The sequence below is a fragment of the Trichomycterus rosablanca genome, chromosome 1 (assembly GCF_030014385.1).
Source record: "Trichomycterus rosablanca isolate fTriRos1 chromosome 1, fTriRos1.hap1, whole genome shotgun sequence".
Taxonomy (NCBI): Eukaryota; Metazoa; Chordata; class Actinopteri; order Siluriformes; family Trichomycteridae; genus Trichomycterus; species Trichomycterus rosablanca.
This window is the reverse complement of record NC_085988.1, coordinates 59,333,268-59,475,759: the sequence shown is the minus strand read 5'-3', so window position 1 is coordinate 59,475,759 and position 142,492 is coordinate 59,333,268. Positions and strand designations below refer to the sequence as shown.

The 142,492-nt window shown below is 38.4% G+C and overlaps 1 protein-coding gene across 1 annotated transcript; it reads left to right on the top strand.

The window, feature by feature from the left end:
* The first annotated feature begins 24,441 nt into the window (after positions 1-24,441).
* eps8a (EGFR pathway substrate 8a, signaling adaptor) lies at positions 24,442-134,115 on the top strand. The gene is made up of 22 exons (XM_063004803.1): positions 24,442-24,584; positions 82,735-82,823; positions 89,212-89,282; positions 98,867-98,934; positions 99,033-99,194; positions 100,995-101,144; positions 101,381-101,463; positions 102,655-102,791; positions 103,203-103,276; positions 105,429-105,555; positions 105,890-105,978; positions 112,555-112,629; positions 112,825-112,973; positions 114,653-114,797; positions 115,010-115,066; positions 115,414-115,451; positions 117,195-117,306; positions 119,009-119,149; positions 124,609-124,861; positions 128,376-128,559; positions 128,781-128,913; positions 133,778-134,115. The coding sequence occupies exons 2-22, from the start codon at positions 82,759-82,761 to the stop codon at positions 133,889-133,891; spliced, it is 2,427 nt and encodes an 808-aa protein (XP_062860873.1). The 5' UTR covers positions 24,442-24,584; positions 82,735-82,758; the 3' UTR covers positions 133,892-134,115.
* Positions 134,116-142,492: the final 8,377 nt, after the last annotated feature.

The window sequence follows — 142,492 nt, the reverse complement described above, 5'->3', positions numbered from 1 at the left end:
CTTCCATTGCTCCGTGGTCCAGTTCCGATGCTCATGTGCCCATTGTTGGCACTTTCAGCAGTGGACAGGGGTCAGCATGGGCACCCTGACTGGTCTGCGGCTATGCAGTCCCATACGCAACAATCTGTGATGCACTGTGTATTCTGACACCTTTCTATCAGAACCAGCATTAACATCTTCAGCAATTTGATCTACAGTAGCTCGTCTGTTGGATCAGACCACACGGGCCACACTAAACACAGTTCCCTACATTAGATACATTATTAATCATACATCAGTCTGTTTCTTTTAGATCACGGTCTTTTAAACCCTGGGTCGCGACTCTTAGGTGGGTTGCAGGCCGACAAAAATGGGTTGCATAGAAAAATAATAATTAAATAAACTTGTATGTGAACGTCCCCTTGTGGAGGCTTTATGTTACTTCTTGTATAGAGAGAGTAAGATGTATTGTGTTGCCTGGGTCGCATAAAAACCATGGGTAAAATGTGGGTCAAAGAAAGTTTGAAAAACCCTGTTTTAGAAAACATTTCAATGCAAATGCCACACCTATGTATCAATTACCCAAACCCAGAACTCCCAAGTGAAAACACTTTTGGTTAATGTATACGACATCTAGCATTCAGAGCCTGGGCTCTATAAAGAGGCCACATGTTACACATATCGAGCACGGTGGCTAAGTGGGCAGCACTGTCGCCTCAGGTGGGGCAGTCCAGGTCCTTTCTGTGTGGAGATTGCATGTTCTCCCCATGTCTGCGTGGGTTTCCTCCGGGAGCTCTGGTTTCTTCCCACAGTCCAAAAAAATGCAAGTGAGGTGAATTGGAGATACATGACTGTGTTTGACATAACCTTGTAAATGGATGAATTTTGTGTAATGAGTAACTAGCATGTCTGTCATGAATGTAACCAAAGAGTGTAAAACATGATGCTAAAAACCCAAACAAACAAACCATAACTGAGGCCAATACTGGACAGAGAGGAAGAGGCTGAGGAAGAACAGCCATTATAGACGAAATAAGTGCCACTAGTCACATTTTCAGCTGGGCAGAGGGTCAAGCCTAATCTCAGCATCATCTGGACATTTAAAAATGAAAATAGGTGAGTACTCACAGAACTGAACTGTGTATTCCACTATACTACTGTAGTGTTGTACCATGTCAATAATTACAGTAACATTTCATTTCATGCTTAAAAAAGCCATTCACATCATGTTTTTACAGAACTGCTAGACTACCCCTTGCTGGAGGAAGAACACGGCTGTTCACCCCAGAGCAGAAACTAATCGTCATAAACATGGTCAGAGCAGTAAACACATATGTTTCAGACAACTACAACAGCACATTATTGCTTACAATGTCACAATCAGCTTATCTGCACTGGGCCATCTCCTGAAAAGACATCAAGTATGCATGAAGCAGCTATACAGTGTACCGTTTCAGGTCAACGTTTCATTTCACCTCTTTACAATGTAAAACCCAAAAAACTTTGCCCATGGATAACCTTTTGTCTTTACTCATTCTGTCTCATCCCTGGTCACATTTGGCAAATGATTTAGTGACAGATTTGCCTCCCTCATTAAATAATACTGTAATTCTCACTGTTACTGATTCTCCAGGGGAGTTAGATTTATTCCCTTCATGTCTCTGCCCAGTGCACTCCAAACTGCAAAAAGCCTGTTCATCCTTGTGTTCTATTTGTTTGGCATTCCTCAGAATATTGTTTCTGATATAGGTTCACAATTTATCTCCCAGGTGTGTGCTGCCTTTTTTAAATGCCTTAAAGTTTCTGGCAGCCTCAATTCTGGTTGTCACCCCCACTTCAATGGCCAGTGCAAAAGAAAGAAGAGTTAAATAAGTTTCTTAGACTTTATTGTCACAACAACCAGACAGATTGGGCTAGATACGAACCATGGGCAGAGATAGCAATTGTCTGTATGTTTAGTTTGTGCAGAGTATTGTATTGACTAGTTTTGTGCATACTGAGCGTTTCTATCTTGTTCATTGTTCACTGTGTTCTCTCCCTCACAAAACTTATATTGCTTTCTCATTTGCCAGTCTGGTTTGCCCATTTGGTTCTTCAGCTCTGCCTGACAAGAATGCAAGAAAATTTGAAGGTGTGCCACCTTGGATCAGGCTGGCGGTCATTATTTCTCATACTGATCTAAAGCAATGGTATACATTTAAATCAATCTACAGCAAGTATAAATACTGAAGTTATAACAGTTATAACAAAATTCTGATAAGAAATCTTGTGTGCAACATGAAGATAGCAACCCACTTTAAAACGAGAACTTGTAGGTAGTGGCTGTATACAAGGCTATCGGTGGTTAAATGTTCATTCCATTTGAAGAGGGCATGTAGTTCCACAGGAGACAATGATACTTTGATAAACTAAAAGGATTGGAACTCCGGCGTGCTTAGCATCATAGTTGACGCAATATAGCAACTAAAGCCCCAACGCCTTATGACATATGGACTTGTACGATAAACTGAAGACTTATTACATAGCTATAAATGGTTGCATTGATGAGTTTAGTTGTCATGTTATGTGGATGGAATTGTACAATACAAACAACGACCAAAAAGTTATCGCGGGTTACTGGATAACCATAGTAACATTGTTGGAGGCTTCCCCGAGCGCTGGTGGCCGACCCAGGAACTGTGAGCTGTGAGATAAACTCAGTGTCCCTGAGAGACTGGCCAATAAATCTGTGAGATAACTATGCTGTAAATAGAGAGACCAGACACATTTTAACATGCCAATTCAGTCATGCACTGAATATGTACAGTGTATTTCCTACTTTATGAACTCAGCAAAACTCTAAAGACACTTGGTTACACTATTACCACCTCATAATGCAAATGAATCACCGAATGTAAGACACTCGAATGCTGTGCAAATGAAAAACATTAAATTGCTGAGCACAAACCTTGGACAATTTTAAATTTCATTGCAAATTGCATATTACACTGGAAAAGCTAATTTCACGGTCCGTGGCACATTTTTTTAGGTAGAGCCTTATGTGTAATGTAGTGTAGTGTGTATGTTTTGTAAGAGGAAAGGCTGTGCCAGCACTGCACTCTCAGTACAGTAGAAACAGAGCTGCACTCAATGCAGCAAGTACCACCACTTTTGGTCCTAATTCTTCACCAAATTCAACACCATCATCCCCAACTTTAACTCCCTGCCAGACCCCCACAAACTGCCCCATCTTCTGGGGGAGCACACAGAGAGCAACACACTAACAGCACACTGCACACACAACTGCCACCGGGAGAGGGAGAGTGGGTGACCATGTCACACACACACTGGTTACTGGTTGCACTTTTTTTGATTATTTTATTTTTATATATCTGTAACTGTTTATTTTATTTTAATATATATTTTCCCCCCTATTTTTCTTCCTAAAACAGTAATTAAGCTTTGGCATTACAAATGTCCTTATTTGTCATGGCACTAAAGCTACCTTTGAGTTTAGCATTACTGTAAAGAAATGGAGGATAATGTACTAAAAAGTAGTTTGGTGCAGTGTAGTATAATGTACTGTAATGTAGTTTATTGCAGTGTAATTGTACTGTAATGAACTGTAATGTAGTGTACTGTAGAGTAGTGTAATGTACTGTAATGTAGTTTATTGCAGTGTAATTGTACTGTAATGAACTGTAATGTAGTGTACTGTAGATTAGTGTAATGTACTGTATTGTAGTTTATTGCAGTGTAATTGTACTGTAATGAACTGTAATGTAGTGTACTGTAGAGTAGTGTAATGTACTGTAATGTAGTTTATTGTAGTGTAATGTACTGTAATGAACTGTTATGTAGTGTAGTGTAATATACTGTAATGTACTGTAATGTAGTTTATTGTAGTGTTATGTACTTTAATGTAGTGTAGTATAGTGTAGTGTTATGTACTGTACTGTAATGAAGTGTAGTGTAATGTAATGTAATGTAGTGTAATATACTGTAATGTAGTTTATTGCAGTGTAATGCACTGTAATGTAGTTTATTGCAGTGTAATTGTACTGTAATGAACTGTAATGTAGTGTACTGTAGAGTAGTGTAATGTACTGTAATGCAGTTTATTGTAGTGTAATGTACTGTAATGTAGTTTATTGTAGTGTTATGTACTTTAATGTAGTGTAGTATGGTGTATTGTAGTGTAATGTACTGTAATGTAGTGTAGTGTTATGTACTGTACTGTAGTGTAGTGTAATGTAATGTAGTGTAATATACTGTAATGTAGTTTATTGCAGTGCAAAGTACTGTAATGTAGTGTAGTGCAATGTACTGTAATGTAGTTTATTGCAGTGTGATGTAGTTTAGTGTAATGTACCGTAATGTGGTGTAATGTACTTTAGTGTAGTGTATAGTGTACTGTAATGTAGTGTATTGTAGTTTAGTGTAATGTACTGTAATGTAGTTTAGTGTATTGTACTGTATTGTACTGTACTGTATTGTAGTTAGTGTAGTGTAATGTACTGTAATGTAGTTTAGTGTAGTGTAATGTACTGTACTGTAGTTTAGTGTATTGTACTGTATTGTACTGTAATGTATTGTAGTTAGTGTAGTGTAATGTAGTTTGTTGCAGTGTAATGCACTTTATGGTAATGTACTGTAGTTAGTGTAGTGTAGTGTGTTGTACTGTAATGTACTTTTGTGTAGTGTACTGTAATGTAGTGTATTTTAGTTTAGTGTAGTGTAATGTACTGTACTGTAGTTTAGTGTATTGTACTGTATTGTACTGTAATGTATTGTAGTGTAATGCACTTTATGGTAATGTACTGTAGTTAGTGTAGTGTAGTGTATTGTACTGTAATGTACTTTTGTGTAGTGTACTGTAATGTAGTGTATTTTAGTTTAGTGTAGTGTAATGTACTGTACTGTAGTTTAGTGTATTGTCTGTATTGTACTGCAATGTATTGTAGTTAGTGTATTGTAAAGTAGTTTATTGCAGTGTAATGCACTTTATGGTAGTGTACTGTAGTTAGTGTAGCGTAGTGTATTGTTCTGTAATGTACTTTTGTGTATTGTACTGTAATGTAGTGTATTTGAGTTGAGTGTTGTGTAATGTACTGTACTGTAGTTTAGTGTATTGTACTGTATTGTACTGTAATGTATTGTAGTTAGTGTAGTGCAGTTAGGGTAGTGTAATGTACTGTACTGTAGTTTAGTGTATTGTACTGTATTGTACTGTAATGTATTGTAGTTAGTGTAGTGTAATGTACGGTAATGTAGCTTAGTGTAGTGTGGTGTAATGTACTGTAGTCTGGTGTGGTGTAGTGTACTGTACTGTATTGTAGTGTAATGTACCATAGTTTAGTGTGGTGTAGTGTACTGTAATGTAGTGTATTGTAGTTTAGTGTAGTGTAATGTACTGTAATGTAGTTTAGTGTTGTGTAATGTATGGTAATGTAGCTTAGTTTAGTGTATTGTACTGTATTGTACTGTAATGTATTGTAGTGTAATGCACTTTATGGTAATGTACTGTAGTTAGTGTAGCGCAGTGTATTGTACTGTAATGTACTTTTGTGTAGTGTACTGTAATGTAGTGTTTTTGAGTTTAGTGTAGTGTAATGTACTGTACTGTAGTTTAGTGTATTGTACTGTACTGTACTGTACTGTAATGTATTGTAGTTAGTGTAGTGTAGTTTATTGCAGTGTAATGCACTTTATGGTAATTTACTGTAGTTAGTGTAGTGTATTGTAGTGTATTGTACTGTAATGTACTTTTGTGTAGTGTACTGTAATGTAGTGTATTTAAGTTTAGTGTACTGTAATGTACTGTACTGTAGTTTAGTGTATTGTACTGTATTGTACTATAATGTATTGTAGTTAGTGTAGTGCAGTTAGGGTAGTGTAATGTACTGTACTGTAGTTTAGTGTATTGTACTGTATTGTACTGTAATGTATTGTACTTAGTGTAGTGCAGTTAGGGTAGTGTAATGTACTGTACTGTAGTTTAGTGTATTGTACTGTAATGTATTGTAGTTAGTGCAGTGCAGTTAGGGTAGTGTAATGTACTGTACTGTAGTTTAGTGTATTGTACTGTATTGTACTGTAATGTATTGTAGTTAGTGTAGTGCAGTTAGGGTAGTGTAATGTACTGTACTGTAGTTTAGTGTATTGTACTGTATTGTACTGTAATGTATTGTAGTTAGTGTAGTGCAGTTAGGGTAGTGTAATGTACTGTACTGTAGTTTAGTGTATTGTACTGTAATGTATTGTAGTTAGTGCAGTGCAGTTAGGGTAGTGTAATGTACTGTACTGTAGTTTAGTGTATTGTACTGTATTGTACTGTAATGTATTGTAGTTAGTGTAGTGCAGTTAGGGTAGTGTAATGTACTGTACTGTAGTTTAGTGTATTTTACTGTAATGTATTGTAGTTAGTGCAGTGCAGTTAGGGTAGTGTAATGTACTGTACTGTAGTTTAGTGTATTGTACTGTAATGTATTGTAGTTAGTGCAGTGCAGTTAGGGTAGTGTAATGTACTATACTGTAGTTTAGTGTATTGTACTGTATTGTACTGTAATGTATTGTAGTTAGTGTAGTACAGTTAGGGTAGTGTAATGTACTGTACTGTAGTTTAGTGTATTGTACTGTATTGTACTGTAATGTATTGTAGTTAGTGTAGTACAGTTAGGGTAGTGTAATGTACTGTACTGTAGTTTAGTGTATTGTACTGTAATGTACTGTAATGTATTGTAGTTAGTGTAGTACAGTTAGGGTAGTGTAATGTACTGTACTGTAGTTTAGTGTATTGTACTGTATTGTACTGTAATGTATTGTAGTTAGTGTAGTACAGTTAGGGTAGTGTAATGTACTGTACTGTAGTTTAGTGTATTGTACTGTAATGTATTGTAGTTAGTGCAGTGCAGTTAGGGTAGTGTAATGTACTATACTGTAGTTTAGTGTATTGTACTGTATTGTACTGTAATGTATTGTAGTTAGTGTAGTACAGTTAGGGTAGTGTAATGTACTGTACTGTAGTTTAGTGTATTGTACTGTATTGTACTGTAATGTATTGTAGTTAGTGTAGTACAGTTAGGGTAGTGTAATGTACTGTACTGTAGTTTAGTGTATTGTACTGTAATGTACTGTAATGTATTGTAGTTAGTGTAGTACAGTTAGGGTAGTGTAATGTACTGTACTGTAGTTTAGTGTATTGTACTGTATTGTACTATAATGTATTGTAGTTAGTGTAGTACAGTTAGGGTAGTGTAATGTACTGTAGTTTAGTGTATTGTACTGTAATGTATTGTAGTTAGTGCAGTGCAGTTAGGGTAGTGTAATGTACTGTACTGTAGTTTAGTGTACTGTAATGTATTGTAGTTAGTGTAGTGCAGTTAGGGTAGTGTAATGTACTGTACTGTAGTTTAGTGTATTGTACTGTATTGTAGTTAGTGTAATGCAGTTAGGGTAGTGTAATGTACTGTACTGTAGTTTAGTGTATTGTACTGTAATGTATTGTAGTTACTGTAGTGCAGTTAGGGTAGTGTAATGTACTGTACTGTAGTTTAGTGTACTGTAATGTATTGTAGTTAGTGTAGTGCAGTTAGGGTAGTGTAATGTACTGTACTGTAGTTTAGTGTATTGTAATGTATTGTAGTTAGTGTAGTGCAGTTAGGGTAGTGTAATGTACTGTACTGTAGTTTAGTGTATTGTAATGTATTGTAGTTAGTGTAGTGCAGTTAGGGTAGTGTAATGTACTGTACTGTAGTTTAGTGTATTGTATTGTAATGTATTGTAGTTAGTGTAGTGCAGTTAGGGTAGTGTAATGTACTGTACTGTAGTTTAGTGTATTGTATTGTAATGTATTGTAGTTAGTGTAATGCAGTTAGGGTAGTGTAATGTACTGTACTGTAGTTTAGTGTATTGTATTGTACTGTACTGTAGTTAGTGTAGTGCAGTTAGGGTAGTGTAATGTACTGTACTGTAGTTTAGTGTATTGTACTGTATTGTAGTTAGTGTAATGCAGTTAGGGTAGCGTAATGTACTGTACTGTAGTTTAGTGTATTGTACTGTAATGTATTGTAGTTAGTGTAGTGCAGTTAGGGTAGTGTACTGTACTGTAGTTTAGTGTATTGTACTGTATTGTACTGTAATGTATTGTAGTTAGTGTAATGCAGTTAGGGTAGTGTAATGTACTGTACTGTAGTTTAGTGTATTGTATTGTACTGTATTGTAGTTAGTGTAGTGCAGTTAGGGTAGTGTAATGTACTGTACTGTAGTTTAGTGTATTGTACTGTATTGTAGTTAGTGTAATGCAGTTAGGGTAGTGTAATGTACTGTACTGTAGTTTAGTGTATTGTATTGTAATGTATTGTAGTTAGTGCAGTGCAGTTAGTGTAGTGTAATGTACTGTACTGTAGTTTAGTGTATTGTACTGTAATGTATTGTAGTTAGTGTAGTGCAGTTAGGGTAGTGTAATGTACTGTACTGTAGTTTAGTGTATTGTACTGTATTGTATTGTAATGTATTGTAGTTAGTGCAGTGCAGTTAGTGTAGTGTAATGTACTGTACTGTAGTTTAGTGTATTGTACTGTATTGTACTGTAATGTATTGTAGTTAGTGCAGTGCAGTTAGTGTAGTGTAATGTACTGTACTGTAGTTTAGTGTATTGTACTGTATTGTACTGTACTGTATTGTAGTTAGTGTAATGCAGTTAGTGTAGTGTAATGTACTGTACTGTAGTTTAGTGTATTGTACTGTATTGTACTGTAATGTATTGTAGTTAGTGTAGTGCAGTTAGGGTAGAGTAATGTACTGTACTGTAGTTTAGTGTATTGTAATGTATTGTAGTTAGTGCAGTGCAGTTAGTGTAGTGTAATGTACTGTACTGTAGTTTAGTGTATTGTACTGTATTGTACTGTAATGTATTGTAGTTAGTGTAGTGTAGTGCAGTTAGGGTAGTGTAATGTACTGTACTGTAGTTTAGTGTATTGTACTGTAATGTAGTTAGTGTAATGCAGTTAGGGTAGTGTAATGTACTGTACTGTAGTTTAGTGTATTGTACTGTATTGTATTGTAATGTATTGTAGTTAGTGCAGTGCAGTTAGTGTAGTGTAATGTACTGTACTGTAGTTTAGTGTATTGTACTGTAATGTATTGTAGTTAGTGTAGTGCAGTTAGGGTAGTGTAATGTACTGTACTGTAGTTTAGTGTATTGTACTGTACTGTAGTTTAGTGTATTGTACTGTATTGTACTGTAATGTATTGTAGTTAGTGTAGTGCAGTTAGTGTAGTGTAATGTACTGTACTGTAGTTTAGTGTATTGTACTGTATTGTATTGTAATGTATTGTAGTTAGTGCAGTGCGGTTAGGGTAGTGTAATGTACTGTACTGTAGTTTAGTGTATTGTACTGTATTGTATTGTAATGTATTGTAGTTAGTGCAGTGCAGTTAGTGTAGTGTAATGTACTGTACTGTAGTTTAGTGTATTGTACTGTATTGTACTGTAATGTATTGTAGTTAGTGTAGTGCAGTTAGGGTAGTGTAATGTACTGTACTGTAGTTTAGTGTATTGTACTGTATTGTATTGTAATGTATTGTAGTTAGTGCAGTGCAGTTAGTGTAGTGTAATGTACTGTACTGTAGTTTAGTGTATTGTACTGTATTGTACTGTAATGTATTGTAGTTAGTGTAGTGCAGTTAGGGTAGTGTAATGTACTGTACTGTAGTTTAGTGTATTGTACTGTACTGTAGTTTAGTGTATTGTACTGTATTGTACTGTAATGTATTGTAGTTAGTGTAGTGCAGTTAGTGTAGTGTAATGTACTGTACTGTAGTTTAGTGTATTGTACTGTATTGTATTGTAATGTATTGTAGTTAGTGCAGTGCAGTTAGGGTAGTGTAATGTACTGTACTGTAGTTTAGTGTATTGTACTGTATTGTATTGTAATGTATTGTAGTTAGTGCAGTGCAGTTAGTGTAGTGTAATGTACTGTACTGTAGTTTAGTGTATTGTACTGTATTGTACTGTAATGTATTGTAGTTAGTGTAGTGCAGTTAGGGTAGTGTAATGTACTGTACTGTAGTTTAGTGTATTGTAATGTATTGTAGTTAGTGCAGTGCAGTTAGTTTAGTGTATTGTACTGTATTGTATTGTAATGTATTGTAGTTAGTGCAGTGCGGTTAGGGTAGTGTAATGTACTGTACTGTAGTTTAGTGTATTGTACTGTATTGTATTGTAATGTATTGTAGTTAGTGCAGTGCAGTTAGTGTAGTGTAATGTACTGTACTGTAGTTTAGTGTATTGTACTGTATTGTATTGTAATGTATTGTAGTTAGTGCAGTGCAGTTAGTGTAGTGTAATGTACTGTACTGTAGTTTAGTGTATTGTACTGTATTGTACTGTAATGTATTGTAGTTAGTGTAGTGCAGTTAGGGTAGTGTAATGTACTGTACTGTAGTTTAGTGTATTGTACTGTACTGTAGTTTAGTGTATTGTACTGTATTGTACTGTAATGTATTGTAGTTAGTGTAGTGCAGTTAGTGTAGTGTAATGTACTGTACTGTAGTTTAGTGTATTGTACTGTATTGTATTGTAATGTATTGTAGTTAGTGCAGTGCAGTTAGGGTAGTGTAATGTACTGTACTGTAGTTTAGTGTATTGTACTGTATTGTATTGTAATGTATTGTAGTTAGTGCAGTGCAGTTAGTGTAGTGTAATGTACTGTACTGTAGTTTAGTGTATTGTACTGTAATGTATTGTAGTTAGTGTAGTGCAGTTAGGGTAGTGTAATGTACTGTACTGTAGTTTAGTGTATTGTACTGTATTGTAGTTAGTGTAATGCAGTTAGGGTAGTGTAATGTACTGTACTGTAGTGTAGTGTATTGTACTGTAATGTATTGTAGTTAGTGTAGTGCAGTTAGGGTAGTGTAATGTACTGTACTGTAGTTTAGTGTATTGTACTGTATTGTAGTTAGTGTAATGCAGTTAGGGTAGTGTAATGTACTGTACTGTAGTTTAGTGTATTGTACTGTAATGTATTGTAGTTAGTGTAATGCAGTTAGGGTAGTGTAATGTACTGTACTGTAGTTTAGTGTATTGTACTGTAATGTATTGTAGTTAGTGTAATGCAGTTAGGGTAGCGTAATGTACTGTACTGTAGTTTAGTGTATTGTACTGTAATGTATTGTAGTTAGTGTAGTGCAGTTAGGGTAGTGTAATGTACTGTACTGTAGTTTAGTGTATTGTACTGTATTGTAGTTAGTGTAATGCAGTTAGGGTAGTGTAATGTACTGTACTGTAGTGTAGTGTATTGTACTGTAATGTATTGTAGTTAGTGTAGTGCAGTTAGGGTAGTGTAATGTACTGTACTGTAGTTTAGTGTATTGTACTGTATTGTACTGTAATGTATTGTAGTTAGTGTAATGCAGTTAGGGTAGTGTAATGTACTGTACTGTAGTTTAGTGTATTGTACTGTATTGTATTGTAGTTAGTGTAATGCAGTTAGGGTAGTGTAATGTACTGTACTGTAGTTTAGTGTATTGTACTGTATTGTACTGTAATGTATTGTAGTTAGTGTAAGGCAGTTAGGGTAGTGTAATGTACTGTACTGTAGTTTAGTGTATTGTACTGTAATGTATTGTAGTTAGAGTAATGCAGTTAGGGTAGTGTAATGTACTGTACTGTAGTTTAGTGTATTGTACTGTAATGTATTGTAGTTAGTGTAATGCAGTTAGGGTAGCGTAATGTACTGTACTGTAGTTTAGTGTATTGTACTGTAATGTATTGTAGTTAGTGTAGTGCAGTTAGGGTAGTGTAATGTACTGTACTGTAGTTTAGTGTATTGTACTGTATTGTAGTTAGTGTAATGCAGTTAGGGTAGTGTAATGTACTGTACTGTAGTGTAGTGTATTGTACTGTAATGTATTGTAGTTAGTGTAGTGCAGTTAGGGTAGTGTAATGTACTGTACTGTAGTTTAGTGTATTGTACTGTAATGTATTGTAGTTAGTGTAATGCAGTTAGGGTAGTGTAATGTACTGTACTGTAGTTTAGTGTATTGTACTGTAATGTATTGTAGTTAGTGTAATGCAGTTAGGGTAGTGTAATGTACTGTACTGTAGTTTAGTGTATTGTACTGTAATGTATTGTAGTTAGTGTAATGCAGTTAGGGTAGTGTAATGTACTGTACTGTAGTTTAGTGTATTGTACTGTAATGTATTGTAGTGAGTGTAATGCAGTTAGGGTAGTTTAATGTGCTGTACTGTAGTTTAGTGTATTTTGATTTGATTTGATTTACTTTATTGTCCCACTAGGGGAAATTTTACTTGGGCCACCCCAAGCTACATATCGTTTATACAGACATACAATGACATACTATACAATACAAACATTGAACATCAAACAACACACATTAAACATACAACATAATAAAATACATTAAAATACCTCCCCTACTCTGCTCACCTGTTAGAATTAAGAATAGTAATGGAAATAGGCACAAAAGAGTTTTTAAACCTCTTAAATCTACACAATGGCATTCTGAATCTTCTTCCCGAAGGGAGAAGATGGTATTCTGAGAACATAACATGGTCAGGGTCAGAAGTAATATTCCTTGCCAGCCTCAGCACAGACCGCTCATAGACTGTACCCAATAAAGAGTACTGGTTGCCCCCAATGATTTTCCAGGCATTTTTGACAACACTAGCCATTGTATTGTATTGTATTGTACTGTAATGTATTGTAGTTAGTGTAATGCAGTTAGGGTAGTGTAATGTACTGTACTGTAGTTTAGTGTATTGTAATGTATTGTAGTTAGTGTAGTGCAGTTAGGGTAGTGTAATGTACTGTACTGTAGTTTAGTGTACTGTAATGTATTGTAGTTAGTGTAATGCAGTTAGGGTAGTGTAATGTACTGTACTGTAGTTTAGTGTATTGTACTGTATTGTAGTTAGTGTAATGCAGTTAGGGTAGTGTAATGTACTGTACTGTAGTTTAGTGTATTGTACTGTATTGTAGTTAGTGTAATGCAGTTAGGGTAGTGTAATGTACTGTACTGTAGTTTAGTGTATTGTAATGTATTGTAGTTAGTGTAGTGCAGTTAGGGTAGTGTAATGTACTGTACTGTAGTTTAGTGTACTGTAATGTATTGTAGTTAGTGTAGTGCTGTTAGGGTAGTGTAATGTACTGTACTGTAGTTTAGTGTATTGTACTGTAATGTATTGTAGTTAGTGTAGTGCAGTTAGGGTAGTGTAATGTACTGTACTGTAGTTTAGTGTATTGTACTGTAATGTATTGTAGTTAGTGTAATGCAGTTAGGGTAGTGTAATGTACTGTACTGTAGTTTAGTGTATTGTACTGTAATGTATTGTAGTTAGTGTAATGCAGTTAGGGTAGTGTAATGTACTGTACTGTAGTTTAGTGTATTGTACTGTATTGTAGTTAGTGTAATGCAGTTAGGGTAGCGTAATGTACTGTACTGTAGTTTAGTGTATTGTATTGTACTGTATTGTAGTTAGTGTAGTGCAGTTAGGGTAGTGTACTGTACTGTAGTTTAGTGTATTGTACTGTATTGTACTGTAATGTATTGTAGTTAGTGTAATGCAGTTAGGGTAGTGTAATGTACTGTACTGTAGTTTAGTGTATTGTATTGTACTGTATTGTAGTTAGTGTAGTGCAGTTAGGGTAGTGTAATGTACTGTACTGTAGTTTAGTGTATTGTACTGTATTGTAGTTAGTGTAATGCAGTTAGGGTAGTGTAATGTACTGTAGTTTAGTGTATTGTATTGTAATGTATTGTAGTTAGTGCAGTGCAGTTAGGGTAGTGTAATGTACTGTACTGTAGTTTAGTGTATTGTATTGTAATGTATTGTAGTTAGTGCAGTGCAGTTAGTGTAGTGTAATGTACTGTACTGTAGTTTAGTGTATTGTACTGTAATGTATTGTAGTTAGTGTAGTGCAGTTAGGGTAGTGTAATGTACTGTACTGTAGTTTAGTGTATTGTACTGTATTGTATTGTAATGTATTGTAGTTAGTGCAGTGCAGTTAGTGTAGTGTAATGTACTGTACTGTAGTTTAGTGTATTGTACTGTATTGTACTGTAATGTATTGTAGTTAGTGTAGTGCAGTTAGGGTAGTGTAATGTACTGTACTGTAGTTTAGTGTATTGTACTGTACTGTAGTTTAGTGTATTGTACTGTATTGTACTGTAATGTATTGTAGTTAGTGTAGTGCAGTTAGTGTAGTGTAATGTACTGTACTGTAGTTTAGTGTATTGTACTGTATTGTACTGTAATGTATTGTAGTTAGTGTAGTGCAGTTAGGGTAGTGTAATGTACTGTACTGTAGTTTAGTGTATTGTAATGTATTGTAGTTAGTGCAGTGCAGTTAGTGTAGTGTAATGTACTGTACTGTAGTTTAGTGTATTGTACTGTATTGTACTGTAATGTATTGTAGTTAGTGTAGTGTAGTGCAGTTAGGGTAGTGTAATGTACTGTACTGTAGTTTAGTGTATTGTACTGTAATGTAGTTAGTGTAATGCAGTTAGGGTAGTGTAATGTACTGTACTGTAGTTTAGTGTATTGTACTGTATTGTATTGTAATGTATTGTAGTTAGTGCAGTGCAGTTAGTGTAGTGTAATGTACTGTACTGTAGTTTAGTGTATTGTACTGTAATGTATTGTAGTTAGTGTAGTGCAGTTAGGGTAGTGTAATGTACTGTACTGTAGTTTAGTGTATTGTACTGTACTGTAGTTTAGTGTATTGTACTGTATTGTACTGTAATGTATTGTAGTTAGTGTAGTGCAGTTAGTGTAGTGTAATGTACTGTACTGTAGTTTAGTGTATTGTACTGTATTGTATTGTAATGTATTGTAGTTAGTGCAGTGCGGTTAGGGTAGTGTAATGTACTGTACTGTAGTTTAGTGTATTGTACTGTATTGTATTGTAATGTATTGTAGTTAGTGCAGTGCAGTTAGTGTAGTGTAATGTACTGTACTGTAGTTTAGTGTATTGTACTGTATTGTACTGTAATGTATTGTAGTTAGTGTAGTGCAGTTAGGGTAGTGTAATGTACTGTACTGTAGTTTAGTGTATTGTACTGTATTGTATTGTAATGTATTGTAGTTAGTGCAGTGCAGTTAGTGTAGTGTAATGTACTGTACTGTAGCTTAGTGTATTGTACTGTATTGTACTGTAATGTATTGTAGTTAGTGTAGTGCAGTTAGTGTAGTGTAATGTACTGTACTGTAGTTTAGTGTATTGTACTGTACTGTAGTTTAGTGTATTGTACTGTATTGTACTGTAATGTATTGTAGTTAGTGTAGTGCAGTTAGTGTAGTGTAATGTACTGTACTGTAGTTTAGTGTATTGTACTGTATTGTATTGTAATGTATTGTAGTTAGTGCAGTGCAGTTAGGGTAGTGTAATGTACTGTACTGTAGTTTAGTGTATTGTACTGTATTGTATTGTAATGTATTGTAGTTAGTGCAGTGCAGTTAGTGTAGTGTAATGTACTGTACTGTAGTTTAGTGTATTGTACTGTATTGTACTGTAATGTATTGTAGTTAGTGTAGTGCAGTTAGGGTAGTGTAATGTACTGTACTGTAGTTTAGTGTATTGTAATGTATTGTAGTTAGTGCAGTGCAGTTAGTGTAGTGTAATGTACTGTACTGTAGTTTAGTGTATTGTACTGTAATGTATTGTAGTTAGTGTAGTGCAGTTAGGGTAGTGTAATGTACTGTACTGTAGTTTAGTGTATTGTACTGTATTGTAGTTAGTGTAATGCAGTTAGGGTAGTGTAATGTACTGTACTGTAGTGTAGTGTATTGTACTGTAATGTATTGTAGTTAGTGTACTGCAGTTAGGGTAGTGTAATGTACTGTACTGTAGTTTAGTGTATTGTACTGTATTGTAGTTAGTGTAATGCAGTTAGGGTAGTGTAATGTACTGTACTGTAGTTTAGTGTATTGTACTGTAATGTATTGTAGTTAGTGTAATGCAGTTAGGGTAGTGTAATGTACTGTACTGTAGTTTAGTGTATTGTACTGTAATGTATTGTAGTTAGTGTAATGCAGTTAGGGTAGCGTAATGTACTGTACTGTAGTTTAGTGTATTGTACTGTAATGTATTGTAGTTAGTGTAGTGCAGTTAGGGTAGTGTAATGTACTGTACTGTAGTTTAGTGTATTGTACTGTATTGTAGTTAGTGTAATGCAGTTAGGGTAGTGTAATGTACTGTACTGTAGTGTAGTGTATTGTACTGTAATGTATTGTAGTTAGTGTAGTGCAGTTAGGGTAGTGTATTGTACTGTACTGTAGTTTAGTGTATTGTACTGTATTGTACTGTAATGTATTGTAGTTAGTGTAATGCAGTTAGGGTAGTGTAATGTACTGTACTGTAGTTTAGTGTATTGTACTGTATTGTATTGTAGTTAGTGTAATGCAGTTAGGGTAGTGTAATGTACTGTACTGTAGTTTAGTGTATTGTACTGTATTGTACTGTAATGTATTGTAGTTAGTGTAAGGCAGTTAGGGTAGTGTAATGTACTGTACTGTAGTTTAGTGTATTGTACTGTAATGTATTGTAGTTAGAGTAATGCAGTTAGGGTAGTGTAATGTACTGTACTGTAGTTTAGTGTATTGTACTGTAATGTATTGTAGTTAGTGTAATGCAGTTAGGGTAGCGTAATGTACTGTACTGTAGTTTAGTGTATTGTACTGTAATGTATTGTAGTTAGTGTAGTGCAGTTAGGGTAGTGTAATGTACTGTACTGTAGTGTAGTGTATTGTACTGTAATGTATTGTAGTTAGTGTAGTGCAGTTAGGGTAGTGTAATGTACTGTACTGTAGTTTAGTGTATTGTACTGTAATGTATTGTAGTTAGTGTTATTCAGTTAGGGTAGTGTAATGTACTGTACTGTAGTTTAGTGTATTGTACTGTAATGTATTGTAGTTAGTGTAATGCAGTTAGGGTAGTGTAATGTACTGTACTGTAGTTTAGTGTATTGTACTGTAATGTATTGTAGTTAGTGTAATGCAGTTAGGGTAGTGTAATGTACTGTACTGTAGTTTAGTGTATTGTACTGTAATGTATTGTAGTTAGTGTAATGCAGTTAGGGTAGTGTAATGTACTGTACTGTAGTTTAGTGTAGTGTATTGTAATGTATTGTAGTTAGTGTAATGCAGTTAGGGTAGTGTAATGTACTGTACTGTAGTTTAGTGTATTGTAATGTATTGTAGTTAGTGTAGTGCAGTTAGGGTAGTGTAATGTACTGTACTGTAGTTTAGTGTACTGTAATGTATTGTAGTTAGTGTAATGCAGTTAGGGTAGTGTAATGTACTGTACTGTAGTTTAGTGTATTGTACTGTATTGTAGTTAGTGTAATGCAGTTAGGGTAGTGTAATGTACTGTACTGTAGTTTAGTGTATTGTACTGTATTGTAGTTAGTGTAATGCAGTTAGGGTAGTGTAATGTACTGTACTGTAGTTTAGTGTATTGTAATGTATTGTAGTTAGTGTAGTGCAGTTAGGGTAGTGTAATGTACTGTACTGTAGTTTAGTGTACTGTAATGTATTGTAGTTAGTGTAGTGCTGTTAGGGTAGTGTAATGTACTGTACTGTAGTTTAGTGTATTGTACTGTAATGTATTGTAGTTAGTGTAGTGCAGTTAGGGTAGTGTAATGTACTGTACTGTAGTTTAGTGTATTGTACTGTAATGTATTGTAGTTAGTGTAATGCAGTTAGGGTAGTGTAATGTACTGTACTGTAGTTTAGTGTATTGTACTGTAATGTATTGTAGTTAGTGTAATGCAGTTAGGGTAGTGTAATGTACTGTACTGTAGTTTAGTGTATTGTACTGTATTGTAGTTAGTGTAATGCAGTTAGGGTAGCGTAATGTACTGTACTGTAGTTTAGTGTATTGTATTGTACTGTATTGTAGTTAGTGTAGTGCAGTTAGGGTAGTGTACTGTACTGTAGTTTAGTGTATTGTACTGTATTGTACTGTAATGTATTGTAGTTAGTGTAATGCAGTTAGGGTAGTGTAATGTACTGTACTGTAGTTTAGTGTATTGTATTGTACTGTATTGTAGTTAGTGTAGTGCAGTTAGGGTAGTGTAATGTACTGTACTGTAGTTTAGTGTATTGTACTGTATTGTAGTTAGTGTAATGCAGTTAGGGTAGTGTAATGTACTGTACTGTAGTTTAGTGTGTTGTATTGTAATGTATTGTAGTTAGTGCAGTGCAGTTAGGGTAGTGTAATGTACTGTACTGTAGTTTAGTGTATTGTATTGTAATGTATTGTAGTTAGTGCAGTGCAGTTAGTGTAGTGTAATGTACTGTACTGTAGTTTAGTGTATTGTACTGTAATGTATTGTAGTTAGTGTAGTGCAGTTAGGGTAGTGTAATGTACTGTACTGTAGTTTAGTGTATTGTACTGTATTGTATTGTAATGTATTGTAGTTAGTGCAGTGCAGTTAGTGTAGTGTAATGTACTGTACTGTAGTTTAGTGTATTGTACTGTATTGTACTGTAATGTATTGTAGTTAGTGTAGTGCAGTTAGGGTAGTGTAATGTACTGTACTGTAGTTTAGTGTATTGTACTGTACTGTAGTTTAGTGTATTGTACTGTATTGTACTGTAATGTATTGTAGTTAGTGTAGTGCAGTTAGTGTAGTGTAATGTACTGTACTGTAGTTTAGTGTATTGTACTGTATTGTACTGTAATGTATTGTAGTTAGTGTAGTGCAGTTAGGGTAGTGTAATGTACTGTACTGTAGTTTAGTGTATTGTAATGTATTGTAGTTAGTGCAGTGCAGTTAGTGTAGTGTAATGTACTGTACTGTAGTTTAGTGTATTGTACTGTATTGTACTGTAATGTATTGTAGTTAGTGTAGTGCAGTTAGGGTAGTGTAATGTACTGTACTGTACTGTAGTTTAGTGTATTGTACTGTAATGTAGTTAGTGTAATGCAGTTAGGGTAGTGTAATGTACTGTACTGTAGTTTAGTGTATTGTACTGTATTGTATTGTAATGTATTGTAGTTAGTGCAGTGCAGTTAGTGTAGTGTAATGTACTGTACTGTAGTTTAGTGTATTGTACTGTAATGTATTGTAGTTAGTGTAGTGCAGTTAGGGTAGTGTAATGTACTGTACTGTAGTTTAGTGTATTGTACTGTACTGTAGTTTAGTGTATTGTACTGTATTGTACTGTAATGTATTGTAGTTAGTGTAGTGCAGTTAGTGTAGTGTAATGTACTGTACTGTAGTTTAGTGTATTGTACTGTATTGTATTGTAATGTATTGTAGTTAGTGCAGTGCGGTTAGGGTAGTGTAATGTACTGTACTGTAGTTTAGTGTATTGTACTGTATTGTATTGTAATGTATTGTAGTTAGTGCAGTGCAGTTAGTGTAGTGTAATGTACTGTACTGTAGTTTAGTGTATTGTACTGTATTGTACTGTAATGTATTGTAGTTAGTGTAGTGCAGTTAGGGTAGTGTAATGTACTGTACTGTAGTTTAGTGTATTGTACTGTATTGTATTGTAATGTATTGTAGTTAGTGCAGTGCAGTTAGTGTAGTGTAATGTACTGTACTGTAGTTTAGTGTACTGTAATGTATTGTAGTTAGTGTAGTGCAGTTAGGGTAGTGTAATGTACTGTACTGTAGTTTAGTGTATTGTACTGTACTGTAGTTTAGTGTATTGTACTGTATTGTACTGTAATGTATTGTAGTTAGTGTAGTGCAGTTAGTGTAGTGTAATGTACTGTACTGTAGTTTAGTGTATTGTACTGTATTGTATTGTAATGTATTGTAGTTAGTGCAGTGCAGTTAGGGTAGTGTAATGTACTGTACTGTAGTTTAGTGTATTGTACTGTATTGTATTGTAATGTATTGTAGTTAGTGCAGTGCAGTTAGTGTAGTGTAATGTACTGTACTGTAGTTTAGTGTATTGTACTGTATTGTACTGTAATGTATTGTAGTTAGTGTAGTGCAGTTAGGGTAGTGTAATGTACTGTACTGTAGTTTAGTGTATTGTAATGTATTGTAGTTAGTGCAGTGCAGTTAGTGTAGTGTAATGTACTGTACTGTAGTTTAGTGTATTGTACTGTAATGTATTGTAGTTAGTGTAGTGCAGTTAGGGTAGTGTAATGTACTGTACTGTAGTTTAGTGTATTGTAATGTATTGTAGTTAGTGCAGTGCAGTTAGTGTAGTGTAATGTACTGTACTGTAGTTTAGTGTATTGTACTGTAATGTATTGTAGTTAGTGTAGTGCAGTTAGGGTAGTGTAATGTACTGTACTGTAGTTTAGTGTATTGTACTGTATTGTAGTTAGTGTAATGCAGTTAGGGTAGTGTAATGTACTGTACTGTAGTGTAGTGTATTGTACTGTAATGTATTGTAGTTAGTGTAGTGCAGTTAGGGTAGTGTAATGTACTGTACTGTAGTTTAGTGTATTGTACTGTATTGTAGTTAGTGTAATGCAGTTAGGGTAGTGTAATGTACTGTAGTTTAGTGTATTGTACTGTAATGTATTGTAGTTAGTGTAATGCAGTTAGGGTAGTGTAATGTACTGTACTGTAGTTTAGTGTATTGTACTGTAATGTATTGTAGTTAGTGTAATGCAGTTAGGGTAGCGTAATGTACTGTACTGTAGTTTAGTGTATTGTACTGTAATGTATTGTAGTTAGTGTAGTGCAGTTAGGGTAGTGTAATGTACTGTACTTTAGTGTATTGTACTGTATTGTAGTTAGTGTAATGCAGTTAGGGTAGTGTAATGTACTGTACTGTAGTGTAGTGTATTGTACTGTAATGTATTGTAGTTAGTGTAGTGCAGTTAGGGTAGTGTAATGTACTGTACTGTAGTTTAGTGTATTGTACTGTATTGTACTGTAATGTATTGTAGTTAGTGTAATGCAGTTAGGGTAGTGTAATGTACTGTACTGTAGTTTAGTGTATTGTACTGTATTGTATTGTAGTTAGTGTAATGCAGTTAGGGTAGTGTAATGTACTGTACTGTAGTTTAGTGTATTGTACTGTATTGTACTGTAATGTATTGTAGTTAGTGTAAGGCAGTTAGGGTAGTGTAATGTACTGTACTGTAGTTTAGTGTATTGTACTGTAATGTATTGTAGTTAGAGTAATGCAGTTAGGGTAGTGTAATGTACTGTACTGTAGTTTAGTGTATTGTACTGTAATGTATTGTAGTTAGTGTAATGCAGTTAGGGTAGCGTAATGTACTGTACTGTAGTTTAGTGTATTGTACTGTAATGTATTGTAGTTAGTGTAGTGCAGTTAGGGTAGTGTAATGTACTGTACTGTAGTTTAGTGTATTGTACTGTATTGTAGTTAGTGTAATGCAGTTAGGGTAGTGTAATGTACTGTACTGTAGTGTAGTGTATTGTACTGTAATGTATTGTAGTTAGTGTAGTGCAGTTAGGGTAGTGTAATGTACTGTACTGTAGTTTAGTGTATTGTACTGTAATGTATTGTAGTTAGTGTAATGCAGTTAGGGTAGTGTAATGTACTGTACTGTAGTTTAGTGTATTGTACTGTAATGTATTGTAGTTAGTGTAATGCAGTTAGGGTAGTGTAATGTACTGTACTGTAGTTTAGTGTATTGTACTGTAATGTATTGTAGTTAGTGTAATGCAGTTAGGGTAGTGTAATGTACTGTACTGTAGTTTAGTGTATTGTACTGTAATGTATTGTAGTTAGTGTAATGCAGTTAGGGTAGTGTAATGTACTGTACTGTAGTTTAGTGTATTGTACTGTAATGTATTGTAGTGAGTGTAATGCAGTTAGGGTAGTGTAATGTACTGTACTGTAGTTTAGTGTATTGTACTGTAATGTATTGTAGTTAGTGTAATGCAGTTAGGGTAGTGTAATGTACTGTACTGTAGTTTAGTGTATTGTAATGTATTGTAGTTAGTGTAGTGCAGTTAGGGTAGTGTAATGTACTGTACTGTAGTTTAGTGTACTGTAATGTATTGTAGTTAGTGTAATGCAGTTAGGGTAGTGTAATGTACTGTACTGTAGTTTAGTGTATTGTACTGTATTGTAGTTAGTGTAATGCAGTTAGGGTAGTGTAATGTACTGTACTGTAGTTTAGTGTATTGTAATGTATTGTAGTTAGTGTAATGCAGTTAGGGTAGTGTAATGTACTGTACTGTAGTTTAGTGTACTGTAATGTATTGTAGTTAGTGTAGTGCTGTTAGGGTAGTGTAATGTACTGTACTGTAGTTTAGTGTATTGTACTGTAATGTATTGTAGTTAGTGTAGTGCAGTTAGGGTAGTGTAATGTACTGTACTGTAGTTTAGTGTATTGTACTGTAATGTATTGTAGTTAGTGTAATGCAGTTAGGGTAGTGTAATGTACTGTACTGTAGTTTAGTGTATTGTACTGTAATGTATTGTAGTTAGTGTAATGCAGTTAGGGTAGTGTAATGTACTGTACTGTAGTTTAGTGTATTGTACTGTAATGTATTGTAGTTAGTGTAATGCAGTTAGGGTAGTGTAATGTACTGTACTGTAGTTTAGTGTATTGTACTGTAATGTATTGTAGTGAGTGTAATGCAGTTAGGGTAGTGTAATGTACTGTACTGTAGTTTAGTGTATTGTACTGTAATGTTTTGTAGTTAGTGTAATGCAGTTAGGGTAGTGTAATGTACTGTACTGTAGTTTAGTGTATTGTACTGTAATGTATTGTAGTTAGTGTAATGCAGTTAGGGTAGTGTAATGTACTGTACTGTAGTTTAGTGTATTGTACTGTATTGTAGTTAGTGTAATGCAGTTAGGGTAGTGTAATGTACTGTACTGTAGTTTAGTGTATTGTACTGTATTGTAGTTAGTGTAATGCAGTTAGGGTAGTGTAATGTACTGTACTGTAGTTTAGTGTATTGTAATGTATTGTAGTTAGTGTAGTGCAGTTAGGGTAGTGTAATGTACTGTACTGTAGTTTAGTGTACTGTAATGTATTGTAGTTAGTGTAGTGCTGTTAGGGTAGTGTAATGTACTGTACTGTAGTTTAGTGTATTGTACTGTATTGTAGTTAGTGTAGTGCAGTTAGGGTAGTGTAATGTACTGTACTGTAGTTTAGTGTATTGTAATGTATTGTAGTTAGTGTAGTGCAGTTAGGGTAGTGTAATGTACTGTACTGTAGTTTAGTGTATTGTACTGTATTGTAGTTAGTGTAGTGCTGTTAGGGTAGTGTAATGTACTGTACTGTAGTTTAGTGTATTGTAATGTATTGTAGTTAGTGTAGTGCAGTTAGGGTAGTGTAATGTACTGTACTGTAGTTTAGTGTATTGTAATGTATTGTAGTTAGTGTAATGCAGTTAGGGTAGTGTAATGTACTGTACTGTAGTTTAGTGTACTGTAATGTATTGTAGTTAGTGTAATGCAGTTAGGGTAGTGTAATGTACTGTACTGTAGTTTAGTGTATTGTACTGTATTGTAGTTAGTGTAGTGCAGTTAGGGTAGTGTAATGTACTGTACTGTAGTTTAGTGTATTGTAATGTATTGTAGTTAGTGTAATGCAGTTAGGGTAGTGTAATGTACTGTACTGTAGTTTAGTGTATTGTACTGTAATGTATTGTAGTTAGTGTAGTGCAGTTAGGGTAGTGTAATGTACTGTACTGTAGTTTAGTGTATTGTACTGTATTGTATTGTAGTTAGTGTAATGCAGTTAGGGTAGTGTAATGTACTGTACTGTAGTTTAGTGTATTGTACTGTAATGTATTGTAGTTAGTGTAGTGCAGTTAGGGTAGTGTAATGTACTGTACTGTAGTTTAGTGTATTGTACTGTAATGTATTGTAGTTAGTGTAGTGCAGTTAGGGTAGTGTAATGTACTGTACTGTAGTTTAGTGTATTGTAATGTATTGTAGTTAGTGTAGTGCAGTTAGGGTAGTGTAATGTACTGTACTGTAGTTTAGTGTATTGTAATGTAATGTATTGTAGTTAGTGTAGTGCAGTTAGGGTAGTGTAATGTACTGTACTGTAGTTTAGTGTATTGTACTGTAATGTATTGTAGTTAGTGTAGTGCAGTTAGGGTAGTGTAATGTACTGTACTGTAGTTTAGTGTATTGTACTGTAATGTATTGTAGTTAGTGTAGTGCAGTTAGGGTAGTGTAATGTACTGTACTGTAGTTTAGTGTATTGTAATGTATTGTAGTTAGTGTAGTGCAGTTAGGGTAGTGTAATGTACTGTACTGTAGTTTAGTGTATTGTACTGTAATGTATTGTAGTTAGTGTAGTGCAGTTAGGGTAGTGTAATGTACTGTACTGTAGTTTAGTGTATTGTAATGTATTGTAGTTAGTGTAGTGCAGTTAGGGTAGTGTAATGTACTGTACTGTAGTGTAGCGCATTGTAGGACAGAGGGCGCTGGTGCTGTTGTGCTCTTGTGAAAAGGTGAGGTAGCGATAGATTAAAGTAAAACGCTGCGTCTCATTCGCTGCTTAATCCCGGTCTCCTCTGCTGACTTTCCTCACCGCTGACCCTCTGTAACTTTCATATCATCTATAACTAACACTTCCAGTTTAAACGCGACCTGAGACGCAGTCGGTATTCGTTTACACCATAAATTAACAGTTCTGGGAGCTATGCGGCGACCGGGACAAGTTGGGGAATAGCGTTTCTCTCAAGTAAGTGAGCATGTATTACGGTATTTTAAACGAATTACAGCCTACAGCGCACGTTTAAAGCAAACTAATGTGTAATTCTGTGTATCGAGTAGCACATACGAGCTGGTTTAACCAACCGGGGTATATTCTCGGGAATAAGGCCAGGCTACCTGAAGGAAATGTTTCATACTCTAGCGTGCGGCTATGTATGATTGTTCATATTGCTGTCTGTGTACTTGTACTTATAAATGTCTGCTGTTAAGCATCTAGTGGTTTATGACAATGGTAACAGTTAAACGAAAGAAAACAGCACACCTGTCTGCAGTGGTAAATAGCTCTCGGGTTGCCATAGAGTTAAGCCGCTCGCTTACTAATGCGCATTTGCGGGATTGTAAATGCTTACAGACTCGGCTGTCAGCAGCAGGTTAGACGTCCTTTGCCAGATATAGCAGTTTCTAGCCACAATTACATTGAAATGACTCACGGTGGTGTTTTGCTAGGGTAGGTACCGGCTTTTATCTGTGAACAGGCTGGAAACGGTTGATTCAACCTGGCAACCCTGAGCAGGTAGCGGAATAGCGATTCTCTATTGTATGTGAATGCTTTGAGTCGCGTATTGTCTTGTGCTGCGTTTTGCTCGACTATTTCGTAATGCTTTGTATTGTGTAGAATGGTCTATTTAAAAGCCTGGTTAAATGCTTTGTCGTTTTTGCAACGAGAGGGGCGTTTTCCTCATGTTGCCAGATCTTTGGTTTGAAATCCATGTACAGATTGTGAAGTCTCAATGTCCATTAACATTAGTGTATAGAAGATACGTACAAGCTTGACCTTTGTGTATATCAATGAGACACGTATTACACGCAACGTTGTATTCAAGTGGTGAATAGGTTGACACCAACATCACATCCATCGATTTAGAAATTCAAAAATTCAGGTTAATCACAACATAACATTTGTGTCTTCATATCAACTTGGGGAATAAGTTGCAGTTATGTAACCTGTGAGTTATTGCCAACAAATGATTAGTTTTAATTATTAAATGGGCGAAACTGTGGCTCGGTGGGTAGCACTGTCACCTCACAGCAAGAAGGTCCTGGGTTTGATCCCCAGATAGGGTGGTCCGGGTCCTTTCTGTGTGGAGTTTGCATGTTCTCGCCGTGTCTGCATGGGTTTCCTCCGGGAGCTCCGGTTTCCTCCAACAGTCCAAAAACATGCAAGTGAGGTGAATTGGAGATACAAAATTGTCCGCGCCGCTCAGATGGCGCAGCGGTAAAGTACGCTAGCGCACCAGAGTTGGGGTTTCGAATACATCGCATCGAATCTCAGCTCTGCCTTCCGACTGGGTTGGGCGGCTGCATGAACAACGATTGGCTGTTGTTCAGGGTTAGTGGTAAAAAAGTCAAATCATAGGTCCTCATAACTGGTGCAACTGCGGCCCCTGCTGACTGACTTATGGCGCCTGCACAGGGCTGAGGAATAACGCTGATGGGGGTGTGGCCCTCTGTACACAGTGCCCGTCGGTGTATGAACTCGACTCGTGCAGCTGAAAAATGCAGTCTGTACTGACTGTATGTGCCGGAGGGGGCATATGTCAGTTGAGAGGTGTCCTCAGTCAGCGGTGAGGGGTCGAATCAGTATAGAGGACGCAATCAGGGTAATTGGACACAACTAGATTAGGGGAGAAAAAGTGGGAAAATTTTATATATAAAAAAAAAAATTGTCCATGACTGTGTTTGACATTAAACTTGTGAAGTGATGCATCTTGTGTAACGATTAACAACCGTTTCTGTCATGAATGTAACCAAAGTGTGTAAAACATGACGTTAGAATCCTAATAAATAATTATTAAGATAAAGAAGCAGATGAGAAGGTTGCAAAACAGTTTTAGATGATTACTATATTTTAAAAAGCTGCAATTAATGTTTCCAAAAAAGAGTTATTGTTATTGAAATCAGAATCCAAAACAATGTAAATTGTTGCACCATCCTTAACCAGTCATTTTGCCTATGCTACTAATGTGTTTTTCCTTAGGTTTTCATGACCTAGATGGTTCATGGCTTGTAGGGAAACAGCTGAACTACATTAAAAAAAATTTGTAATTTTTATAGTTATATATGAAAATGGCAGTATTGAAATGTGATCAATATTATTGTTTCCAAGAAGCAATTATTCTGACATGACATGACACAGTCTAGACAAGAAGCGTAAAAAAATTGAAACACCACATAAAAGGGGCTTGACTGTGAAGTGACTACATTTGAAAATTCAGGTTGGTCACATTATAACATTTGTATCTTCATGTCAACTTGGGGAATATGTTGCAGTTACGTAACCTGTGAGTTATTGCCAAGAAAATGTTTTAATTATTAAGCTAAAAAAGCAGATCAGACCAGGGTTGTCAGGAGAGCCCACAACATAATTAAGGACAGTACACACCCCCAAAACTACCTATCCACTCTTCTGCCATCAGGCAAACATTTTAGAAGCATAAAGGCCAGAACAACAAGACTGACCAACAGTTTTTACCCACAGGCAGTCAGGCTTGTGAACAAACATGGACTATTACATACACAACCTACCTCATGAACATAAAATTTCATCATACAATGCACAATTGTACATCACAATGACTGCAGCTATGCATAATTTGCACTAAATTTTCTGTCTGACAGAACTCAGTCAGTACATCACAATTGTACATCACAATGACTGCAGCTATGCATAATTTGCACTAAATTTTCTGTCTGACAGAACTCAGTCAGTACATCACAATTGTACATCACAATGACTGCAGCTATGCATAATTTGCACTAAGTTTTCTGTCTGACAGAACTCAGTCAGTACATCACAATTGTACATCACAATGACTGCAGCTATGCATAATTTGCACCTTAAAATAACTTAAAAATATAACTTCAAATGCTGCTGTATTTTCACATTTTTCTGCACCTTATATGACTGCTGCTATGTGCCTTTTTATTCATTGTATATAAAAGTTTTTATAGTTTAAATTTATATTTAAAAAAAATAAGTTTTTATACTAAGCTTTTATTCTGTTAGTTTAATTTTGTTCTTATGTATAATACTTATATTGACGTTAGGAGGACGAACAAAGTAAGAATTTCATTGTACTGTACAGTGTAACTGCTGGTTCTTCTGTGCACATGACAATAAAACTCTTGAATCAGATGAGAAGGTTGCAAAACAGTTTTAGATGGTTACTACTGTATATGACACTGCAGAACAAATTGTTTCTTTTTGACTTACTAACAATATCAACACAACATTAAAAAGGTCATAAGCAGTGGTTGTAACAATGCTGTGGTTGTAATAATGTAGTTGTGTTTTCTCTGAGCTCCCCAGTGTGCGAATATCATTTTTAAAACGCTGTAATCTATTCGTAATGTTTCTCAAATTGTTGCATTATCCTTAACCAATTATTTTGCCTATGCTACTAATGGGTATTTCCTTAGATTTCCATGATGTACATGGTTCATAGCTTGCAGGGGAGGAACAGCTAAACTACAATAAAAAAAAAAAAACATCTAAACTTAAACCATAGTTTGCAGTACTACTTCTCTAAGTACTTCCCATGCTTTATTTTTTACTCTGACAAAATGTGTAATTTTTATAGTAATGTATGGAAATGTCAGTATTGAGATTTAATCAATATTATTGTTTTCAAAAAACAATTCTTCTAACATGACATTAAGGAGTAACTACAGATGGTAAACAAAATAACAGAAACACCACATAAAAGGGGCTTGACTGTAAAGTAGGGCTGGGCGGTATGACCAAAAATTAGTATTTTTTAGGATTCTGATGGTATATCTGCATTATTCATTTGGCACAGTTTTTACGCTGGATGCCCTTCCTGACACAACCCTCCCTATTTATTCGGGCTTGGGACCGGCACTACAATGCACTGGTTTATGCATCCTAGCGGCTAGGTACCTATAGGGCAATTTAGTGTCTCCAATTAGCCTGGTTGCATGTTTTTGGACTGTGGGAAGAAACCGGAGCACCCGGAGGAAACCCATGCAGACACGGGGAGAACATGCAAAGTCTGCGTGGAACTGGACCGCCCGACCTGGGGATCAAACCCCTCTTTTTTTTTTATTTAAATTTTTTTTTTATTTTTTATATTTTTTCCCCTCTTTTCCCCCCAATTTTTATCCCCCAGTCTAGTCGTGTCCAATTACCCTAATTATGTCCTCTATACTGATTCGACCCTTCACCGCTGACTGAGGACGCCTCTCAACTGACATGCGCCCCCTCCGGTACGCACAGTCAGTACAGATAGTGCATTTTTCTCCTGCACGAGTCGAGTTCATATACTTGACAGGCACTGTGCACGGAGGGCCACACCCCCATCAGCATTATTCCTCAGCCCTGTGCAGGCGCCATCAGTCAGCCAGCAGGGGCCGCAGTTGCACCAGTTATGAGGACCTACGATTCGACTTTTTTACCCCTAACCCTGAACAACAGCCAATCGTTGTTCATACATGCTGCCCAGCCTAGTCGGAAAGGCAGAGCTGAGGTTCGATACGATGTATTCGAAACCCCAACTCTGGTAAGCTTTTGGTAAGTACTTTACCGCTGCGCCACATGAGCGGCCAAACACAGGACCTTCTTGCTGTGTATTATATGATTTGCTGTCCACTGAAGCCTACAGCTGTTGTATTAACTATGCTACGGTATGGCGGTATATGAAAAATCCATACCGTACGAGGAATCAAAGACGATATACCGAATGTACCGTCATACCGCCCAGCACTACTGTGAAGTGACTAAATAGCAATTACAAACACAGCTAAACAGACAGTTCTGCAGGGTTTATTGCACATCTTAGCTACTAAAGAGCTCCTAAGTAAGATATTAAATCAGTACGAGACAACTAAATGAGTTATAAAAAAGGCAGTATAGTAGCTCTGAATTACCAGATTTAGGCTTTTTAAATTTCTAAAGACTGTGTCTAAAACTGTGAAGTAGATATAAAAATGATGCAATCCATTCAGGATATTTGAGTGGTTAAAAATAAATTAAGTTTATCTTGTGGGCAAAGCACAGCTCTACTTTGTATGAGCTCCTTCCTGTTTATGGGGGTGGACAATATATATGTAGATACTAATGTTTTACATCAGATTTACAATGGCAGGGAAAAACCTGAGAGAGAAATGATTTAACTGATGCCTGCTATCAGTATTGATTCAATAACACTATTCTAGCTAGTCATCCAAGCGAACTCTTAGCAAACATGTTATGTGGATGTGTATTTGGTTATCTGATGTCCCCATATTAATAATGTCTTGCACTTATACACTGCCTGGCCAAAAAAAGGTCACCACCTGGATTTAACTAAGCAAATAGGTGAGAGCCTCCCATTAGATAATTACTGCATGGGTGATTATGTTTCAGCTGGCAACAAGTTATTTAACCCTAACTGATGCAGTGAGTAGCTTCTCATTTGTTAAACAACCATGTCGAAAGTAGGGATGCACCGATCCGATATTAAGATCGGATATCGGTCCCGATATTACCAAAATGAGATATATCGGATAATTAAACCGATCCATGGGGCCGATATACATTCACTTTAGTTCGTTTGCGACGCATGCTAAGCCCATACAGGACGTGCTGCTGACGTATGGCGTATAACACAAACAAAAACAGCAACATGGAGCGAGCCAAAGAGTCAGCTGCATGGAGGTATTTCACTTGCTTGCTATGCTAACAAGTTCGATGGCAACATGTTTATTACTCATGTTTAGCTGCTATATTTTATTTTGAATTACTGTTTGCACTAAATATTTACGGATACGTTTATTTGAAAAAGTTATTTAAGCTACTACTGTTTTTCTCATTGTCAGCAGCTACATTATGGGTGTGTTCGAAAACCTAAGGAGCTGCCTTGCTTTCTTACTGTCTACATAAGCGGCTGCCTCAGTAGAGAGGATTCTAATAAGTCATCAACTCATAAATCAGGTTATTCAAACGCGTTACATAGCGATTCCATCGGGTTTAGGATTTAGCATCTTGCCATTGAAACCAATGAACTGAGGTAGCACAGCGCTAACGCTAACGTCAATATAACATTTCCCTTCATGTACCGATAACCGTTACATTTCCTGACAAGCTCGAACTTGCAAATAAAAACACTCGGTACAAGTTTATACAAGTTAAAAATCAGTAATATTTTATTTACGTTTGATAATAACTCCATTCGTTTCTCCGCCCCGTCAAGCTATGTTTATTTTTCTGTAAGAAAAGCGCATCCGACCCGCAATGAATGCTGGGATTGCTTTGGTCAACAAGGCAGCGTCGGATGCTCACTCGTTGAGTGAAAATAACACTGAAATATTAAGATGCCTGTTTATTATTTTATTGACAAATAAATAGCAGTTCAGTACATTTATATCTGTGTTAATTATATTTTGTTTTGCAAACTTAGTAATGTTTAAGTCGATCCTGATGCCTTTCCCACATAATAAAGTATACGGTTTATTAATTCAACAATGGTATCGGATCGGTATTGGGTATCGGCCGATATGCAAAGTATATGTATCGGATCGGTATCGGAACTGAAAAAGTTGGATCGGTGCATCCCTAGTCGAAAGACACATCCTGTGCTCGTGGAAAAGATGTTAATCTGTTTCAGAAGGGTCAAATTATTGGCATGCATCAAGCAGAGAAAACATCTAAGCAGATTGCTGAAACTACTAAAATCGGGTTAAGAACTGTCCAACGCATTATTAAAAAGTGGAAGGACAGTGGGGAAACATCATCTTCCAGGAAGGAATGTGGCCGGAAAAAAATCTTGAATGATCTTGATCGGCGATCACTTAAACGTTTGGTGAAATCAAATGGTAGAAAAACTCCAGTAGAACTCAGGGAGATGTTTAATAGTGAAAGTAAGAGCATTTCCACACACACAATGTGAAGGGAACTCAAGGGATTGGGACTAAACAGCTGTGTAGCCTTAAGAAAACCACTTGTCAGTGAGGCTAACCGGCAAAAACGGCTTCAATTTGCTAGGGAGCATAAAGATTGGACTCTGGAGCAATGGAAGAAGGTCATGTGGTCTGATGAGTCCAGATTTATCCTGTTCCATAAACTCATTTCCAACAGCTAATGTGTCAACTGACGGTGCAGCTACGGTCTATACAGATAAATAATGCCGATTTGAAACACATCCTGACCCAACTTCAGAACACAATAGTCAGCTCTGTCTACACCTGCTTGTGGAGTTTCTAAACTGAACCTTTATTTTAATGCATTTACATAACGTAAATTAAAAAACAAAACAAAAGTATTAAGCAGTAAAATCACAAATGGAAGCTGTTTTGTGTCAGTATAGAGTCTGGCTGCAAGTTCAACTATGCACATGTGGATCTGTGTGTAACCTCTTTTTATGTATTCATTTTTTCCCTTTTTTACCCAGTTCATTCATATCCAACTGCAACTTTGTTCTCGCTGCTGCCGCCATGGCTATAGACCGTCACATACCCCCTCTGATGTGCACACTTCCATCAACCGCTCCTTCTCACCTGCTAGAGACAGGGTCTCACCACAGACCACAGTATCGCATACATTTGGAAAGCCGCACTGCCATCCTCAAACAAAGAAATCATGGCCGGCACCTTGCAAATATGGCAGAGGCCAAATCCGTTGTGTTCGGCTAGTTCATTAGACTGACTACCCCCCCCCCCCCCCACCCCCCTTAAAAAAAAGATGTGGATATTTTGCATCTATTACCTGTATAAAAGTGAACTTTATGCCCATGGGCAGCATCCTGTGACCACTGATGAAAGTCTAGAAAATGACCAACTCAAACAGCAGCAAGAGATGAGCGATCGTCTCTGACTTTACATCTACAAGGTGGACCAACTAGGTAGGAGTGTCTAACAGAGTGGACAGTGAGTGGACACTTTATTTAAAAACTCCAGCAGCGCTGCTGTGTCTTATCTACTCATACCAGCACAACACACACTAACACACCACCACCATGTCATTGTCACTGCAGTGCTGAGAATGATCCACCACCCAAATAATACCTGCTCTGTGGTGGTCCTGTAGGGGTCCTGACCATTGAAGAACAGGGTGAAAGCAGGTAAAAAAGTATGTAGAGAAAGAGATGGACTACAGTCAGTAATTGTAGAACTTCAAAGTGCTTCTATATGGTAAGGGGAGCTGATAAAATGGACAGTGTGTAGAAACAAGGAGGTGGTTTTAATGTTATGGCTGATCAGTGTATGTTGTGATGTGATGCTGTGACCTTGTTGGTTATCTGTTAACTTGTGACAGTCGGTTATTGGTTAAAAGAAATTGGCAAAATTTGTGGAAGAGGAAATTGTTCTTGGTTTTGTTTTAAGTTTGTTGTATTAACTGTATATGTATAGTGTCTGTATATCGAGCACATTGTGTGGTCCTATGTTTGCAAAAAGACCAGCAGTGGTTTTGTAACTGTATAAGGTACAAAGCGGTTGACATGGTTTAATAAGTCTTTTGGTACATATTATGTTCTCTCTGGTGCAGTGTCGTTAATTGGTGTCGTGTGAAGGTTGGGTCCCAATGGAACGAGGTTAAATATGGAGCAAAGTTACACAGCTTGTGAATTTCCACTGCACTTATTATACTCTATCGTTTTAATGCCAGTGTGATGCCAGATCTGAGCTTATGAAGAAAGAAATATTTCTAACTCTTTATATTGCTGTACAGAGCTACAAAGGGTTTTGAACTTGTCTCTGAATTCAAGTCTAATTAGTCTTTTTAGGCCCTGAAAAGACTAATTAGATGAATGCAACACTGTTAAAACACTGACATCATAACTGATGTGAAACACCAGAAGAAAAGATAATCAGCATGCATAATGCATAGTATATGAAAGAGGGGAAAAAGGACAAAATATCTGTATTTGTGTGGACTGTTTGTAAACTGGGCAGATTTATTGCTTTTCAACCCTATATTTATTCAACTGTGCAAAGTCTTGTGAATAATAAGGTAGGATAAACAGCCAGTCTTGTCTCGGATCAGATCAGCAGCAAATCATGTGATCATCTCATTCAAACCACAAGAGCACAGATGCATCTAACCAGGTCACATCAGGGAGCACAGTTTCCATGTGAAATCTCGATTTGGCTGATGTCCTGATGTTTTTTTTTTTTTTCAGAAGGAGGAGGATGTATTTTTGCTTCCAGCTTCTTTATTTGCCAATGATGACGAAAAAACTACAGATAACATTCGACTCCTCTGCTATACTGCTGTTAACGTAGGCACATCGAACATAGACTATATGGACAAAAGTATTGGGATATCTGTCCATGAGCTTGTTGGACATACCATTTAAAAACCATAGGCATTCATTTAAAGATACCCATCCGCCAGATGTAAATATAACAGCCTGCACTTATTGACAAGGCTTTTTGCAAGACTTTTTGTTTGTTTGTTTATGCATCTTCTCCCCTTTTTCTCCCGACTTTAGCGTATCCAATTACCCAATTGCATTATGCTTCCTTTTTACTGTTGTAATGAAGTGGACAGTGAGTGGACACGGTATTTAAAAACTCCAGCAGCGCTGCTGTGTCTGATCCACTCATACCAGCACAATGCACACTAACACACCACCACCATGTCAGTGTCACTGCAGTGCTGAGAATGATCCACCACCTAAATAATACCTGCTCTGTAGTGGTCCTTGGAGAGTCCTGACCATTGAAGAACAGCATGAAAGGGGGCTAACAAAGCATGCAGAGAAACAGATGGACTACAGTCAGTAATTGTAGAACCACAAAGTGCTTCTATGTGGTAAGTGGAGCTGATAAAATGGACAGTGAGTAACAGTGTAAAAACAAGGAAGTGGTTTTAATGTTATGGCTGATCAGTGTATGTTGGTAAGAGTTAGACCAGATTAAACTTTGACCCCTCTCCCCAGTTACTCTAATTGTTTTGTTATTGCTAATGCTGTTTCATCCTAAATAAAGCTCTTTTTGCTTCCTGTTTATGCAATGCTCATCATTCAGCAGGCAGTTTTTTCTGCTTAGCATTAAATGTTGGTGTTGATTGGTGCATTCGTTCTGCACATGCCTCGGTCAAATTCTATATTTACCATTTTACTGGAAATGTCAGTGCGCAGTTTCTCTTGATTTTTAAGTTTTGCACATGTTTGTTTCCTGTAGAGAATGGGTTAACTTTTTTCACTCAGAAAATTAACACAACCTGACTGAAACCAGTGTAGTGTATCATTAAATGTGGGTTCTTCAAAAAGTTTCCACACTTTTTAAACTCTATTTATAAAAAATAAAAAAAACATAGTCACCTTCTTTTGCGATGCATTTTTCCCAGCATCATACCATTTTAATGCAGTTCGAAAAAAATGTTTTTGGTTGAGTGCGTAACCACTGATGCATCACATGAAAATCTTCTTTCATTTAAAGCTTCTTTGAGCGTCAAAAAAGGTGGAAATCAGATGGCGTTAAATCCGGACTATAAGTGCTCTCTCAGTCTCTCAAACACGACCAATCACTACTCCTCCCACCTTCACCGAAACTTTTTGAAGATCACTCGTATGAAGCTGAGCAGTTTGGCAGAATAATAAATTGTACGAAGCTAATCCCACTATTGGGGAAAAAATGAAGACCTACCTCGAAAACCGTTGGGACCAGACAGTGTACGCAAGATGCCGTATTGGACACACAAGATTAACACACACGTACCTGATAAAAGACGAAGCTATCCCATATTGCGCAACATGCCAAACACAGATTACAATAAAACATCTAATGCTGGAATGTATCATCTCTAACCATGAAAGACAACAGATCTTACCAGCAAAAACCATAAAGGAACTCTTTACCAAGACAAAAGCAACAACACTCCTAAAATTCCTGTCATTAATAAAACTGATGCAACACATATAAATGAACATACATAGACCACAGACATAACTTCTCAAAGTCAAATGAAATAAGTAAATAAAAGACAGATCACAACCTTTCCTGCCATGAACATGGCCCAAAGGGCAGACATGGTGTTAAAAACTAAACACTAAACTAAACTCTGTTTGGCCCTGCAAGTGTATGGTAATGATTTTGAAAAGGACCTGGTAACTACTAGGGAATGAAGGCTAAAGTAAACAACAGTGCACAAAGATTATTTTAACAGACACAAGAACTTTGCTACCTTGTTACATTTTTACTTTACAAAAATGAATGCACCTGAATATCCGCAGCCCGGTGGTTGGGGACATCTGACTTAGATCATTTCTATACACACTTGTTGGTTGCTTTATTAGGACCATCACACTAATTCTAGAAAGAACAAGACCCACTCATTTCTTGAAGTTCTGGATTCTAATCTGACGATGACTGGGGAGGCTGTAGAATCACACTGAACTCATTGTCATGTTCATCAATATGGTTTCTATGCTTGAAATATAAAGCTTTAGTTTTCCCAACCTGGTTTTACTGTGATGTTTCAATGTGAAAATTGTGATTGCACAGGGTTTTAATAGGGTTCTATGTAAACATTTTCAGACTATGCATATGAAATCTTCTTTAGAGCACTTATGCTGATGTGCTATGTTGTTGCTAGGCATCCGTGTTTTCCATATATGCTGTCACGGTTAGGTTTCTCCTGTGTTGTTTTAGTCCACTTGGCTACTTTATCAGCTGTTACTCTAGAATAAAAGAATAAGTGATCAAGGAATGGTTTAGGATAGGGGTGTAAATTTTGCCTATTTCTTTTTAGCCGATAATCGGATAACTGATAACCGAAGTTTATAGTGTCTTATCAAAATATAAAACATCAGATCAGTGAGATTGAAGGAGCATTACTGATTAAAAAACATCGTCACAGCGAACATGATAGTGATGTCGAGTTGTAAGATGAACGTAAACAGTGAGCAAAACCAGTTCACAGAAAGTGACTGTACGCAGAGCTGGCGCATACACACCAAATATTGTTCGGACGTGTTTCAGATCTGTTTTAATCCTGAACAGACTGTAGCTGCACTCTTAATTGATACTAAGTATGTGTTCGAAAACCTAGTGAGCTACCTTGCTGTCTTACTGCCTACATAGGCAGCTGCCTCAGTAGAGAGAATTGTAATAAGTCACTGACTTAAGTCAGGTTATTCGAACGTACTACTTAGGCAGCGATTACATCTGTTTTCGCTTACTAATGCCTAGTTCACACTACACGATTTTTGCCCTGATTTTCGCTCGCCGACTGGTCGGTGCTAGATTTGCCGACTCGGAAGCAACTCTGCGTTCGCTCGGTGATCGAAACTCGGCTCTCAATCGCTATGTGTGAACTACTCAACAACTCCGAGAACAAGATCCGAGCGGCTTGCCGAGCACTCGCCGAGTGAATATCTGGATCAGTCGGTTGCGACGGGCAATGAGTGTGGAGAGGGGGATAATATAGTCTCTATCAGAAAACATCAGCACACACAAGCTTTACAATATTTGTGAACTTATCGTCCACGCCAAACATTACAAAAAATATTTATTAACCTCCAACTCGCTACAGAACAAAACAATTCCTGCTGGTCACGTAGCGAAATTCATTTATTTTTCTCTTTGATTTTACGCTGCACATCAGTGCACAAACAACTTTGATCGCTCGCTACTTGTTGATGTGCATTTTTGGACGTAGTATCATTAAACTTCTCTTCACTTCTTGCGTTTGTTTTCGTGACAAAACGTAGTTTGGGAGACCAGAGAAGCTCGCCTGCGATTCCAGTTGGTGATAGATGGTGTAGTGTGAAACCCCCTATCACTGATCAGTCGTGTAGTGTGAAACCCCCTATCACTGATCAGTCGTGTAGTGTGAAACCCCCTATCACTGATCAGTCGTGTAGTGTGAAAGCCACACCGACTTGAAAGACTCCCGATTACAAGAGATCCAGTCGTGTAGTGTGAACTGTACAGTGACCTGACGACTAAGAAAGTCGTGTAGTGCGAACTTGGTGTAAGCTAACACAGTTATCCTCACGCGATTCAAACCAATGGGATGAGGTGGCACAACGTGCTAGCATGTCAACTAACTCTCCCTCCGTGTACCGAAAACGGTTAAATTGTCACTGACGAGCCCGAATTTGCAACTACATGACACTTGTACACGTTTGTACAAATTAAAAATCAATGACAATTTATTTACATTCGAAAAGAACTCTATTCGTTGCTCCGCGTTTGTTCGCCATATTTGTTATTTTTTGTGAGAGAAGTTGTGCTGCACTGAATGCTGGGATTGCCTTTACCGTTAAGGAAGCATCGGATGCTGCCTTGTTATTCAGTATTCAGTCAAAACACCATTGAAAATTTAAGGTACCTTACTAGGTAGCATATTAAGACATCTAGGAATTCGAACAGCCTTCCTCTTGGGAGCACACGTAAGATGACGTAAAATGCTGCCTATGTAGAGAGCTCTCTAGGTTTTCAAACACACCCTAAGTGTCAGATGTTGGACAGGAATTCGAAAGACTTTTTTTAACCGACAACAACAACAGCCAGTTATTGGTTAATCATTGACCTCCCTAGTTTAGGACCTATTCTCTGTATACACATGTGCAAGCTTTAGCCTAGCGGTTAAGGTACTGGACTAGTAATCTGAAGGTTGCAGGATCCTGCTGTTAGGCCCTTGAGCAAGGCCCTTAACCCTCAGTTGCTCAGACTGTGTACTGTAATGGATAAAAGCGTCTGCTAAATGCCGTAAATGTGCGTAACAGTTCTGCCTCTGCATCACAGGTTAGCGCCAGTGTGTAGGTATAGTTGTGAGGGTTGGCGAGAAGGAAAAAATGAATCATGTGGTGGTAGCTCGACTAGTAATCAAAAGGTCACCGGTTCAAGCCACATGACTTTCATGTTGCCACTATTGACCCCTTAAGCAAAGCTTTTTGGCCTCAGTGGCTTGGCTTGTTTCATTTGCAAATGTAAGTTGCTTTGAATAAAAGCATCTGCTTAATACCATAAATGTATATGTACTACACTATACACATACCAACCACTTTAAAGTAACATTTGTATAATCAATAATTTATGTAATTAACAATTTAGCCGGTCGTGTGGCATCAGGGGCGGCACGGTGGCTCGGTGGGTAGCACTCACAGCAAGAAGGTCCTGGGTTCGATCCCCAGGCGGGGCGGTCCGGGTCCTTTCTGTGCAGAGTTTGCATGTTCTCCCCGTGTCTGCGTGGTTTTCGTCCGCGAGCTCCGGTTTCCTCCCACAGTCCAAAAACATGCAGTCAGGTTAATACGAGATACTGAATTGCCCTATAGGTGAATGGGTGTGTGTGAGTGTGTGTATGTATGTCTACCCTGCGATGGACTGGCGCCCCGTCCAGGGTGTTACTGTGTGCCTTGCACCCATTGAAAAGCTAGGATAGGCTTCAGCAACTACCCCCCCCCCCCCCCCCCCCCCTAATTGGATATGCGGTTAAGAAAGTGAGTGAGTGAGTGCAATGCAGCAGTGCAATGCATATACTGTACATATAAATCATACAAAAAATGGTCAAGTCCCTGAGTGAGTGTAAGCGTGTGTGAGTGGCCGGGAAGTGTATAGTGTTTTGTGCATAGTCAGTCACTTTGAAAAATGGTCATACAATAAGCTAAACAGTGTAGTTTTTGTTTTTTGGTCTTGAACTGGCATGCAACTGAAACGTACCCTAACATACTTTTTAATTAGCTGTTGCTACATAAGAATACTCTAATCATCTACTCCAGGGACTGAGCACTGTGCGCATTAGCTAAGGAACATCGTCCCTAATCTGTACTTTATGCAAGAAGCAGATGGTGCTTGTAGAGTGTAGCTTAAGTTGTGGCTCAACACAAATAGATATGCAGTTGTTCAAATAAAAGACAAGTTATTTTATAGCAGGGCTAAGACATGATTCCAGTGGGATTCATTGGGATTACCAATATTGAATGTAAACAGTCAAGAACACTCATAAATTACATTGTATTACAATATATGGGTGGCCATAAAATTTTAAGCAGGTTTATTTATTTCAAGGAGCTAATAGAGAGTAAGACCTGTCATTTCCTCCAAAACAATCCTTTATGGTTTGTAGTTTGTAAACATTCTTTAAAAAGGAAAACAGATCTTTAAAGCCTACTTTCATGGTCTGTGCCAGAGATGGGGACTCGAGTTTTTTTTAGTAGAAGTGATAGCAAATAATTTACTTGAAAGTGTGGTAGAGTAATGAAAACAAAACAAACTCAACAATTAGGACATGCATGCTGCTCATTCTGAGTAATCGAAGCATTGATTGAAAGTGGCTTGTTCAAAATAATAGCAGTGAGGAGTTCAGTTGGTGAAGTCATTCATTCTGCAGAAGAACGGGTGTCAATTTTGGCCCTTATTTAAGTTAGGAGGGTGGCAAATGTTGCACAGGTTGGTCATAGCACATTTCCTTCTGAAATACTGGGTGAAATGGGTTGTTCCAGACATTGTTCTGATGAACAGCGTACTTTGATTAAAAAGTTGATTGTAGAGGGAAAAACATAGAGAGAAGTGCAGCAGATTATAGGCTGCTCAGCTAAAATAATCTCAAATGCCTTGAAGTGACAACCAAAACCTGAAAGATGCTGAAGGAAGCGTGGAACTACTGTTCAAATGGATCGAAGAATAGCCAAAATGGCAAAGGTTCAGCCAATGATCACCTCCAGAAAGATCAAGGAACATCTGAAGTTCCCAGTGAGTACAGAAGATGATTAAGTGAAGCCAATTTACCAGCAAGAACTACTGCAAAGTCCCGTTGTTAAGAAAAAGACACGTCCTGAACGGGTTCAGATTTGCCAAGGAACACATTGACTGGTCCAAAGAGAAATGGCTCAACATTTTGTGGACTGGTAAAAGCAAAAAGTTCTTTTTTGGTCTAGTGGCCGTAGACAGTATGTGAGACGACCCCCGAGCACTGAATTCAAGCCAAAGTTCACTGTGAAGACAGTAAAGCATGGTGGTACAAAATGATGATATGGAGATGTTTTTCATACCATGGTGTTACGCCTACTTATCGCATACGAGGGATCATGGATCAGTTTAAATTAGGGCTGTCGTTAATCATGTTAATTAACCTGATTAACGCGTTAAAATTGTAATCGCGATTGAAAAAATTAATCGAGATTAAAATTTTTAATCTAACTATTTTTATTTGGCTGTTTGTGCCACATAAATATGTGTCTCTGTGGTAATGAACTGTATTTCAGATGAATTAGGATGTAAAGCGCATGAACTGTACACGGAACTTTACAAACACTGCTGATCACAATGGACTGTATAAATCAGGCAGGTCCGCATCTTCTGTCCTAAATTGTTCAAACAGAAAAAGTAATCAATTATAGTCGCTGTCCGATGAAAAACTACTTGTAGCGGTTTTCACTATTTTTACGTGTGTTGATGAAAAGATAAATGAAATCACGCAATCTTTGTAACGAGTATCTCCATTGGCTGCTAGAGCTGTCCATCAAAACCGCGTAGCTCCGCCTCCTTCCCCTCCGGTAAGAAGTGAAACTCTGTGTGATGTTTCATCTCTACAGTTTATTCAGGTTATTCAATCACATGGTTATAAAAATTATTAATATTTGTGATGTTTGTAGTTTTTTAAAAACACATTTGTATCTGATATTTAAATGGACTAACCGTTTACATGGACTGTATTAATTAACACTTTTTTATAGCTACAGTTAATAACTTATATATAATGTCTGGTAACTTGACTGTTTCAGGTATTTACAGGTATTTAATGGTAATGTAGAACAGTACTTTCCAGTCTTGTTTCTGCACAAACACATTATTAAAAGGTTTTCTTAATAGATCTATGAAATAATCCTATCTGTGTTTTGATGCTTTATTGATGCCTGATATTAGATCAAAATATTTTGAAAAGCATGATTTCTGAGTTAGCCAGAAAACTTAAGCACAGAGTCAAGGATTGTTCAATATGAATTTCTTTTTTCTTTTTTGTCTCGTGTTTTCTGGTTCTGTATGCCAGGAAATACTTCAAAGTAGCCATGCATATTTTATTGTTTAAAATAATGTCATCAGGGACTGCTGGCCCTCAGGCACTTTCACATGATTAAATCTGGCCCTCCTTGAAAAAAGTTTGGACACCACTGGTATAAACGCTTTAACACAGTTAACGATGTGGGTCTACATGATGTTATACGAGATGCACAGGGGCATAAAGTGTCAGAGTTATGAACAGGAAAAGATCCTCACTTTTGTCAGATAATGTGCTTTCTAAAATGAATTTAGACAAATATAATGATAATTATATGATAATTTTATCATATTTTATGAATGTTTTTATTGGTAAACATGTTCTTGCAATAAAAATGTGCATAACTTCAAATTTTGCTTAATTATTAGTTTGTGATTAATTGAGATTAATTGCGATTAATTTTGTTCTTTAATAGTGATTAATCTCAATTAAAAAATTTAATCGCGTGACAGCCCTAGTTTAAATATATCAGAATACTTGAGGAGATCATGTTGCCCTATGTCGAAGAAGAAATGTCCTTAAAATGGGTGTTTCAACATGACAATGACCCAAAACATCTTGGTTACAGACAAACAAGATTGAGGTAATAGAGTGACCAGCCCAATCCCCTGACTTCAACCCCATAGAGAACTTGTGTTCTGACATCTGAAACATGTTTTTTTGAGGCAAAACCCAAAAATGCAGAAGAACTGTGGAATGTAGTCTAATCATCCTGGACTGGAATACCTGTTCAGAGGTGCCAGAAGTTGGTCGACTCCATACAACACAGATCACGGAAACAATTGTTATGCCACTAAATATTAGTTCAGTAATTTAAAGTAAAGTGAAACCTCAAACATTTTTAGTTCATAGATACATTTTTTGAGTTTTTAAAGAAAAATGCTGGCACTGCTATTTTGACATTGTGTCATTTTCTGCTCTCTAATAATGCTCCAGCTGTTGTAAACCGCAACGCACACAATGGGTAAATGTTCCAGCCAGTCTCCGGCGTAGTGATGAAGCGTCGCTCCCTACTTAAAATGGTGGAATACCCTACGTAGTGCACTTCACAGTAACAGATAGTGTGAATGGAACGCTCCTACAGAATTGGTGCTAATGATTGTAAGAACCGCTTTCTGAACCAATCAGACCTTCTGATTGTAATTTTTAGTAAGAAATGCTGTTATTTGCATGTGCTGTACCTAGTAAAGTACAGGCACGAAGTAAAACAGCAAAATACAGTCGCTAATCTGTTGTTTTTTTTATCTGAACTTACATATTATTTGTTTATTTCTATGCTACATTTTCAATATATGTATATTATATTGACTCGTGACTTGACTCGGACTCTAGCCTAAAGACTTGTGACTCGATTCGGACTCGTATTTTGTGACTTGTGAACATCTCTGGTCTGTGCTCCAGAAGCTCAGGTGTAATCTTGAACCGGTTTAAATCTAGTAATGGGTAGTAATGAGGTCATGGATGGAGCTTATCCATATTTTCCATTTTATTTTTAATCAATTGTTTTATTCTGGTCATTGGGGTGGCACAGTGGCTCAGTGGGTAGCACTGTCGCCTCACAGCAAGAAGGTCCTATTTTTGATTCCCAGGTGGAGCGTTCTGGGTCCTTTCTGTGTGGAGTTTGCATGTTCTCCCAGTGTCTATGTGGGTTTCCTCTGGGAGCTTCGGTTTCCTCCCACATTCCAAAAACATGAATTGGAGATACAAAATTGTTCATGACTGTGTTTGGCATTAAACTTGTGAAATGATAAATCTTGTGTAACGAATAACTACCTGTATTGTCAAAATGTGTAAAACATGACGTTAAAATCCTAATAAATAATAAATAAATTATTCTGGTCAGAGTTGTTGCATGTCTGGTAACGCCAGGAAATGCTCATTACATAGCTGGAATACTCCGGACAGGGTGGCAGTCCATTACAGGGCTTATTTGTCAGCTTTTTAGTTGCTCTGTTAGTGAGGTCTGCTACAGTAAGTGTGAATGCTTCCTTTTGAACTCTGTTGCGCCTCGAATAAGTGGACCAAGCACGCTAAAGTAGGGGTTTTTGCTGCTACCAGAGATACCGGATTGCATCCAAGGAGAGCACGTCGCTGTACACGGCTCTTCCAACACATGCACAGCCCTCCTCTTCTCGTCCATGCATTCTGCAGCGGCGTCCCTTCCACCAATCGGGGTCCTTACACAGCGTATGAAGACACACCCACCCACACATAGTCCGGCCCCCACCCTGCAGATACGGTGGCCAATTAGTATCTGCTGCAGGCACTGCAAATTATGCCCGCCAGATGACGCCCAGCCGACCGGTGGCAACACATAGGGCTGGTGTGGTAGCGGAATATCCTGCTGTGCCACCAGGGCGCCAGGGTTTTTGGTCCATTTCTAAATGAATTTTGGTGCAGTTTGTTTCAGCTATTAACACAATATGAACCAAAGGCATCTAAACGAACCAAACACGTGACATGATGTCACAAGATGCGACACTAAACCTGCCGCAAGAAAATGACCTTATTTGGTTTGTGCAGCTGTTTTGACTCCATATTATCTTTTGTGAAGTATCATTTGAAAATACACCATACAGCCTAGATTTAGAAAGAAGGCATTAGGTTTAGCTTAATGATTTTTCCTGAGGTGCTGTTAGCCTTGTTTTGTGTTCTGACAATGGTGCAGTCGATGAGGTGATTGCTAACAGAGATTTAGGAGGCCTGTATTTGAGTTCATCCTGCAACAGCTTGCCTGTTTCACTAGAGTCTTTGTTTGGCTTTAATCTCAATGGACGCTTCCTATTACTGAGTGTTTAAATTGCAACAGTAAATCCACAGGGGATTTGGTCTGGCCAGATGCTGTTTCACTGAACAGGTTTCCTTCATCCTTATCTCTACTGTCATAAAATGTCCTTTATTGTTTTCTATTCATAGCGCCGCTGGCCTGGTCGTAGGTAATGGCCAAACCACCTGATGTAATATGTGAGACTTTCTTTTTCTTAACAAGGCAATCTAGACTGGGAAGTGGAGTTGTTTATTTAAAAGGACTCTTTTATATTTGGCAAGTAATTTTTTTTATTAAAAATGCTGTATATTTCTTAGAACTAATAAAAAGATAAATTCCAATGAAGTAATTTGGTGCTATATAAGATCATATTGAATAAGAGATGTCATTGATTAATGGGTTAACTGATAAATGGCAAAAAAAAACCTAATGTTTGATTCAAACTGCTGTCACATGGTGAGAATTTTGCGTTTTGTTCAAGGCTGGGTATATTAAAGCAATAAGCCACGAGAGACCGTGCGTTACTGCGATTTTATCACTGGGAAGGATGTTTTGGCACGACACAAAGCGGAGTGCCTAAAACATCCTTCCCCGTGATAAAATCATAGCAGTAACGCACGGTCTCTCGTGGCTTATTGCTTTTATAAAACGGCGGTCAACATAAAATATAATAAAATACAACTATGTTCAATTTATAAATGTTTTTATTTACAAAAAGCATTCTTCCGCGAAATCAGGTAGTCCGTTAACAGTGTTGCTAGGCAACATGAGGGCGAACGTAACATTCGCAATAAACATTCCTCCACAAACACTTACACTATTTCTTGGACGAAACACCCGCTTAATGATTAGCATTACTGTTTATATTAATCTGGACATTTCCATGTATAGTACATGACTTAAAATAGTGTTCAACCAAGTTTGTACTTTTTCTTTTCAGTGGCGTATTAATATGGAATGATGTGAGGTGGTCATAGGTGTGCGTATATCTGGGATCTTACAACGGCTTCGAACACGCCTCAGCCAATCAGATTTTAGGACCGGAACTATCTGTTTTATAAATTTCCGCTTACCACAGTATTTACGCCTTTCTTATAATACACGGTAAGTTCACTTCATATTGAAGAGCTACAAAGCTCAAAACTTAAAGCATTAGTAAACATGGAATTGCCATATGAATTGAAAATAAGGTCTTTGGTTTTCACAGCTCACTAGTCGCCGTGTCATATTTTCCCCCACAATGCCATGGTCTTAATTTAAAATACACTGATCAGCCATAACATTAAAACCACCTCCTTGTTTCTACACTCACTGTCCATTTTATCAGCTCCACTTACCATATAGGAGCACTTTGTAGTTCTACAATTACTGACTGTAGTCCATCTATTTCTCTACATACTTTTTTGCCTGCTTTCACCCTGTTCTTCAATGGTCAGGACTCTCCCAGGACCACCACAGAGCAGGTATTATTTGGGTGGTGGATCATTCTCAGCACTGCAGTGACACTGACATGGTGGTGGTGTGTTAGTGTGTGTTGTGCTGGTATGAGTGGATCAGACACAGCAGCGCTGCTGGAGTTTTTAAACACCTCACTGTCACTGCTGGACTGAGAATAGTCCACCAACCAAAAATATATCCAGCCAACAGCGCCCTGTGGGCAGCGTTCTGTTTGTTTGTTTGTTTATTAGGATTTAACGTCATGTTTTACACTTTGATTACATTCATGACAGGAACGGTAGTTACTCATTACACAAGATTCATCAGTTCACAAGGTTATATTGAACTTATGGACAATTTAGTGTCTCCAATTCACCTCACTTGCATGGACTTGTCTTTGGACTGTGGGAGGAAACCGGAGCACCCGGAGTGAACCCACGCGGACACGGGGAGAACATGCAAACTCCACACAGAAAGGACCTGGACCACCCCACCTGGGGATCGAACCCAGGACCTTCTTGCTGTGAGGTGACAGTGCTACCCACTTAGCCACCGTGCCACCCGCAGCGTTCTGTGACCACTGATGAAAGTCTAGAAGATGACCAACTCAGACGGCAGCAAAAGATGAGCGATCGTATCTGATTTTACATTTACAAGGTGGACCAACTAGGTAGGAGTGTCTAATAGAGTGGACAGTGACGGTGGACGGTATTTAAAAACTTCAGCAATGCTGCTGTGTCTGATCCACTCATACAAGCAAACACTTTTTTTTTTTTTTTTTTTACGCACACATTTTAAAAGACCCCACTCACCCTGGACATAATCTGTTCTACCCCTTGCCCTCTGGAGAGACACAATGTGCTTGTGTACCTATTGTCGGCTTCATTTATTATTATTTATTGCCTTCCCTGTGTGTGTCTTTGGGACTTAATGTATACATGCACCTTCTGCCAATCTAGAACTGCTAAATGGTTCTTCGTTGTGTTGAACAATGACAATAAAGATCTATTCTGTCTATTCTAATCTATTCTAATACCTGCTCTGTGGTAGTCCTGTGAAGGCAGCCTTAGAGCCTTAGAGTGTAAATGGATTTATTTTCAGAGCCATCTTGTGCCTCCTACATGGTAATGACTGGTTGATCACACTCTCGCAAGTGAGCCGAAACAGGATTAAATGACATTATGTTTAAAATGCAGACAAATGCATATAAATGCCATAGAAACTTTATTTGCATATGTCAGAATCAAAATTAGAATCTTTATTATTCGCCAAGGACCAGATGTACAGGGAATTTCTCTTGGTGCTGGTGGCAACATATATACAGTGTATCACAAAAGTGAGTACACCGCTCACATTTCTGCAGATATTTAAGTATATCTTTTCATGGGACAACACTGACAAAATGACACTTTGACACAATGAAAAGTAGTCTGTGTGCAGCTTACATAACAGTGTACATTTATTCTTCCCTCAAAATAACTCAATATACAGCCATTAATGTCTAAACCACCGGCAACAAAAGTGAGTACACCCCTAAGAGACTACACCCCTAAATGTCCAAATTGAGCACTGCTTGTCATTTTCCCTCCAAAATGTCATGTGATTTGTTAGTGTTACTAGGTCTCAGGTGTGCATAGGGAGCAGGTGTGTTCAATTTAGTAGTACAGCTCTCACACTCTCTCATACTGGTCACTGAAAGTTCCAACATGGCACCTCATGGCAAAGAACTCTCTGAGGATCTTAAAAGACGAATTGTTGCGCTACATGAAGATGGCCAAGGCTACAAGAAGATTGCCAACACCCTGAAACTGAGCTGCAGCACAGTGGCCAAGATCATCCAGCGTTTTAAAAGAGGCAGGGTCCACTCAGAACAGACCTCGCGTTGGTCGTCCAAAGAAGCTGAGTGCACGTGCTCAGCGTCACATCCAACTGCTGTCTTTGAAAGATAGGCGCAGGAGTGCCGTCAGCATTGCTGCAGAGATTGAAAAGGTGGGGGGTCAGCCTGTCAGTGCTCAGACCATACGCCGCACACTACATCAAATTGGTCTGCATGGCTGTCACCCCAGAAGGAAGCCTCTTCTGAAGTCTCTACACAAGAAAGCCCGCAAACAGTTTGCTGAAGACATGTCAACAAAGGACATGGATTACTGGAACCATGTCCTATGGACTGATGAGACCAAGATTAATTTGTTTGGTTCAGATGGTCTCAAGCATGTGTGGCGGCAATCAGGTGAGGAGTACAAAGATAAGTGTGTCATGCCTACAGTCAAGCATGGTGGTGGGAATGCCATGGTCTGGGGCTGCATGAGTGCAGCAGGTGTTGGGGAGTTACATTTCATTGAGGGACACATGAACTCCAATATGTACTGTGAAATACTGAAGCAGAGCATGATCCCCTCCCTCCGGAAACTGGGTCGCAGGGCAGTGTTCCAGCATGATAATGACCCCAAACACACCTCTAAGACGACCACTGCTTTATTGAAGAGGCTGAGGGTAAAGGTGATGGACTGGCCAAGCATGTCTCCAGACCTAAACCCAATAGAACATCTTTGGGGCATCCTCAAGCGGAAGGTGGAGGAGCGCAAAGTCTCGAATATCTGCCAGCTCCGTGATGTCGTCATGGAGGAGTGGAAAAGCATTCCAGTGGCAACCTGTGAAGCTCTGGTAAACTCCATGCCCAGGAGAGTTAAGGCAGTTCTGGGAAATAATGGTGGCCACACAAAATATTGACACTTCAGGAACTTTCACTAAGGGGTGTACTCACTTTTGTTGCCGGTGGTTTAGACATTAATGGCTGTATATTGAGTTATTTTGAGGGAAGAATAAATGTACACTGTTATATAAGCTGCACACAGACTACTTTTCATTGTGTCAAAGTGTCATTTTGTCAGTGTTGTCCCATGAAAAGATATACTTAAATATCTGCAGAAATGTGAGGGGTGTACTCACTTTTGTGATACACTGTACATCTAATTGAATTATTAGATAATTTAATTATTATTACAGACCACTATATATAAACATAGAATAAACAAAACAACAGCGACACTACAGCGTCAAAGTGTGCAATAAAGATGTACAGTACACTGACTAACTTCAAGTATAAAACCTATTTCAAGTAAATAAGGTGCATATGTGCATTGACTGGGAGGCATGTGTGATGTGCAGCGTGTATGCTAAGATCCATGTGCATTCTGTTAATGCGGAGGGATGTGGGAATAGTCCTTGTTTAGTACACTGCCTGGCCAAAAAAAAAGGTCACACACACTAATATTTGGTTGGACCGCCTTTAGCTTTGATTACGGCACGCATTCGCTGTGGCATCGTTTCCACAAGCTTCTGCAATGTCACAACATTTATTTCTGTCCAGAGTTGCATTAATTTTTCCCCAAGATCTTGTATTGATGATGGGAGACTTTTACCACTGCTCAAAGTCTTCTCCAGCACATCCCAAAGATTCTCAATGGGGTTCAGGTCTGGACTCTGTGGTGGCCAATCCATGTATGAGAATGATGTCTCATGCTCCCTGAACCACTCTTTCACAATTTGAACCCGATGAATCCTGGCATTATCATCTTGGAATATGCCCGTGCCATCAGGGAAGAAAAAATCCATTGATGGAATAACCTGCTCGTTCAGTATATTCAGGTAGTCAGCTGACCTCATTCTTTGGGCACATAACGTTGCTGAACCTAGACCTGACCAACTGCAGCAACCCCAGATCATAGCACTGCCCCCACAGGCTTGTACGGTAGGCACTAGGCATGATGGGTGCATCACTTCAGCCACCTCTCTTCTTACCCTGATGCACCCATCACTCTGGAACAGGGTAAATCTGGACTCATCAGACCACATGACCTTCTTCCATTGCTCCAGAGTCCAATCTTTATGCTCCCTAGCAAACTGAAGCCGTTTACTGACAAGTGGTTTTCTTAAGGCTACACAGCTGTTTAGTCCCAATCCATTGAGTTCCCTTCACATTGTGCATGTGGAAATGCTCTTACTTTCACTATTAAACATCTCCCTGAGTTCTACTGTAGTTTTTCTACCATTTGATTTCACCAAACGTTTAAGTGATCGCCGATCAAGATCATTCAAGATTTTTTTCCGGCCACATTCCTTCCTCGAAGATGATGTTTCCCCACTGTCCTTCCACTTTTTAATAATGCGTTGGACAGTTCCTAACCCGATTTTAGTAGTTTCAGCAATCTGCTTAGATGTTTTCTCTGCTTGATGCATGCCAATAATTTAACCCTTCTGAAACAGAGTAACATCTTTTCCACGACCACAGGATGTGTCTTTTAACATGGTTGTTTAACAAATGAGAAGCTACTCACTGCATCAGTTAGGGTTAAATAACTTGTTGCCAGCTGAAACATAATCACCCATGCAGTAATTATCCAATGGGAGGCTCTTACCTATTTGCTTAGTTAAATCCAGGTGGTGACCTTTTTTTTGGCCAGGCAGTGTATAATGATGGTCATATACCAGTTTGACCAATGTTTGATGTTTTATGCAGTCTATATTTACATTCTTTCTAGGCATGTTGTTGTTTAGACAGATCTAACATGTGGAATGAGACCTTTTTAAGCATGATGAGGACAGGTCTTATTCCCTATAAATCTGAAGATTAATGAACACATTTTACCTATATGTTGTGTTTAGGTGTATCCATTATTTATCCTAAAAATACCTGTGAGACTAGAACACTGACCAGTGGTGTCCAGGTTGCCTTTTTACAGACTGTGTGTGGCAGTTATGTGGCAGCCGTCTTCCAGGAAATTCTATTAATTCCTTGTTCCTGGCCGTTATCTGAGTGTATGACCTTACCCAACCTTTCAAATTCTCTACAACTTTTTGTCTGTCATTGTGAAAACAGTTGGCTGAAGTGTGTGTGTGTGTGTTTTTGTGTGTGTGTGTGTGTGAAAGCTTTAAATCTAATGCCTAAAATGTAATCATAGTGCATGCTGTGACTTTCAACCTCTGTCAAAAATTACAGAATAACTCCAATTTTACTTTGTAGCAAAGAAACATTTACATTTACATTTTCGGCATTTAGCAGACGCTTTTATCCAAAGCGACTTACAATTATGACTGAACACAATTTTGAGCAATTGAGGGTTAAGGGCCTTGCTCAGGAGCCCAGCAGTGGCAACTTGGTGGTGGTGGGGCTTGAACTGGCAACCTTTTGGTTACTAGTCCAGTACCTTAACCACTGAGCTATCACTGCCCTACAAATCAAACAAATCATAGATCTGACACAAACCTTTTTTTGTTTAATAACTAAACATTGGTTTAGGGAATTATTCCTCAAACAAATACAATAGAACTATTTTAATTACCGACGTATCTTTTCCAGATCACTTGGGTCTATTACACTAGCCTAGGTTCAGGGTTCGAATCTCAGTGACATCATCGTCTGACTGATTGACTATGTCAAGTCCTAAGGGGGAAGGATGGCTGCCCTGGGTATTCATGCCTTGCACCCACTGTTTTCTGTTGGAACCTGACCTGCTATGACCCTGACCAGGATAAAGTGGTTGTTGGAAATAAAATAAAAAGAATCACTCAATATTGAGGAAAGAAATTATGAAATCATCAATAAGAACAACAAATACTTCATTTTAAAAATGTTCCCCCAATTTTCTCCCTAATCTAGTCATATCCAATTACCCTGATTTCAGTACGCTTCCCCTCTACCGATGCTAACTTCCACTGCTGAATGAGGAGTGCTGCAACTGACACACGCCCCCTCCAACACACGTGCAGTACCGACTGTATGTTTTCACCTGCACGAGGCGAGTTCATATGTGGATCAGCTTTGTGTACGGAGAGCCACACCCTGGTCAGCGTATTATTTCTCGACTCTGCGCAGGCGCCGTCAATCATCCAGCAGAGGTTGTGATTGCATCAGTTATGAGGAGCCCTGGTCCGGCTTCCCACCCTGTGTGAACGACAGCCAATCGTTGTTCATGTAGTCGCCCAGCATGTTGGATGGCAGAGCTGAGATTAGAAGCGATGTGTTCAAAAATACATTTTTAATAGGCTATTATGACGGCCTGAATTCTTGCAGGTTGGGTCCCTGTCATGAACCAGTTTTTTCCACCATACATTTTCAATCAGATTGATATCTGGACTGTTTGCCTACCATGCTTGTTCAGAAGAAAAGCTTTACCACTTTGCTTTGTTTGTTTGTTTGTTTGTTCATTAGTATTTTAACCTCATGTTTTACACTTTGGTTACATTCATGACAGGAACAGTAGTTACTCATTACACAAGATTCATCAGTTCACAAGTTTGTATCTCCAATTCACCTCACTTGCATGTTTTTGGACTGTGGGAGAAAACCGGAGCTCTCGGAGGAAACCCATGCAGACACGGGAAGAACATGCAAACTTCACACAGAAAGGACCCGGACCGCCCCACCTATGGATCGAACCCAGGACCTTCTTGCCACCGTGCCACCCCCATTTTTGCTTTGTGGCAAGATTCATTATCATCCTGAAAATGACCATCACCAAACCAGTTTTTACTAATGGAATGAGAAAAGTGTCCAAAAAACCCAATACACCTGTGCATTAACTGTTGTAGTAATGAATGCTACTTTCTCTGGTCCTTTACCTGACCTGCAACTAGGGGTGGGCGATATGGCCTTTAAATAATATCATGATATTTTGGGATATTTTTGCGATAACGATATTCACTAGCAATATATAAGAACACTTTTTTAAAAAGTTTATTTTAAAAACACTTTTGTTTTGCAGACAGTCAGGAAATCTAAGGTACAAATGTTACTAAATGTACATTAAATGAAGCATCACTTCCAGTAGGGCTGGGCGATATGGCTAGAAAACTCATATCTCCATATGCTTTTGAGAAGTGGTGATATACGATACGATATAATGTAAACTTAAAGTACAATGGCAGGCCACTGCCTGTATTTTACCTTATATTGTTTACCTTATACCTTATAAGTTCTCTTAAAAACACAAAACATTGTAGTTCTGATAAATTCTGACTAATTACAGTGTTTTTTGTATTATTACAGGCTGTATTTATATTCATATTGACAACATTTATATTAAACAAACCAGCAGAATCTCACAATCACATTTATACTGCCCGTTTTACTTCAAATAAATGAGCATCGAAAAATTAATATTTGATCATGCTTTGCTATCATTGCAAAATAAATATCTGTCAATTATACAGCAACCAATGAAAAGAGAGCTTGAAATCCGCCCAGAATCTGAATTCGAAGCTCTGATTGGTTTATACATCTGAATCTCTTGAACCGGAGTTGTTTTGCCCACAAAGTGAGCAAAACGAATGAATCTTTACCATAGATAAGAGCACAGTTTTCTGATTCGATTCCAATGAATAATTCATCTGAAAAGAGTCGTTTCTGACTCATTGACTCAGTGATTCAGTTTCCATGCTCATACGCGAAGGAAAGCATTCCGCTTAGCGTTTTTGTGTTTTAAACATTCTCAGATGGTAACCTGTGTATTCTATGTTCGTTCACTGACAGTTTTTGGCCTCACATCATTCTCGGACTCACGCAGTGACTGACACTCCTAGTACTCACGCGGGTATTTTTGCTTTAGGTGCTGAAATAAAGTTGATGTGTTGCCACCTTTTGTCGTTACAGTATTTTTGCACGTTTTGTCCGACCTTCTGTATCCGAAAAACTTCCACACTAGTAATGTAGCTCGGCTTTTAGGGACTAGTTCGTCCTCGGTGCTAACTCTGTTACTACTCTCTGTCCTTTATTTCACTGTTACGCGCTTGAGAGCGAGTGACGCGCGTTTGCTAACAATATCGCGATATGGCAAAAACCATATCGAATTTACAACTATACCGGTAATATCGTGAACGATATTATATCGCCCACCCCTACCTGCAACCCCATTTCATAATTCTCTCTGATTTAGTGTCTGTGGTGAAAATGGCAGTTTTCTGATTTCCTCTCATTAGGTGTTACTTTCTGCAGAGCTTGCAACTAGTCTTTGGGAAGTTTACACACTACAGGATGAGTTGGCGTTCATTCGAGAATCTGTGCAAAACACTTGTAATGCACACCATGTGTCACCAGCCTACACAGCTTCACCTTTTCTTGACTGCATTACTGGAGGATTATATGTTCAGCTCTTGGAACAATAGAGCTCACTTGGAGTGTAATACATAGCACCATCGTTTGAGCACCATAAGAACAATGCTGTGTGTAAATTGTAGTGTCTGTTTTTGAATCATGGCCAGGTCAGGAAAGCTGGTCACAGAATATATGACTTGAAAAAATAATATACTATATGCAGAAAGAATATGCCGTTAGGGATTTTACAAATGTGATTTCATTTATCTTCAAGCTGCACCTTAAAAACAAAAACTGGGCACTTCTACTTCTACGGTTCTGCATATCGGAATTTGTATTTAATTAAAAGAATATGACATGCATTACCTTAGCCATTACAAACTTGGACACTTGAATGTATCTTAATCTCTGGCTTATTCATTTGGGGTCTTCACCCTGATCTGTATATGAAATTGAGTTGTTTGATTGTTGTTGAAGAAAGAGTACTTTTAATGTTGACCTTACAGCAAACATGGAAACATTTAGAACTGAATTAGTGCTGCTGTCAGTTGTATTTGTCAGTTTGGTGCCCTGTCCAAGGTGTTCTTTCCTTGCACTCCTTTTTTACTGCTGGAACCAGACCTGATGCGACCCTGACCAGGATAAAGTGATTGAAGGGAATGAAATAAACTTTTGCTTAATTTTTTATTATTTTTTATGGTCTTCTTACTGTTTTAGCTTGCTGCCATGTTCTACGTTACAGCCATTTTCATTACATTACAGTGTTTTTAATTAAATAAAGTATCAGGATTAGTTTATATGAAGCGCAGAAATGTGTTTTATGTTCTGATGGGATGCTATAAATTTTTTCCCCCAATTTAGTGTAGTCAATCTATTGCTGGGGACACTGACGGTGTCCAGAGAGCACAGTCCTCAATTCCTTCTTCTTAATACTTGGGTGGATTTGCGTTCAAGGTCGGTTTCATGTCTGAAGAGCCACACTTCGATCTCTGCGCTCCTCCACTTTCTGTACAGGCAACTTGGGCAACCAAGGTCCTTACACAGCTTCAATAACCCCACCCCTTTCCCACCCAGCAGATAGGAAGCTAGTTTTGTCTGATGCAGGCACTTGCCAATTTTGCCTGCTAAAGGGGGCACCCAGCCGACCGGTAGCAGAGCCAAGATTCGAATCCCGGAGCTCAGAATCTCGCCGATGGTGTACTAGCGGATTATCCCACTGCACTACCTGATTTGTATCCCTAATATCAATTTATTCGTTGATATAAAGCACTTGTTTTGATGCCCATGGGAAACTAAAAGTTAAACATTTTAACTTGTATTTTTCTCATTTAAACATGTAAATAAATACTAATAAAACAGAACAATTTGTTCTGACTGAACTGGAAGCAACTACTAATTATGTACACTCTGGAGATCAGACTTAAGATGAAATTAAGCACTACTTCTTGCCGTTTGGAAGTAGCCGTGGACAGAAAATAGGTATTTCTGGACTGGCTGTCTAGTCTGATGTTGCATTTAGGTACCCCAAAAAAAGGTGGCCCAGATGGGAATTGTAAATGTCAGATTAGGTAATTTTGGCTTGGTAAATTGACAAGTCTCTGTGATGAAAGAGAAAGGTCAGATTTGAGCCGCTTATATCTGTGGTTTGAACGTACCATTGGTTGTGCTGCAAGATAATTTCCATATTATTATATGCTGTAATTAGTTTCAGAATGCAGCTGAGCAATTACTTTAATTTTGAATATACACATTATTCCACCGCAGTTTCTTTGACACTTCTCAATAAGTGACCTTGATGTCCACAGGGTGTCCCTAAATAGGAAATATCACTAACTATAACTAACTATATGTTTACTAAAATACACACACATACATATTGCATCACAAATAGTACAAACTTATTAAAGATGTTATTGATTAATATTCTAATGAAACAATGTTTCAAATTTATTGAAAATATGCATTTTGCCTTTGTGTCCAGACCTTAAGGACACCCTGTAGTTATCAGTGGTTAATTACAAGTGACCATATGGTGGTAACACCAAGTGCCTAACTTCCAGGGGGTTCGAATCCCAGACTGGGCTTACAAATGCAGAAGGTGCATGGCGTTACATTAACCTAGCCATTAGGGGCGGGCACACATCAGGGCACCCTTAGTGTTGGTCCCGAAGCCCCGAATGAATAGAAAGGTTGCATCAGGAAAGGCATCCAACGTAAAAGCTGTAATTTTCATTCATATAATGCACCTTTGTTCAGATTTAAGTAAATGGTAAGACAATATGTACTGTACTTTCTACACCCTCACAGCTTTTCAAATAGTTTGCTAGTGATTATTACAATTACTGGCTCGCCACGCACTGTATATAAGCACTGTGAAGCATGACACCTAGTCATAAAGTCTTATAATTTACTTCTCAGGTTTTCAAAGACTCTCAAAGACTTTCAAAGGCTCATTGTGCAACCTTTCAGCAACCATGGGCTCCTCTAAGCAGTTGACTGAGTATCGGAGAGTGAAAATGATGCTCTATAAATCAGGAAAAAGACGTAAAATATGGATGTAACGATGCACCACAAGACTAATATTCACTATAAACAGCAGAGGACACTGGCGCTATTCACCTCGCCTGGTTGACGTCACTACAGGTGTCATTGCCAGGTTCTGAATTTTCCAGCCAAATTTATTAATGTATTATTTATTTCTTTATCTGTATTATTCATGTATTTATATTAGAGATGCATGAGTACCGACACTGGTATCGGGTATTTGCCCGATACTGCGCTCATTAACTTGTACTCATACTCGCAAACGAGGCTCCGATACTAAACATCCGATACCGTGTGCCTAGTGCATGTTGCTGCGTTATGCCTGGTTCACACTACACGATTTTTGCCTGGATTTTCGCTCGGCGACTGGTCGGCGCTAGATTTGCCGGCTCGGGAGCAACTCGGCGTTCGCTCGGCGATCAAAACTCGGCTCTCGATCGCGAAGTGTGAACTATCCAACAACTCGATCCGACCGGCTCGCCGAGCGCTCGGTGACCCGATCGAGTTTTCTAGCATGTCAGATATCTGATCCAATAGGTATTGGTATCGGTATCGGCAAGTACAAAAATACATGTACTTGTACTTGTACTCGGTTGGGAAAAAATTATATTGATGCATCCCTAATTTATATAATGTTATATAATATAAAAGACAAGCACAAATACAGTATTTTATTTAATTTTTTTAAAGAGAAATAATAAAAGAAAACTTTCATCAATTTCATTTTGTTTAAAAAAATAGGGAAAAATCGTATCGTAAACCCAGTATCGTGAATCGTATCGCATCGAGTGTATTGTTACATCCCTACTATAAAACATATCAAATTGTGACTGTTTGGAAAACTAAGAAAAGTCCAAATAACTGCAGGAAAGTGCTCTTGGTGTAGTCGTTAACTGAAGCTCTTAACCTGTTTCTGTAGGGTTGTATGCAGTGTGCTTGCCACATAATTGGCTGATTGGATAATTTTATAGATGAAGAGGTGTACTAGAGTGAATACTGTATTAACGCTTTTCTATTGTTCTGTCAACAGTCTTGATCTGCTGTGCTGTTGTTCGTCTTTGATGTAGCTTCAAGTCATAATAACATATCTCATTATTGAAATCGGCTCATCCCTGCTAACATCAGATAGAGGTGTGTGAAATAAAGTCTTAACCAAAGTCGTTTTTGTCTGAGTGGCATGAGCTGAGTGCAAATCAACTGTGAACAGAGGCGAAGTGTCCTGGTCCTCTTTAAAAAAAAATCCACTGTTAAGATGGGAGAGGAATTTTAAAAAGCCCCTCTTGCTCATGCTTTAACTTCCTCAGTAGGGAATGAAGGGCTTCTTTGGTTTGTTTATTTAAAGTGCTTTGTTTGGCTGATGGTTACCACGCTGATTTAAACCAGTTAAAAGTATTTTTTAAAGCTTAAAGTGGGTGAGGAAAATTGGCACTTGATTAGGTAAAAGAAATAGAATTGTTGGAACAAAGCAGAATGTAATAGGGTTTGTGATACAGTAAAGGCTGTAAAGTACAGTTGTTTGGACCCTTAGATTTTTCCCATGCAGAGAATGTGTACACCATTGCAGCTTTGTGACGATGTATATAAAGTGGTTGCTGGTAAATAAAATTATAACATTTGTGTTCTCAGTTAGATTTATTTAAAACCTATCACCCATATGATAAAGTAATTGCCCCTCTACACCTAATACCTGGTACAATCTAGTGCAATCAGATGTTTGCTATGATTTGTCTTTTACATCGATATGAAGCAAATTTTGACCCACTGTTTTTGCAGAATTGTTGAAATTCAGCTACATTGGAGGGTTTTGGAGTATAAACTCTCTGTTAAAGGTTTTGCTGTTAGGGCTGTCGCGGTAATCACAATTTTGCAATACCGCGCTATAGACCAGCCAACCGCAGGGCAACCGCGATGTTCACGTTTTTTCTTCTTTTTTTTTTTTTTTTGCAGGGTCCATCTTGTTTTACGCTTACATTCAGGCGTAATAAATGTTAAATAAATTCATAATGAAAATGAGCAGATACTGAGATACTGAGATCATGCGCTACCTGCAAGAGGAGCCCATAGACTCCAACGCAGATCCACTCGCCTGGTGGCGCGACAACCAGGCTAGATTTCCTCTGCTCTCTAAAGTCACATGCAAGTACATGTGTATTTGTGCAATGAGCACACCATCAGAGAGAGTTTTTTTTTTTTTTTTTTTTTTTTTTTTTTCCTCTTTTTTCCTTTAGCACATCCAATCGTTCAATTTGCATCGTGCTTCCTCTCTGTCTATGCCGAACCCTGCCCTGACAGAGGAGATCGAAGCTAACCCATATCCCCTCCGAAACATGAGCAGCAGCCAGATGCATCTTTGCCACCCACACATTGATGAGTTTGGCGCCACCTAGCGTTGCATGCGGAGAGACACACCCTAAGGGCACTCTCCCTCATCTCTTGTGCAGGCGCCTCTAATCAGCCGGCAGAGAACGTAATCGCATTCTGACAGAGAGAGACCCACATCCGGTTCTTTGTCCCACCCCCCCATATGAGCAACCGGCCAATCGTTGCTCATACAGCCACTCAGCTTCGAACTGGTGAAGCAAAGCTGGATTCGATACCTCGTACTCAGAATCCAGCTCTGGTTGCAGCGTGTCTTTTTACGGCTGCGCCACCTGAGCGGCGGAGAGAGTTTTTAGTGCCTCCGGGAACATCGCTATCCCACTCAGATCCTCTCTGAAACCACATAAGGTGAACATGTTGGTTTTTCTAGCGCACAACAAGGACATGATAACGCAGGTTTAAGGTCTTATAGACTATTTTGATTAGATGTGCACTTAAAATGTTTATTTGCTTTTTTTTTCGTTTCACAGTGTATATCTAGCCTAGGCTAGAAGCTAAATTTAAACCTTTTTTTAATAGAGAAAAGCCGTGCACTTATTGCGCATCCTTGCTCATCTTTGTTCTGTATTTAACAATAAACACGCATTTGATTTGTCTTAAAGCTGTCTCATCTTTGTCATTTAAAAAGCAATAATAAACCGAATCATAGCCTAACAATAAAGATTGTTTATATAGCTCTAAAATCCAGATAAATTAAGTCATTTTCAAAAACAAAAAAAATGGCGCTAATACCGCATATCGCGGTGTTGAGCCACACTAAATCCCCAAAGGGGAAATTCTATCACCGTAACAGCCCTACTTGCTGTAGCATCTCAGTGGATTCAAGTCAGGACTTGACACAGCCACTACAAAACCTTTATTTTATTTCTTTTAAGCAATTCATAGGTGGACTTGCTTGTGCACATGGGACCATTATCCCGCTTTAAAATCTAACTTGGCTTGAGCTTTAGGCCATGAACTGATGGTCAGGCATTCTTCTGTAGGTTTATCTGATAGAGAGCAGAATTCATGTTTCTATCAATTGAGACAAGTCGTCAGGGTCCTGTGGATGCAAGGCAGCTCCAGACCATCACACTAACTGTAGGTATGTTGTTCTTAAGGTGGAATGCAGTGTTAGCTTTATACCAGATGTAGGAAATCCATTGCTTTCAACAAGTTTAGGGTAAGCTAGAATTACTCTGCATCAATTTACTTGAACTCTGGCAATAGCTCTTGCTGCCAAATCCATGGGACTGACCAGATTTTGAATACATTTGGATAGTTCTCCAATATTAGCCAGATCCCAGAGCTCTGATACTGATCGTATTTTGAAAATGAAAATGTTAGCTTTTTAACACTACCACTAAGCATAGTAGGGCCAGTCATTTGGTGTGATATTTCTTTTCTTTGTATCCTATTTCGTTTCACTTTAAATTTTGAGTTTGAGTGGATTGTTACTGACCTGTGCATGCAGACCTGATTCTTGCTGCAAAGCAATTGTGTTGAATGAAAAAATATTACTTAATGGTGTATTCAAAGGCTGGAACATAAATAAGCAAGCTTTATTGCTATGTGTTATTCTGTACTGAGGCATTGGTGCATTTATGATGGCACCACGTTGCTGTCTTTTTTACAACAGATGAAAGGTTAGGTTCTTCGTCATTGTTTGCCTAGCAGGGTGGGTTGCTGCTTTACTGTTTGCTTGATTTCCTTTTATCAATGTCAGTTATAGTATCTAAAATATGTGTTTGACTGTCATCTGTCATGTTCATGAGTCAATAGCAAAATTTTTAAGGGGCAGTAAATAGTTTGACTTGAATTTTGGACTATCTTAAAACCTACTTCTAGTCTGTATAACCTAAACTTGGGTTGGAAACTGAATAACAACTTGTAGGTTGCTTCAGATGTGATGTGTTATATAAACAACACCCAGAGATGTGTTGCAGGTGTGTTGCAACCATGGTGAAAACCAAGGAGCTGTGAGATAAGCTGGGATCATTCAATTGCACCAAAAGGGCAATGGGTATATTCAGGTCTCGACAGTGACCCGAATTGTAAATCCAAAAAACACTGGAGTGGCTTTGGGTAAAGTCTCTAAATGCTCTGGATTGATTCAAGCAACGCCTGACTTAGTCCCTATATCTGTGGAAAGACCAGAAGATGGAATTTCACAGGCACTCACTATTTAGTGTGACAGAGTAGGAGTGGATTTTTCATGAAGAATGGGATAAACTGCCTAAATCCAGGTGTGCAAAATTTGTAAAAACATCAATAAAAATGTGGACACTGCTGAACAAATTATCAGCCTGTAACATAAGACTGTGTATGTGAGCTGCTGGCTGGCTTCTTTTTGTTAAAACCAAGTATTTTAGCCATATGTTCTAATCATTTACACTGATCAGCTATTTTATCAGCTCCACTTACCATATAGAAGCACTTTGTAGTTCTACAATTACTGACTGTAATCCATCTGTTTCTCTACATACTTTTTTAACCTTCCTTCACCCTGTTCTTTAATGGTCTGGACCACCACAGAGCAGGTATTATTTAGGTAGTGGATCATTCTCAGCACTGCAGTGACACTGACATGGTGGTGGTGTGTTAGTGTGTGTTGTGCTGGTATGAGTGGATCAGACACAGCAGCACTGCTGGAGTTTTTAATTACTGTGTCCACTCACTGTCCACTCTAATAGACACTCCTACCTAGTTGGTCCACCTTGTAGATGTCAAGTCAGGGACGATCGCTCATCTATAGCTGCTGTTTGAGTTGGTCATCTTCTAGACCTTCATCAGTGGTCACAGGACGCTGCCCACGGGGCGCTGTTGGCTGGATATTTTTGGTTGGTGGACTATTCTCAGTCCAGCAGTGACAGTGAGGTGTTTAAAAACTCCAGCAGCACTGCTGTGTCTGATCCACTCATACCAGCACAACACACACTAACACACCACCACCATGTCATTGTCACTGCAGTGCTGAGAATGATCCACCACCCAAATAATACCTGCTCTGTAGTGGTCCTGGGAGAGTCCTGACCATTGAAGGACAGCATGAAAGGGGGCTAACAAAGCATGCAGAGTAACAGATGGACTACAGTCAGTAATTGTAGAACTACAAAGTGCTTCTATATGGTGAGTGAAGCTAAATAAATTGGACAGTGTGTGTAGAAACAAGGAGGTGGTTTTAATGGTATGGCTGATCAGTGTATATATGTAGTTCATGCTTGAAATGTAGCCAAATTAAAATAATTCTGCAAAGAAGAGCAGGCCCAAATCCCTGCATCCCTGACCAGGATAACTGGGCTATTAGAAAGGATATTAATGACTATTTAAGACAAGCTGCACTACCCGGTTAAAAATTTATCCTGAATTTGACTGAACTATTGTGAACACTCTATGAGAGCATAGGAGCTATAGTTGGGCCTTTTTCATCCCATGCTTTAAGGTTGCTATAGTTACACTCCACAAAAGCTCCCTCATTTAAGTCTACCTCTCTCTCTAGCAGAAAAACACTAACACGTGCACACAGCAGACATGAATGCTTTTTTGTCCTACAAAACTGTACCCCACCCATGTCAGCAGTGGAACAGGCTGTGCTTTTTTGTCAGGGCTTTTTATGTGTTCAGTATGCGAAGATAGTGGTCTGGGACACCACTACATCCATATCCGGTCCTTTAGGTTGCCTGATGTGGAAAAAATAATTCATGCAACATATCACTGGAAAACCTCAGGGAATCCAGAGAACTCTCAGTGTGTGCAGGGCAAGGCTGGAAACCACTGTTAAATACGTGTGACCTCTGAGCCCTCATATGGTTCTCTGGGCTTAAGCTCCTCTTGGTCCAAAAGACAGTGGAAATGTGTGCTGTTGTAGAATAAGTCCATGTTTCAGATTGTTGTCATGAAGAACAGACATTCCTTGTGTCTGAGACCAATATGACCATCCAGACTGTTACTAGCAAACAGTTCAAAACCAACATCTGTCATGATACATCTGCATGAACATGTAGTAGAGCTGGGCAATATGGCCAAAAATGTTATCATGATACTTTTTCCTTTATTGATCAATATCGATAATTATCACAATAAATATTTTGGCAACACTGTCACAGTTTTTAAATAGAAATCAAATAGTACTGTTTTAAATTATTTGAATATTTATTATATAAATATACACTCCCTGGCCAAAAAAAAAGGTCACCACCTGGATTTAACTAAGCAAATAGGTAAGAGCCTCCCATTGGATAATTACTGCATGGGTGATTATGTTTCAGCTGGCAACAAGTTATTTAACCCTAACTGATGCAGTGAGTAGCTTCTCATTTGTTAAACAACCATGTCGAAAGATACATCCTGTGGTCGTGGAAAAGATGTTACTCTGTTTCAGAAGGGTCAAATTATTGGCATGCATCAAGCAGAGAAAACATCTAAGCAGATTGCTGAAACTACTAAAATCAGGTTAGGAACTGTCCAACGCATTATTAAAAAGTGGAAGGACAGTGGGGAAACATCATCTTCCAGGAAGGAATGTGGCCGGAAAAAGTAAGAGCATTTCCACACGCACAATGCGAAGGGAACTCAAGGGATTGGGACTAAACAGCTGTGTAGCCTTAAGAAAACCACTTGTCAGTGAGGCTAACCGGCAAAAACGGCTTCAATTTGCTAGGGAGCATAAAGATTGGACTCTGGAGCAATGGAAGAAGGTCATGTGGTCTGATGAGTCCAGATTTACCCTGTTCCAGAGTGATGGGCGCATCAGGGTAAGAAGAGAGGCGGCTGAAGTGATACACCCATCATGCCTAGTGCCTACTGTACAAGCCTGTGGGGGCAGTGCTATGATCTGGGGTTGCTGCAGTTGGACAGGTCTAGGTTCAGCAACGTTATATGCCCAAAGAATGAGGTCAGCTGACTACCTGAATATACTGAACGACCAGGTTATTCCATCAATGGATTTTTTCTTCTCTGATGGCACGGGCATATTCCAAGATGACAATGCCAGGATTCATCGGGCTCAGATTGTGAAAGAGTGGTTCAGGGAGCATGAGACATCATTTTCACACATGGATTGGCCACCACAGAGTCCAGACCTGAACCCCATTGAGAATCTTTGGGATGTGCTGGAGAAGACTTTGCAGTGGTCCAAATCTCCCATCATCAATACAAGATCTTGGGGAAAAATTAATGCAACTCTGGACAGAAATAAATGTTGTGACATTGCAGAAGCTTGTGGAAACGATGCCACAGCGAATGTGTGCCGTAATCAAAGCTAAAGGTGGTCCAACCAAATATTAGAGTGTGTGTCCTTTTTTTTGGCCAGGCAGAGTAATATACATGCAACATAGTATGCAAATTACACAAAGCAACACAAATAGTAAAACAAAAACTGACTTGTTGATACCTTAAGTCATGTATTTCAGGAGGTTTTGGAATGCTGTTTCTCCACTGTACTAATAGGCATCAAGTCTTTAGCCATGAAATAAGTGATCGCTGCCGTTATTTCATGGTGCCGTTCCGATTTTTTTTCTTATGTGGTAACGGCAGAAAGCGTTTTGGGGTTAACTGCGCTTTGTCAGAATTAAGAAATCTGAACCACTGGCCTTTAGGGAACAATGTCATCAAAATCAGACGGCTCACCTTCGCCTTCTTTTTTGCTTTCGGGTTTTTCTCCACTGTTCATTTTCCCGTAGCTTGCTACTGTTTAAGCGCTATTTTTTGTCTCGTTCAATTCAGAGTGCAGCCTGATTGGCTATTGTCAGACATCCCAAGTGTCCCGGAAGTTCCGGGAGTCTCCTGCATATACACAGCGGCTCCCTGATGCCCGCAAGTCAGATAAAATCTCCCGGAATCTAGAACGAGCGACCAAGAGCGCACACACACACACACGCGCGCACGCAGGCGACACAGACTTTTTTTCCCGATCGAGTATTAAATCCGTTATCTGATATACAATCTAGCGCACTGTGTAGGGAACATGAATCAATTATCTAATATACTGTCTAGTGCACTATGTAGGGAACATAAATCCGTTATCTAATATACAATTTAGTGCACTATGTAAGGAACACAAATCATCATCTAGTTATACTTTCTAGTGCACTATGTAGTGAACATGAATGCGTTATCTAATACACTATCTAGTGCACTATGTAGGAAACATAAATCCGTTATCTGATATACAATTTAGTGCACTATGTAGGGAACATAATTAATTATGTAATACACTATCTAGTGCACTATGTAAGGAACACAAATCATCATCTAGTTATACTTTCTAGTGCATTATGTAGTGAACATGGATGCGTTATCTAATACACTATCTAGTGCACTATGTAGGGAACATAAATCTGTGATCTGATATACAATCTAGTGCACTGTGTAGGGAACATAAACCAATTGTCTAATTCACTAACTAGTGCACTACACAGGGAACATAAATTTATATCTAAAATACTATCTAGTGCACTATGTAGGGAACCTAAATCCGTTAACTAATAGCTAAAGCATTATGTAACAAACATAAGTCTATTATCTAGTACACTATCTAGTGCACTAAGTAAGGAACACAAATTCTTTTCTAATATACAATCTAGTGCACTATGTAGGGAACATAAATCTATTATCTTTCACACTATCTAGTGCACTATGTAGTACACATTTTGTGTTTGTGACGCGAACAGTTAGCAGCTCCTAAAAGTTCTGTTATCACCCATATCCTTTGGTGTGTGCAAGAGTTTTTTTTTTTTTTTTTTTTTTTTTTTCCCCTCTTCCTTGGGCTTGGGGGATCGGGGTCGAGATCCAGGGGTACCTCCCTGAAATGAGTTTTTGCAACTTGGGATGTCTGTATTGTGCCGGCTTTATGCCTAACCTACGTGCTGCATGATTAGGCAGCTTTCTGTGTTTTTCTGCGCTAGTGAGGAGGAAAAACAGAATCGATAATATGCCCAAAGCTTAACGCAATACACATCGACATCGTTTTATCGCCCAGCTCTAACATGTAGTCTATTTCATTCTTTTTTTATTTGAAATGTATTGCTCATGATAAAGGTGGCCACAAACCTTTGAGCAGCTAATGTCTTGTATTGTACTGAATGGGCAACAATTCCACCTGCAAAACTGTAACAATTAGTGTTCTCAGCTCCCAAACAATTAAAAAGTGGAACTAATAGAAAAGGTGATGTATCACATTGGTAAACCCACCTCTGTGTGTCGCAGGCATCATATTCTAAATTTGTTTATATTTCCAAAATACAAGTAGGTCAGTGAAAACACCCTGTGTCAAAGCCACCCGAACACCTTGAAATAATTGGGATTTTCAGTTCAGTCATTATTATGCATCTGACTCTTCGTTTATGAACTGACTGTGTTTGTAAAACAAGATTTATGGCTGCGGCAGTGATTTCAGCATGTATTCTCTTTCTTATTAATCATGTTCTGCACTGAAAATAATAAAACAACATTATTACACATTTTGGAGAAGTATAAAAAGTTACACTGAAGTCAAATGTAATCGTATTATAGTGTTTTGTAAATGTAAGCTCGATAAGTGATAAAAACATCTACTGCCATTCCTAGGTGTGGGCGAATTAGCATCCTGGGCACCTGGTACATGGTTCAGGGCCATCACCTCTTAATGACTAATTGTCTGGCAGAAAAGTAATCAGTGGCTACATTCATATGCAAAGATTTTCTTCAATCTGATTAAATGTATTCAATTATTTATTAAGACTGTGGTGAATACCAATCAGCCATAACATTAAAACCACCTCCTTGTTTCTGCACACATTGTCTATTTTATCAGCTCCACTTATCATATAGAAGCACTTTGTAGTTCTACAATTACTGACTGTAGTCCATCTGTTTCTCTGCATGCTTTGTTAGCCCCCTATTATGCTGTTCTTTAATGGTCAGGACTCTCCCAGGACCACTACAGAGCAGGTATTATTTGGGTGGTGGATCATTCTCAGCACTGCAGTGACACTGACATGGTGGTGGTGTGTTAGTGTGTATTGTAATGGAGTTTCTAAACATCTCACTGTCACTGCTGGACTGAGAATAGTCCACCAACCAAAAATATCCAGCCAATATCCAGCGCCCTGTGGGCAGCGTCCTGTGACCACTGATGAAGGTCAAGAAGATGAACAACTTAAACAGCAGCAATAGATGAGCGATCGTCTCATTACCTGACTTTACATCTACAAGGTGAACCAACTAGGTAGGAGTGTCTAATAGAGTGGACAGTGAGTGGACACAGTATTAAAAAACTCCAGCAGCACTGCTGTGTCTGATCCACTCATACCACCACAACACACACTAACACACCACCACCATGTCTTGGTGGAGCAGCAGTATGTTACCAGTTTTCAGATGGTGTTTTTTTCAACTCCTTTAAAATGACGGCAGTCACTTTTAACATTCTGGGTCTTAGCTTTGTAACATGTTGGTTTTAGAAACTTCCATCTGTTTTTAATTTGCTCTATAGTTAGTTTGGACCCTATGTTCTTCATTTGCTTAAATACTTGTCTGAACATGAATGGCCTCAATCAGACTAGTGTATTCCGATTGAGGTGTCTACATGGTGTATTCTATTCTGATTGAACTATTAGTTGCATTATTAACAGATTATCAGGCTGCATTCAGACATGGCTAATGAGGGGTCCTTATGAGCTTTCTCAACATTAAAAATGGGTGTGGATTTATTTTTTTAAGGTGCGATGCACTTTGGCACTGTTGTTCATTAGTGCTGAGTTATCAGCCACCAACCCCTTTTGTCTTTCAGTCAAGCATTTTATTAGTTGAATTATACTAACATGTGTACTGCTTTATTCCAACCCTTTGACTGTTAACCTGGACAGGGTAAATAATCATACTTGAATTCTTGAGCAATGGTACGACTTGGGTGTTCCAAATGTTTTCTTTCAATGCCCTTGAGGACTCGGTCACCTTAGGGCTGCACTAAAACATTAGCAGTTGGCACATGCTTATCTTTCTTGACGTGTATAAGCACTTAAGGACTTAAAGTTAATGGCAGCAGGTGTTTGGCTAACATTTGGTTGACTAAGGTAGTTTCTTACACATGACGGCTACACTGTACTGTGCTGTGCCCTAGTCAAATTTGGCCTATGTGTTCTTTAAACTGTTTTAGTAAACTTTATATTTTTTTAGTTAATTGATAACAGAATTTACATACACCAGTTTTGTGCAGGCAAATCTTATGAATTCACTAAAAGGTATATACTGTATACTATTTACTAATTTATGCATTCATTATATTGGTAAAACTAAACAAACAACCATTTCAACATTTACGAAGGTACGTAGCGAGACTGTGGGTTGATTTAAAGATAATCCGGGATGTCCTCAGTTGTGCTGGTTTGTCCTCAGGTCACAGGCTGACTGCTTGTCCAGTAATCTTGGATGTAATCATATGACTCTGGTGCACCAATTCAAGTAGAGATTGTGTGATTGAGTTTAACCATACCTCAATGCATGTCAGACTGGGTTTCTGTGGAGTCAGTTTTCACTCATCACATGCACTGGTTTTTAGTGGAGGCTGCATCGAAATCTCACCTTAGTGTTTTCTTCTTGTGATGGTACTTTTAGGTGATGACAGAGGTGGAAAGTAACGAATTACAAAAATTAGTTTTTTTTGTGTACTTGTACTTTTTAAAGTAGATTTTACAACCAGTAATTTTACTTTTACTTAAGTATGTTTTGTATTAAGAATTGTAATTCGCTACATTTTAAATAACATTCGTTACTGAGTAAAAAAAAAAAAAAAAAACAATAAAAAAACTCAACATCAAACCGGCCCGTTAGGCTGTTTGATCTGACCCGCTGAGCATTTACGACATTGTTCTTTAGAGTAGGTCTTGCAAACTGAATCACTGAGTTAACGAGTCAGAAACGACTCTTTTCAAATGAATTATTGATTCAGAATCGATTCAGGGAGCAGTGCTCTTATCTATGGTAAAAAGATTCATTTGTTTTGCTCACTCTGTTTCATTATGATGTTGTGCATAAACAACTCCATGAATCGGTTCATTTGGTGAAGAGATTCAGATGTATAAACCAATCAGAGCTTCAGAATTCAGATTCTGGGCGGAATTTTAATCTCTTTCTTCATTGGTTGTTGTATAAATGACAGTTTAGTGAACAAATCACCAATTTAAGCTTTTCATTGGGAAAGCAGAGAGAATAAATGATCTACAGTGGTTTTCATTAGTTAGGTGGATTAAACAGTTGGGTATGTATTTATATATTCTGGAAACATACAAGATGGTCTTATATAAAGTGGATTACATCCCTAATGGAACAACACATGGATATAGATCAGGTAAGCAGATAAGATTTTCTGTTGCTGTGTGACTGATCTGGGTCGCGGTTCTGCTGTTTACGGTTGGCTTTCATTTTGATAGCAAAGCATTATCAAATATTGTGATTTTTTATGTTCATTAATTTGAGTATTTATTTAAGTAAAATAAACAGCATAAATGTGATTGTAAGATTCTGCTGGTTTGTTTTTGATCATGTTCCTATGACGTAAGACCCGTTATATTTTTTATAAGTGCAAGAAGTCAAGAAGTGTCCAGAGGTGTTTTCTACAAACCTCTCTTACACACTTCTTACACAGGCGGATGAAAGAAATGTTAAGAAATGGATCCATCATAATTGTGGCATGGTGTACGCTTATAAAGTCTGTTTTAAAGATTACATTAATTAAGCATGCATTTAAGACCAAGACCAAACATGACAAACATATCGCATTGTCTGAAATATTTAGTAAATTTAAACAACAACAAAATGTGCTACAGTCATATACAGTATATGGCATAAAGCATAGGTTATTATTGAGGTTTTAAGTTCATAGATTCATATATATAAGAGGAAGAGTCTTTTAGGTGTAATTCTTATAAGCACATTTTATTTGTCTTTTGCCAGTGAGATTTAGATGCTTCAAGTCATTCTGTATTGTAAAAATCCTTGTCTTTATGACAGGACGTAATTAAGTAGAGAAGGTTGTGAAACTTATTAAAAAAAAATTTTTTTTTAATGTATTTTCTCCCATTTTCCTCTCGATTTAGCTCACTCAATTTTGTCTTCCGCTGCTACCAGAGATACCAGATCGCATCCGAGGAGAGCAGTCGCTGTACGCGCCTCTTCCGACACATGCACAACCCTCCTCTTCTCGCCCCTGCTTTCTGCCCAGGCGTCTCTTCCACCAATCAGGGTCCTTACACAGCGTATGAAGACCCACCCACCCACACATAGTCCGGCCCCCACCCTGCAAATGCGGTGGCCAATTAGTATCTGCTGCAGGCCCTGCCAATTATCCCCGCTAGATGGCGCCCAGCCGACCGGAGGCAACACCGAGTTTCGAACCGAGGAGTTCAGAATCTCGGTGCTGGTGTGCAAGCGGAATATCCCGCTGTTATATCTTTAAAACTCAAACATTTCATTTTTTTTCTATCAAATGCATTATCCTATTTAGTGTTGTGGTACATCCAAGGTAGGAATACCCTGGCCAGTGCATCACAAGGATTTATGCATCGCTCAGACCTAGACTGGAGCTGCGTCCGAAATTGCATACTTCCATACTCAATAGTACGTGAAAGCAGTACGCTAGAGCAGTTAGTATGTCCGAATACATAGTATACATAAAGAGATACGCGAGAAGTACCCGGATGACCTACTTCTTGGGCAGCCATGTTTGAGTATGCAAACGATGCACACTTTCGGTCCGCTAATGTATCCCATAATTCAACTGGAGCTGCGTAGGCGTTCGAAGCGGAAGAAGAAACAAGAAAGATGGCGGAAAACGGAGAGTCTTCTGTTTACAAGTGTAAGTAAGATTAACAAAATAAAAATAAAAAAAGCCTCGAGTGGGGCTTGTAATGAGCACGCGGTCTGTAACTATGGTGATATTACGTCATCACGTCCTCACGTCATCACTTGACGTTGGTAAGATGGCGGACGTAGTACGTAGGGGTGTTGCGTGCATACTGCACACTTCTGTACTGAAAGCGCGTACTTGTTTACCGGCCGAGCGGTCTTCCTCGAATCTAGTACGTACTCTGTAAGTATGCGTTTTCGGACGCAGCCCTAGTCTGTGTAAATGCCTGGTCAGCGGATAACACTGCTGAGATTTGAATAGGGATTTCAGAGGTGGTGGGCTAGGGTAACGGACTGCTGCACCACCCTAATCAAACATATTAAAACAAACTTTAACACTTATTTTGTCATAAAAAGGCTGTTGGGTGGTGCAGCTCTCTTCTCGGTGCACTCTCAGTGCCTGTTCCAATTACTAAATAACATAAGGAAAATTGCGTCAGAAAGTACGCGGACCAGAATTAGCTACAAGGTCAGCTGGAAAAAATAATAAAAGAAAAAAATGGCGAATAAACAAATAACTGTATTAATAGTTGTCATTTTGGAATCTTAGGTACTGTTTAATATAGACACAGGTTAGATTGTGTCACTGCAAAGAATGACAGACTGAAGTTCAATGTCAGTTAGTATCCTCTCCACCTAGGCAGTGTTTCAGGTAGGCAGTGGGCAGCAAGGCAGCTCGCTATATTTTCATACAGACCTAGAATGTGTCTATTAGTATGATACAGATTTTATTTTTAGAATGTCGAAGTTTTGCATGCCTTAGAAATGCTGAGGTTTAGCAGTAGTGATTGGAAGGTAGTCTGAGCTTTGGCGTCATGGCTGTGTTTATTGTGACTAACACAACAAAGGTGAGCATCTGCCTCATCAATCTTTCAGCGTTCTCCATCAGCATGGCTAGCCAGTTGTTTCTCTCCTTTTCTTTTGGTCTCTCGGCCTACAGGTTTCTTTTCCTCCTCTGTCCTGATACAGTGCTACACATGCATTTGCTTCACCTGGGTCAGAAGCATCATGTGCTAAACTCTCAGAGGTTGCCAAAAGGCTCGCCACATAAACCAAGGGACCAAGGACCAACCAGTGGTCAAGAGTAATGCTATCATCTGATTAACATTGTGGCTTTTTTTAAATGCCTAGGTTTTGATATACAGAATTTTTTTTCTAAGGAGAATAGGAGCCAGTAGTTATGTAGCAGTATGTTTAATATGCTGCGGTTTCTATTTAAATATGAATAAATTCATAGCTTTTAATGCTTTAATTTTAGCGCAGTAGGGAAAGCCGAGGCAAACAAAAAAATTTAAACATAACACTTTTTATTAAAAGAAAAATAAACTCTAGTCAACATTGAGTGCAGTTTTTTACCCAGCAAATTCTCCCCTGCCCTCTTCTTTTCACACAATCTAGCTGTTTCCAATTTCCCTATTGTAGTATCACTGCTGCTTGCACCACCCTCTTCTAGTTGGGGACAATCACAGACCATCTACACCCACCCCCACATACACACACATACAGTTTCCGACTGATTTTTATCTCCTGCCAGTAGTAACTAAAACAGACCCGTAACATGTACAGAGAGACACGCTATGCTCCATGTGACTATACTCGAGTCGTGCAGCACTCAGACCAGTCCTGGAGATTGCAGCAATGCCAGCAAGAAGGAGCCCTGTTAGATTTAGCATTCCTTGGTAGGGATGTAACGATACACTCTACCCACGTTGCGATGCGATTCACAATACTGCGTTCACGATATGATTTTTCTCGATTTTTTTAAACTAAATAAAATTGAAGACAAATTATGACTAAGTTTCCTTTTATTATTTAATTTAAAAAAGAAAAGAAAATACTGTATTTATGCTTATCTTTTAATCATCTAAATAATGAATGCCCTTATATTTCTGAGGTAGGTACAAACTATGCAAAACAATGCTGCACATTTCCCTTTTTGTGTAAAAAAAACTGAAATGAAATAAATCCCACATTAAATAAATAAATAAATAAATAATACAAATAAAGAACGTATCCTCACATAAATAAATTTGGCTGGAAAATTCTGAACCTGGCAACCCTGTAGTGACGTCAACCAGACGAGGTGAACAGCGCCAGTGACCTCTGCTGTTTAAAGTGAATATCAGTTCGTTATACATGTAAACCGATTTGAGACGTTACACATGTGAATCGATTTTTAACTGTCTTGTGGTGCATCGTTACATCCCTATTCGCTGAACATGGTCAATTTAGTCTTAAAGGCGCCCGGCCTGGTCGATAGTGCTGCTGAGATTGTAACTCATAAGCTTGAATATTGCAGCACGTAATTGATGCTAAATTTGTCAGTTGCACATTTATGCTGTCTCTTACTGGATGTTTTTTTTCTCCCAGTCATTTTAGGTAATTCTTAGAATCTGTCATGTAAAAATCCCAGATCAGACATTTCTGATTGTAACATGGTTTTTGGTACTAACTTGCAGGTTAAAGTATGTTAGAGTCAACCCCTCATCCATTCTGATTTGCATATAACTCAGGCTCCTGACACAGATTAGCTGAGGTGTCCACATCCCTTGGGCCCAAAGTGTATGTTACTTTAAAAGTAAAGGAATGTCTTTCTTGCCCAGATTTGGCACATTTGTCATAAGAACTGGATGATAATACTGAACAAAGTTCTTACCAGTTACCCAAACTAAATTTTTCAGAAAGTTTTTTCCTTCATGCCAGGTTAGGCAGGGTACTTGCTAACTTTTTTCTAAAAGGGCCCATATTTAAACCTGATTAGACCAATAGTGTGGTACTAGTAGCTTAAAAAGGAGCAGCAGAAGACTTGAATAACTCACTGTGAAAGTAAATCCTTCCCTTCTGATTGCATCTTGCAATAAACCTCATTAAAACACAACACATGCTGTTAAAACTGTGCCAAATCAGGTATACAAAACACAAGGATCCTGCTTTGGCGACCCCCTCAAAAATACGCGAGCAGCCTAAAGGAGGGCATAAAAATCATATGAACAAGGCACCCAGGTGGCGCAGCGGGATATTCCGCTAGCACACCTGCGCCGAGATTCTGAACTCCTCGGTTTGAAACTTGGAGTTGCCACCGGTTGGCTGGGCGCCATCTAGCGGGCATAATTGGCAGTGCCTGCAGGGAGGGATGACCAGACTATGTGGGTGGGAGTCTTCAAACACTGTGTAAGGACCCTGATTGGCGGATAGAGGTGCCTGTGCAGAGTGCATGGGTGGAAGAGGGTTCTGCTAAGGGTTGCGTGCAGGTCGGATGAGGCATAAGCAGCAATATACCCTCCTCAACTGCAAAAAATCAGGGATCCCCGGCAGCGGAAGACAAATTGACTACACTAAAATGGGAGGAAATGGGAGAAAAACTCATATAAACGTATAAAAAAACATAAACACAACACAAATGCTAACCTGTGTTGATTGCATTTGGCCAAGAACAAAACCTATTACCACCAATAATTATGAATTTGTGTCAAAGCAACTTAAACTGCACATGTCCCAATTTACTCCATCTGAGTACATAAGCATATTTAATTTGTTGGTTTTGCCCTGTGTGTTGACCGTGCACTGTTCGTAATCCGATTAGCTCCACTAAGTAAAATCCACATGTATTTTATAATGATTTATTATCAATTCTTTGCTGCAAAGGTGGCACAGTGTATTCCCCTCTCTGGCAACTCCAGGCCTTCTGTTTTTTTCCCACTTCCCCAAAACAGGAGAGCAGATTACCCGCTTAAAAACGCTCCTAGTGTGAGTCAGGAAATAAATGGGTTAGTAAACGTGTGTGCTGCTCTGCACTCTGTCCAGAGCATTCTCTGCCTTGTGTTCAGTGTTTCCAGGTGGCACAAAACCCACTATGATCCTGACTAGGATGAAATGGTTATGTGGGATTAAAGAATGAAAGTTTTCTAGGAATTGCTGTAGGTTGTAAAGTGTCTGTCATAGATTAAAGTTCTAGTGAAAACGATTGATTGGTAAATTATTGACAAACAGGAAATGTGCTTTGAACGCATAAAATAAACTTCTGTGACATCAAATGTCATTGCTCTTTGTAATCACATTTCCAGTCAGGGCAGTTGTATGTAGCCTAGTGGTTAAGGTACTGGACTAGTAAGTAGAAGGTTGCTGGTTTAAACTCCACCATGGCCAGGTTGCCACTGTTGGGCCCCTGAGCAAGGCCCTTAAGCCTTAATTGCTTAGACTGTATACTGTAAGTCGCTTTGGACAAAAGCATCTGCTAAATGCCGAAAATGTAAAGGGCTACCTTTAAAAAGACACACAACATTTGTTGTAGTTTGAACTACAGAAGCAAATCTTCATTAAAATTTAAACCACATCAGTTTCATGTTAACAATATTTATTCTTTATTAAAAAAAAAACTAATGTAGTGAACATGGCAGTAATGCAGAACAGTAGGATGAACAACCACTAGCAAAATCAGTTAAGCCTTTGGAATGTAGATACAGTATAAACATAGTCAGTAACTGATAGTTCGCTAACTGACAAGCACTAAACATGCTAATCAAAAAATAAAAATACAATCTACATTTTAAAGCTCAACCTGACAACATTAGTCAGGTTATTACAATATTATAAACATAGTTTTGCCTTAATACTGGAGCATAATGCAAAAAATCCACATCGGCGATAAATTTAAAAGACATTTTTAACCCACAGCATTACAGGAATAGTGACTTCTATGTCAGTTATGAGTTAGTGTGAACTGACCTGGTATAAAAATCAAACTGCATATTCTAGTAGGCTACCAAACAGTTAATAACAGTGTAAAATAACAGTGTCCCTCCTGATAGGTGCTCCCACGTCCAGTATTCAACCCCTGCAACTTCTCTCTGGCTTTCTGTAGCTTTCCACATTCAGTTTAAAATACTGATGCTTGCCTACAAAGCCAAAAATGGACCAGAACTCATCACACCCCGCTTTGTACCACGCAACCTCCGAGCCACTAGTCTCGCTCATCAAGGCTCTTCTCTGTACTTGCACCCAAGTGGTGAAAGGAATAAGTAACAGCTCTGTCTTACTGGGATTAAGTTTTAGATGATGAGGTCCATGACATCCATAGTGAGATATCTCATGAAGATGCTGAGACTTGTGTGTCTGATGGAGAAAATGACAGAATGAGCTGAGTATCATCTGCATAGGAGGTTGGGAGGCTATGACCTTACCAAGAGAGCGGGTGTAGTACAGTACAGAGCACTGAAGAACACCAGTTGAGAGAGAGCATGGAGGGGCTTTAGATCCCCTCCATGACACCTGGTAGGAGCGCCCTTCCAAGTAGGAGGCCATCCATTGCCATGCCGAACCAGTTCCTCCATGGTTGGAGAGAGTAGACAAGAGAATGCTGTGATTCACTGTGTCAAAGGCTGCAGAGAGGTCAAGAGGTCAAGAAGAATGAGGACCGATACTATGCACTAAAGCTGATGGTTATTATGTACTTACTAATCTTCTGTACAATATGCCAAAAAACCTAATCTTTGATTTAACAGAGTTTCAGCAGATTTGTATACTTAGACTGTTGTGTACTTGTACTAGAGTAAGGAAATGTTTTCTGTGTAAGCACTTCTGTAAATGGCTCTGGATAAGAGTCTGCTAAATGCTGAGAATGTAAATGTGAGTGAGATTATGCCTCAATGGGTGGGAATATGAAAAAGGCTTTCTTGTAGTGTGTAACAGTGATCTTCCAGGTGTGCAAGTAAGTGATTGTTATTCATGGACTTTGATCCAACCTAGCACAACCCAGTGCGTGTTTAGTGAACATTCATTCAACTAGATTTGACAAAGTTCAGCATTGTGCTAATGTCATTTTCTTTTTAATTCAGTCCTAGGCATTGATATAAGTGCTTCTTTTAGAAACAGAATTAGTAAAACGAACACGCCATCAGTGATGTGGTGTTGGTTCAAGTTAAAGCTTTGTTATCAGATAGGCTGAAAAGGTCTGTTCACAAAGCTGTTCAGTGTAGCTGTCAGTAATAACAGTAGGGTAATGAGTCACTGCAGTCTCATGTATCTCAGTGTCACTAAAGGAAAGGCTGCAGGCAGGAGGGTTCATACTGAGATTTCCAGCTCCTGTAAAAACTGGAAAACTCTAGAAAGAACAGCATGTTCATGGGAAAAGTAATCACATGGCTGGGAGACTGTACATTGCCGAAAGCTCTGATATTCAAACCTATTGAGACTCCTGAACATATTAATTTTTTTTTGGCCTGATTAACTTGTACTAGTGGGATAATTTGTACAGTTTTTTTCCCATTATAACGTCACACTTTTTAAATATAGATCTTTTACTGTATTCAATTATAGGAATCACTTCACATCACTTTACTTAGTAAGCATTGGTCTCCAGTCTCAGTTTTGAGTTGTGCCAGTACCGTCAGCCTGACCGGGTGCTCAACAGACACAAACACAGTGTTTAAGGCAGGGAAGGTCGTTTAGAAACAATGTAATGATCAGTATGTGCTGGTGCTCAAAGTAAAAATTGGCCCCTGGTAAGTGCATAGATGTACCCGACGACTGTAGCGTGTGCTGGCCACAGGATATCCTTTCGAGCAGGGCCTCTACCCTTAGATGGGTCATGAGCCGAAAAAAATGGGTTGCAGAGAAAAATAATAATAATTAAATAAACTTGTTCGCGAAAGCCCCCTTGTGGAGGCTTTATGTTACATTTTGTAAATCACAGTGAGGCCAGATAGAGTAAGATGCATTGTTTGTGTTGCTTGGGTCATGTAAAAAATCATGGACAAAATCTGGGTCGCTTGAAAAAAAAGTTTGAAAAACCCTGCTGTAGAGTTTTTCCAAACTATACACCGATCAGCCATAACATTAAAGCCACCTCTTTGTTTCTACACTCACTGTTTATTTTATTAGCTCCACTTACCATATAAAAGCACTTTGTAGTTCTACAATTACTGACTGTAGTCCATCTATTTCTCTGCATGCTTTGTTAGCCCCCTTTCACCCTGTTCTTCAATGGTCAGGACTCTCCCAGGACCACCACAGTGCAGGTATTATTTAGGTGGTGGATGATTCTCAGCACTGCAGTGACACTGACATGGTGGTGGTGTGTTAGTGTGTGTTGTGCTGGTATGAGTGGATCAGACACAGCAGCGCTGATGGAGTTTTTAAACACCTCGCTGTCACTGCTAGACTGAGAATAGTCCACCAACCAAAAATATGACCAGCCAACAGCGCCCTGTGGGCAGCGTCCTGTGACCACTGATGAAGGTCTAGAAGATGACCAACTCCAACAGCAGCGATAGATGAGCGATCGTCTCTGACTTTACGTCTACAAGGTGGACCAACTAGGAAGGAGTGTCTAATTGGTACGGTATTTAAAAACTCCAGCAGCGATGCTGTGTCTAATACACTCATACCAGCACAACACACACTAGCACACCACCACATGTCATTGTCACTGCAGTGCTGAGAATCATCCACCACCTAAATAATACCTGCTCTGTGGTGGTCCTGTGGGGGTCCTGACCATTGAAGAACAGAGTGAAAGCAGGTTAAAAAAGTATGTAGAATAATAAATGGACTACAGTCAGTAATTGTAGAACTACTAAGTGCTTCTACATGGTAAGTGGAGCTGATAAAATGGACAGTGAGTGTAGAAACAAGGAGGTGGTTTTAATATTATGGCCGATCAGTGTATGTAGAAGGTGTAAAATAATACTAAAGAAAACTTACTAGCTTTGGGATGCAGCAGGTTCCACACAGTTCCAAGGCCTCTGGTTCAGTCATTACCATTGGTTACAGTCTGTGTGGAGTTTCTGCATGTTCTCTCACCTCCTACAAATATTCCAATATTTTAATGGGCTTCTGAATTTCCATTAGTGGGAGTAGGTGTGAAACTATTATGGACTGGCACCTTGAACTGGCACATCCAGGCAACATGACTAAACACAAATGCAGCTTTTAAATAATCATTCCATTTATTGAAGATAAAGATACAGTGAGAAAGCAATTACACCCCTAAACCTAAATACTGGCTGTGTCACCCTTGGCAGTAATAAGAGCAGGTATTGTTTGTGATGTCTTTTTTATAGATTTGGAGGAATAAAGTGTTTTTGAGCATAAACGGCCCATCTATGTTTTTGCAACCACATATAAATGGGATTCAAGTCAGTTCTGAAACCTTAATTTCATTTTCAATCTCAAGGACTCTTAATCTAGCGTCTAGCCATCACAACGTCTAGCCATCACAATTTGGCCCTCGTCAAACTCGCTCAAATCCTTATGCTTGTCCATTTTTCCTGCTTCTAATACATCAACTGTAAGGATAAAATGTTCATATGCTGCCTAATATATCCCACCCACTAACAGGTGCCGTGATGAAGAGATCATCAGTGTTATTCACTTCACCTGTCAGTGCTCATAATGTTATGCCTGCTCGGTGTATTTAAGACTATTTCTATACATCTCTTGAATAGAACCTGTCTGGCAATACGAAGCAGGCTATGAGGTCTCAAAAAGAAGAACACGATGCCACATTGTACAGAGAATCCAACACAGATGTGAAACAACGTCATTTAAATCTACCAGTCTGGAAAGAGTTACAAAGCTGTTGCTAAGGCTCTGGGACTCCAGCAAACCACAGCAAGAGTCATTATCAACAAATGAAGAAAAACAGATTTCACCAATAACACATCAACGACATCCATGTAGTCACAAAAGAACCCAGACAAACACCTAAAGAACTGCAGGCCTCATTTAAGGTCAGTCATTCACATTGATTTGCTTGTGTGCTTCAGATTACCGTCCTGCCGCATAACCCAACTGCCCTCAAGGTTAAGGTCATGAACTGACAGGCTTTTTTAGGATTTTTTAATAGCAGAATTCATAGTTTTTATTAATTATGGCAAGTCATGCTGAAACAACGCAGACCCAGACCACCACTCTACCACCACCAGAGCACTGTTTGATGTTCTTATGTTAGAATGCAGTTCTAGCTTTAAAGCAGATATAACAGATCCCATACCTTTCAAAAAGTCCCAACTTTAAATCGTCAGTTGGGTGTCATCTAGATGTTTTTTGGAAATGCGAGACAAGCCTTCATGTTCTTTTTGATCAGTGGTGGTTTGTGCCTTGCATCTCTTCCAGGAATGCCATTTTTGGCCTATGTCTTTTTGACTGGAATTCTCATTTTTGGTGTCACCCCCAAAAGCATCAACAATGGGCACGTGAGCAATGGAAGAAGGTGGCCTGGTCTGATGAATCACGTTTTCTTTTACATCACGTGGATGACCGGGTGCGTGTGCGTCGTTTACCTGGGAACACATGGCACCAGGATGCACTATGGGAAAAAAGCAAGCCCTGCCACAAAGCAAAAATGGTTCAGGAATGGTTTGAGGAGCACAACAACGAGTTTGAGGTGTTGACTTGGCCTCCAAATTCCCCAGATCTCAATCCAATCGAGCATCTGTGGGATGTGCTGGACAAACAAGTCCGATCCATGGAGGCCCCACCTCACAACTTACAGGAGTTAAAGGATCTGCTGCTAACATCTTGGTGCCAGATACCACAGCACACCTTTAGGGGTCTAGTGGAGTCCATGCCTCGACGGGTCAGGGCTGTTTTGGCAGCAGAAGGGGGACCAACACAATATTAGGAAGGTGGTCATAATGTTATGCCTGACCGGTGTATACTTATTCTAGTCTTAAACAACTACATGACGTCAGTCAGGACCTGAAGGAGCTGTAAAGTGCTAATTTCTATAAACATTTGTTCTTGTAATCTAGGCTCGATACAGTGCACCTTGGCTTAATAACCATGTTAGTGTCAGCATTTTAGCCTTACCACTGCTGGTCCAAGCAAACAGCTAAATATTTATATTGGGCATTTGTTAAACAACTACATGTTTTTATTTCAGTTTAAAATGATTTCAGCTTGTGTGAATATTTCCAATTGCAAATGTAATCCATACACTAACTGCCAAGTTGTTACTTATCAAAGATAGTTGTAGTCTTGATAAATGTAACTGTTGTAAGCGTTTTTTTCCAAGAAATTCAAATAAGTCAGAATTTGTATCACCATGTTAACAGTAAATGTTTAACCCTTCTGGTTAAGAAAATACATTGTGTTTTTGCTGATGTAGAGTGGAATTTGGTCTTCTGAAAAGATTCCTGTATGATTGAACTGTCTTGTCACTGAGTCCTAGTATCAGGTTATAATTAGCCATCATGTGATCATCTATCTACCGGCATTGCTGTGCCTCAGAACCTCCATCCGAAAGCAGCATGAAGCATCCCCTGTCATTAACACGGACATAATGAGTTTCTACTCTATGAGGACTGGAGAAATTGATGAAATTTTAGAATCAGAATCTTTATTGTTCGCCAAGTACCAAATGTACAAGGAATTTTTCTTCGTGCAGGTGTCAACATATATATAACCCCAAATCAGAAAAAGTTGGAACAATATGGAAAATGCAGATAAAATAAAAATGCAGTGTTCCTTACATTTACTTTGACGTTTATTTGATTGCAGACAGTTTGAACCTGAGATATTTCATGTTTTTTCTGTTCAACTTTATTTCATTTATTAATAAACATCCATTCCTGCATTTCAGGCCTGCAACACATTCCAAAAAAAGGTTGGGGCAGGGGAAATTTAGGGCTAATAATGAGGTGAAAGGACTAACTAATGATGTGATTCAAAACAGGTGATTGTAATCATGGTTTGGTACAAAAGCAGCATCGAGGAAAAGCTGAGTCTTTGATGAGCAAAGATGATCAGAGGATCTCCAGTTTGTCAATAAATGTGTGAGAAAATGATTGAAATGTTTAAAAACAATGTACCTCAAAGAAAGATTGGAAGGGATTTGCATATTTCTCCCTCTACAGTGCATAACATCATTAAACCATTCAAGGAATCAGGAGGAATTTCAGTGTGTAAAGGCCAAGGGCGCAAGCTTAAGCTGAACGCCCGTGATCGTCAATCCCTCAGACGGCACTGCATCAAGAACCGCCACTCAACAATAGCTGATATAACCACATGGGTGAGGGATTACTTTGGCAAACCTTTGTCACACACTACAATACAGAGTTACATACACAAATACCACTTAAAACTTTACTGTGCAGAAAAGAAGCCTTATGTTAACCATGTCCAGAAGCGGCATCGACTTCTCTGGGCTCTGAGGCATCTAGGATGGACCATCACACAGTGGAAATGTGTATTGTGGTCAGATGAATCAGCATTCCAGGTCTTTTTTTTTTTTTTTTTTTTTTAATGGACGTTGTGTGCTCCGGACCGAAGATGAAAAGGACCACCTAGACTTTTATCAGCAACAAGTCCAAAAGCCAGGGTCTGTCATGGTATGGGGCTGTGTCAGTGCCCTTGGCAAAGGTCATGTACACTTCTGTGATGGCAGCATTAATGCAGAAAAGTACATTGAGATCATAGAGCAACATATGCTGCCTTCAAGACGTCATCTTTTCCAGGGACGTTCATGCATTTTTCAACAAGACAATGCAAAACCACATGCTGCACACATTACAAAGACATGGCTGCAGAAGAAGAGGGTACGGGTACTGGACTGGCCTGCCTGCAGTCCTGACCTGTCCCCAACAGAGAATGTGTGGAGAATTTTGAAATGAAATGCGACGTGTTTGCAGGAAGAATGGGACAAAATAAAAGCTGAAACACTAAATCACTTGGTCTCCTCGGTGCCAAAACATCTTTTAATTGTGGTGAAAAGGAATGGCAACATTACAAAGTGGTAAATGCTTTACTGTCCCAACTTTTTTTTGGAATGTGTTGCAGGCCTGAAATGCAGGAATGGATGTTTATTAATAAATGAAAGGAAGTGGAGCAGACAAAACATGAAATATCTCAGGTTCATCCTGTCTGCAATTAAATAAAAGTAAATGTAAAAAAAAAAACTGTTTCTTATTATTTGCATTTTCCATACTGTCCCAACTTTTTCTGATTTGGGGTTGTATAAACAGCGCATCTACTGTGAGTGTAGAAGCAAGTAATGATATCACATTAAAACCATAACAGCATGAACATATTAGGCTTTGTGTAGTGTTTGACTATGTGAAATGTTATATATATTTTTTTGTTCTTAATTTCAGTGATGACCCTCTGCAAAAACTAAAATGAACGGCTACGCTGGTTCTACGTGCCCATCTGAAGGCTTCAGTGGCTACACCTCACAGATGAAGTAAGTAAGCCTCTATCTGACCTTTCTAATGATAAAATAGTTTTTCTACTTACTATTCGTTGTCTCATTTATATTGTAATACTTCCATGAAGCAGGGGAACCAGCTCAGCTTTACAGGTAGCTTATGTGCCATGCACTTTTGACGTCATGTTACCAGGCATAACAATATGTTTTTAGAAATGTGGATAAAAGCATAGCTATATAGCTGTGGAGAAACACTGTTTACAGAGTGTTGGTGTGCTAGTGTTTTGCCGTATAAGTGCACAGGTTGCAGCTGTGCTTATCAACCTGGTGGGCTGTCCTACAGACATAGTTGGCTTTGTCTCAGGGAGAGGGTTGATTAGGTTCCTCATTGCTGCTCCAAATGCAACCTTTGCTGGCTGCTCCAGGCACCTGTACGAGGGGTGGAACTCACAGAGAGACAAGGAGTAAAAAGTTTATAGAATATTCAAGTTGCAGGTGAATTGGTAACAGATGAGGCAATCGGGATTGGGTATAAAAGGAGGATTCATCAAAGGCTCACTCTTTATAAGCAATGATGGGTCGTGGCAACTTTGTAAGAGAATTGATAAGCAGTTCAAAAAAACAAAATTTCAATCCTGCTTATAATGTTTTTCACCATCTACTGTTCATAATGTTATAAAAAGATTCTGGGAGTCTGGAGTCACTCGGTGTAAGGAAAAGCCTAAAATTACTGTAGAATGTGTGTGTCCATTAAGCATTGCATGAGAAACCATCAGTCTGCTACTACAGTGGTCCCCATCCACCAGGCCGCGGACCAGTATCGGTCCGTGGGTCATTTATTACCGGGCCGCACAGAAAGAATAAATAATTAGAGATCGCTACAAGAGCAATGAAATTTTCAATATTCTTCGGTTGTTATTGTCTCCAATCACCACTAGGTGGGAGCAGCGTCTCGTTGCAGCGAAAAAAGCTCAGGATTCACACTGATTTTTAATTCTATAGTTCTTCTTTTTTAAATCCTTCCGCCCCCACCGGTCCTTGAAATCATATCTTATATATGAAACTGGTCCGTGGTGCTAAAAAGGTTGGGGACCACTGTGCTACTACATCAAAAGATTAAACCTGAACCTATATTACACATAGAGAGAGACATACATCAATTATATACAGAAATGCTGCAGAGTTCTCTGGGCCTGTGCTCATCTAGGATGGGCCAAAGGCAGTGGAAACGTGTGCTGTGGTCAGATGAGTCCATTATTCAGCAGTTCTCTGTGCCAAAGGTGAAAAGGATTACCCAGAGTGTCATTAGTGGAAGCTGCAAAAGCCAACATCTGTCATGGTATGTGGGTGCATCATTGTCCATGGCATGGGTGACTTTCATATTTGTGAAGGGACTATTGAAGCGGAGGTGTATATTGGGATTTTAGAGAGACAACTGCTACCATCAAGGCGATGTCTTTTCCCGGGAAGTCCAGGATTACTTCAGCAAGATGATGACAGGCCTTATTCTGCACAGCATGGCTTTGTAGACACAGAATGCTTGTACTTGACTGGCCTACCTGCAGTCCATATCTTTCTTCTTTTGAAAATGTATGGTGATGGATGGATGGATGGATGGATGGATGGATAGATCACTTTATTAATGCCAGAGAGAAAGTCAAGTATTACAACAGCTCAAGGTACAATAGAAAAAAGTATTAAGTAAATAAAAGACTCAGTTAAAAAGTATTAATTAAATAGGCTCAAGGTGAATAAGAAATATTATGTAAGTATTGCAGTACAAAGCATGAAGAGGAGAATCAGTCAATGGCGATTATGGACTGGAGCAGCTGAAGTCTCGTATCAAGCACAAATGTACAAACAATTCACCTGCAAAACTGCAATAATTAGTGTCCTCAATTCCCAAACCATTTAAAACTCTTATATGAAAGGTGATTGAACATAAGGATTAACACTTTTCTGGAGAAGTGGTTTGTAGTTCAAAACAAAAAGCTCAAGCTCAAGAACAAGCTCTGAATGTCATTTGGAGATGTAAGAAGACATAACTTGTTTCATTAGAAAAGGTTGCTTTGGGGTCAAACAGGGTCAAAGTTCAGCCTGACTGAACTTTGAGATCAGTGACAAGCTCAAAAAAAGTGCGTATGAATGGACGGACATATGATTCTGGCAGGCACTCAGAATTTGGCAAAACTGCTGTGTCTTTGGGTTTGTATTGCTCTTCATTCAAATATTAATTGTTAGATGTTATACATACAGTACATATACACTGATCAGCCATTAAAACCACCTCCTTGTTTCTACACTCACTGTCCATGTTAACAGCTCCACTTACCATATAGGCGCACTTTGTAGTTCTACAATTACTGACTGTAGTCCATCTGTTTCTCTGCATGCTTTGTTAGCCCCCTTTCATGCTGTTCTTTAATGGTCAGAACCCCCCCAGGACCCCCACAGAGCAGAGTATTATTTAGGTAGTGGATCATTCTCAGCACTGCAGTGACAATGACATGGTGGTGGTGTGTTAGTGTGTGTTGTGCTGGTATGAGTGGATCAGACACAGCAGCGCTGCTGGAGTTTTTCAATACCTTGTCCACTCACTGTCCACTCTATTAGACACTCCTACCTAGTTGGTCCACCTTGTAGATGTAAAGTCAGAGACGATCGCTTATCTATTGCTGCTGTTTGAGTTGGTCATCTTCTAGACCTTCATCAGTGGTCCCAGGACGCTGCCCACAGTGCACTGTTGGCTGGATATTTTTGGTTGGTGGACTATTCTCAGTCCAGCAGTGACAGTGAGGTGTTTAAAAACTCCATCAGCTTTGCTGTGTCTTATGCACTCATACCAGCACAACACACACTAACACACCACCACCATGTCAGTGTCACTGCAGTGCTGAGAATGATCCACCAGCCAAATAATACCTATTCTGTAGTGGTCCTGTGGGGGTCCTGACCATTGAAGAACAGCATGAAAGCAGGCTAACAAAGCATGCAGAGAAACAGATGGGCTACAGTCAGTAATTGTAGAGCTACAAAGTGCTTCTATATGGTAAGTGGAGCTGATAAAATGGACAGTGTAGAAACAAGGAGGTGGTTTTAATGTTATGGCTGATCAGTGTATATATATATATATATATATTAGGGCTGTCGAAGTTAACGCGATAATAACGCATTAACGCGACCTCAATTTAACACGATTAAAAAAATTAGTGCCATTAACGCAAATTCTAGTTCATGTTGACACTTGACTGGTAGAACAAACGTTTTAATGTCGGACTTGCCACCGTTTTTCATTTGCGGTTTGTTAACATAATGTAACCGATCGTGGTAGTGATGCACTTGCATAATAAAGAAATAAATACACGCTATATTCACAAGTTGTCGGGAGCAGAACACTTTATTACACTTAATTAACTTCTTCTTCTGTACCGAATACCGGAAAGCTGAGTCGAGCACGTTAGTTCATGAACTATGGAAGCCCCAAAGGGTCAAAACACACTCACTTCGTGTAGAAACGTCCATCAAACCATCGTCACGATACAACCACAGACAAGTCTGATACAATAACTACGCCTTATCCCACCTAAAGCACCGCTGATCTACAATGTTTGCTGATGGAGAAATTCTAACCTACAATCTGACATTTACTGCCTAGTATGTGAGTGAATAAACTCCCTTACAGTTTTCTCTTGTCCCAGCAGTTTTTAACATAAGTACATTTAGCATAAAATGTGTTCACCATTTTAATTGTAACATTTCACTTAAAAATCCTTGTTTTCTATAACATTTACACAGATTTTTTTTAATGCGATTAATCGCGATTAACTATATGAAATTCTGAGATTAATCGCGATTAAAAATTTTAATCGTTTGACAGCCCTAATATATATATATATATATATACAGTGTATCACAAAAGTGAGTACACCCCTCACATTTCTGCAGATATTTAAGTATATCTTTTCATGGGACAACACTGACAAAATGACACTTTGACACAATGAAAAGTAGTCTGTGTGCAGCTTATATAACAGTGTAAATTTATTCTTCCCTCAAAATAACTCAATATACAGCCATTAATGTCTAAACCACCGGCAACAAAAGTGAGTACAGCCCTTAGTGAAAGTTCCTGAAGTGTCAATATTTTGTGTGGCCACCATTATTTCCCATAACTGCCTTAACTCTCCTGGGCATGGAGTTTACCAGAGCTTCACAGGTTGCCACTGGAATGCTTTTCCACTCCTCCATGACGACATCACGGAGCTGGCGGATATTCGAGACTTTGCGCTCCTCCACCTTCCGCTTGAGGATGCCCCAAAAATGTTCTATTGGGTTTAGGTCTGGAGACATGCTTGGCCAGTCCATCACCTTTACCCTCAGCCTCTTCAATAAAGCAGTGGTTGTCTTAGAGGTGTGTTTGGGGTCATTATCATGCTGGAACACTGCCCTGCGACCCAGTTTCCGGAGGGAGGGGATCATGCTCTGCTTCAGTATTTCACAGTACATATTGGAGTTCATGTGTCCCTCAATGAAATGTAACTCCCCAACACCTGCTGCACTCATGCAGCCCCAGACCATGGCATTCCCACCACCATGCTTGACTGTAGGCATGACACACTTATCTTTGTACTCCTCACCTGATTGCCGCCACACATGCTTGAGACCATCTGAACCAAACAAATTAATCTTGGTCTCATCAGACCATAGGACATGGTTCCAGTAATCCATGTCCTTTGTTGACATGTCTTCAGCAAACTGTTTGCGGGCTTTCTTGTGTAGAGACTTCAGAAGAGGCTTCCTTCTGGGGTGACAGCCATGCAGACCAATTTGATGTAGTGTGCGGCGTATGGTCTGAGCACTGACAGGCTGACCCCCCACCTTTTCAATCTCTGCAGCAATGCTGACAGCACTCCTGCGCCTATCTTTCAAACACAGCAGTTGGATGTGACGCTGAGCACGTGCACTCAGCTTCTTTGGACGACCAACGCGAGGTCTGTTCTGAGTGGACCCTGCTCTTTTAAAACGCTGGATGATCTTGGCCACTGTGCTGCAGCTCAGTTTCAGGGTGTTGGCAATCTTCTTGTAGCCTTGGCCATCTTCATGTAGCGCAACAATTCGTCTTTTAAGATCCTCAGAGATTTCTTTGCCATGAGGTGCCATGTTGGAACTTTCAGTGACCAGTATGAGAGAGTGTGAGAGCTGTACTACTAAATTGAACACACCTGCTCCCTATGCACACCTGAGACCTAGTAACACTAACGGGTGACATGACATTTTGGAGGGAAAATGACAAGCAGTGCTCAATTTGGACATTTAGGGGTGTAGTCTCTTAAGGGTGTACTCACTTTTGTTGCCTGTGGTTTAGACATTAATGGCTGTATATTGAGTTATTTTGAGGGAAGAATAAATTTACACTGTTATATAAGCTGCACACAGACTACTTTTCATTGTGTCAAAGTGTCATTTTGTCAGTGTTGTCCCATGAAAAGATATACTTAAATATCTGCAGAAATGTGAGGGGTGTACTCACTTTTGTGATACACTGTATATATATATGTTAGAATTATATACATACATACACACAATTTTAAGTTCATATAGATATATTACCAGTGTTTACAGTCTTGATCGCACCTGAGTAATAAAGTGTGCCTTTGTATTGAACCTACTTCAGCCTTGCTATTAGGCATGCATTATTTATTGATTCCCTAGAATTAAAACCCAAGTGTAATTAACACTGTTGTTCACTCGTTTCTTGTAACTAACACTATTAGAGTTTGAACTAATTGTATAGTATTATGCATACTTGTTATCATACATTTTAATTGTGTTTTTTTCCTTTGTATGTCTTCCTCCACAATGGTCTGCCAGAAATTGTCAGTGTTGCATAATTTATTCCTTCTACAGTTGGTGTGAGCCACATAATCAAAGAATATCAAGTGACCAGTTGACTCATTAGAACGGGTGATACCTGAATCCACAAGCACGCTCCACTTCTTCTATTCACACCCCAACCCCATTTTCAGTGCACGGTGCTGAGTCGGAATACATCTCTCAAACTTCTCTGTATATGCAGTCTGAGCAGATTAGTCTAGAATGTTCACCCCCCCTACACACTTTCCCCTCCCAACCTAAAGTTGTCAGCCGCTTGGTTTTACCCGAAGCAGCGGAGAGACATGTATGATGATCTGCATGTTCCCCACTCATCATGCAGGTGCCTCAACCAGCCAGCAATGACTGCTTTTGCAGCAGCTGTAATAAACACTGTCAACCTCCCTTCCAGGTTGATAGCACTTAAGCTTGAAATCGCAGCTGTGTTGGGCTAGCACCCAGCACCCCACCTACACAGTTTTGACCAAGCTACCATTGAACAACAAGACATCATCAATGACTACAGTAATTTGTTATTGTTTGTGTTCTGCAGTGGCAATGGATCCCCATCAACAGAGATCCCAGTGTACAATCCCAACAAATCCAGTGCAAAGGCTCTCTATGGTATGTCTTCTTTCTTATGCTTCTGTTTCTTTCTGACATCAACATAAATAAATGTCCTGTATGAGTAATAAACATGATTGAATGTAGATGGAGAACAGGGCTGATTTACACTTGACACTGTTCTGAGATTAACTAAACATGTGCATGATAAAAACACAAAGATTATTGCTTAATATTTTTCATTAGACTACAGCTATCTTATCCCACAGCTGATCAACGTTCAAATTAATCCAAAGGGTGTTTAACAGGCATGAGGTCAGGGGTCTTGGCCCTAGAAACGGCCTTTTCCAAACTGTTACCACAAAGTTTGAATCATATAATTTGTTTTCTTCTGTAATACATTGTGTTACTTAAAATGCATTTTGTGTGGCTGAAATCCCTGAACTTAATAATTAGAAGTTGCGTCCACAAAATTTTTGACATAAAGTGTATTTTCAGATTCCAAAAAAAATGAAAATGAGCAATAACAGTTGATGAAGCAGCATTCTTGCGTATTCATTCTCAGCAGTCTTGCGCTTGAGAGTTTGTCAACTCTTTTAAATGGATGTCCAGGTACCAATGGATTGGCCAATGTACTGAACTAGTAATCAGAAGGTTGCTGGTTCAAGCCCCCATTGTCAGGTTGCCACTGTTGGGTCCTTGAGCAAGGCCATTGACCCTCAATTGTTTTGATTGTATACTGTCACAGTACTGTAAGTTGCTTTGAATAAGTGTCCACTAAATGCTGATAATGTGAATGTAAAAATGGAACAAACTTCTGATCATTCATTCACTCCAAAAAATAAACCTACATACAATATTTATACCTTTGATATTTGAAGTAAATTAAGATGAGTGTTAAGATGACAGTCATTGGTCAGTGAATATAAATGCTAAACAGACTGCAAATTGTGTTCCTTAAATGAAAAGCATTAGTAATTACAGTAGTAACAAACCAATCCAAGTCAAAACTTTGACTCTTAAATATGAAAAACACAATAATCCACCTCAAATTCACTTAAAGCCAGAGAAGAGGTGTATGTTTCTTGCCAACCCATGTGACTGTTCCTGTAATCTGCTTTATTTCATCTGTTTTAGTGTAATTAAAGTTAATATGGCATCTGTATGTCGAAATATTTATCCCTTCCCGATTTCTTCTGTTTTTGCATAGTTGTCAGGCTTATATATTTTAGATCAAACTACTTTTTAATGCTAATCTATTTAAAACAATCTACCAGTCTAGAAAGGATTCCAAAACCATTGCTTAGGCTCTGGGACTCCAGCAAACCACAGTGAGAGCTATTATTAACAAATGAAGAAAACTTAAAACAGTGATAAACCTTTCCAGGAGTGGAAAAAAAGACTACAGCTTTCACTTGCTTCAGCGGGCAGCATGGTGGCTAAGTGGGTAGCACCGTCGCCTCACAGCAAGAAGGTCCTGGGTTTGATCCCCAGGTGCGGCAGTCCGGGTCCTTTCTGTGTGAAGTTTGCATGTTCTCCACATGTCTGCGTGAGTTTCCTTCGGGAGCTCTGACATGCAAGTGAGGTGAATTGTATACAAAATTGTCCATGACTGTGTTCGATATAACCTTGTGTGAACTGATGAATCTTGTGTAATGAGTAACTACCGTTCCTGTCATGAATGTAACCAAAGTGTAAAACATGATGTTAAAATACTAATAAACAAACAAACATCACTTGCTTCAGCTAAGGTCAATGTACACTATTTTACATTAAGAAATACACTGGGCAAAAATTACATCTATGGAACAGTTGGAAGGTGCAAACCACTATAGACCTAAAAGAACACAAAGGCTAATCTTACATTTGCAGAACAAAAAAACAATTCTGCAAAGAAGAGTGGGCCACAATTCCTTCATAGTTATGTAAAGGACTCATTGCAAGCTGTTGCAAACATTTGATTGCAGTTGTTACTGCAAAGGGCAAAACCAGTTATTAGATTTGGGAAGGGGCAGGTTAATTAATTTTTACATTGGTGATATAGCTTTCAAATAAATATTTATCTTTAATAAATAGAATGATCATTTAAAAGCTGGATTTTGTGTTTGTTGTCTTTATATTAAAATGAGATAGAAAATCTGCAAAATGGATTATGAAGAATTATGATGGAGAATCATATCTGATGTACATACACAGTCTCCACCTGCTGTTTGCTTGGTGTAGTGCTCTACTAAATTCTGGGTAACATGTTATTTCTGGTCTAGGCTTTTCCTTAATGCACCACCTGCTCTTAATGAATATCAGCAGTTACCACCTTATCAAACAGCACACACTTGCTTTAAGATGACTCGGCAGCTGTAAAAAATCAGACAACCTTTACAGAGGTTAAATGTAGACTCCGCCCTGTGCTCTGTGAACAAATCATTTATTTCCTGGCAATGCATTGTGCTTTTGTCTTCTTTTGTAAGCAGAAAGCTCTTCTGTCATGAGCCTGTAGGACAAGGACAAGACTTTTTTGTTTTGTTTGGTTTTTCTCATACCCTCATTGTAACTGTTGCAGACACAACATGCATCACAGTGTATATCTGTCTGGACACTCCTCAGTTTCACTGCAAACCCTGATGACAGATACAATTGGTAGAAAAAAATTCTACTGCCACGTGTTGCAACTCTACTGAATAAATACTGAATATAATAATCTTCATCCAATAATGTAATAAGATTTTTGCACATAATGTAGTAAGGTATTACATTATGTGCTGCTTATTACATAAAAAATTGACTTTAGCACATAATGTATTAACAATAATGTATTAAAAATGATTTAAAATTGGAAGGTGTGCTTATAAAGAATCTCTATAATGAGTACAAATGAAGCTCCATTCCAATAAAGCATACAGTAGAAAATATACTATTATATAATTTATTATATAACCATACATACAGTGGTACCTTCTAACTCAACATCCCCTAAACTCAAAATCTTTGAAACTCACCGTCCTTTATTGAGAAATTTGTACCCTTAAACTCAACGTTTCCCTTAAGCCCAGGGAACGTGTTCAGTTTGTTTAAAAAAAAATTTTTTTATTTGATTTCAAATTAACAATGAACAGTCACTTTGTTCAGCGCTCGGCTTGAGCAGTGGGGTAATACGTCATCAAAGTGCGCATATGAGATGAATCTGCATTTCTGTAAAATAACCACTCTGTTAAATCCACTCTGAAACCTCCCACATGTATCTGTGTTTAGCTGTATTTTCCTCACTGTTTCACTTTTAAACGTGTGTTACAGCTCGGGGTTCTGAGTAATTGTAAGAATCAGCTTTTTAATTTAGTGTTTTTATATTATATTTGTGTTATTTTCAGTGTATAGGTGTCAAAAACAACCCCATTATTTTAAGTTTGCCTAAAATATATGCAGTTTCACGGGACCATGGAACGCAATAACAGGTTTCCCATACATCCTTATGGGAAAAAATACCCTGAAACTCGACGCCTTTTAAACTCAACACCACTCCCAGAACCAATTGACGTTGAGTTTCAAGGTACAACTGTATTATATTATAATATCATACAAATTATTAATCTACCTCTTTCTCTCTCTTTACATACTGTATACATAGTGCCCCATATAATGTTTGAGACATTTGCTTGACAGTTTATAATCAAATCTAACCAATTAGACTTGATTAAAGTACATATTCCAAACATTAATTTAAGGCACACATTTTATTGCATTATTGGATGAAGATTGTATTGCATGGTCAGCAATTTATTACACTTAGAGTTGCTACAGCACATCTTACTCCAAAACACTCAGTAGAATACCAGCATGTAATTGTATTATCACCAAAACTGCATGTTTACATTGACCAAATAAAAACATGGACCTTTTTTTAACATGTATTCATAGCAGAAAAGCGCAAATATGTGCTGTCTGTCTCTCATCAAGGGTTTGTGAAGAAGCAAAATAACAATCTACATTTTTAAAAACCTAAACAGTACCTATGTATACACAGTGAATGATAATGACGCATGTACAGGTTGGACATACAATCAAATGACTGAATCACAAAATGTGAAGTATGCAAATGTCAGGTCATTTATGCAAATGAAGTGTACTATTACAAGGGCAGTCTAGTCATATACTATTCTAATCAGTTTGTCATGGTTGTATGTACATTATAGCAATTTGAAAGCATCTCTCATTAAATGTTCAGATTTCCTGAACTTATGGGGCACAACTATAATGTAGACAGTGACCATCATGAGCATTTTCTTAAACAAGTGGAATCTCAAACTTCCAAAAAATAAAGATTTTGTGATTCTTTATGTACCTATCTAAAACAATAGATCACTTGGAAAAATTGTGGTTTTCCAGTTTTAAGAGTTTGAGCCTGTTTGACAACATAAAAATGTTGCTAATTTTATAAGTTTTTTCTTTGTATGGGTTAGGGCTGGCACTGATCCGATACTCTGTATCGGTATTGGTCCGATATTGGCCCAAATTACTGGATCGGATATTGGAAGAAAAAAAACGTGTATTGATCCGATACTGTTGCTTAATGTAAATAACATTTAATGTAAATAAGGTCATTGTTTGTGTGTAAAGCAAATAACACACAAAGATACGTTCCAGCAGCCGTAACGAGGTGCATCTTGATGACATCGATAACATGTGCCACTGATCTACAACTCATCTCCAGCAGCCATTCAGAAATTAAAACACACTGATCTACTTAAACTTTTAGCATAATAAAAATAATCTACTACTGCTACATCTAAAATCACTGTTTAAACACAATAAAAAAAATCATCTACTACTGCCACATCTAAAAACACTGTTTAAACACAATAAAAAATCATCTACTACTGCCACATCTAAAAACAGTTTAAACACAATAAAAAATCATCTACTACTGCCACATCTAAAAACACTATTTAAACACAATAAAAGATCATCTACTACTGCCACATCTAAAAACACTGTTTAAACACAATAAAAATCATCTACTACTGCCACATCTAAAAACACTGTTTAAACACAATAAAAATCATCTACTACTGCCACATCTAAAAACACTGTTAAAACACAATAAAAAATAATCTACTACTGCTACATCTAAAATCACTGTTTAAACACAATAAAAAAATCATCTACTACTGCCACATCTAAAAACACTGTTTAAACACAATAAAAAATCATCTACTACTGCCACATCTAAAAACAGTTTAAACACAATAAAAAATCATCTACTACTGCCACATCTAAAAACACTATTTAAACACAATAAAAGATCATCTACTACTGCCACATCTAAAAACACTGTTTAAACACAATAAAAATCATCTACTACTGCCACATCTAAAAACACTGTTTAAACACAATAAAAATCATCTACTACTGCCACATCTAAAAACACTGTTAAAACACAATAAAAAATCATCTACTACTGCCACATCTAAAAACACTGTTTAAACACAATAAAAATCATCTACTACTGCCACATCTAAAATCACTATTTAAACACAATAAAAATCATCTACTACTGCCACATCTAAAAACACTGTTTAAACACAATAAAAATCATCTACTACTGCCACATCTAAAATCACTGTTTAAACACAATAAAAATCGCTTAATAAATGATAAATCGCTCACTTGAGATAAAGAAAACCTATTTGTCTTGCTTGGAGATATCTCACATCCTCAACGATTAATTAATTAATGTTATGAAATAAAACAAACTACACCGTTTCCCGTTTAGCCACAGATGTCCTCTTCAAAATCCAGCAGGTTTTTTAATAAGTGCGCTTTGGTTTTTAATCATCTCAAAAGGTGACAGAACTTTAACGGAAAATCTCAACACTGCGCCAATTCTAATTGGTCTATCATGTTTGATTGACATCCACATCTTCTAATTGTGAACACTTTTGTTAAACAAGCCAAAAATGCTGCAAAATGTTCTGTGTAAAAGTTAAAATAAAAACAGCAGTCCTTTATAAGTGTGATGTTGTAGATGATGTATTTATTCCTTTAGAATATGTTTCACAGTCGGAGCATTGTTATTTAGATAGCTAGTTTAACCATGGTGCATTAAGACGTGTTATTACTGCTTAGTTGTTTGAGAGGAGAAATGACGGTATCGGATTGGTATTGGTATCGGACATGAAAAAGTGGTATCGATCCAGCCCTAGTATGGATGTTTTCTCCTTTATTTAGAAGGCTTTCCAGTACAATGTTTGTATGTCAACTTTTGAAATGATTCTACTCTCCTTTAACTTAAAACTTTAACTGAAGCTCTTCTTACAAGATTCCAACTCCTTTTTCGCCCCCTCATTGACCTCCTTTGTTCAGCACACCACCCACTCTTTTGTCTTCCTGGTTATGCTTTCAGGGACAGACGGCCTGTACTTCCTACGCTCCTCAGCCAAACACAAAAAGAAAGGTAGAACACAGCAGGACATGTGTGCTATACCTCTTCAGTTTGCAGAGATTCCTTTTGTGCTCTTCTTCCATTAATGGGCATGTTTCCTCTTTTTAAAGTCACCAGGCTGTTTTTATGAGGAAATTCAATGCTATCGTTTAGAAATCCCTTCCTCTTTCTTTTTTCCTCTTTTATTGTAACTGCATGTGAAAACTTTGTGTGAAAAATATCACCTAACAGCAATAATAAGTTCCTTTTTTATGTACATTTAATGCCTTTTACATCCTAGTCTCACAAAGCCAAACATAGTTCTTTTCAGAAATAAGTCTACAACTTAATTTTGTTCTCTTTAATATTTCCTCTTTTTCCCCCAGTCTAGTTGTTTCCAATTTCCTTTTGTAATTCCTCTGCTGCTTACACCACCCCATTTTGGCCTTTAAAAGCCACCAACTTGCACATGCTCACTCTGACACTCATGTAGCCAGTTCCCACACAGAGCTGTATTACATATTCACTGATTAGGCATAAGATTATAACCACCTTCCTGATATTGTGTTGGTCCCCATTTTGCTGCCAAAACAGCCCTGACCTCTCGAGGCATAGACTCCACTAGACCCCTAAAGGGGGCTGTGGTATCTGGCACCAAGATGTTAGCAGCAGAACCAGCTTTAACATCTTCAGCAATCTGAGCTACAGTAGCTCTGTTGGATCGGACCACACGGGCCAGCCTTCTCTCCCTACGTGCATCAATGAGCCTTGGCTGCCCATGACCCTGTCGCCGGTTTATCACTGTTCCTTCCTTCGACCATTTTTGATAGATACTGACCACTGCAGACTGGGAACACCCCACAAGAGCTGCAGTTTTGGACATGCTTTCCTGCTTCTACCACATCAACTTTGAAGATAAAATGTTCACTTGCTGCCTAATATATCCCACCCACTAACAGGTGCTGTGATGAAGAGATAATCAGTGTCATAATGTTATGCCTGGTCGGTGTATATTTCATGTGAATCTCTTACCACTATGTGTCGGTGTCTTTTACAAGTTCCAGAGAAATTAAACATTATAGTAGCAGTGAGGAGAAACCAGCTTGAGAGCTCTAACACTCTGCAGTGGTGAGCTACCATATTTAATGAATGTGCCACCCAAGTGCCCTTTCTGTTGTTTTCAGTGCAGTGCTGAACTTTGTATCCACTGTCACAGGTAACGTTACACTGGAAAACATTACACTGGACTAAAAACATGCATTAATATTACCCCTTATTTCAATTTTTTCAGTGGCACAGTATTCTTTAACTGCACACACTTTGCCTTGCAAACTATTGATAATCCATCACAGGCACTTGGCCATCCAGACATCTGGGCATCCTTTCCTCTTAGACAGACAATCATATCCGTATATATAGACCTCTGACTGGTCGATAGCACCAATGGGGATTCAAACTCTGAATCCCAGCAACAGTAAGCCAGTGTAATTTACCGCTGCACCACTTGAGCACTCATTGTTACCTTATCTTTCCTATTACATTTTATGATCATCCTCAGTCACTGAGGATGATAACTATTGTATGATTCATCTCTTTTATGTGCCACAGAATTTGAAAGGGATCCGGACTGCAGGCAGGCCAGTCGAGCACATACACTCTGTGTTTCTGAAGCCACGCTATTGTAGCACATACAGAATGAGGTCTTGCGGAAATAACCAAGGACTTGTTGGGAAAAGAAGTTGTTGTAGAAGTTGAGACTTGACTGTAGTATACACTGATCAGCCACAACATTAAAACCACCTCCTTGTTTTTACACTCACTGTCCATTTTATCAGCTCCACTTACCATATAGAAGCACTTTGTAGTTCTACAATTACTGGCTGTAGTCCATCTGTTTCTCTGCATTCCCCTTTCATGCTGTTCTTCAATGGTCAGGAACCCCATAAGACCACTACAGAGCAGGTATTATTTAGGTGGTGGATCATTCTCAGCACTGCAGTGACAATGACATGGTGGTGGTGTGTTAGTGTGTGTTGTGCTGGTATGAGTGGATCAGACACAGCTGCGCTGCTGGAGTATTCAAATACCGTGTCCACTCACTGTCCACTCTATTAGACACTCCTACCTAGTTGGTCCACCTTGTAGATGTAAAGTCAGAGACGATCACTCATCTATTGTTGCTGTTTGAGTTGCTGTTTGAGACCACCTTTATCAGTGGTCACAGGACGCTGCCAACGGGACACTGCTGGCTGGATAGTTTTGGTTGGTGCACTATTCTCCGTCCAGCAGTGACAGTGAGGTGTTTAAAAACTCCATCAGCACTGCTGTGTCTTATTCACTCATACCAGCACAACACACACTAACACACCACCAACATGTCAGTGTCAATGCAGTGCTGAGAATGATCCACCACCCAAATAATACCTACTCTGTGGTGGTCCTATGGGGGTCCTGACCATTAAAGAACAGCATGAAAGGGGGCTAACAAAGCATATAGAGAAACAGATGGACTACAGTCAGTAAGTGTAGAACTACAAAGTGCTTCTATATGGTAAGTGGAGCTGATAAAATGCACAGTGTGTGTAAAAACAAGGAGGTGGTTTTAATGTTATGGCTAATCGGTGTATGTCTCTAAATGTCCTATGTTATGGCTTAATGTCAGTTGTGCCTTCACACATATGCATGTTGCCCATGCCATTAACACTGATGCACCTCCATACCATGACAGATGCAGCTTTTGCTAATAACAGTCTGGATGGTCCTTGTTGTCTTTGGCACAGATCAGTCTTTGTTTTTCCCCAAAAACAAGCAGAACTCATCTGATAAAAGCATGTCTGAGATGAGCTCAGGCCCAAAGAACTTGCTAGTCCTTCTGCGCAGAGTTAATGTGTGTTAAAAATTTTCTCTATAAACTGATTGACAATTCTCTTATGAGGTTTGGCCCAAGGTAGTGAGCCAAGACTCATCTGTACTTGCAAAGGCTAAGCCTTTTGTTGTTGTTTTTTTTATATACTCAATCATGGTATGCTTACCTATTGTGGAATGCTTCAAAATTGTGTAACTTGTATATTCTCTAAACTGTTTCCTCTTTTCTGCCCCAGTGTGTTGCAGACATCAAGCTCTGTTTTGTATATTTAAAAAAAAACTACAATCTAGTTGGTTGGTCAGTTTATCAGTGCCCACAGGCTGTCATACATATTTTTCTTATTATGTCTTCTTGTTTTTACAGAGCAGAGAAAAAACCACATTAAAAAAAGCATGAACAACATGACTGATACGTCACAGTACCTTGTTGAGGTAAGAACCAGTTATAAGCTATGCGTATCAATACATCAGCAAGCCACATCTTAAATGACACTTATTCATACCTAGTGAATATACTTTTAACTCTGCAGCATCTAACGACGTTCATAATGGACCGAAAGGATGCCATGATCACTGTTGATGATGGCATCCGGAAGCTGCGATTGCTTGACGCTAAAGGCAAGGTGTGGACACAGGAGATGCTGCTTCAGGTGGATGACAAAGCAGTGAGCCTTGTTGATGCAGACAATAAGGTGAGAAGTGCTGATGCCTAGGTAGACTCACATTGTAGCTGTACTAAGGTAGAGGGAGCTCTGCTAAATACAACAATTGGGTTGGCAGTATGATGACACATACAGTACTGTAAAAGAGATCTACTTTGTTGTTGCTTTTTCACTGCATACAAATAGAAACCACTTTAAAACGTGCATACATTGTGCGTATTTTGTACATGCATTTATCTGCTATTTTATGAGCCTCACCTACTGTTTTTGATTTACCAACTCTATGTTGTTATTTTTATTTATTTAATTGTTTATTTATTTTTGATTTTTGAATTTATATATTTCCAACTTTTTAACTTCATCATCAATGTATTTTTTTTAAAGTAACAGTATATTGATATTCTAATATTTTAAATTCAAAATTGATTCTAAACAATAACATTTTATTACAGTAGTGCATGGGTGTCAAACTCACTTTCACAGAGGGCCACATCTGCATTATGGTGGCTCTCAAAGGGCCGATTGTAACGTATTCTGCTGTGATTGCAGTCCGCCTTTTAAGTCTTGGACAATTTGTTGTTTTTCTTGGAGGCTAAATTCTGTCTTTGTTGTGAAAATTCAAAATTTATACTGTATATTTATAATGTATATCAACATTTATATTGTACTCCTTTACCACAGACACGGCCTTATAACATGAGACGTACCAGTTTTTCTTCTTGAAGCACAAACTTGTATTCACTTTCCCATGTATCTTTAATTAAATTTCCTTCCTTCCACTTTAATTTTCTCTTCTTGTACATTTTGGGATTATTTGTAAATATTTCTCAACTTCACTTGTTGAAAAACTGCCTCAGTTAAACGCTGATGTGGAAACACTGCAATCTAGTGGCAGGATACGGTGACTTTGCGGGTCACAAAATCGGCATGCATTGTGGGAGATTCAGTTTATGTAGGATTTTACAGTCTATTTTAAAACGATCATATGTCTTTTAAGCTCTCGTGGGGCGGATTTGGCCTGCGGGCCTTGAGTTTGACACGTCTTTGTGTAAGAAAGAGATATACTGAGAGCATGAGCAGGTAGAATGAATCATAAAAGCGTCAGCTGGGTGTCCAGGTGGCACAGCGGGATATTCTGCTAGCTGCTACCAGTGCTGGGATTCTGAACTTCCCGAGTTCAAATCTCAGCTCTGCTACCGGTCAGCTGTGCTCCCTCTGGCAGGCACAATTGGCAAGTGCGTGCAGCAGACAAAATTTGCTTCTAGTCTGCACAAGTTTACACATCTTATAATGGGTGATGTCCCCATATACTGGTTTCATGAACATGGCAATGAGTTAAGCGTTTTTGATGGCCTCCCTTTGGAATGTGAAATGGAGATATATTTTTTAAAAATGTGCAGCTGACAAATCTAAAGCAATTCTATGATGCAGTCATGTAAACATGGACCAGATTATCAAGGACATGTTTTTATTTTAATTAATGTAGACGCACTTAGTTTTAGAAACAAAGTGTGTCCTACCCACAAATGTGGTGTTTCACAGTCCTGGCATTTTTAGGAAGTGCATTGAGGACAACATTTTTGAACAAATGTAACATATGTGGCTTTTGCATTATTTAATAATTTTCCTCTATTTAAAATAAGCCCTTTACACTGTTTTTTAAATAAGTTGCTTTGTCAATAGTGTGTAGTATTTTTAAAAAAAATTTTTATTAATAATGTTATTCAGTATATTTTCTTTTCTTTTGTGTGTCACTCACTCTGCTCAATCAACTCTAAGAGACTAAGATCAGTTTAGCTTGTATTTATTTGTTGCATCTCTTCTTTTAAGAATGAACTAGAGAACTTCCCTCTGGGCACAGTGCAACACTGCCAGGCGATCATGAACTCCTGCAGCTATGACTCTATTCTAGCGCTGGTGTGTAAGGAATCTGGGCAGGGCAAATCAGACCTCCACCTTTTTCAGTGTGATGACATTAAGGTAGGCAGCACACAGGCTTCGGTCACTCATGATCATTGGTATGTAATGTTTCTGTGGTGTTTTTTATATATGGTTTATATATGTGTAATTCTAATCTCCAATGCATATTAGTATAATAATCAAGCTTTATAACTCAACCGTGTTCTACTGTATGTTCTATGAGTTTTCTTTACTATGGTACTGCACTTGCTGCATTTATGTTAGTGTTTTACGGTAGGATTTTCTTCTTCTCTCAGGCAAATTTAATCCAAGCGGATATTGAGAGTGCCATCAATGATAACAAAGGGGGAAAAGTCAAAAAGAGGCCAGATGTTCTCAAGTAAGGCACATTTGTCATTCTAATGTGTAAGACCATTTGGAAACCAATGTATTTTAATAAATAGTATTCCTTTTGTGCATATGTCAGTCATCATTTGGGCACATAAGAATATTTTTTAAATGAAGTGGGTTCATGAAATGTGATTTCTTCAATCTAAAAGAGAACTTAGTCATAATGAAAAGCTTTAAAGGCATGACAAGCTATTCCAGCATGAGGAATCTTTCTATCCAACATGCAAACTCAACTTGGCTCTCCTCTTTTCACAGCTCACTAGTAACCATGCTGTATATTTCCTTACAATGCCATGGCTCTAATTTGAGGTGGAATTAAACAGTTCAGCTTGTTGTGAAACAATGAGAATCAGTTTCTCTCTGCCATGTTTATGCTTTGCTATTAAGTAATTCCTATAAACAGTTTGTCTTGTTGGTGGGCATACATTCTCAGAGACAGTCCAAAGTTGTCTCGGAACACTGAATGCTGTTTTAGCTGCATGGTGTTGGATGGTCAGTTGTCCACATACTTTGGCCCTTGAAGTGCATTTTCTAGAGCAAATTGTGTCTCCAATTACTGCCATCACACGTGTATATATACCCATGGTAATAATGTTTATTTTGACTAGCTTGGTTCTAGTCAGTACCGGTCCGTGGGTTATTTATTACCTGGCCGCATAGAAAGAATAAATAATTAGAGATCGCTACAAGAGCAATGAAATTTCCAAAACTCTTTGGGTGGGAGCAGCGTCTTGGTGCAGCAAAAAAAAAGCTCAGGATTCACACTGATTTTGTTATTCTATTTTTAATACCCTCGCCGGTCAGTGAAATTATATCTTATATGAAACTATTCCATGGTGCAAAAAAGGTTGGGGACCGCTGCTCCAACACATGTGTATTGGTCAGACTACTTACTAAAGCTCTTATTCATTTACAAAAAAACATTATATAGTCTTAAACAGGGTTTTAGCACAATTGTGTTCATGGACTGGTGTCTACATAAACTACAGTAGGGAAATGTTTACTGTGGAGGCACTTCTGCTAATTGCTGTCAATTTAAATGTGTACATACGTGTATATATATGTAAAAGTGTGTGTGTGTGTATATATATCTATTACAGATGTCAAAAAATACAAATAAAACATTAATGACAACTAATGTTTGCATACTAGCTTCTTTTATTGTGTATTTCTTGATTAGAATGATTCGGAGCAATGATGGGGCAATTCCTCCCCCTCCTGGGGGCCCTGCACCTATACCCCCAGGAAATTCCAGTCACACGGGTGCAAACAGCAGAGCAGCTACTTGGTCAAACATGGCCAGTGACCCGCAAGACTGTGAGTACACGAGTATGTGTATGTTTGTGTGTGTGTGTGTGTGTGTGCACAATACAGTCGAAAACCTGGCCAATATCTTTAAAGAACAGACTCTACAGTCTAAATACCAATATCTTTTGTCAGAAAAGAAGTTACTGATCTTTGATTTACTGGCCAGGACTACTTTAAATAGATATTTAATTGATAAACTCCATGGTACATACTGTGACAGTGATATTGCCAACTCTTAGTAATAGTCACTGTGTGTATTTCACTCATTGGCAAGGGTTTTTGTGTTAGTTCTCAAACACAACATATCTGTAAATCCTTGGCTTCTACAGTCCTGGCCCATTTTATAAACATTGTTTGTCCTAATCTGCTCTCACAGTGTCTCTATGTGTGTGTGTGTGCACTCTGATTTGTTCCATTCAGATGATAACCAAAGGCTGTACATGGAACATGATGATTCTCCGGAGATGACGGCAGCGCGTGTGGACAGAGATGTGGTAAATGTCACAACCCTGCTCTTCTACTGTCTAACATCAATGTATTCTTACTATCAGTTCAAAACAACACCAGTGTCATAGTCTGTCAGTCAGCTAGCCACTGTATTTACACTGCACAGGAACAGAGGAAAAACTAAGTTGTCAAATTCAAAAAGCCAAAACCTTTTTACAATTTGATTAAATAGTGACATTTAGGGGTATACCCCTTATAATTCTGAGACTATTTTTGATAATGTCTCCCATTATCACATATACTTGTCAACTCACTTAATTTGCTAATAGTAAACACCCCTGTAGGAAATTAGTTAAACATCTATTTTCAATTACTTCAAAGATGAAAAGCCCATCTCCTTCTAAGGTCTATCAGTCTGGTAGGGAATGTCTACAGTAAAAAAAAAAAAAAAACGTAAGTAAAATAAAACATACAGGGGCCGCTCAGGTGGCGCAGCAGTAAAAACACCCGCTGGAACCAGAGCTGGGATCTCTACATCGTATCGAATCTCAGCTCTGCCTGCCGGCTGGGCTGAGAAACCACATGAACAACGATTGGCCTGTTGTTCAGATAGGGGTGGGATTAAACCGGTTAGGGTCTCTCTCATAACTAAAGCAATTACGACCTCTGCTGGCTGATTGATGGCGCCTGCACAGAGATGAGAAAAGAGTGCTCTCAGGGTGTGTCTCTCCGTACACAGTGTCAAGATGCATACGGCTGCTGCCCACGCATCGGAGGGGGCGTGGGTTAGCTTCGATCTCCTCAATCAGAGCAGGGATCAGCATTGGTGGAGACGCAATCGGGCAATTGGACGCGCTAAAAGGGAGAAAAAGTGGAGAAAATGCAAACCATACAGATTATAGTTGTAAACACATACATAATACATTTATCTGATTTGAGCTTGTAGAACAATTTAATAGCTGGCATAAATGTATTTCTGAATTTGTCTTTAATAAAATGCTTTTATGTGGCACACACAGAGCTCTGTTATGTTTGCTCTCATTATTTACTGCAACAGTGCTCCATTCAGAATTTTAATAAATTTAATTTGGTGCTGATGTGTGTAGCTGTGATTAGCTTTGAAGCACAGTGCAGTATTTGTTTATTTAGTTGTTTATTTAGCAGAATGTCCTGCTGTTCTTGTAGTCAGAAAAAATAGTGTTAATTTTGGAATGTATTTAAAATGACAGATCTGTAGACCATGCAGGAGGATAATTGGGATTTACAAAGCCCTTTTATACTTTTTTTTGTGTGTATACAGTGTAACAGTATTCATTTCAGTACAGTCGACCCTTGAGTTATGAACGGTTTACCATACGAACATTTTGGGTTACGAGCGATCTTTTTCAACTTAACGTACGAACAAATTTCGAATTACGAACCGAAATTCGCAAAACACGTGACGTCAGGAACAAGTTGACTCCGAGCGTCTCTCTCTCTGTATATATACAGTGAGCGAACATTCGCACAGCGGACGGTGTTTTTCCGGTGTTTTCAATATTAAAATGTCCCCAAATAAGGTGCAGAGAGAGTGCAGAGCTGAGAAACATTACATTTGTTGTTGTATAATTACTCCTGCCAGTAGCTGTCACTGTGTATCAGACAGAGGGGACAGTGAGTGAGGGAGAAGAAGAAAGTCCGATGAGTAAAGTATTCTTTCTTTCGTGCAATTACACCTACAACATACAACACTATTGTAATAAAGAAGGAAATAATAGAGAAATATGAGAGTTATTGTTGTTTGTGGTAGATACATTTTATATAAAAAGAAGGAAATGTATTATGGTGTATGTGATGGTGTATTATGGTGTATGAAATGTGATGTGTGTATTTATGTACAGTACAGTACTACTGTGTATTGTTGTTTATTATTGTTTATTACAGGAATGTCTATTCTATAATTTAAGATTTAAGGGAAATATACTTGTATTTATAACAAAAAAGACCATTTAAGACATTAGAAAGGTTAGGTGGTTATGAGGTCTGGCACGGATTAATTCTATTTACATTATTTCTTATGGGAAAAATAGGTTTAACGTACGAACATTTTGACTTAAAAACAGCCCTTTGGAACCAATTAAGTTTGTAAGTCAAGGGTCAACTGTATTGTATTAATTGGGTCAGCCAACTGATCAGTATATTTTGTCTGTTTTTCTAAAGCAAATCCTTAACCACATCCTGGATGATATCGAGTACTTTGTGACCAAACTACAGAAAGCTGCAGAGGCATTTAATGAACTCTCCAAAAGGAAGAAAACTAAAAAGAGTAAAAAGAAGGGGCCAGGAGGTGAGCCTTGACTTATTTTACTGCATGTAATAGACATTTAAATTAAAGCAGCCAACCATCTGTCATGGAGATTTCCCACTAGACCATGATGTAAATCAGGTCTGGACTCACCCAGTCAGTCGTGGTTCCTGCATCTGAGTCGAATGGAGAAGTGCAGTAGCATGTGACTAATTGAGTGAAAATAGGCTTTAACCTTATTTAACATTTTAACAATGTCTAAATTCAGCATTTTATTTGAATTAAATTTGACTAATTAAGTGAATTATTTAAGAAACGTTAGTGTGAAGCATAGCTGTTGGCTCATGTCAAAGCTTCAATGTGTTCTCTCTTTTAGAGGGAGTTTTAACACTACGGTCGAAGCCACCAGACCAGGAGGAGTTTATTGACTGCTTTCAAAAATTTAAGCATGCCTTCAACTTGCTGGTAAGCATTTTGTTCTTCCAATTACATCAAAGGTAACACCCAACAAACCGTCCTCTAAAAAAAGAAACAAATAATTATTTCACACTATTACCATGATAATATGTAATGATTTTTTCCTTTTTTAGGTGCTAATGCTACAATTAGTTTGCTTTAATTTGCACATATTTAGCATAGCACAGCTGTAAAATACCTCATCCCACTAGTGCTTATACTTTGGATTTGAATCTTAGGCATCTACACTGACATGACTGGCTATGTAATGGGGGAGTGGTTGAATTGCCAAGCCACTGAGGGGTGCACTTGTTGTGCACTCTCAGTGCTTGTCCCAAGCCCAGATGAAACTAAGGATGGTTGATGCCACTCGGCATAGATTGTGTGTATTTTTTTCATGACTGTATGTAATATACACCAATCAGCCATAACATTAAAACCACCTCCTTGTTTCTACACTCACTGTCCATTTTATCAGCTCCACTTACCATATAGAAGCACTTTGTTGTTCTACAATTACTGACTGTAGTCTATATATTTCTCTGCATGCTTTGTTAGCCTCCTTTTCATGCTGTTCTTTAATGGTCAGGACTCTCTACAGGACCACTACAGAGTAGGTATTATTTAGGTGGTTGATCAGCACTGCAGTGACACTGACATGGTGGTGGTGTGTTAGTGTGTGTTGTGCTGGCACAGACACAGCAGCACTGCTGGCGTTTTTAAACACTCACTGTCACTGCTGGACTGAGAATAGTCCACCAACCAGAAATATTCAGCGCCCATGGGCAGTGTCATGTGACCTCTGATGAAGGTCTAGAAGATGACCAACTCAAACAGCAGCAACAGATGACCGATCGTCTCTGACTTTACATCTACAAGGTGGACCAACTAGGTAGGAGTGTCTAATAGAGTGGACACTGAGTGGACACGGTATTTAAATACTCCAGCAGCGCTGCTGTGTCTGATCCATTCATTTCAGCACAACACACACTAACACACCAACACCATGTCATTGTCACTGCAGTGCTGAGAATGATCCACCACCTAAATAATACCTGTTCTGTGGTAGTCCTGGCTATTACAGAACTGGGTGAAAGCAGGCTAAAAAGTATGTAAAGAAATAGATGGACTACAGTCAGTAATTGTAGAACTACAAAGTGCTCTTTTATGGTAAGTGGAGCTGATAAAATGGACAGTGAGTGTAGAAACAAGGAGGTGGTTTTAATGTTATGGCTGATCAGTGTATGTAAAGTACACTCAATTCAGTTATTGTTTGTATCTCAATACATTATCATTGCCCATATAACAATAGTTTAATTCTCACAATTTTTGTAAACAAATAACTAACCTTATATGGCAAAGAAGTTCTGCATATTTTAAAATGTAGTAATTTCCCCCCAGAAATAAACTAATATTCAGAAACCAGGTGTGATGAAATAAGTACACCTTATTTTCTGCCCCAGTCATTAGGAGTTACATTAGCAGCTGTGTGTTAATACTAATCAGAAGCACAGTATTTGGCTTTTTGGTGTCTCAGAGCACTCAGATGTCAAGAAGAAAGAACAGTGGCAATGACTTTATAGAAGCGATGGTTGCTGTTTATCAATGTTGGAAGGTTCAAAAGGCCACCCCCAAACAATTCAAAATTCACTATTTTACAGCAAGATAGAATGTTTCTAAATTGGGAGCCTTAAAGGCAGTTGGCACCTTTCCCAGGAGTGGGTATCCCAGCAAGTTTAGACCGTTTAATCTTTTAAGATATGTGCTTTGATGATGCTTCGACCTTGTTTGTCAGCCACAGAACCTTAAAATCTTGCAGTCATTGAGAAGCAGGACCCTAAAGAGTCCTTTTAATCAAAACAATCAGCTTACCATTGTCATAATCACAGCTCCTCTGTTAAATGTGTAATGCCATTTAGCTGTTTCAAGATTTTATTAGACAGCAGTATAATTATCTGGGTCAGTCTACTGCTGACTGGTCTAAAATTAGAAGCCACTGACTTTACATGTGTTGAAGGGGAAGTTGGGGGTGCTAGTCTGCGGCCCTCCTCGGCCAGCATGGAGGCTGTGCAATCGGTGGAAGAATTGTAATAGGAAATCGGAAATGACTACATTGGAGGAAAAGGGGGAAAATGGACATTCCAACACTTGGTTTGATTTCTTGTAATACACCTCCATATTGAGCTCGTGAGTCATTTTGAATAAAAGCAAATGACATTGGCGCTTGTGGTTGTATCTGAAGAGAGTGACGTAAGGTAAGAGGCAGTGTAAATGTTTTGCGTAAGACTTGGTGGTTCAATAAGATTAACGATGAAGAATTATTCTATTATATTTTAAAAATACCCAGCAGGAAATCACAGTTTCTTCCTTTTTATTGGCATTCTAATGTTCAAATATTAACCTCTTAACTACTGATGTTTACAAACTCTACAGCAAGATGTAGTGTGGTTCCTAGTCTTAATCCATAATGTACTTGGGACAACTCATGATAATTCTAAGGTTGTAATATATGGCATTTTGGTGGTAGTTATTTTAGTGAATGTTGGTCACACATACACTCTATCTTATCTCTGTGCATCGCGCTTGTCATTGCAATTGCAGCGGAATGGACTTAGCTAGCTAATGTATGTGAAATCTGAAGTTGTATAGACAGAGCATCCCATTCATAGATAGATAGATAGATAGATAGATAGATAGATAGATAGATAGATAGATAGATAGATAGATAGATAGATAGATAGATAGATAGATAGATAGATAGATAGATAGATAGATAGATAGATAGATAGATAGATAGATAGATAGATACTTTATTGATCCCGAAGGAAATTAAAGCCCCAGTAGCATAATACAACAAATAATTAACAGTACAAAACAAAACAAAAGCAAACAGAAAAGTAAAAATAGAACAGAGTCTTTCTTGTGATTAACATAAAATGAATAACTGGTAACTGTAATGATGCATGAGGTATATTTCTAGTGTAAAAATTGAATAGTAATTAAATTATTAAATTATTAAATAGTAAAGTGACATGTGACAATATTGCACAATGAGGCCAATATAGCCAAATATATACATACACATATACACCCATATACATACATATTCACACATGCAAATATATACTCATGTACACATATGCAAATACCTACACACATATATACATATATATATATACAGGGGTTGGACAAAATAACTGAAACACCTGGTTTTAGACCACAATAATTTATTAGTATGGTGTAGGGCCTCCTTTTGCGGCCAATACAGCGTCAGTTCGTCTTGGAAATGACATATACAAGTCCTGCACAGTGGTCAGAGGGATTTTAAGCCATTCTTCTTGCAGGATAGTGGCCAGGTCACTACGTGATGCTGGTGGAGTAAAACGTTTCCTGACTCGCTTCTCCAAAACACCCCAAAGTGGCTCAATAATATTTAGATCTGGTGACTGTGCAGGCCATGGGAGATGTTCAACTTCACTTTCATGTTCATCAAACCAATCTTTCACCAGTCTTGCTGTGTGTATTGGTGCATTGTCATCCTGATACACGGCACCGCCATTGGATGCACATGGTCCTCCAGAATGGTTCGGTAGTCCTTGGCAGTGACGCGCCCATCTAGCACAAGTATTGGGCCAAGGGAATGCCATGATATGGCAGCCCAAACCATCACTGATCCACCCCTATGCTTCACTCTGGGCATGCAACAGTCTGGGTGGTAACGGATGTGGGGAAAACAGTAAAGGTGGACTCATCAGAGAACAATACATGTTTCACATTGTCCACAGCCCAAGATTTGCGCTCCTTGCACCATTGAAACCGACGTTTGGCATTGGCACGAGTGACCAAAGGTTTGGCTATAGCAGCCCGGCCGTGTATATTGACCCTGTGGAGCTCCCGACGGACAGTTCTGGTGGAAACAGGAGAGTCGAGGTGCACATTTAATTCTGCCGTGATTTGGGCAGCCGTGGTTTTATGTTTTTTGGATACAATCCGGGTTAGCACCCGAACATCCCTTTCAGACAGCTTCCTCTTGCGTCCACAGTTAATCCTGTTGGATGTGGTTTGTCCTTCTTGGTGGTATGCTGACATTACCCTGGATACCGTGGCTCTTGATACATCACAAAGACTTGCTGTCTTGGTCACAGATGCGCCAGCAAGACGTGCACCAACAATTTGTCCTCTTTTGAACTCTGGTATGTCACCCATAATGTTGTGTGCATTGCAATATTTTGAGCAAAACTGTGCTCTTACCCTGATAATTGAACCTTCACACTCTGCTTTTACTGGTGCAATGTGCAATTAATGAAGATTGGCCACCAGACTGGTCCAATTTAGCCATGAAACCTACCACACTAAAATGACAGGTGTTTCAGTTATTTTGTCCAACCCCTGTATATATACACCTGCACATGCACACAAGTGCATACAAGTGCATACAAGTATGTACACACATGGCTACACTAGAAACCCTCAGTCTTTAGCTACAGTCAGCCGTCCCTACCTGGTGGAGTTGTAGAGCCTAATGGCTCTGGGTACGAATGACTTTCTAAGCCTGTCCGTGGAGCAGCTCTGAGACAGCAGCCTGTCACTAAACATGCTCCTCTGTTTAATAATCACTGTATACAGTGGGTGACTGACATTGTCCATGATAGAATAGAGTTTACACAGTGTCCTCTTTTCTGCCACTGTTACCAGTGGTTCCAGTTCAATGCCTACCACTGCACCAGCTCGTCTAATCAGTTTGTCCAGTCTTGCTTCGTCTTTCTTTTTAATGCTGCCACCCCAGCACAGCACCGCATAAAAAAAACACTGGCTACAACAGATTGGTAGAACATATTCAGGAGTTTGTTGCATACATTAAAGGACCTTAACCTTCTAAGAAAATAGAGCCGGCTCTGTCCCTTTTTGTATAGAGTGTCAGTATTCACATTGCTTTATTTTGGAGAGACAGTAAGGAAACACTCTTAATTGGGCATATCTAGCCTGCTGAATACTTTGAAAAGATAGATTCAAATGTTAAAAAATTAATTAAAAAAAACCCTATTAATACATTCAGACAGAAAATCATCTTGTGACCCCTCCCATTTTTGATGACCTACTGTTTTATAGGGCATGGTTTAAGTTAATAGCCAGAATTGATCAATATGTTGAATAATAACACAGTTGTGGTCAACATTATTGGCATCTTGATTGTTTAGTATAAAAGCCAATATCCTCAGAAATAAGTGTATATGTACCAACTTTGTATTATTAGAATATTTTAACAGCATGTCCAAGTACATTCAATCAACAAAAAAGCTGAACTGTTTAAATACATGCCTTATACACCTGTCTGCTGCCAAATTCTTCCACTTTTCCACTGCAAATGTCTCAAGCTCTTTGCAGAGTTTCTTTTTCCAATCACAGATTTCATCTCTTACCAAAGATTTCAATTGGATTGAGGTCAGGACTAATTTCTGGCCAATTTAAAATAGTCCGTTTTTAGATGTGTGCTTTTAGTCACCATCCTGCTGCAAATTGACCCATTTTGTAAGGTCAAACCTAGTTGTCTTATATTTGGGAACACATTTAGCTCTGAATTGCTCGAATAATTCTCTATCTTCATTGTTCCTGTCTCAGCTGAAGCAAAGCAGCATCACAACATTATGGATCCTCCACCATGTTTTACAGTTGGTAAAGTGCTCCTAAAGGCTTCATTTTGTCACTGGTATACATTGCCAAAGAGCTATAGTTATTTTTAATTTGTCCATAGAACCTTTTTTCAGAAGGATTGTCGTTTGTCTATATAGGTTTGGGCAGTAGCTAAGTTCAGTAGCTTGGGTGGCACGGTGGCTCGGTGGGTAGCACTGTCGCCTCACAGCAAGAAGGTCCTGGGCTCGATCCCCAGGTGGGGCGGTCCGGGTCCTTTCTGTGTGGAGTTTGCATGTTCTCCCCGTGTTTGCGTGGGTTTACTCTGGGAGCTCCTGTTTCCTCTCACAGTCCAAAGACATGCAAGTGAGGCGAATTGGAGATACTAAATTGTCCAGGACTGTGTCGATATAACCTTGTGAACTGAAGAACCGCTGTTCCTGTCATGAATGTAACCAAAGTGTAAAACATGACATCCCAATAAACAAACAAGTTCAGTAGCTCTTTTTTATGCTTTTTTAAGCAGTGGGTTCTTCAGGACCTTCGCCCATAGAGTCCACAATTATACTGATTAATTATATTAATGATAATGCGATGATAATTTTCAAAACATATGTGTAGGAATGCGTGGGCATTAACTTTTCATGGCCCCTCTAGAAAGCTTCATAACTTAGAACCCTGTAAAAGAAAAACAAAATGATAATGTAAATTTGTAGATGTAAAAAATCTAAAAAAGTGTAGTTCTTGTTGTTGAGCTGTAAATGTAGATGGCATTACTGGACAGTTCTGTTTGCTGTAATGTTAAATCTTGGTAGCTCTGTTTCTCATCCTGAACTGTCTGTTTAAATTGGCAGGGAATTGTTTTCCTGTCCTACATTTTGTGATACTGACCATTGTAGGCATTGGAATGCTTCATATGATACTGTTAACATTTAAGCTTTGTTTTTCCACCCTCAGGCAAAGTTGAACAATCACATTCAGAACCCAAGTGCTGTGGATCTGGTTCACTTCCTCTTTAATCCACTTAAAATGGTAGGTTGGGTATTTGCCATATGGTGGCATTTTCTGAGCACACTTAGTCATGACTGAAATACCAGTATTAGATCTGGCACTGTGGTAATTCAGCTAGAAATACATTTATCCTTAGACAACAGTAGCATGTAAAACTGCATTTTAGGACCATTTGCACAAATGTCAATAGCAGTCTGCTAATGCTGCTTGTGCTAGGTGGTCCATACATCAGGAGGAATAGACCTGGCCATGAGTGTGGTGGTTCCTCTTCTCACTAGAGAAGCCATCATGTTTCTGCACTCGGCAGGCACTGCTGAAGAGCGCCACCTGTGGGTCACACTTGGAGATGGATGGACTAAATGCAGGTATTGACAAGTGGCAAATGTAGGAGTTTGAATGCACTAAAAAAATTCACAATCACCTTACATTTACATTTACTTGCTGTTGATATCCCTTATTCTATTTTATTTTTATTTAAATGTATTACAAAACCAAGTTCAACTATAACTATACAAAAGTGCTAGAAATTGACTGCTCTGTATACTGTATAATACCAGTGCTTTAAAACATGTATTATATCATAGCCTGAAGTGACAGGTTGAATGTGCCACCTTTTTTTGGAGATGCTACTTTGGAATTAGAATAGGTTTTCACTGTACACTTACAACCCCAAATCAGAAAAAGTTGGGACAGCATGGAAAATTCAAATAATAAAAAAAAACACAGAGTTTATTACATTGACTTTCATTTGATTGCAGATAGGATGAACCTGAGATATTTCATGTTTTATCTGCTCAACTTTATTTCATTTATTAATAAACATCCATTCCTGCATTTCAGGCCTGCAACACATTCCAAAAAGTTGGGACAGTAAAGCATTTACCACTTTGTAATGTTGCCATTCCTTTTCACCACACTTAAAAGATGTTTTGGATACCAAGTGATTTAGTATTTCAGGTTTTATTTTGTCTCATTCTTCCTGCAAACACGTCTTAAGATGTGCAACAGTACGGGGTCGTCGTTGTCGCATTTTTAGTTTCAAAATTCTCCACACGTTCTTTATGATTACAGTCACCTTGTTGACATCATCTGTTTGGAATCATATTATTATTTAGTTTTTTCACCTCATTACTAGCACTAAATTGCCCCCGTCCCAACTTTTTTTGGAATGTGTTCCAGTCTTGAAATGCAGGAATGGATGTTTATTAACAAATGAAATGAAATTGAGCAGACAAAACATGGAATATCTTGGGTTTAAACTGTCTGCTATCAAATAAAAGTCAAAGTAAGGAACACTGCATTTTAATTTTGTTTGCATTTTCCATACTGTCCCAACTCTTTCTGATTTGGGGGAGGACTTGCCATTTAATTAGCTTACCCATTTTGCACAAATATTTTATGCGCTAAAGCTACCATATACAATGAATATACAATGTCTGCACACCTACTTTTGGAGAAATGTCTACTTTTGGTAATATCACTGTTGTGCCATATTTTATCAAGTTGTTGATGACTGTCTTCACCGTGTTTCATGGTATATGTGTACCTTGGAAAAAGTTTTGTATTCTTCTCCTGACTGATAACTTTCAACAATGAGCTGCTTAAACTCCTTCTAGAACAATGTATTTGATGGCAGATGTACTAACTACTATATAATATAGTTTGAATGTGAATGGGATTTTTTTATTTTTCCAGTTTGTTTTTTAATTAAATTGCACAGATAATAGGTCACATTAAAGATGGGAATAAATCTGAAATTATTTATCTAGGTCTGCTTTTTGCATCAAAAAACCTGGTATTATAACAGGGGTATACATACTTTTTTCGGAGCAATATTTGCATCAATCTTTGTTGTTTTTTTAATCTATCAGCAAGACAATAGCAAGTCCTGTTCGGCACCTGTGCCTTTGTAGAAAAAGAGTGCAGATGCTAAACTTGTCACCCTTTCAAAGATGTGCAGTTGACTAATCATGTTTTAAGCTTTTTTGTAAGTAAGTTCTTTGTTCTATGTCATTAATAAAGTGTGTATTCTAACCTTTCCTAGGCTTGAGTGGCCCAAGGACCATTATTTCCCTCCTCACACCCTGCGTTTCCGGAATGGCTGGGAGCCACCACTGCTGGTGAGCAGAGATCATGGCTTGATGCAGCTGGCTGAGAGTCTAGCTCAGGGTGACGTCCACAGGCAGGAGGTAAGCTTCACCGTGAATACGGTAACATAAATGACAGAGCTGTGGCATTTGGTGTATTCAGAGGACATATGGATGTTTTGATAGGCTGTGTGGAATAGTAATGTGACGATAATTATTAATAATTACAGTTAAAGTATGTTGGCAAGTTAAAAATGTAAGCACTTTTCCCCCCATTGCATCTCAATTTTGATACATTCCATATTTTTTCATAGGCACTGGAGACCCCAGACACCTACATGACATCCTCGTTTGCCAAGGAGGGCCAGAAGGCAAGCATATGCCTCCTCTGTAAAGCCACTTCTTTGAACCCTGCTTGCAGTAGATTCTTTTAGAGAGCTCTTTAATGCCAGAGGAATATGCTATGCTCTCAGTATTTCTCCTCCTCTTATGCTGACCAGAATAGGTTGCTGTTTTGTTCTGTACACTTTATTTTGTTTGAGTTTGCAAAGACTTGAAACTAGCGAAATAGACTGCTTTGCCATCCAAGCACCAGTAGCTACTTTAGTAGCTAAGAACTTCATTACAGTGTCAAATCAGAAGGTTAAAGGTCACTAGTGTGTGATTCTATTGGTTAATGGTAAGGACTCAGCTTATACAATTTCTGTTTTCTCTGCAGCAGCAGACTGGTATGCAGGTCCCCCCCTCAGCAGACGGGTATGGCTTTAGAACCACCTCCTACAATCACATGCACCTGTTGGACACACAAACGGCAGTGGCTGCATTTAAACAGGCGTTCAGTCGCTACGTAGATAGGTAACAGTCGAATGACTGCAAACGGGCACTGGAGAACTGTCCAATTCTGCACTGGGGTTCTCTCTGGGAATGTAATCTTCTAGCCTGGTAACTAGAGCTTAAGCTTACACTGGTGGTGATCATCTGGTTGGGCTGTTTTTTAGTGGTTTCTTTCTGGCTTGCCATTTTTCCCTACTTTTTAAATCCTGTCTCATGTTTTGGACACTTCTCCATGGCAGTCAGTAGTGTGAACGCGTAGTGAATCATTTAAATCCAGATCATATTCATTTAAAAAACTTTCACGAGTAGACATTAAGCTGCTGTAAGCAATGTTTGCAATGCTTTTGACTTCTGATCATTACAAAGAATCAACCCCGCCATGCACTTTTGTTTTGTTTACTACGGAAGAGCTTGATATATTAGCATAAGGCATTGTTGTATGATGTAGGACCTGCTGGTTATGTCCTGGTACCAGATACCACAGAATTTTATCAGATGTCATGTGGAGTCCATGGCTCAGTGAGTCAGGGATATTTTGATGGCATGTTAAGCGGGTCCTAACGGCTCACTGGTGCATAATATATGGAGAGCTGATTATAAACTTGTTAGACACTCAAAAACATGGGCATTAAGATTGATTCTCCAACAAGCTTCACCATACCAAGCCTGTCAAACTATGTCTATATGGACCTCACTAAATGTCCAAATTGTTTCCACTATTTTAGAAGAAAATAATTCATTAAATAATACTGATACACAACCTAGCAATATTCAAAACACCTATGCAGGAGGTGCCTACATACTTATTTGGACATTTGCCATTGCTTAAATAAGATTTGTCAATAACTGCAATAATCTAATGCTTATCTTCTACTTAATTCCACAAATTTGCACCTGTAACTATATAGCTAAATCTTATAAGCTGTCACTGCAGATGCAAAATTATTGATAGAATGAAAGAAGCACCATCTTACAAAGATGACTCCTGATTAATTAATACAGGAACATGTAAATAAAATGTAGTAGCAGATTGCACCAAAAACACTGCTTACAGCATTTTAAACTATGTTTAGTGTTATTCCATGTCACATTTTTCGTTTTGTACTCGCAAGTATGAGTGTGACCTTATGTATGTGAAATATCAACATTAGCATGCCATAAATTTTTTTCATTAATGTACCGTTTGAACATTTGATTTTAAGGGTCTGTTCGAAAACCTAGTGAGCTGCCTTGCTGTCTACTGCCTACCTAGGCAGCTGCTACATAGAGAGAGGTTTCTAATAAGACATCAAACTTATAGGGCAGGTTATTTAGACACTACTTAGACGGCGAATATGGCACCGCAGTTTTTGCTTACTAAGCTAACACAGTTAGCCTCATGCCATTCAAACCAACAGGCATTGGATGCTCCCTCGTTTTTCAGTCAGTTTATAGCTTTTAAGTAAGGTACCTTAGTAGGCAGCATTTTAGTCTTCTTCTTAGGAGCACATGTAGGATGATGTAAAATGCTGTCTATGTAGAGAGCTCACTAGGTTTTCGGACAGACCCTAAATGTCATTCACATTTAGAACACCACCACATGATGTAATGTAGCATGTAACTGTTAATTAGACCTAACTTTCAACCTAATACAGCCCAGCCTAACTTTTTGATGTCTCAACTCAGAAACACTGAATCTGATGGTATGAGCCAGTCAAGAAATTTTGCCAAATCCAAATATGACTTTGTGGCAAGGAACAGCACAGAGCTGTCTGTGGTGAAGGACGAAGTCGTGGAGGTACAGTAACACAGTCAAATATTAAATGGTTAATTTCAACAAACACAAATATTTACAGACATGTTTACCACATGAATCACCACATGCTTGCTTTACAATGTATCACATTTTGCCGGTTGATAGCCCAGCTGAAATTCAAACCTGGATCTCAGTGTTGGTGGGATAGCATGATAGACCTACCAGTGGAAAGGATTTTTGTCAGCTGTCTGTAGGCTTATGTTTAAGGAAAAAGGTGTCAGCGCCCTCCTCCAAGCAGGTCGTTTTACTAAATAAAGTTGCATGATTAGCAGTTTTGACTATAGTAGTGCAATGTGTATGTCTGGCGCCATCTTCTGATAAAGATATAAAATTAAATGTCTTTTATGATAACCTTACTTGCGTCAACATACACTGATCAGCCATAACAATAAAACCACCGCCTTGTTTCTACACTCACTGTCCATTTTATCAGCTCCACTTACCATATAGAAGCACTTTGTAGTTCTACGATTACTGACTGTAGTCCATCTGTTTCTCTGCATGCTTTGTTAGCCCCCTTTCATGCTGTTCTTCAAAGGTCAGGACTCTCCCAGGACCACCACAGAGCAGGTATTATTTGGGTGGTGGATCATTCTCAGCACTGCAGTGACACTGACATGGTGGTGGTGTGTTAGTGTGTTGTGCTGGTATTAGTGGATCAGACACAGCAGTACTGCTGGAGTGTTTAAATACCATGTCCACTCACTGTCCACTCTATTAGACACTCCTACCTAGTTGGTCCACCTTGTAGATGTAAAATCAGAGACGATCGCTCATCTATTGCTGCTGTTTGAGTTGGTCATCTTTGAGATTTTCATCAGTGGTCACAGGACGCTGCCCATGGGGCGCTGTTGGCTGGATATTTTTGGTTGGTGGACTATTCTCAGTCCAGCAGTGACAGTGAGGTGTTTAAAAACTCCAGCAGCGCTGCTGTGTCTGATCCACTCATACCAGCACAACACACACTAACACACCACCACCATGTTAGTGTCACTGCAGTGCTGAGAATGATCCACCACTCAAATAATACCTGCTCTGTAGTGGTTCTGTGGGGGTCCTGACCATTGAAGAACAGGGTTAAAGAAGGCTAAAAAAAAGTATGCAGAGAAACAGATGGACTACAGTCAATAATTGTAGAACTACAAAGTGCTTCTATTCGGTAAGTGGAGCTGATAAATTGGACAGTGAGTGTAGAAACAAGGAGGTGGTGATAATGTTATGGCTGATCGGTATATGTGCAGACAGCCTACGGCACACTGTATATACTTACCAAGCCAGGTCACGAAACGTGACTTCCTTCATGAACTACGCGCTGCCGCCATCAAAAGTAGGAAGAGGTCATAATAATGTGACTTGACTGTGTAGTTACAAGTGCTAACTAAACAGGCTAATCATAATTAACAGTCAGTATATAAAAGCTCCTCCTGACAACAATAGTGCTGTTACTATGATAAATGATGAGTTTTATTTTTATACTAGAGCATGATGCAAAATATCCACATCCGCTTGATTTGTGAAAATGGTCACTCTCAGCTGTTAGAAATGAGTTTAAATTACATTTATTTAAACTGACAGCATTAATCGAACAATGACTTATATGGCAGTTCTGGTTAATCTATTGGTCATTGGCATCTTCCGTACCGAAATGCTGACAAAGGTTGTAATTTGCCTAAACGTCTGACAGGTTCTGGATGACAGAAAACAGTGGTGGAAGGTTCGAAATGGTGCTGGTGCTACAGGATATGTGCCAAACAACATCCTCGAGATCACCAAAGCAGTGGACATGACTGGACGTGGCGAGCCAATTTACAGCCATACCATTCAGGTGAGTTTTTATTGTAATATGACTTGGTATGTGTGATGTGTAATATACAGCAGATTTTAAAAAGCTCACTTTTATGAAAGTGTGTGTTTACATGTGTTTTCACTTTTTGTCTACACATCTATTTGTTTAAAAAGCTAATGATGCCAAAGAAGGAGTTTGAGCTGTTTAAGGTAGGGCTTAACAACAGTGTGTAAAGCCTGGCTGAAGTTTGCTGTTCTGCTTAAATCCTTTTTATCCTTTACACTAACAGATTAGATTGAATTGCTCAATGTCATGAGCTGTCCTGTGTGTTTGAGCTGATCTAGTTTTCATAGGTTTGTTCTTGTGCTATTGTATAGGTTACTTGGTATACAGGTAACTGACTAAGTAAATTCCCCAGATGTTTATTTCTCAGGTTGTTTAAGAGCATAGGCTGGTGTCAAATTAAAGGAAAACCCCAAAGAGAGTCTAGCAGTGTAACAAAGGCAGATGCATTCATGCTGGTGAAAACAGAGTGGTTTCATTTACAGGGCTTGAGGAGTCACTAGGTTGTTTGATGATTATTAAAAAAAATTCTAATCATATATGATCATGGCTTAATGGCCCTCAGATCTTAACACAATTGAACCCTTATGAGAGCTTTCAAAATGTTTATCATGATTTCACTTTCTTTTGGAAGAATGGGATTCTCCCCCTCCAGCACAGGCCGACAAAGCCTTGATGAATCTGGGCCTGGTAGGTCATGGAGGTACATCACCATAATGAGTTACTTCCTATTATTTAATGAGGTTTTCCTTTAATTTGCTAGACTTGAAGAATCTGAGCCTGGTAGGTCATGGAGGGCACAGTAGCATAATAAGTAACTGTCGATTATTTAATGACAGTCAAAATTTGGACACACCTTGTCATAAAGCTGTTTTTTTAAAGTAGTTATTGGGCGGAACGGTGGCGGAAGGTCCTGGGTTTGATCCCCAGTTGGGAAGGTTCGGGTCCTTTCTGTGTTCTCCCTGTGTCTGCGGGGGTTTCCTCCGGGAGCTCCGGTTTCCTCCCACAGTCCACAGACATGGAGTCAGGTTAATTAGAGATACAAAATTGTCCATGACTGTGTTTGACATTAAAACTTGTGAACTGATGAATCTTGTGTATTGAGTACCTACCGTTTCTGTCATGAATGTAACCATAGTGTGTAAATTATGACGTTAAAATCCTAATAAATAAAGTAGTTTTTAGATTTTAGATTTGTTAAATTGCGTAGCTTTTGGCCAAAGTCTTGGCATTCCCAAGCAGCTTTATTAATTAATCTTTAACATGCTTTTTCCACATTTTGTTAAACATACAGTACAGGCCAAAAGTTTGGACACACCAGCCAAAAGTTTGGACACACCTTCTCTTCAATGTTTTTCTTGATTATTTTTATTTTCTACATTATAGATTAATACTGAAGACATACAAACTATGAAGAATTATGTAGTGAACCAAAAAGTGTTAAACAAACCAGAATATGTTTTATATTTTACCAACTCTACCTCTGCACAACCCAACTGATGGTCTCAAACACATTAAAAAAGCAACAAATTCCAAAAATTCACTCTAGACAAGGCACAAACATTCATTGAAAACCATTCCAGGTGGAAACCTAATAAAGCTGGTTGAGAAAATTTCAAAGAGTGTGCAAATCTGTCATTAAAGCAAAAGATGGCTACTTTAAAGAATCTAAAATATAAAACATATTCTGGTTTGTTTAACACTTTTTTGTTTACTACATAATTCCATATGTGTTCCTTCATAGTTTGGATGTCTTTAGTATTAATCTACAATGTAGAAAATTTAAAAAAAAATTAAGAAAAACCACAGGAATGAGAAGGTGTGTCCAAACTTTTGGCCTGTACTGTATATTCAGTACTAGTTGGCTGCTTGTCTTTGACTTAATCAACTGAATTTAGCTGATATTGATTAGAGAACAGCATTACCACAGGAGACCTGTGAGAAAGATGGTGTCACAAGACTAGTTTGGAAGAACATGTGTAGGCACAGCAGCACAAACAGCATACTACATAAAATTCTAAAACCTCATCTGATGTCACATAGACAGGTGCTTGGAGAAGCCTGCTCCAATTAATAGGCTGGTTAAGATTTGCCCTGGGTAGTATCTCATCTGAGATCCCCAGAAGTTGGTCTTAGGGACAGTCAAACAAAACCATCTGGTGTTCAAGTATATCATCCCCATATTCCTGATAATTAACCTGATGGAAATCCGCAGCTTTGTGCATCCTATTGTTGGGCTCAGAGTTGGTTGGGAAGTATCATTATCATGGAGTAATTGTCAACAGACTCTCGACAGATATTCACCACGCTGTATATGCTCAAAGTATCAGCAGCCATAGTAGTGGGCAAACTAACCAAAAGTATCATCCTACTTTGAACTCCCAAACAAATGATATGAGATTCTCTCTTCAGTCAAGACTAAACAGAAACTCAAAGAAGCGAAGAGAACAAGTCATATATACACAAGATGCCAAAAACAAACATACAGAACTAATACATTCCTTCCTGATAAGAGGTGAAGGTAGGCTGCAGTGTGATACCAATGTGTTATTTATTATTACTTTTATTTGTTAATCTGGTGTGTCCGAACTTTTGACTGTTGTTACTGTAGACATGATACAAAAATCTATGCTGAACATTACCAGGCACATTTTGTTATATAAAATCCACTGGTGAGTCCCAACATTATGACCACCCACCACCAAACATAGCTCTGACACACCTTTACAAGTCATGGCCATCACCAGAACTCTGAAGGTGTTAAGTGGAATCTGATACCATGATTTTGCCAGTAGGTTGGTGGATCAGTCTACAGTGCATCTTGGTGCCATCTCTTCCCCAGGTAAACAACATGATTTAGGAAAAAACAGAATTTAGCCTACCAGTTGACCTTCAGTTGTTTCACTGCCCAATTACGATGCTTGCATGCCCAATTGGAGACTTTTGTGGACAGGGGATAATTTGGACACTTTGACCTGTGACTGTCCTGTGCAGTAATACATTTCCCCGATATCATTATTCTTATTATTATATTCACAATGACAGTAGCCCTTTTTTGGTTTAAAACAGACTGGTGGGTAGTCATAATGCTTGAGTCATCCATATGTATTATTTAGTGAAGTAAATCATGTATGAAAGGAAAGTAAGAGAATAATAGTTGTTTGTGCTTACAACTGTAGACAACTCTGTAGAAAACTCACTTATAAGTGATTCCCTAAACACTGAATTGTAGGCTTTGTTTGCTGTGAGCATAATACAACATTGTAATGCATTGTCTTATTCATCCTTCCTTTTCCTCCTCCACAAGCAATTGCTGGGCGAGTTAAATGAGGTAAATGCATTACTTCTGATCTGATTGATCCAACACTGTTTTGCTCATCATATGTTGTTTGTTGAATTTAAAATCATCTGTGTGTTGAACAGCCTAATACCATTTTGTGTCACATTTTTATCTATACATAAATGAGCATTCATTACAATGTAACATATTTAATATTATATGGGCCTGTAAACTCACAAAGTAAATTAAAAATGTGGATTTTATGCTATGTACTAACCACAAAATAAGAGTGTGGTGCTCTGGTGCCGTAACACTCTAGCACTAGCCTGTCACCACCAAGTCTCTGTGAGAATCTGCTGTTGACTGGTGTTAAAGAAGTGGCCAGTGGTTACACATATACCAGAGGGGGTCTGTGCTAGCCTGAAGGATTCCTTGGCTAGTGAGGGTTTCTTACATATGTGACAGGAGGTTCCAGAACATGGATATTTTGTCTACCTAAATTGGGAAAGTGCAAAAAGGTAAAAAATAAAAAAAGGCTGGTGAAGCAATTTAATATTTCAGCCCACCATCATGGACAGTTAGAAATTCAGAACTTAAGTTCAGGTGTCAGCTAAGCAAATGCACTGGTCAAATGTTGATTTAATGGTATTGACTGTGTTTGAGAAAGGGAAGGTCAGATAGTTATCTTGATTGCTGCTGCAACAGTGACTGCTGCATGGGTATTAGAGGTACACATTTCCATTAGCAGCATTTAGCAGATAGATAGATAGATAGATAGATAGATAGATAGATAGATAGATAGATAGATAGATGGATGGATGGATGGATGGATGGATGGATGGATGGATGGATGGATGGATACTTTATTTATCCCGAAGAAGATTGCCTTACTATACATTGCATTGCTTACTCTGGTAAAAACAGACAACTGTCTAAGAACACTAATCTGCTGTTACAACAGAAAGAAAGGTTAAAGAACATAGAGATGTGTATTTAATTATCTTCTCAAGATAGTAAGAGACTCTTTGTTCGAACAGACAGGAGAAGTTCATTTCATTACCTGAGTGCTAGTATGGAGAATAGCTTTCGTGCCTGTCTTCCTTGAGTTCTGATGGGTGAATTAAAATTAGCTGTGTAGGCAGCTCCAGGAAGCCAGTAAAGAAAGCACAGCAGCAGGGTGATGTGGCAGTGTTTGGGTTGATAGAAAACCAGGTGAGTCTCTATAAGAGTCAGTTACACAAGTAGTTAGTGGACATGGGAAGACCTGCCTGAGGGAAGTTGTGGTAGTAAAGCCTCACAGTGGCTTCAATACATGTGGCTTCAATACATGTGGCTTCAATAGAGAGAAATGGTCAAATCTTTTTGACGTTGTAGAAAAAGAACCGGGATGGTCTTGTCTGGTTAGAAACTTACGAGAATGACAGCTTGCTATCCAGGACAGTACCTTAAACAAGAGACCTTAAACTCTGTGACTGTCCATTTGAAGTACCATCTTGGCCTGTGTGGGGATGGCGCATATGGCAGAGGAGTAATAACAGGGATTGGAAATGGCTAAAGTGGGAGAAAATGTAAACAAAAAAATAAGAGAAGAAAAAAAATTTAATAATATGGCATATCTGTTGAATCACAACGTGTGGAATCATTATTGTTATTTGAATTGTAGCAGACAGCCTTTCATTTGAACACATTTGATATTTGGTGGCTATATCAGAAAATCCTGATATTTTTTATGTCACGGCAGCTCTTAAATAGGTCTGGTAATAAGTTGTTTTTTCTGTTCAAAATTAATGCACCAGGCTGAACATGATCACGAGGTCATGACCACAAGACATGTATTTACATTTTGCTGCTGCACCATCAAAAAATAAATGTAATAGAAGAAGGGGAGCTCAGGGGTGATCTGACAAAGCACAGGTCTGCATGTATATAATAATCTAGTGTTTATGGTTTGGGGTGGTATGGGCGAAGCAGCCTAGTCATTGGGAGGTGCACTTGTCGTTCTCACAGTGCTGTTCTGAGCCATTTGTCTAATTAATGTTTTTAACTGTTGTCTTGAAGTATGGAATCATATGTAACGATTGAATCAAAGAGGCAAAGCTGAATGTTCAGTATTACTGTAATGTGTCTGAGCTGCTTTGTTTTAATCATTATGCAGAAGCAAAGAACAGAATATGTGCCCAAACCAGGAGTGACCGCCCTTCCTCCTGCTCCAACACCACCTCCTCCAGCTCCTGCGCTCCCCACTACCCAGCCCCCCACCCCACTGCCCCCAGCTGCTGTTCCTCCTCCTGTCGAACATCATGGAAACTCATCCTCTAGTGTCAGCCGGCAAAACAGCAGCACCTCCAGCGAAAATGGCAGCATCACCATGAGGGAGCAGAGAACACCTGCAGCTGCACCAGCTAATCGTATGCAAATTCAGTTTTTTTATATATAGACACGCACATGAATAAAGTGAATTTGCAGCTAGTTGTTTAAGGTGGTCAATTGCATTGTATTTTGTAAATATAAATTTAAAATTGATGCCTATGACAATCTATAAAAATTGGAATGGGGCAAAATAAGAGAAAAGGTCATGAACTTTTGAAGCTACAGCATTTTAAAAAGGTTCCACACTATGCAGATGAATTGGTAACAGATGAGAATCACAACTGAGTATAAAAGATACATAGATGCATACATAGATGGGTCGTGGCTTACCATTTTGTGTTAAATGTTGTAAGAGAATTGTCAATTCATAAAGTTCAAATTGCAATTTTGCAATGCAAGATTTTAGGAACAATGGACATCGAGTTCTCTGTGTCAAACATAAAATGGAACATCCAGACTGTTATCAGTGGAAGGTGCAAAAGCCAAAATCTATCAGAGTATGGGGTGCATCAGAGCCCACTGCTTAAATGACTTGCATATCTGTGAAGGCACCAGTGACGCAGAGGCATAAAATGGAATTTTAGAAAGACACATTTAGCCATAGAGCAACCTTGTGCAACATCTTTGCCCAGGAACTTATGCCTCATTCTGCATGCCCTTAAACAGTGTGGCTTTATAGAGTAAAGGGCACGTGTGCTTGACTGGCCTGTCTGCAGTCCAGATTTGTCTTCTACTGAAAATGTACGCTGCATAAAAAAGAGGAGAAGTCTGAGCAGCTAAAGTCTTGTATCAAGCAAGAATGGCGAACAATGACAAAAACAGCAACAATTAGTATTCTCCGTTCCTAAATGATTAAACAATAATAGGAAAAAAAGTGTTAACCCTCTACAGCACAGCGTTGCCCTCAGGCAACAGAAAGTTTTCTTAAGCTCCATGTCCAGTGCCTGTTTTTTTAAATTATTGCAACCAACCAGAATGGTCAAAAAAATATCAAAAAACAATCTTATAAAGTTTGAGATTCACCATCAAGCATCATTTTAAGGTGGGACTGCCTTTTCTGACACATGGTCACAGAAGCACATGGTATCAGAAAAACATGAGATTTTTTGCTTTATTAATCTCATTTAAAATAACTTGGACTGTAAATAAAAAATATGTGCATGTGTGTGAAGGTGTAAAGAAGTCTTCTGTCGGGTTTTATGAAGTTTTTTTTTTTTTTGCATGTTTAGAAATTAGTTTTTTCTTGTCGTTGCCTCAGGGCAACGTTGTGCATTAAGGGGTACTTTTCAAGGATGTTTTTGCTGACTATGTTTTAGGATGTTATCATGTATTATCACATGTATTTGTGTACAGTATAAGCTCCAAATTCAAATGTGTTTTCTTCTCATTTAAATTAACTTTTTTCATGCTTTTTGATAAAAAATTGACATAAACGTGTTTTATGGAAGACAGGATCGCCATGTTAGGCCAATGCCATCTGATAGTGAAGACAGTGAGATAGACAGCAATGACAATGAGGAGGAGTGGAGTGTAGAAAAAGGTTTGAGCAATAATGAAAATATAGGGTTTTAATTTCGTACAGCAGACAACATACAAAAGGAAGTTGAGGAATATTGGAGCAACATCAAGCTGTGGCATTAATTGTTTTATTATTGTGTTTTTGTTGGTATTGGAAATATACTCTAGACACCAGTGAGGAAGAGAACAAAGAAGACAATTTGTCAGAAGATGACAGTAGTTTTTCCTAAATCCCTTGATGGAAAACACACCTTTGCCTCTACAGTACTCCCTGAATGGCTACACATTTCTCCATCAGCCAGTGAAATGTTGGCATGTATACAGATAGAATTGTGCTAACAATGGCATAATAAGAAGTGACCTCATGTATCTTTATGCCTTTAAGTCCCAATTTGCACATAGTTTGTGCAATTACAAATAAGGTGTCAGGAAGAGAGAGCGACCCAGTGGTGGGATTTCCCAACAGTATTAGGAGAAGAGGGAGAAGCAGTGGCCCACAGCACCTATCCCTAACCAACATATCAGACTGGACAATATCTTACACTGGCCAATAATGTGTGACAATAAATAAAGATGCAGGGTTCCTGGGTTCACAAGAATGCCCAAAATGATATGCAAAAAGTGTAACGTACCACATCACAGCAGAGAAGAACTTCACTCTTAGTGCATGACACAACACACTACATAATACAAACCTATAAGATTCCTTTATTGATCCCCATGGGGGAAATTCGAGAAATACCCATGTACAAAAAAATACACGTTTCTAGTGCTTCTTTCTTTCCTTTTTAATTGTTTGTTGAGATTTTTAAAAAGATTTTCTGATTTAGTACTGCACTCTGAGTAGTTAATTATGATCTGTTTATTCATCATTTTCTCTGAGAATCTGTACCATTGTTGCACAACGTTGCCCTTAGGCAACAAAAAAATATTTTTTGATGGGGGGGTCAATAAAATAAATATATATATTTTATCAATAAAATGTCCCAAAATAAACCTAGAAATAATGTGGAATAATTTTTTTCATGTAGCACCAAAATGCGTGCTGTAGAGGGTTAAATTAATTAAAAAGTATAATTAACAGTGTTGACAGTGATGTAATAGTGGCAACAGTGATGTAACAGTGGTAAAATTGTCTCTGTTTTAACTTTTTTAAATGTGTTAAAGGCATCAAATTCTAAATGTGTTTATATTTACAAAATACAGTGTTTACTAAAAACACTTGAACATGTTTAAAAACATGGTCTAACACATTTGGTTATTGTTATAAAATTAAAAGAAAAACCTGTAAGACTAAGTACAGAGTAGCATAACATTAATAATTGATAATGCTCATACCCAATGTTAAGAATTAAATCAGCAGGGTAATGGGGGGAAAGAACAACTTGTGTCCACTAATACTTGTTTTAAGCCACATGTGTCAAACTCGCGAGAGCTTAAAATACGCTGTAAAATTTTACATAAACTGCATCTCTCACAATGCATGCCGATTTTGTGAATTGCAAAGTGACCGCATCCCGCCACTAGATGGCAGTGCTTCCACATCAGTGTTTAACTGAGGCGGTTTTCCAACAAGTGATGACAAATGATAAATGTAGATATACATTATAAATTGGCATTTTGACACCAAACACAGAATTTAGCCTCCAAAAAGACAACAAATTGTCCAAGACTTAAAAGGCAGACTGCAATCACAGCAGGATACGTTACAATCGGCCCTTTGAGGGCCACCGTAATGCAGATGTGGCCCTCTGTGAAAATGAGTTTGACACCCCTCATTTAAACTGTGTACAAAAAAAAAGAAATTCAACAAATGACAGCTCTTTAGCAAACCTGCTAACCTTGTGTAAAGTGCTGTTTAAAAAAGACTGCAGATGCATCATTAAACTGCAATACTTGTTTTTTTTAATTATTTTTATTAAATTATTTTAAAGTTAGTTTTTAAAAGAAACTACAGCACTACTATTAACAACAACAGCCTGCACCCTAAAAAAAGTAACTCTAGTAACTCTAGTTTTGTGATTTGTGCACAAGGCCGCAAGTCTAACATGGAAGAGGTTCAGGACGAGTTGGTACACAGGCTGACACTGGGTCGCAGTGCTCAAAAGAAGTTCCAGGCTCCACCACATAGTAGCAGTCTGCTCACTGCTAACGTCAGCTATGACTCCACGCCTGAGGAGGTCAGAACCTGGCTGCAGGTTAAAGGCTTCAGCACTGTGTAAGTGGGAGAACACTGAATGGCTTCTGTAGGTAGCCATTGTAATTTACTTAGTGTGATTACTTTGTATTAAACATTAAAAAAACATTCCTGATACTACACAAGTGTCTATTTTTAAGGAAAAAAGATAGCTCAAGGCTATATATTTACTGCTTATGACAGTTGATTTCTTTATAATGGACTGGTAGATTGATTTGGACCTGGATGTTGTGTGTATACAGGACGATAAACAGTCTAGGTGTGCTGAGTGGAGCTCAGCTATTCTCGCTGAATAAAGATGAGCTGAAGACAGTGTGTCCTGATGATGGAGCTCGAGTCTACAGCCAGGTTACTGTCCAAAAGGCTGCTCTTGAGGTATGTTGAAGTTCCATCAATACTTATTTCTCTTCTTTGTGCTGCACTTTCTACTCCCTATATTTCTTCTTTACACTGTACTAATCTGTTCTTAGTATACGAAGCTTCATTTGTTTGGCATTTTTTGTTACCGAGTGACTGGGAACTCGTATGGTTCACTGTAAAGCTATTTTACATTTAAATCAGCCTACTCTGGCAAGGTTGCCTCTGGTTTCTGTCGTGTTCTTGCTGCCTGCAGGTCTTCTTCTGAATCCTCCTATGATCCTCTGATAAAGCTCTCAGGCTCACTAAGGTATTTAATGTCTCACAGATGGAAAGCTCTTCTCTACTGGCCAGGTTTACTGTACTGCTACATTTTTACATTTTATTCCTTTTTCAAATGACCAAGGCCATTGTGGTCCTGGGAAAACTCAAAGCTTCAGATATTGTTCTGATCTGTGTCTGCCACAATTTGCAAAGATTTAGACAGGATTTTAAACATTAGGCTGAGTTTATGTTTTTACAATGCAGTGTAAATTGTAAGTGTGTTTAGAGCCAGGTGTGCCTTTTAAAACTATGTCCAATCAATTCAAATTGTAACAGGTGGATTCTAGACACATCTCAAAGCATGCAGGATGCACCTGACCACAATTTGGAATGCCACAGCAAAGGGTCTAAATACTTTTGTGAATAAGAGATTGCAATTATGCAGAGATACAATATGCAGGCATTTATATCCATCTAAATTCAAATCCACAATACAATAAAATATGTAAAATATATATATATATATATATATATATATATATATTAAATATATAAATATTATTTGTTGAGTAGCTTGCTAACAGTCTAAGAAGACAGATTGCTAACAAATATTTTATTTACAAAACCTTGTGTACATGTGAGACTTTACTCAGTAGCCAAAATTAATTTCAGAAAGTTAAATGTCAGTGACAAATTAGAATTTGCAAGTAAACCATGGCAAAATTAGCAAAACAGCAGATTACTTCCAGCTCCAAGCTTATGTTTCTGGTGTGACCATGGCTTAAAGTTACATTTAAACACCTTGTCTGTGCATCTCGATCTACAAAAGCAACCAGCTCATATGCTCTATTGTATATTTAGTGTGAACCACTGTCTGAAACCAACAGTGAAAATACTTCTAATCAGTTTTTTTTCCCTCTTTGAATTCATTAAAATATACATGAATTTCAGAATTTCTAAGAATAAGAAATAGGTATAATAGGTAACAATAGCTGCAAATGAGCATCTGCTTTAGTACAACAAATAAAACCAAAAGCAAAACCTTTAGTTTTAGCACAAAGAAATTTACATGATTGCTTTCACAGATGTGCTTTCCTTGTTTTTGAGTACTGCCAAATACTAAGAAACTCAATTGTAAAGATTCATCTTTTCACATATATTATGTTGATGTATGTAATTTGTAATAAAAAACACTATTAAAACAGAAAAAGCATTTGTACTAGTAGTCTCAAGACTTTTGGCCTCCACTGTATATTATTAATTATTTTAATTAATTTATAAATAAACAGGGTCATGTCTACAGGTGGGCTGATGTTGGCATTGACCACCCAGAGTTACGAATTTCCAGACCAGAGGATACATAGCATACATAAAGTGGAGGGTGTCATTTAAGTCTTTTGGCAGATGGGAATTTCCATTTCCTTTATGTAACCTGAAATTTTAATCAGCAACTATAACAGAATGGAAAGACTACCGATTTTTTCTGTTAGCAGAAAATAAGGATACATTAGAATGTACGGTACAATTAAAACAATGTGAGATTAACATAAGATTTAGGAGTACTACACTGGTAGTTTTTTGCCATTTATTGCCTGTTTTCTTCAACATCTGTGACACCATAGATTTTGGGTGTTTCTGAAGAACAGGTTTTGGCTTTGAACTTTGGGTTGAGTATTTGTGCTAGACCTGGCAATCCTGATTGTCAATCCACTACACTTTTTTACACATATCAGAGCAACTTGGTTACGTGAACTGCTGGGTGGCACGGTGGCTAAGTGGGTAGCACTGTCGTCTCACAGCAAGAAGGTCCTGGGTTTGATCCCCTGGTGGGGCGGTCTGGGTCTTCTGTGTGTGGAGTTTGCATGTTCTCCCCGTGTCTGTGTGGGTTTCCTCCGGGCTATCCGTTTTTCTCCCACAGTCCAAAGACATGCAAGTGAGGTGAAATGGAGACACTTAATTGTCCATGACTGTGTTTGATATAACCTTGTGTGACCTAAAGAACCTTGTGTAATGAGTAACTACCGTTCCTGTCATGAATGTAACCAAAGTGTAAAACATGATGTTAAAATCCTAATAAAACAAACAAACAAACGTGAACTGCTAAACCTGTTTGTAGCTAGCTGCTCTCAGCAATCCAAGTAAAATCGTTCAACTTTAATTTTTGTTAATTCTTTTCCTTAGTTCTCATACTTTAGTAGTTTAGTATAGTTTTACAGTTGCGATTACACCTTTGCAAGCTGCAAGTTTCTTTTAAGTTACCAGCTCACTTGGTGGCCACTGGCTTTAGTGATTAGCTATCTAGCCAGCTTAATGCTAACTATAGCTGATTTGTTGATAAAATTATTTTATAGAAGGCACACTAGTGGTTTTATTTAGTTTGCTAGGTAAATCTAGCTAGGTTGCTCTGCCACAAAAATGGATCCTGTAAATGTATTCACTTTGCTTCCTTCTCAAAATTAAACTACGCTTTGTTTACAAACCTTATTTCAGAAAAGCATTTGTTGTATTTGTTGTTGCCCACCCAACCATGACTTTGTAGTACCACCTCTGAATTATTTAATGATTTTTTATCTATCTGGTTATTTCTAAGCTCCAGTCTACACAGATTGGTAAAATTATTGTTTTTATTGCAGTAAACCTGACCAATAGAGATTGAGTAGACCATACTGATTGTAAAGTTTACCACTGCATATATAAATGATCTATCCAAGCAGCACACCCAGCTTTTCACTGTGCTTTCACCTCTGCTGTAGGAATCAATCCTTCTGGTCCACGCACATGTCTGTGCTGATGAATGCCCATCACACTAACTTTAAAATGTGTTTAGCTTATGTTAGCATTGCTCCCAATACAGCAAATCCTATGTTTTGTATAGACCCTTCTTATGCCTCATTTAGCCTTTTTAGCCTAATCTTTATCTACTGCAACTGTAGCTTATACACATCTATTAACAACAAAAAATTGGTTTATCAGAAGTCTAAGGAACATTGCTGGGACTATCAAAGAACCAAAATGTGTAATTACACATGGATAGCACAAAGCCTTAAAACAAAGCTTAAAACTTTAGAAGCCTTCACAAAACCCTAATAGGAATTTGATCACACAAGGATACCACACAACCTTGAAGAAAGGTTTTGATTACAAATGACTACCACATAAACTTGAAGAAAGTGTTTGATCACACAGTGATTCTACAAAACCTTTAAAAAAGTGTCTGATCACACAATGATTCTACAAAACCTTAAAGAAAGTGTCTGATCACACAGTGATTCTACAAAACCTTTAAAAAAGTGTCTGATCACACAATGATTCTACAAAACCTTTAAAAAAGTGTCTGATCACACAATGATTCTACAAAACCTTAAAGAAAGTGTCTGATCACAAGTTGATACCATAAAACCCGTGAGGCACTTTGAATTCACAAGCTCTGTATTTTATCACAACTCAAAGAATGAGTAAACTAAAGAGTATTAGCTTTTGCATTTTTACTGTAATATTTTAATCAGTTTATTGTTTTAACAGCAATATGTGATCATATATAATAAAAGAATGTAATTTTAGATAATTATTTACACCGACAAGGCATAGAGATGTGAAGAGAATAACACTGATTATCTCTTCATCATGGCACCTGTTAGTGGGTGGGATATATTAGGCAGCAAGTGAACATTTTATCCTCAAAGTTGATGTGTTAGAAGCAGGAAAAATGGGCAAGTGTAAGGATTTGAGCGAGTTTAACAAGGGCCAAATTGTGATGGCTAGATGACTGGGTCAGAGCATCTCCAAAACTGCAGTTTTTGTGGTGCGTGTGCGTCGCTTACCTGCGGAACACATGGCAACAGGATGCACTATGGGTGGAAGGCAAGCCGGCGGAGGCAGTGTGATGCTTTGGGCAATGTTCTGCTGGGAAACCTTGGGTCCTGCCATCCATCCGGATGTTACTTTGATGTTACGTACCACCTACCTAAGCATTGTTGCAGACTATGTACACCTTTTCATGGAAACAGTATTCCCTGATGGCTGTGACCTCTTTCAGCAGGATAATGCTCCCTGCCACAAAGTAAAAACGGTTCAGGAATGGTTTGGAGCACAACAACAAGTTTGAGGTGTTGACTTGGGCTCCAAATTCCCCAGATCTCAATCCAATCGGGCATCTGTGGGATGTGCTGGACAAACAAGTCTGATCCATGGAGGCCCCACCTCACAACTTACAGGAGTTAAAGGATCTGCTGCTAACATCTTGGTGCCAGATACTTCAGGGGTTTAGTGGAGTCCATGTCTCGATGGTTCAGGGTTGTTTTGGCAGCAAAAGAGGGACCAACACAATATTAGGAAGGTGGTCATAATGTTTTGTCTGATCGGTGATTAAAGAATTGACCAGTACTGAAGTAGATAAAGGAATGACTTTAATAAACCTGTGCTAATAAGTCATGTGCCATAAAGTGGATAAAGATAAGGTTAAAAGTAGCTATTCTTATGGATAGTTTTTCCTCAGTGCTTCCTTTGTGCTTCCTCATGTCTCACAGCAGCCACTTGTGCAGTAAACCCGTGTGTCCTTCCAAAAAAGCAGAAGTTTAGTTTGTAATTTAATCCACAACCCATATCTGTCTGTCTGTAGAGGAGCTCGGGATCTGAGCTGCAGGACATCATGAGGAAGAGGCAGGAGAAACTGGCAGCAACAACGGCCAGCGATTCTGGAGTGGAATCCTTTGACGAAGGGAGCAACCACTGACTCTGAATAACCCCCAACTCAAATCCCTCTTTTCCCTTTTGCACTTTTTTTACACTAGCACATTGTCATTTTCCAGGATGCGGAGGAGCGTGCTCGATTCGCAGCCATCATGCGCCGGCGCCAGGAGCTCCTGGATCCACAGGACAACAGAACCAGCTCAGATGTAGACTAAGCAGTAACGTGGCCAAAAACTCTTGTTTGCAAAAAGACATAGAGGATTGTACTCAGCTTACTAAGTAGATCTAAAAAAAAAAAAAGTAATACGATAAAAATCTTTGCAGGTTTTTATAGATTTAAGGCTGAATAGCACATAGTTGTAGAGCTATTAAAACAACCTCTAATTATTAATATTATAAATACAGAAGCATTAAGTTATTTCAATGATCAGGACATAAATAATCAATATTGAGAATATATATATATATTGTTGTAATTTATTTGACAGAAATAGAATGGATATGTATTTTAGACTGATTCTGTAGTCACAAGAAATACTGGGATGAATGATGCTAAAGACGTGGAAGTTGCATCAGTGCTCTCATATTTCAATATTTCCTTGCAGTGATCGAATGATGAGCTCAGGATGCTACACAACAATTTGCAGGACTTTCATGTTTACTCACTTAAGGTGATTGGATTTAAGTAGCCAACGAAAATGTCTTATTGTTCTTAAATGTAGCGCCATGGACACATTCCTTTAGTATATCTCACAGGGTGCAGTCAAAGCAGCAACATACATCGATCAGCCATAACATTAAAACCACCTCCTTGTTTCTACACACACTGTCCATTTTTTAGCTCCACTTACCATATAGAAGCACTTTAAAGTTCTACAATTACTGAATGTAGTCCATCTATTTCTCTAAATACCTTTTTAGCCTGCTTTCACCCTGTTCTTCAATGGTCAGGACCCCCACAGATATTATTTAGGTGGTGGATCATTCTCAGCATGGCAGTGACAATGACATGGTGTTGGTGTGTTAGTGTGTGTTGTGTTGGTATGAGTGGATCAGACACAGCAGTGCTGCTGGAGTTTTTAAATACTGTGTCCACTCACTGTCCACTCTATTAGACACTCCTACCTAGTTGGTCCACCTTGTAGATGTAAAGTCAGAGACGATTGCTCATCTATTGCTGCTGTTTGAGTTGGTCATCTTCTAGACCTTCATCAGTGGTCACAGGACGCTGCCCATGAGGCGCTGTTGGCTGGATATTTTTGGTTGGTGGACTGTTCTCAGTCCAGCAGTGACAGTAAGGTGTTTAAAAACTCCAGCTGTGCTGCTGTGTCTGATCCACTCATACCAGCACAACACACACTAACACGCCATCACCATGTCAGTGTCACTGCAGTGCTGAGAATGATCCACCACCCAAATAATACCTACTCTGTAGTGGTCCTGGGAGAGTCCTGACCATTGAAGAACAAGGTGAAAGGGGGCTAAAAAAGCATGCAGAGAATCAAATGGACTACAGTCAGTAATTGTAGAACTACAAAGTGCTTCTATATGGTAAGTGGAGCTGATAAAATGGACAGTGAGTGTAGAAAGCAAGGAGGTGGACATAATGTTATGGCTGATCAATGTAAGTGCAATGTGAATAAGACATTTTGTAATGATTTGATGAGAAAAGGAAGATATGTTTAATTTTCTATTTAAGTCTTATGCCATATGAGTAGAAGCAGAAACTGTGCACACATCACAACATACTTCTGCTCTTTTACTTCTGTCATGCTGTAGCTGTATGGGACACCCTCATTCTGATTGCTGAGTGTGTGTTTTAGCCAATTGCTAACAGGGGTAAAAATGACATACTATAAATTATATTTGTAGCAATCATTTGGGAGAAGTCCTTACCCGTGCTCATGTTCATGAGGCAAGGCCCATAAAGACACAAGGAGTTTGGTGTGGATGAACTTCAGGGCTTTGTGCAGGGACCTGACCTCAATTCCATTAAGAACCTAAAAGGAATTGGTCAAGTGTCCACTGTTTTTAGCCATGACCTGATTTACAGGGAATTTTTCATTCTAGACTGTACGGAGTTGGCTGTTTATGGTTACCAACCCATGTATGTTTAAACTGTGTTTCTATTTAGATTTTGGATACTTAAGTGTTTAGACAATGTTTTTGTAATCTACTTCAGAATTTTGACATTTAATCAGAATTGTAAATGTTTATTATAACAAATTACATTAATTCTGGCTGTAATCTTAATATCAGTCTGAAGCCAATTCTGCGTTTATGGTCAGAATGATTCAGTTGAGGTCAGATACTTTATAATGTGTTTAGAAATTGCCATTTTCATATAGGATTTTTTGCAGCAGTGGTTGTTAAATTAAAAATGTTGAAAGCATCTTTGTTTAGTTCTCTGATAAGTCATTAACTAAAATTCATGCTTTCACTGGTTTTATGTACTAATTATGCTGTCTGCAATGGTTAAATTACCATTTGGATAAACACTGGCTGTTCTTTTACACACAGTTATTAAAACATCTTCACCCAGAAGCTGTGAGTTAGTAACAATACAGAATAAATAAATCTATATTAAATCTGGACTACCTAGTGTGTATTTGTGAGTTCTATGTTTTAAAGCTACAGTACGTAACTTTGGAATCTGGGTATTTAACTTTTCTGGAAAAAAAGTAAGTGCAAACAATTGTGACATCAACTAATTCTTTTTATGGTAGCCAATAACAAGTCTAGACACATTCAACTTGGATCTAAGCAGGTTGTGCTAGTAATCCTTGAACACATTATGGAAAGTGCATTGTATTTAGGCTTTTAAAATATATATATATTTTGGCTTTTCTGGGTGACCGTTTACAATGTATGACCATGGTTTAAAGACTAGAATATTTGTTACACACTACCCTCTTTAAATGTATTGCATTTGTTTTTCTTAAGAGCCAGAAAGAATGAAAGAAACGACTAACGACCAAATGTGTGCACATATTAAAAAACATTAAATCCTGAGGTACCTAACATAAATAAGAATTTATGACTCTAAGTGAGCTAAGAGCTAGAATTTGCTTTAGTCTTTATCAGTTGAATAATACAGCAAATGAACAAAGAAAAATAATGCACAACCAAAAATTAGAAGATGCTGTGACAGTATGGAAAATGTAAATGAAAAAAACAACACAGTACACTTACTTTACTTTATTGCAAATAGTATGAACCCGAGATTCCAAGTTTTGTCTGGCCAGACATCCATTTCTGCATATCAGGCCTTCAGCACGTTCCAAAAAAACTTGGGACGGGGGCAATGTATGGCTAGTAATGAGGTGAAAAAAAGTAAATAATTATGTGATTTTTAAACAGGTGATTGTAATCATGATTTGAACACAAGCAGTATTTATAAGTTCTTGAGGAGAAAAGATTGGAAAATGATCTCCAGTTTGTCAAAAAATACATAAGAAAAGTATTTAAAACATTTTAAATATAATGTTCCTGAAAGAAAGATCAGAAGGGATTTGCCTATTTGTTCCTCTACAGTACATACTATCATTAAACAATTCAAGGAATTTGGAGGAATTTCAGTGCGTAAATGGCAAAGGAGTAAGCCTAAGCTGAACGCCCGAGATCTTCGATCCCTCAGACGGCACTGCTTCATTCATCAACAGCTTATATTTAACACATGTGCAAGGGATCACTTTGGCAAATCTTTGACAAGCACTACAATAAAGAATTACATTCTGCTGGCTGATTGATGGCGCCTGCGCAGAGTCGAGGAATAATGCATTGATCAGGGTGTGGCTCTCTGTACACAAAGCTGATCCACATATGAGCTCGCCTCGCTCAGGTGAAAAGATGCAGTCAGCTACTGCACACGTGTCGGAGGGGGCGTGTGTCAGTCTCAGCTCTCCTCGGTCAGGAGTGGAAGTCAGCATCAATAGAGGAAGCATAATACAATCGGGTAACTGGATACGACTAGATTGGGTAGAAAATTAGGGAAAAAACATAGCAACTGGCTAGCAACAGTTTATAAAGCTTGTTTGCCAAATCAACTTTAAACAAACAGTAAGAAAGTTTGTAATGTTTACTGTCTGAGCAAGTACAGTATCATTAAGCACAGCTGTGCTGATAAGCAGCAAATTCCATAAATCTACCTCTGGTGCCCAGTTTGTTATTTTCATTCAATGTGATAAAAGAAGGCATGTTTTAATAGACCACTAAACAAAAACTACAGATGAAATATATTGCACTTTCAAACTCTTGACCATTTTAAGTGAACTAATGCATTATTAATACAATTAAAAAGAAAAGTGCAATACTAAATGTAAACATCTGGTGTTGGCTTGCTGGTCAGCACCCAAGGAAATTATTTATTTAAGAATCATTTTATAGCATTAGTCCTAATAAGCCCTCAGTGTTTTCTAAACTAAATCATGGTCAAGCGGTTAGGTTAACTGTATTTTTTTCAGTTTGAACAATTTGTTTATGAAATATTGCAAAAAAATACAAAGGCCCCTACCAACTAGTAGTTTTGCATGACTGCTTGACTATTTGACTGTAAATTGCCCTCAAAGTTTAGGTAAATAAATGTGTGTTGCCTTGTAATGGTTTAGTGACCTGTCCAGTGTATTCCTGCCTTTGTGCTCAGGTGGCAGCAGACACATCATGACTCACATTAGAACAAAGCACTTAGTAAATATCAACAGTAAAAAAAATGCAATGTATTTTATTTATCACAGTATCGTTAAGTTCTACTGAATCAGCATGTTTTATTATTTATCAAAATTCTATTATTCGTTATCATCATTTCACAGTATGTTTCATGTTTTCAAAACAAACATTTTTTTTCTATTTTATTTATGCATTTTCTCCCAATGTAGCGTAGTCAATTTGCCTTCCGCTGCTGGGGGATCCCTGATTGCAGTCGAGGTGGGTATACCCCTCACGCACGCAGCCCTTAGCGGAACCCTTTTTCACCCATGCATTCTGCACAGGTGCCTCTCTATCTGCTAATCAGGGTCCTTACACAGCATTTGAAGACCCCACCCACATAGTCCGGTCATCCTGCCCTAGCAGAAACGTGTCTGCTGAAGGCACTGCCAATTATGCCCGCTAGATGGCATCCAGCCGACCGGTGGCAAAGCCGAGTTTCAAACTGAGGAGTTCAGAATCTCGGAACATCCCGCTGCGCCACCTGGGCACGCACAACCAGATTTTTATATTTGTTTTAGCTGTCCAGCCAATATAAAGTTCATTCCCAAACTTTACCTTTCAAGTTAACATTGAAATCTATTTTTAAACTATTCAGCAGGCTAGAGATGCAGAATTAAGAGTTTTCTTACTGTTCCTCCAAAGTAAAGAAATAGACCAGATAACTATGAAGTCCATAGAAACTCAGATCTTTCCACCCTTGACCCATCCTGATCAAGTTCATAAACCTGTACAGCAAAAGGAAACTGAACATCTTAAGCAAAAGATGCAAAAAGTTGTGAGCGTGCCCATTATCTTCCTTCCCTTCCCTTTACCCTTCAATTCCTACACTGATTGGCTGCTCTGATTTGCCTGTGGCCCATAAAAAATCTAAATGTCTGACACATACATAGACTGTAATTATTTAATTATTTGCATTGCACTTCTTGTTGTGAAAATGAGAGCTGTATTGTTGTATCTTAGCTTCTGCTCTATATTTTGTGGGTTGGATAATGCTTGAGATTGAGAAAAAGGGGGTTGCAACACAAAGTTTAAGAACCACTGGCCTACTGTAATTACACTACTAATAACAATAGTGTGGCAGTCACAATAATCAATTAGTAAAATGGCAATAACATCAAGAAGTCTGAATAATTCTTAAATCCACTGTAAATGGACTTACCCTTTAATTCATTTTTTTCATAAGGAATGACATAACACTTAGCTTTAATGTAAATTTTTTAAAATATTTTGTTTAGGCATTTTCTCCCCTTGCATCACGCTTCCTCTCCACCAATGCCGATCCCCGCTCTGATTAAGGAGAACAAAGCTAACCCACGCCCCCTCTGACACGTGGGCAGCAGCCGTATGCATCTTGTCACCTACTCTTTGACGAGTGCAATGCGGCTCAGCATTGTGTATGGAGAGACACACCCTGACAGCACTCTTTTCCCGTCTCTGTGCAGGCGCCATCATTCAGCCAGCAGAGGTCGTAATTGCATTAGTTATTAAAGAGACCCTATGCCACTCCTATCGGAACAACAGGCCAATCGTTGTTCATGTGGCTGCTCAGCCCAGCCGGCAGGCAGAGCTGAGATTCGATACAAAGTATTCGAGATCCCAGCTCTGGTGTTCAGTGTGTGTTTTACTGCTGCGCCACCTGAGCGGCTTTAATGGACATTGTTTACACAGCATACATGAATAATTTCCTGCCTACACGCTACAACTTGCATTCTATGCTACACGGTGTGTAACCAAATCAGAGAAATAAATCTAAAGGGCAGTGGTAGCTTAGCAGGTGAGGTACTGAACTAGCAATTGGACTATCTATTAAATGCCATAAACGTAAATATATACTTTTTGTTGTACACTAATTAGACATACAATTTAGTAGGGTAGTGTAGGTCATGGCACTAATGTAATCCCCGCTATTTCTTTTAGCTCTTTGAGAGATCAACTGGCTATAAAGTTTAAACTGAGTTTAAGGTCCTACCCTAATAAGACTGAAACAATGTATCACTGTTACACAATGAAACATTATGAACTCATATATCCACCATTTTTATTATTTTGTTTCCAATAACCACACACATTATAACTCTGTGAGGATGATCAGTGATCCCTCCTCCAGATAAAGTGATGCATTGCACAAAAATGGCACCAAGGACAAATTGGACACAAGTCTGAACTCGACATACACTACAATAAAGCAAACAAAAAGCGTGGAAGTGGCCTGTTTATCATTCTAAAAAATGAGAGCTAACACTGGGTCCTTTAGCAGGAAATAAGATGAGACTCAAAACATTTCAAATATGGGGTGCTTCACTATCACCTCTGTAGGTCTTTAGTAAATCTGATGTTGCATTCATTTTTTTACATTCTATTCATTGATGATTATTAGTAACAAAAATGTTTTTTTTTTTTTTTTTAGAAATAGCTTTATGTACTAAAATTATTCCCAATTGCTATATGTATTTTGCACACAAAGCTGAGCAGCTTGTAGTGAGGAAATTATATTTAAGAGAAATCTTGTGATCAATTGTCCACCACATTAAACTCATATGCGATAAAAATGATGCTTTGTGGTTCTACAGATAGAAGTTTTTAAATTTTAGACTATTTTATTAGGGCTACATGTATTCATTTCTACAGATTTATTTGAAATATGTACTGGACTAGATTTGCACTAGTGCACCCGGCTGTATAATTTGTTGTCATTTACTTGTGCTTTTTTCTTGTTGTTCTGCATTCTCATAATGATTCCATTTATATTATAGAAATTGCGAGACCCCGTAGCTGGCAGGTGAAAAGAAGGGGTCGGCAGCTAAAGGGGTCAAAAGGGGGAATGTAATAGTCTGTAAGTAGTTCGTTTTTTCCCCCAGTCCTATTTTGCTCTGATAAACTGTTCACCTTGCTAGTTATTTTCATAAATAAGTTCAATTACAGATCCAACATTTTCTGCTACAGAATAGTCAAACCTGACCATTCCTCTTTAATTCAGCCTATATTTAAATAGCTGTTATAAACTGGTGCTGAGAATCTCAACATTTGGCAAGAGAGAACTATTATTGTGAGTGGAAGTAAAATTTTAAGCTTGGTTTAAAATAAACAGCTGAGATGAAGTGTATGCATTGATACAGATATTCCACACCAATCCATACAGACACAGCAAATAATTCTGGTGTCATTTTGGAGCACTAAGTGAATCAAACTGTTTTAACAGCTTTGCTGTACAAAATACAAAAAACATTCGATAAAGGGTATTAATATGAGCATCTGTGTTGTGCATCCATACTTTAAAAGACATGTTTTCAACTCTGGTCTGGACAGGGTTGGAAAAGATCTTCTGTCGATTTGTGTTGGCTTAACTGAACCCAAACAAATCTATAGTTGTGTTCAAAATGGCATATTACCCAAAAGCAGTATGTAGTATGCATTATATGAAAATACCTACAGACACCCAGCACTCACCTTCCAGTTCGTGCCAACCAAAGTGAGCTTGGAGGCCCATTTGAAATAAAATGTTACTTTTATTAATTTTGAACTGTATCTGAATAGAAGTCCTCCTTTAGAGACTTTCCATTGATAGTGCCGCAGATAATTACGTCATAATGTTTATGTTCTTTTAACCATCTACTTTAAAAAGTATGGGTGTTTGAATCTCTAATCACTTTCTGTGCAGCACTAATGGCCCATTAAAAAAAGTCTATGGTATACCACATTTAGCCTATATACCAAGAAAGTGTGAAATCAGTTACAATGACAGAAAACATGTTTCTCCATAGACTTGCATTCAAAATCAGTGATGGTGTCTGATAACATTTTATAAAGTGACTTTCTTAAGAGGATTCTTTTACTTAGTTTGTGGTAGGGCTGGGCGGTATATCGCAAATATCGATATATTCAATATTACTTTTTACACAATGTTAAAAATGGCCATATTGGATATATCGAGTATGCG

Coding starts and splice junctions, on each gene's coding strand:
- eps8a (XM_063004803.1), top strand. CDS start 82,759: ATGAACGGCTACGCTGGTTCTACGTGCCCATCTGAAGGCTTCAGTGGC. Junction 89,283..98,866: donor CAGTGCAAAGGCTCTCTATG/GTATGTCTTCTT, acceptor TTGTTTTTACAG/AGCAGAGAAAAAACCACATT. Junction 124,862..128,375: donor TGCAGCTGCACCAGCTAATC/GTATGCAAATTC, acceptor TTTGTGCACAAG/GCCGCAAGTCTAACATGGAA.